Source organism: Apodemus sylvaticus, chromosome 13, assembly GCF_947179515.1.
Source record: "Apodemus sylvaticus chromosome 13, mApoSyl1.1, whole genome shotgun sequence".
NCBI classification, from domain to species: domain Eukaryota; kingdom Metazoa; phylum Chordata; class Mammalia; order Rodentia; family Muridae; genus Apodemus; species Apodemus sylvaticus.
In genome coordinates, this window is record NC_067484.1 from 63,979,104 (window position 1) to 64,123,282 (window position 144,179).

The 144,179-nt window shown below is 42.9% G+C and overlaps 2 protein-coding genes across 6 annotated transcripts; both read left to right on the plus strand.

Annotated features, from left to right (window-relative positions):
• The first annotated feature begins 1,476 nt into the window (after window positions 1-1,476).
• Window positions 1,477-15,599, plus strand: Grxcr2 (glutaredoxin and cysteine rich domain containing 2). The gene is made up of 3 exons (XM_052155957.1): window positions 1,477-1,836; window positions 9,359-9,586; window positions 15,417-15,599. Exons 1-3 carry the CDS (start codon window positions 1,477-1,479, stop codon window positions 15,597-15,599), a joined length of 771 nt encoding a protein of 256 aa, XP_052011917.1.
• A 3,362-nt stretch (window positions 15,600-18,961) lies between these two features.
• On the plus strand, window positions 18,962-118,159 carry Prelid2 (PRELI domain containing 2). 5 transcript variants are annotated; one of them, XM_052155858.1, is made up of 8 exons: window positions 18,973-19,018; window positions 34,936-35,021; window positions 55,193-55,250; window positions 57,672-57,745; window positions 59,893-60,053; window positions 81,436-81,541; window positions 110,629-110,698; window positions 117,912-118,159. In XM_052155858.1, the coding sequence occupies exons 1-7, from the start codon at window positions 18,979-18,981 to the stop codon at window positions 110,686-110,688; spliced, it is 585 nt and encodes a 194-aa protein (XP_052011818.1). In that variant the 5' UTR covers window positions 18,973-18,978; the 3' UTR covers window positions 110,689-110,698; window positions 117,912-118,159. The 5 variants fall into 5 exon arrangements, with proteins under 5 accessions (XP_052011822.1, XP_052011818.1, XP_052011820.1 ...); XM_052155862.1 differs by lacking the exon at window positions 81,436-81,541 and having other exon boundaries at window positions 18,962-19,018; XM_052155860.1 differs by lacking the exon at window positions 34,936-35,021 and having other exon boundaries at window positions 18,998-19,018.
• Window positions 118,160-144,179: the final 26,020 nt, after the last annotated feature.

The window sequence follows — 144,179 nt, forward strand, 5'->3', positions numbered from 1 at the left end:
AATACTACACAGGAACTGAGGCAAGCTGGGAATAGGAGAGGTTCTCCCTGGGGAAGAGCACACCAATGGGCTATCCAGTACCAAACTGCCAGCTCCGAAGTCGTGATTTAGGTAGCGTTTTATGGACTTGACAGGTTATGTTTAGGAATATATACTGTATACACACATGTACAGGCAATAACTGAGAGAGAGAGCATGAATTTGAAGGAGAGTGTGGAGGTGCATATGGTAGGGTTTGGAGGGAGAAAAAGGAAGAGAGAATGCTGCAATTGAATTATAATCTCAGAGAGGAGAGATAGATAGATAGATAGATAGATAGATAGATAGATAGATAGATAGATAGATAGAGAATCTATAGAAGTGGCTATGACGCATGGATGCTCAGCTTGTGCCAGTGAGTAAAACATCCCAGCTGCTCAGACTCAAACCAGACCCACCGGTCCAACTCACAGACCCTTGGTCTTCCAATCCTTCTTGTATTCTCATTCCAGAGAGACGTTCCTTTCTAGAATAGCCATTGTAGGATCCATTGGTGGATACCTTACTCTCTAAGCACGAGGTTGTCATTTCACACGTGGTAGGTCTGTTTTCTATAGGCTTGTAGGTCTCTTCAAAGAGCCCACACACCAGGCTTCTCTGACATTCATCACAGTTAGAGATGGGAATTTGCTAGCTTCACCAGGCTGTAGGGGCTATTGGTGTAGTTGCAAATGAAAACTTTATTTCTTATCTTACATATTTTGAGTATTTTGCCTGGGTGGCGCATGTGTGCGGTGCCCGTGTAGGCCAGAAGAGTACATCAAAACCCCTGGAATTGCACTTAAGATGGTTGTCAGCTACCTCGTACTAGAACCAAAGCCGAGTTCTCTGGAAGAGCAGCAGCACGTGCTCCTCACTACTGAGTCCATTACGCTGGTTGGAGACCTAGCTTCTGCACCTTTGCCTTCCGACTCTAAGAAGAAGCCCCCCAAAACCGTTTGTATCCAGAGCCCCGTGGGACACTGTTTGAAAAACTGGTAGGCCAGATATGGTTTTAGAGACACATGGACATGTATTTGAATTTCCTTATTAGAATATAGTTACTCTTATATAGTAGCAATAACAAGATAATCGCTAATTGACCAAATGTCCAATCTTATGGAGTTGGTACCCATTATTGTAATAAATGTATTCACACCCCCCCCCCCCTAGTAAGAGAAGCCAGGATTAGGGTGGAGTTAGGGGTTACGCTTGCGACCAGGCAGAGACGTCATCTTCTCCTCTGTTCCATCCACTCCACATAGCCGTGATCACCTGCGTTTTCATGAGGCCTATCAATATTTAATGTGTGGGTGTCAGTTGCTGTAATTGAGTATTCCCCAGAACCTATTTGAATTAATCATATGCAGGAGGAGAGAAAATAAAATGCCGTTTTCTCAGAGCCTGGTTTCACTGGCTGCTCGGAGGCCTGGAAACCTGAGCGTGAACTTCCTGCTGATGGAGGACTCCGAGAAGAAACTGAATCAGAAGAGCAGCGAGGACAAACCCAGAAAAGTACGCTTTAAAATCTCCTCTTCCTACAGTGGCCGAGTGTTGAAGCAGGTTTTTGAGGATGGGCAAGAATTAGAGTCGCCCAAAGAAGAATATCCTCACAGTTTTCTCCAGGAGGCCCTTGAACCAATGGGTGGTGTTTATGGGTCTGGGGACGCCCCCAAGCCCCAGCTGTACGCCCCCAAGCCCCAGCTGTACTCCCCCAAGCTGACGGCTCAGAGAATCAGCGTATTCAGAGACAGCGGCGCCTACACTCTGGCGGGTAGCCAGCCTCTGTTCAATGACTACAAGGCGAATGACCATAAGGTTGGTGTTGTGCGAGGTTATGACCTTCTAGGGTAGGGTCCTTGAAATATGTTTAGATAAATACAGAAGTGCTTCAGATGCATATCTCGCCCACATTCAGCTACCGGCCAGAGCTTTAGGTGCATCAAATGGGGAGCCGTTATTAGAATAATATTTCTCGGACAAAAATAACACACGGGTTGACTACTCATTGGAAAACGTAATGAGCATAAGCAGCGTTCAGACTCCATCCAGGGTAATACACGGTAATTGGGTCTTTGGCTGAGTTTCCTCAGTGTGTAAATTAAATAGAGGTGCAATAGCTTTCGGGTTGCTCAGCTGTCGTTTTATAGAATTATGCAGCACTAGGTCATTTCGTTTCCTGAAAGAATTGAATATTGGAAGGTACCCATTTTGCTCCAGCCAATTACTCAGCTGTAGTTTATCCGTGTCTTGTTTTTTTCTCCTTATCACTTTCCTACTGCCTGCCTTTTTAAATTGTTAGTCTATTTATTTAGTTTTGCCTTCCCAACACTCATTAATGCGAATGCTGTGTAGCTGGAGTCCCGGGAAGAAATAGCGAAAAGCAAATCAAACAGAAGTAGTGTTACTTAGAGAAGAAGTTTGAACTAATAGTTCAATGACACAAGCTCTCCCTGCAGGTTTGCTCAGCTTCTCTGGTACCACAGATAATCAAAAGTCCATGCAGGATTTCTATTTTAGGCTAAAGCAACCTGGGAAAGGCTCACTGGTTTCCAGAATCTTAGAAACCGGTCATGTGCGTATTATGGTTGTGGAGGTATGAATGCTACTTCTTTGCAAGAGTAAATATAATTATGTAATCTATCTAATTCATTAATGGTAACTATACCATGATATGTCCTCATCTTTGAAGGGTTTTATTCAGATAGTTGTTTTAAATTATTTTTATTGCTAGTTTCCTAAGAAAATAGGTGTCACAGGTAAATGTTTTGTGACTGGCAAAAGGATAATTGCAGGCATATTCATCATCACCAAAACTAGTACCAGGCTTCATGTTTGTATTAAGGAGTTGAGAATGAAAAATCCCTTATGCTGGTGGAAGTACCTTGTGTGTTATAGGGGCTGTCACGGACTATCTTCTTCTATGTCCATCATGTTCTTTCCTTTACCAAACTCTCAAGGAAAAAGCAAGATATGATCATTTTTATTTTGTGAAAGAGGAAATTTATGTGCCAAGTTGATAAAGGGCCCATACATCATTATTGGGGGGGGGTTAAGGAGCTGGATCAGACGAGGAATCTGGGTCCTCTGGTTTTCTGTACTTTAATCTCTATGGAGTGTTCCCTTTTAACAAACACATTAGTAATGATGACATTGATGATGGTGGTGATATTTCTCATTTATTTGTGGCCTGGGTACTTAGCTATCCTCTGTGCTTAAAATAGTTCTTTGTAACTGTATCTTAATTGTAAAGCTGAGGATTAACAAACACATAGTTCAAACAAGCCATGATATATGATTTAAGCTACTTCATAACTCACACGCCAACTCTGGCACATCTAAGAATGATTTGACATAGATGTACAAGACTGTATTAAAGCACAGTATCCAGAGGCTGTGTTGGAGGTTGGACTCCTGCTTGTCTCATTACATCCTGTTTTCTCTGTTGTTTTATCGACTACAAGATACTAGCTTTGCCATGAGTGTGACAGGGACCTTCATGGACCTGTGGGGCACACCCGGTGAAACAGATCACGATGTTATTCATGCAAAACAAGGAAATAAAAGCTGGAGCTTCTTGGCCCCCCCACTGGCATGTGGAGCTATAAATTAACCCTTCATAAATGCTGTCTGTGAGAGTGTCATAGGCTGTAGTTAGGTGCAGCGGTTCACCTAAGAGTTTGGAGCTTAGCTGAATAGTTATACACCATCATTCACAGAAATTCATAATCAGTTAGACATGGAAGCAACTTAAACGTTCATCAGTTGGTGAATGGCTACACAGAAGTGGGACACATGCATAATGAGATATTACAACACCTTAGGGTGATTTGACTTGCATCAACATGGCTGAAGCTTGGACCCATGAGGCTAAATGAAGTGAGCCACGTGTAATCACACAAACCTGTACCAGTGCAGCTATACAACGTACTTAGAATGTTCAAATCAATAGAGACAAAAAGTAGATGGTGGTTGTCAGGCTAGGGGTAGAGAGGATATTACTGTTTATGCATCTAGCATTTCACTTTGGGAAGATAAGTTCTGGAGAGAAATATTGTACAACAATGTGAATATCAGGGAGCTCTACACTTGTAAATGGTGAAAGTAATAAATCATATTTTGTGTGTATTGCACTCTTAATTGTAACAATAAAAACAACACGCATGCTCTGATAGCTGTCAACGTCCAGCTCTATCCACTTCTTGTGGGAGTTGGACAAAGTATGTAACAAAGCAATGTTATCATCTTGGTCTGAGAATAACAGAAGTCTTCATAGGAGGGCCATTAAGATGATTAAAATTGATAACGCCTGCAGTGTGCCTGGCATCCTCCACATGTTTAGCAAGTGGTAACTACTATTGCAGTGATGAACACAGTCTTAAGGAGATGTTTAGTCTATTTTTTATTTTATGGTACAGGTACAAACAGTGATACTAGATTTAAAAATGTATTAAGGAACCAAAACTCACCAAACTGTGGAGGATTCATGAAATTGTGGACAAGGAAAGGCAGGGGCAGGGGCAGGGGCAGAGGCAGATGGGCAGAGGCAGAGGCAGAGGCAGAGGCAGAGGCAGAGGCAGAGGCAGAGGCAGAGGCAGAGGCAGAGGCAGAGGCAGAGGCAGAGGCAGAGGCAGAGGCAGAGGTGGATCTCTGAGTTCTAGGCCAGCCTGATCTACAGAATTAGTTCCAGGACACCCAGAGCTACAGAGAAACCTTGTCTCAAAAAATAAAAGAGCGTCAACCACAATAACAACAACAACAACCATCACCACAACAACAATAAATAGAATTTCCCTGACTCCAAAACCCATTCAATTTCTAGTACCTAACAAGGCTACTCTGCATTCAGCAGTATCTGGATAGCTGTCTCTTGGTATGTGGCTACAGATAGCAGAATATTTACAGATACCTTCTCACATAAGCTGCCATTCTAGACTGTACACAAGGAGCTAAAAGATTCTTGGCTCTATCCGGCCCTCTATAATACAAGAGTAGATTTTCCTCGCAGGCAGTTAGATGTAACCAGACCATGTAAACTTTAGCTACACCCAGAGAGTTTTCTCAGACACAAAGGAAAATCTGGCTGGCAAGTGGACTGAAACCAAACACACATGCAGAATGACTGCGGCCCTCTGTCTTTGGAGTAAAACTATTTACTACTTTAGATGTTGACCGATATCTTAGATGTTGGCCGGTTTATGGACAGGGAGTTGAAGCAGATGATCACTCGCTCTTTGAGTTTATTGAGAGTTGAGTCTTCCACAAAAAGAAACCAAAAGAGAGTCCTGGACGGAGGAGGCTTCCTAGTAACTGAATCTTTTGGCTATTACAGGAAGAAATAGAGCCTTCCAAAAGTCCCACCATTCTTATCTCCCGATGTCAGAAACTGATAGTCCAGAGTGCGAAATGGGAATCCAGTGTGCATAAAACAAAAGGAAATGGAATCTGCTACAGGATCCCTTGAGGAGGGAGAAAAGAGGGCCAGACAGGAAGCCTGGGGCTTAAGTATCCATTGAAACCCCATGGCTGTTTACAGGAGCCTGAATGTGGAAGTCTTGCTCACATTAGATGCTGACTGAATACTTTAAATATTAGAGTGTTTATCTGGCGCATTATTTAAGTAGACTGTGGTTATCCAGTTCTAGAATCAAGAAAAATATTTTATGCTGAGATATTTTGTTGTATAGCACTAGTGATGTACACAGCCGAAAAACAGTTTTAAGAACAGTGGTGACATCATCCACATTTGCATATCAGCACCATTTTTTTCAGATCCCACTTTTCTGTGTTTTTCATATCATCTTCCATTCTGAGAAGATGCTATTATCCTTAGGTACTAGCGCCAAAATATATAGCAATATGGATATTGAGAAGCACAGAAGCCAGAAGAGAATTGGGGAAGGGCCTTGGAACTTGGTGTCTTAAGTATTAACCCCTATTTGGGGAGGGGTAAGGCAGGGTCTTTCTGTGTAGCCCTGTTCTAGAACTCCCTCAGTAGACCAGGCTAGCCTTGAACTCAGAGATCCATCTGCATCTGCCTCCAAAGCCCTGAGATTGAAGGCATTTGCCACCACTGCCTGGCTAGCATTAACCCTTGTATTACTGAGCTTGACAATGTTGGAAGCACCCCTTAGGGAGACTGAATAGTGTGTGGCAGGACCCAGGAGTTTCAGCATATCTATGTGCTACCAGTGTGGTAGTGCACTGAAACTTAAACTTTTTGCATTGAAGGAACTAGCTTGTCTGTGGGAATGCCTACCAGCTGGATGTCAAGTCACATGCAGATGGCCAAAATGGAGTTCATCAGAGTTTGTGATTGCCCTGTGTCTTGTAACTAGTAGACGTCAGAACTGGAATCAAGGCTGTTTCCATCCAAGCTGTGTATGTAACTTAGCAGGACTCTGGTCAAGTGGTACCTGAATATTGACTCTTCTGGTTGACTTTCTGCCTCTTCCTCTTCTTCCCCCTCTTCTTCCTCTGCTTTCTTCTCCTCTTCTTCCTCCTCTTCTTCCTCTTCTTCTTCCTCTTCTTCTTCCTCCTCTTCTTCCTCCTCTTCTTTTTCCTCCTCTCTTTCCTTCTCTTCCTCCTCTTCTTCCCCTCTTCCCTCCTCTTCCTCCTCCCCTTCATCATCCTCTTTTTCTTCCTCTTCGTCCTCCCCCTTCTCCTCCCCCTCCTCTTTTCTCCTCTTCCTCCCAGGCTTTCTGAACCCAAGGATTCAAATGTGCTAGGCGAGCTCCTTGCCCCTGAGCTGCAGTCTTACATCCCTCCCCACCTCCCTTCTTTAGTGCACTATGGCATTGCCCATTTTTTTCATGAGCAAAGCATTAACACGTGGTACACCATAGAATGAGACATTAGATATTAACAATGATCCTTTAGAAGTATTTTGATATAAAATAGTCCATATTATATGAATAAAAATGGATAATGAGAAAGTATATTCATTGATGTATCTGTTATAGCTTAATGTGTATATATATATATATATATATATATATATATATATATATATATATATATATGGTATATATGATATATTGAAACTTGGTATATATGATATATTGAAATCCTGGAAAGGAATGCTTGTGAGTAGTGCAGAATTAAAATATTGGCTTTTGAGGACCAGGCATGGGTGGTGCATGCCCTTAATACAAGTAGTTGAGAACAGATGCAGGTGGATCTCTATGAGATTGAGGTCAGCCTGGTTTGCACCATGAGTTATAGACCAGCCAAGGTTACATAGTAATACCATGTATAAAAATAGAAAGTAAGAAATGAATAAATACATAAAGGACGGAAGGGAGGGAGAGGGAGAGGGAGAAGGAGAGGGAGAGGGAGAAATGAAAGGAAGAAAACAATTGCATGTGTTTTAGTGTCTGGAGAGATGACTCAATGGCTAAGAGCTCTTGCTGTTTTTGCAGAGGACCCAAGTTCAGTTCCCAACCCCCACATGATGCTCACAGCCACCCATAGCTCCAGTTCTGGGGGATGCAATGCCCTCCCTTGATCTCTGCAGGCACCGAGCATGTATGAGGTGCGCATACATATGGGTAGTCAAAACACTGTTAAGACTTAGAGTAAGATGAATGAATCTAAAAATTTTAAAAAGATCCTAGGTTTGAATCCGAGCCACAGTTCCCAAGTCACTATCATCTTTGTGAGTCCATTGAGACTTAGTCCTAACCTGTAAAGGGTGCCAATCATAGCATTTACTTGCTAGGGATGTTTGGTAGGGAAGGGATGTCAGTAAAATGCTTAGTGTGACGCCTGACACACAGTGTTCAGTAAGTGATATTTGCTAATGTTATTTATGCAGAGACAAATGGAGAAATCTTTGCATGAGACTAAAGTGTCCTTTTGCCTGTGCTCAGCTCTTCACTGGCTGTCGTAGGGAACAATGGGAACAGAAACTCTGGACTCTGAGTTTAACAGTCCTACCCTCTGAGTGGTCCAGCCTTCCTTGGTTCTTAGCCTCAGCAAGAAGGAGAGATCCTTCTTACTTTTTTTTTTTTTTTTTTTTTTTATTATTCGATATAATTTATTTACATTTCAAATGATTTCCCCTTTTCTAGCCCCCCCACTCCCCGAAAGACCCGCAAGCCCCCTTCTCTTCCCCTGTCCTCCCACCCACCCCTTCCCACTTCCCCGTTCTGGTTTTGCTGAATACTGTTTCACTGAGTCTTTCCAGAACCAGGGGCCACTCCTCCTTTCTTCTTGTACCTCATTTGATGTGTGGATTATGTTTTTGGTATTCCAGTTTTCTAGGTTAATATCCACTTATTAGTGAGTGCATACCATGATTCACCTTTTGAGTCTGGGTTACCTCACTTAGTATGATATTCTCTAGCTCCATCCATTTGCCTAAGAATTTCATGAATTCATTGTTTCTAATGGCTGAATAGTACTCCATTGTGTAGATATACCACATTTTTTGCATCCACTCTTCTGTTGAGGGATACCTGGGTTCTTTCCAGCATCTGGCAATTACAAATAGGGCTGCTATGAACATAGTAGAACATGTATCCTTATTACATGGTGGGGAGTCTTCTGGGTATATGCCCAGGAGTGGTATAGCAGGATCTTGTGGAAGTAAGGTGCCCAGTTTTCGGAGGAACCGCCAGACTGATTTCCAGAGTGGTTGTACCAATTTGCAACCCCACCAGCAGTGGAGGAGTGTTCCTCTTTCTCCACACCCTCTCCAACACCTGCTGTCTCCTGTATTTTTAATCTTAGCCATTCTGACTGGTGTAAGATGAAATCTTAGGGTTGTTTTGATTTGCATTTCCCTAATGACTAATGAAGTTGAGCATTTTTTAAGATGCTTCTCCGCCATCCGAAGTTCTTCAGGTGAGAATTCTTTGTTTAACTCTGTACCCCATTTTTTAATAGGGTTGTTTGGTTTTCTGGAGTCTAACTTCTTGAGTTCTTTATATATATTGGATATTAGCCCTCTATCTGATGTAGGATTGGTGAAGATCTTTTCCCAATTTGTTGGTTGCCGATTTGTCCTCTTGATGGTGTCCTTTGCCTTACAGAAACTTTGTAATTTTATGAGGTCCCATTTGTCAATTCTTGCTCTTAGAGCATACGCTATTGGTGTTCTGTTTAGAAACTTTCTCCCTGTACCGATGTCCTCAAGGGTCTTCCCCAGTTTTTTTTCTATTAGCTTCAGAGTGTCTGGCTTTATTGGAACGGTCTTTAGAAAGAAACCTTGGGGTGGGGTGAATCACAGTTCTGACAGGTGCAAAGCCCTTCTTTCTGATGTCTCGGCTCCGGGCATCAGGCGGGTTCCGCAAGCATGCGCTGGGTGATGGCTGATGCTCGCTCTCTGTTTCTCTAGCCTCCGCCGATTATAGACTTTGGGAAGATAATCATCTACACCAACAACCTGAAAATCATCCGAACCCCGATGGACAAAAGGGACTTCATGAGGAAAATCCTCCAAAAGGAAGAGGTGGCTGAGGAAGAGTCTCTGATGATCACGGGGGACAGTGATGGAGACCGGGAGCAGAACGGCGGCCCCCTGCCGGAGTCGGAAGGCACATTTCTCCATAGTCAGCACACACAGGTACCCTTGTCTGTGCTGCTGTTCCCCTCAGGCTGGCCCTGCAGCAATGGCCTGCAGATGGCTCTGCTTTCGCATCACCTCTCTAAACATTTTTGAATAACAACACTTATAAAAATCTGTTAAAGTGTGAGGGGATATTTTTTATTTTATTATTATTATTATTATTTTGGATTTGGTTTTTTTCGAGACAGGGTTTCTTTGTATAGCCCTGGCTGTCCTGGAACTCAATCTACAGACCAGGCTGGCCTCGAACTCAGAAATCCGCCTGCCTCAGCATCCCAGAGTGCTGGGATTCCAGGCGTGTGCCACCACCGGAGGGGATATTTTTTTAAACATCCATTGGACTGTAATGGCATAGCATTGGCGTAAGTGACTATAATTTCATATTTCAAATATGAAATGTAATTTTTAAATTTTTGGATGACTTCTTTTCACATCTGATTAGTACTGAGTTTTGGAGATGAAAAAAGAAATCATCTATGTTCTTATTTATTTAGGTTTCCGAGACAGGGTCTACAGCTCAAGCTGGCCTAAACTCCTCATGTAGCTGAGGATGATCTTGAACCTCTGATCCTTGTGTCTCTACCCCCAGGGCTTTGGGATTATAGATATATGTGGTGCCACTAACACAGGTTTATATGAGGCTGGGCATTAAGCCCAGGGCTTCCTCATGCTCTACCAACTGAGGCAAGCACTCTACCAACTGAGGCAAGCACTCTACCAACTGAGTTTCATCACTAGCCTCAGCTCTGCCACTTTCTTATGGCTTTACGTGGGCTTCTATTATTGGTCCTGGTCTTAGTCCACAGTCAGTGAAGGTCCTGTAAAGTCTTGAGCCAATTAGAAGATTAGGTTGAGTTGAAACCGACACTCTTTGAAAACCCACAAGCCCAGGTACCTGTGGACTGCCATTACTAAGAGTGAATGATTGAGCCCGAGCTGCTGTCATCACTGAATATCACTCCTCAGGGTCCCTTAGGTGTAAAGTTCGTTTCTGTGGGACTCACTCCAATATCCCATGAGGTGGATTGGGAAATGGAAGAGCTTTGGGGAACCTGAGTGATGCCCTGCCCTGTGAGGACTGAGGTAAAGAGAAAAAGGAGGTTATGCTCAGCTTTGAGTGATGACCTTAGGCCAAGGTGCCAAGTTTCTCTGCTCTCTTTTCTCTGCCTTTCATGGATGCCCAACTCTCCACAACACCTCTTAAAATCTAGCTTCTCTCTTCCTTCCCTGCCCCCCCCTCCACCAGAACACAAGCCTTGTAGACTCCATTAAAAGGCTACTGGAATTTGGCTCCCATCTACCTTTTAGGCTGATGTAAATGCTTTTGAAATGAGAATCTCTGTTTCTGTCGCCCCCATCCCCTCCCCCAGAACACAGGCCTCTTGGAATCCAGACGAAGGCTCCTGAAGTTTATTCCACATCTACCCTTTGGGCTGACTTTACAGCTGAATGTAATACTTTTGAAACGAGAATCTCTGTTTCTGTCATTCCTTTCTTAGGCCTTCCAGCCTCTCAAAGCATTCTGTGGTATAACATGGCTTGAGATAAGACCAAATCTCTGTACTTTAGAGAGCCTTAGGGAGTGACCCGTACCTTCCTATTTCTTTCTCTTCTGCATGGAGGAGGGGGGGAGTCCTCCAAGTTACAACAATAGAGAGTATTTTAGAAAGCCCTGGGTTGTCTGGCCAGTGCTAACCTCTCTGGCTTTATCTGGTCCATATTTCTTACTGTGTCTTTGCTCCCTCCCCTCCTCCCACTGCCCATCTGTTCATCTCTCATAGGTTCTTTGTACTCTTGGTGGAAGCAGATCCCCTCTGCATGCAATGCCCCGAAGGTCTTCCAGCCTCTCGCCTTTAGTTCTTGAGTTCTCAGTGGCGATTTTTGTCCTTCAGAGGGTTCTTGATGCCTCCCACAAGCCGGCATCCTCAGAATAAACCCATCAGGACTTTAAACACCTCGTCATAGTTGCAATTTTACTTTCATTTTTGTGATTGTGTGCTTAAGATCTGCTCATACCTATCAGGATTTGATCTCCACAGAAGCAGAAGTTGTGTTCATGTTACGTGCAACGTTGCAGTTCCCAGGTCCAAGGGGGAAAAAGCCTGGCATATAATGGATGCTCAGTAACTATTGTTTAACTGCCAGGCGGTGGTGGTGCATGCCTTTAATCCCAGCGCTTGGGAGGCAGAGGCAGCCTGGTCTACAGAGTGAGTTCCAGGACTGCCAGGGCTACACAGAGAAACCCTGTCTGTCTAGAAAACAACCAAAAAAAAAAAAGAGGAAAGAAAGAAGGAAGGAAGGAAGGAAAGAAAGAAAGAAAGAAAGAAAGAAAGAAAGAAAGGAAGGAAGGAAGGAAGAAAGGAAGAAAGGAAGGAAGGAAGGAAGGAGACAGAATTTGGAACCCAGCGCCACCTAATAAGAAATACCTCACTGTTGCTGATAACCTTCTACAAGCTGTAGAGCCTAGCGTGCCAGCAGACAGACAACCTGGACATTTTGTGAACATCGCCTTTCCTCTTTAGGTTTCTTTCTTTCTTTCTTTCTTTCTTTCTTTCTTTCTTTCTTTCTTTCTTTCTTTCTTTCTTTCTTTCTTTCTTTTCTTTTCTTTTTTTTTTGGTTTTTTTTTTTTTTTTGGTTTTTTTGTTTTGTTTTGTTTTTTTGTTTTTTGAGACAGGGTTTCTCTGTGTAGCCCTGGCTGTCCTGGAACTTACTTTGTAGACCAGGCTGGCCTCAAACTCAGAAATCCACCTGCCTCTGCCTCCCAAGTGCTGGGATTAAAGGTGTGCGCCACCATCTCCCGGCTTTAGGTTTCTTTAATACCATTATTTCTTCTTTTATGTTGTATCTTGGAGGAACTCCCCTCTCCACCCAAAAGAGAAAGAAACAGGAAGATGCAGGTCACTCCCCAGGCCTGAAACAAAAAGCAACAGCAGGCCCCATGTGACAATTACCTTTCCATTCAACATGGAGGAATCCTGGTCTATCCTTCTATTTTTCTGTAGACTGTAAAGGAGGACAGAGTGTGTGGCAGAAGGTTGCTGGGACAGGCTACGCTTCCCTTGTCTGTTCTTTACACACTGTTTTAAATTACTCTTTGTGTGTTCAATCCCTTGTGTGATAAATGCCCAGACAAATTTTATTCTAAAAGAAAGGGTCAAAGAACATCAAGGAAGCCCTTCTGCCCAAGAGACAGTTTGCTCTGCTCTATGGAACTGGGAAGAGAGAGTTTGATGAAGGAGCTGAGAAAGGCTGAGAGCGGGGCCACCTTGAACCTCTATCAACTCTAAAAGCCCAAGAATAATGGAGGCAGGCCTCAGAGGCATGTGCAAAAGCGGGCCCCTGGCTCTGTGCTTGGTGGGTTAATAATCGTGAACCTCTGAGCACTTTAATGCTTCCTGTGACCTCATCTTTGGGGAAGTAAGATAACAACAACAACAACAATAATAATAACAACAACAACAACAACAACTGTAATAGCCACTTATGTTGGAAGGCTCAGATACTATTCTCAATGGTTGTACATGTAATAGTTTATTTTATTTTCATGAGGACCCCTTGAAGTATGTCTTATCAATAGTCTTACTCTGCAGCTAGGGAAACTGAGGCTAAGAGAGGTCAAGTAACTTACCAGACGTCACTAGAGATAATAGTCCAATTTAGGTCCATGAACCAATATCACAATCTCCGGTACTTTGCTCTGCAGAATCTGGTGTCAGGCTGGCCGCTGTCTTTGGAGCTGTGCATTCCTGCATGTTTGCAGGGAGCCTGGCCCCTTTTTCTTGGTAGGAAAAGGGATTGAAGGGTACTATTTCCTGTCAGGGATTTAGGAAGGCTCAGTGGAGTAGATGATTTTTTAGCAGGGGGCAGCCATGGGTAGACTCCTGAGAGGAAAGAGTGGGTGGGTAAGTCTGTCAGAAGAGAACTGAACATCTGACCTCTGGAAACAGGTGGGAGTTGACCAGGATGTGTAGACATGCCTCAGGACAAGGATCTGATACTCGGTGAAAGCAGAGTTGTTTAGGTAAAAACATTTTTAGATCTTCTAAGATTATGTGTTCTGTAGCTGTCGTGAGGATTTACCAGGAGGACAGATGCTGGTTAAAAGGGTTCTCTAGGCTTTCTGTTTTCTCTGTTGTTTTGTTTTTACTTCTTCGGAGAGGATCAGGATGATAGGCACCTCAGTTGGACTGGGTTGTGTAGAAAGAGCATCTCTCATGAGTGGGTGAATTTGTGCCAGCCTGGGTGGGACTTGGGCTAGAAATGTGGACGTGGGAGAACTTGAGACGGGTGGGGGGGATGCTGAGGAGCTGAACTGGACAGTGCTCGTTAGCAGACTTGCCAGGCATCAGTCTGGTTTGCAGCCTTCTGCTCCGGAGCATCAGTTTATGAAGAGTGTGAAATGGCTGGTTTCTGTGAGATGCCTCAGACATTTTGTCTCAAGACATGGTTGAGCGCCATTTTCCGGGGAACAGGAGACTTAGCTAAGAAAGAAAGTGACTTTTATGGGGAGCTTGGGCTGCATTTGCATGGTATCCCTCACTCAGTATTGCAGAACTCAGAGGGTAGGTATTACCAATCCAGTTTCACAGAAGAGAGAGGGCCCCAGCTGTACTGTCTGCACCAAACACTCACTTCCGTTCTTGTCTGTTGCTGCCACAGCCCAGAGTTTTGTTTTTAAATTGAGAATGTCATACACACATATAATATTTTTTCCCTTTTGAGACAGGGTCTCACTATACACAGTTCTGGCTGGCCTGGAACAGGCTACGCACAGCACCCTGGCCTTGAATTCTTTCTTTGCCTCCTAAGTGCTGGGATTAAAGGTGTGTGATACTTTGCCCAGCCATAAAGAAAGTGTTGTGATAAAATCCACTCCTCACTCCCCACCCTCCAATCCCAAACCCACCCATTTCCTCCCTCTGATTCACAAGCGTTCTCTCTTAAAGAAACAACAAACCAAACCAAACACTGAGTTGACTCAGTGTGGCTGGTAAGTGCACAGGTGTAGGATCGGAGCACAGGAAGCCTTTCAAGGGCCAAGTCCCTGAAGAAAACTGACTCCAGCTGCCGTTAGTTGCTAGAAACCTCTCAGGAGTGAGACTTCATGAGCCTTCACCTTGTCCATCACAGCCCAGGGCTTTTAATCATTGGGCCTAACACAGTTCTCAAAGAGAATAAATTATTACAAGAACTCAGAGCTAATTCATTCACTCACCCAGTCTGCCAGTTGCAGAAAAACATCCCTTCTTGAGCACCTGATGTATGTCGGACAGCTACAACGAGAAGTCATGGATTCTGGTGTTCAGCCCCAAGGAATCAGAGTCTGCCCCTCACACCTTCTTCTGGGCTGTATGTCTGATATTGCCAGGTAGTTTCTCACAATGACATTTTCCTACTGTGCTGGGTGATCGGATGCACTGGACAGCACTGGGGGTACCAGTAGGAAACCCTTATGGAAGGAAGCACCTGGTTTCCTTGAGTACCTGCTGAGGTTTGTCACACAGGCTTGTTATTCTACTTGACAGGAAGAAAAGTCATGTCCTTGCCTCTGTAGAGTATATGTCAGATGGGGACAAGGGTGGCTGAGAGCAGAAAGTTGCAGCACGCCAGATGTGATGGCAGGTGTTGTACTTGTAGCGTTCATCTAAGAAGTCTGATAAAATTGCTGTTTTGTTTCCTAGCCATTTCCCTCATTAGCATTTGTGGGAAACATTTTCTCCAATTCTGATTCAGCCTTTGCCAAGACCCAGTACTGTTTTGATCTCCATGAGAACGGTGGACATGAACCGATTTGTCTAACTGAAGGCCCCGGACTTGTCTCTTGCAGGATGGGTTGGTCCCTGAGGATAACTGTCTCCACTGCCAGGGGTCCGGCATTGCCACCTGTTCTCTGTGCCACGGCAGCAAGTTCTCCATGCTGGCTAACAGATTCAAGGAGTCCTATCGAGCCCTCAGGTGCCCTGCCTGCAATGAGGATGGCCTGCAGCCTTGCCGAATTTGCAGCCCATAGCCTCTAGCTCTGGTTTTCACTGGTACCTTTCTTGTACTCTCTTACCAAGCTACTCCTAATAAAGCACCCTGTTTCCTCCTGCCTCTCTCCAAAAGGGAGTCCACTGAAGCCGCAATCACTTCTACCACTAGCAAATCTCAAATAATTTGATGACATTTTTGTGAAGTTGGTACCGTCTCTACATGTGCCTAAGTAACAGTGGCAGTTTTGAATTAGGATCTGCTTTGAAACGCGTTCTAAAATTATCTTTCCAGGAGCATGTGCGTGTATCTCACTTGATTTAGCCCAGTCTCCCCCTTGCACCAATGAACAAATAACTAAATGTGCAGTCCAGGCAGCAGGTTGAAGTTATTTTCCGGGCCAGGAGCTATTTTGCAAAATTACGTGGTCAGAAAAGAATAAAGAAGTAGATTTCCAACGAACCAAATTCCTGTTTCTTATAATGCATCTGAAATTGTCTTTGGTAAAATTGAAATTTCTAATGAAGCAGAAGAGGGAAGGAGGCAGTCGACACTGGAGGCTCTCACGGGCCTTGCAAGCAAAACAGGATGCACATTCCAGAGCCAGCCAAGCCGAGGAGGCCCTTCTACTGAGGCTGCTTGTGAGGCATGGTCTAGCGCTCACTGGGTAGGCACAAGATAGAATGCTTCTGCATGCCTCTAACTGGTGAGGTTATAAGCCACACCAAAGCTATTGGGATAAGGTTGGTCCTCGAGCACGTATCTGTGATAAGATTTCTGCCAGCTCCACAGCTGATTAGCAAATAGACTGGTCTATTTTAAGACTAAGATCTAGCCAGCCGCTCTTTGGAAAGGACAGCAGGTGTTTCAGGCTTATCTACGGCGACTTCCAAAGAGAACAGCCAAGAGGTCTCGCCGTTAGATGTTGTTTCCACAGCCCACGAATGCACACGTGAAGGGAGACTCTTCCCTCTTAAAGACAGCTATTAAGTTTTAAAAGCACGTTTGTTAATGAACTTCGGAGGCTTCAACACCCACTCTCCACACTCAGTGAGAATGACACTGCTGTTTGTTATTCAGCGACTCTCGCTGCTTATCCTCGAGAATAATTCTGACTTCACGTCTTAGTAATTCTTCAAGGCCTGTTCTTCTCTTGTACTCTGTTAAATCAACAGTGGGCTGCACCCGGGCAGCAGGAATAGTTCTAATAAAAAGATGTGAACACCCTTTGAAGCCACGCTGCTCTTGTTTGCTCTCCTGCAATCACCTGATCCCTTTGTGCCGCTGTGTGACTGCCTCCTGCTTCTAGTCATACGGCTGCTCACCACCTCTCTGTGTTTCCAACACAGCAGAAGCAGCGGTGTCAAGAGACCTCTGAGCACTTTACTCTTTAAAGAGTATTCTGCCTACAAAGCCGCATCGTAGGTGCTTGAGGCTTCATGTAACTCAAAGACCCTAGGCCTTTGGCCTCCTGTGGGTCTTACACTTTTGGTGGAGGCAGACTTTTAACAGGTGTGGTGTGATGTTGTTTTACTGGGATGGGATAATTATAGCATGGAATTAATATGTTTGGAGTAAAACAAGGATACCTTGTTAGACTTAATGAGGTTTTTTCCTCTCTTTTGGTGCCGTGGCTTGAATTCAAGGTCTAATACGTCTGAACACATATTTCACCCCTGAATTACATCTTCAGCCACTTTCTTGTGGGTTTAGAGGGTTGCCCAAAGGAGGTGTGAGCTGTGTTGGCTTGTTTTCCTATCACACACACACACACACACACACAGACACACACACACAAACATACACACACACACACAAATATACACACACATACACACACATACAAATATACACACACATACACACACACAAACATACACACATACAAATATACACACACACACAAACATACACACAAATATACACAAACATACACACAAATATACACACACACACAAACATACACACACACACAAATATATACACACATACACACACACACAAACATACACACAAATATACACACACACAAACATACACACACACACAAATATACACACACATACATACACACACACACACACACACACACGCGCGCGCGCGCGCGGCTGTTATTCCCTTAGTTATCCCACATACTCTTTTTTTTTTTTTTTTTTTTTTTCCGAGACAGGGTTTCTCTGTGTAGCCCTGGCTGTCCTGGAACTCACTCTGTAGACCAGGCTGGCCTCTAACTCAGAAATCCACCTGCCTCTGCCTCCCAAGTGCTGGGATTAAAGGTGTGCGCCACCAGAATGACAAACTTTTTAGATAATCACACAATAGCTATGTCTATTAATGGTTACACTAATTGTGTTCATCAGTAGATACTAATTATTGTGATGGGAATACTTAGCATCAGATCTCTTAATAAGAGGTCTTATATATAGTAAATATATAAAATCTTACTACTGGATGAATTTAAACATCTGAAACTATGAGCTCAAACCAAAATTTCTTCTTTAAAAAGCCAAAAAACAAAACAAAACAAAACAAAACAAAACAAAAAAAAACAACTATTGATTATCAAGGCTATAGGACTGGGGGAAAAATTCTGGCTCCTCTTGAGCTTATATTTTGGTAAGAGAGTATAGATGCCCAAATACATATATTTATGGAATACTTACATATACATTAGCTATATAAAATGATACGGAGAAATATACACTTATACAACATATCTATGTATACATCTATTCATAGAATGTATAGCATGTTAGAAAGAAATAACTCTATGGAACTGAGCGGTGGTGGTGCACGCCTTTAATCCCAGCACTTGGGAGGCAGAGGCAGGTGGATTTCTGAGTTGAGGCCAGCCTGGTCTACAGAGTGAGTTCCAGGACAGCCAAGGCTACACAGAGAAACCCTGTCTCAGGAAAAACAAAACAAAACAAAACAAAAAAAAAAACACAAAAAAAAAACCCCCAAAAAAACAACCAAAAAACCCACCACCACCAACAACAACAACAACAAAAAACAAAAACAAAACAAAACAAAACAAAAAAAACTCTATGTTAAAATAAAGCACTGCAAAGGACTGAACGCAGCAAGTAGTTACAGACAGTGACATTGAAAAGTGTCCTCAATGCCAGGTAATGGTGGCACGGGCTTTTAATCATAGCACTCCAGAGGCAAAGAGACGTGGATTTCTGTGAGTTTAAGGTCAGCCTGGTCCACAGATCAAGTTCCATTAGGGACAGCCAGGACTACACAGAGAAACCATGTCTCAAACGCCCCTCCCCCCTCCCAGAAAAGAAAAAAAAAATCTTCACTAGCGGCATAGCAGATGGTTTTGGTAAGAGTAGACCTCAATGAGGAAATAGCTACAGGAAGGAGAGGGGCCAAGAAGTCAGTGTGGTTGCAGGCAGAACACAAGGGGGCAGATGGGGTGTAGCAGAGGAGTGGCGGATGATGCCAGAAAAGGTATGTCCATGTGTGGCGTATGCAAATGTATAAAATGCTTCTGTGTGCCTCTAACTGGTGTTTGTGTGGTAGGTGGTAGGTGGTAGGTGGTAGGTGGTAGGAGCCTTTCTCAGAAGCCGTGGGAAGCACTTGGCTTACGGTGACATGCAGCTGAGGTTGGGCCTGTCTGTTCATACAATGTCACAGGATCCCCTTATACAATTTCCCCCTGGTGTCCCGGACCTGGGCTTGCAGACTACATTTCCCAGACTCCTTAGCCTGATGGGGGCCCAGCAAGTTCTGCCAATGAGAAGTAGGAGACTGTGTAAGGGATATAGAAAGACACCCCACCTTAACCTGGACCAGAGTCCTCCTTAAAGCCAGGCATTTCTGTTCTACCAATTAGAAATCTTTGTAACCAAATCCTGTAATGAATCCCCTGTTTGATATGTGTAAAATGGATTCTCTTTCTGATTGGGTGACATCTGGCATAAATATTTGAGTAAAGGAAGATTGTGTATACAAGGTTTTTTTTTTGTTGTTGTTGTTTGTTTTTTGTTTTCGTTTTTCCTGCTTGGCTGCTGCATTAGGGAAAGAAACAGTAGGATGAGGAGACTTGGGAGGCTGGCAGTGGATGGTTGCCGCAGTCCAAGTCGTGGCTTATGGTACAAAGTAGCCCACTATGGATGTGTTCTGAAGGTAGAGCCTCAGTTTGTTTATTTACTGCTCTTTGTATTCAGAAATCCCAACTTTCAGCTGGGCGGTGGTGGCGCACGCCTTTAATCCCAGCACTTGGGAGGCAGAGGCAGGCAGATTTCTGAGTTGAGGCCAGCCTGGTCTACAGAGTGAGTTCCAGGATAGCCAGGGCTACACAGAGAAACCCTGTCTGGAGAAAAAAAATTCCCCACTTTCTGATTTGCGAACTTTGCCTGTTGTTCAGGACAGAGGGCAGCTTGGGGCAAGGTGGGCTGGTCCTCTAAGACTCTTAAGTGTCCTTTTAGAGCTGGAAGCAAGGGGGACTGGACAATGATGCTGTGGTACAATAATATCCGTGATACAGTGATACCAGTGATACAATAATGCTAATGATACAGTGATGCAATGATACAATAATGCCAGTGATACAGTGATACTATGATACGGTGATGTCATGATGCAGTGATGCGATGATACAATAATGCCAATGATACAAAGATGCCATGATACAATGATACCATGTTCTCTGAAAGTGCAAGAACTTTTTATGTGAACAAGGGACTTCAAACATCCATTGTTATACAGAGTATGATGGCCCATGCCTGGATGTCTGCCTGTGGGGAAGAGGAGGCAGGAGAATGCTGAATTTGAGACCCGTTTGGCTTTCACAGTGAGACAAACACATAAAGAAGCCAAGCAAAACCAGATCAAACCAAAAAATTCAGAAGTAACACTGAACTGTTTTTACAATGGGTTTCCATTACAATCTAGGCAGGTACAGTGCCCCTTAGGAAACAAGCACAAAAGGAGAATTAGTATTTATCACTAATGAAATTACAGCATTGGGCCTGCAAGTCAAGACAATAAGTGGATTTGACTTTCCGATCTGGGGACAGCACTACGGCTACGCACAGTTTGTTATTCATGTCGGTGAATTTCTTTTAGTCTGCCTGGGCAGGTCAGTTAGTCGGTGTCTACAGATTCTATTTATTTCATTTAGCAAACCTGTATCAGCCTTAATGGGCACAGGGCCTTATTCTAAGTTCTTTATCATTCCCCAGTTCCTTCAACAATCTTCATAGTAAAATGCATTCAGTTATTAAGTTTGCTACTGTCCTCTTATCCCCCATCTCCACCCCTCACATCCAGTGGTGGATTGGATGAGAATGCTCTCCATAGACTCTGGCATTTAAATGCCTGGGGTAGCACTGTGTGCGGAGCATTAGAAGGCTTCACCTTACTGTAGGCTGTGTGTCACTGGGGATGATGTACTGGCTGGTTTTGTGTGTCAACTTGACACAGGTTAGAGTTATCACACAGAAAGGAGCTTCAGTTGGGGAAGTGTCTCCATGAGATCCAGCTGTGGGGTATTTTCTCAATTAGTGATCAAGGGGGGAAGGCCAACTGTGGGTGGTGTCATCCCTGGGCTGTTAGTCTTAGGTTCTATAAGAGAGCAGGCTATAAGCAAGCCAGGAGAAGCAAGCCAGTAAGAAACATCTCTCCGTGGCCTCTGCATCAGCTCCTGCTTCCTGACCTGCTTGAGTTCCAGTCCTGACTTCCTTTGGGGATGAACAGCAGTGTGGAAGTGTAAGCTCAATAAACCCTTTCCTCTCCAACTTGTTTCTTGGTCATGATGTTTGTGCAGGAATAGAAACCCTGACTAAGAAAGATGGACTTAGGGGCATTTCTGCCTTCCCATCTTAGTTCACTCCTTTCCTTATGCTGTGAGTAGGATGGATCATTCCTGGGGCCCTGCTCCTCACAGGACACCCAGTCTTCACACACAAGATCTTTAGCACCCAGGGCAATCCTTTCTCAGGTCTGCCCTGTTTGGCCTTGTGGACTTGAATGTCAGTATAAACCTTCCACGCCTACCTACCAACGTCTGCAGAGTCAAGAAAGGCAGTGCCCACAGATCTTAAACCCTTGACTTTAGAGCAAAACAAAGTTCAGACAAGGCCTCATTTATGTCAGGTTGGCCTCAAACTTACTGTGTGGCTAAGGATGACCTGAAACTTCTGATTATCCTGTCTCTATGTGTGAAAATATGTGTGTGCCATCACATCCAATTCTATGTAGTAGTGGGGAGCTATCCCAGGACTTTGCGCCTGCTGGGTAAGCACTCTATCAACTGAGCTCTGGCCCCAGCCTCTCTACTTTAAGAAACAAGAAGCTTGCTGGGCAGTGGTGGCACACACCTTTATTCCCAGCCCTTGGGAGGCAGAGGCAGGTTGAGGCCAGCCTGGTCTATAGAGTGAATTCTAGTACAGCCAGGGCTATACAGAAAAACCCTTTCTCCAAAAACCAAACCAAACCAAAAGAAAACAAACAAACAAACAAAAAACAAAACAAGAACTTATTTTTGCTTCTGGAAAAGATCTTTATTGAATGATGAATTGCAGATTTAAATATTTTATCTTTTTGGAAACTGCATTCAACATTAACTTTATGACCCAAAATTTACCTTCCTAACTTAAACTGGCTCCAAACATCAATGGAGTCTGAGTCCCATGGAAGATGATGTTTTCTTATTCTAAGTCTTCGTGAAATAAGAATTATTTCAGCAATGCGTTCATTTCAATGAGCACTGGTCACATTTCTGAAAAAAAAAAATCACAGTGGTTCACTGGAGCTTAATTGGAGTGAAGTCTGTGCAAAAAGTAAATCAGAGAGAAATGTTCAATTGTTTTTAATCACCTGTTCTCATTAGCCAAATCTTCTCATTTTCTAATTGAACACAGTAATTATCGGAGAGTTCATATTCATGTAATTATTCGAGATAGAAATGGAGTTATGGCAGTGTCAGAATTGTGGCATATAATTCCTGCCTGTGTCAAAGAGCATATAGAACCCCAAGGAGAGAAGATCTGGGAGACCAAGCAGCAGAGCTACCCATTGAGCTGGGAAAGGAAGTGGGAGGGGCCTTGGGCCCTGCTAACACTAGGTCAGAGCTTCCTGGCCTCCTGTGCTTCCAGCCTGCACAGTTCCTTCAGCATCACCCTTACCCAGCTCCGAAGCACTTCTGCCCATTAGGCGGTATTTCTCAGAACACTGGGACCACTGATTTAGAGCAAATGGCTTATAGCCAGCCAACCACATCTGCTTTTGGAAACTGAACTGTGTGTTTTGAGGGTTCCTTATACATCAGGTAATATGACACAAGGATGCCCAAAGATGAAACAGAGATGTTCCTCTTCAGGGACAATTGCACTTTCACGGGAAACAAGAGATTTAAGTAGATGTTCAAAAACCAGGTGGCAGAAAAAGAAGAGAAGAAATGTAGTTGAGTTGTTCATCTAAAGATCCTTTCTGGAAGGCTCCTGGCCTTGGTCATCACTGTCTACACATCTTCCCACAATGCCCAGTACACAGGCATTCACTGAAGACTTGGAGATTATTTGTTAAGACACATGTAGCTTCACCCCTGGGCCTTGAGTGTGTTGTTTGTTATCTCGTGTGCCAATACCTTCACAAGTGGATAGCTTTTAAAGTGATTGTGAGCCCAGCATGGTGACACACACCCCAATGCAGACACTCAGGCAGGAGGTTTTTCAATTGAGTCCATCCTGGAGTTCATAGCGAAAGCATACATTTTAAAAAATCATTTCCAGTGAGGCCCACTTCCTGGATTTGTGCCCTCCTGTAATGGTCTCCCCTCAGGTGTTGGTAGCCCCAGAGGCTTTCTTCTAACAAGAGAACAGGGCCAAAATGTGATGTCACCTATGAGATTTAATTATAGAGAACAGTAACTCTGTCCCTGGCTCACCTAGGCCATGTGTACCTTTTGGATAGGTCCATGTAGCAAGGAGTACAGTGTGGCCTCTAGCCACTAATCCCTCAGCAACCTGCCAGTGACCAAAAGAGGGAAATTTCCCAGGATAATCTAAAATGCTGCAGCTCTGCCTAGCAACTGTATGACAGGGTGTGACAGCCTTGGAGCCAAAATAGTCAGCAGATCCAAGCTCATGGCCCTAGTTAAGAAATGATGGCTAATAAAGCTTAGCCTTTCTACTTTGAGTAGTACTTTGAAGATGGTAAGCAAAGGGTTGGAGATTTAGCTCAGTTACTAGAATGCTTGCCCAGTGCTCATGAAGCGCTGGGTACCATTTGCACCAAACTAACAAATGGTCATTGTAGTGCCTCAGGAAGGGAGGTAGGGCAAGAGTATCAGAAGTTTAAGGTCACCCTTGACTAAATAGTGAACAGAGGTCAGCCTGAGACTTGTAAGACCTTATCTAAACAAACAAACAAACAAACAAGGACAGACACAAACAAAAGCAAAATAAGTGCCCAAGACTTGGCCGATGTTTCTGGAAGAATGAGTAACTAATACAAGACAAGACCACCCCCTGTCCAGCTTCTTGTGAGGGCCTTTTATGTTCCTAGGTTTTTTGCAGACCAAAAGACACTCATGACCATATCTGTGATTAATGCTCAGTACCCTAATCCCCAAACCAATTTTTCTTGGAGCATTTAGACATTGATTAAAATATTATAAGTAAAATTTAAATGTAACAACCCAGTTCGTGCATGTGCATGCACACAGAAAGATGGTGAGACCTGGGGCCAAAGCTTCACCCCAGTCTCTGTGGGGTGTCAGCGACTGAGTGGTCTTTTGTTTTTGTTTTTTGTTTTGTTTTTGTTTTTTTTTTAATTTTAATTTCTGTGCTTGTTTGTCTCTGTTCATTTGGATAAACCCTTGTGGCTTCAGTCTTCTTATTTCTTTTTTTCCCCTAGGGTCATGAAATTATTAACAGACTCAAAGAAAAGATTATCTTATCAGGACCAGAGAGTGGGTCTTGGTAGGAAGACGGATAATCCTTAGGCAGGCTTACTTGTGTCTCCTGAGTTGATTTTAATCCAAATCACCGTCTCCTTCAAGGCTTTTGTATAGTTCATTGACATCTGTCACGTCACAATGACTATTTCAGGCAGTCACTTGTGCCTAAGGCTTAATTTTGCAACCTACTGCCTACTCTTAGTTAAAAAAAATTCTCCCTTGACAATTGTTATATAACGATTGCTTTGTCAGAATCAAATATTGATTTGTTCTCTTAGTATTAAAGGCTGACATATTTCTTATTATCATGGAGACTTAATCTCTTGAATTGAGAGACTGAGTCTGCAGTTGGGAACTTTGCAGCTAACAGTTCTTTATTTTGGAAACTACTGTAGAACTCTTTCTTTTGTTCATGTGAGGGTTCATTCAGACTGAATAGCTCTGATTTTGCCTTACTGTTTCCACACTCATTTTCCTTAAGCAGGGAGAATGAGCCATATGACTATGACAATGTCTCATACACACCAAATTAGTAGAAGAAGCACCATTCCCTTAATATTGAAATTATGAAGGACTGTGTTCACCATTTTGTACTGCAGTGACCTCTGGGCAGGAGTCTTCTTAGCCTCTCTACTTTGGGTCATGTTGAATCCCTGTTCTTTCAATAAGACTTATTTTGTTCCTAGACGGCGTGATGATGATGGCCACAATAATAGTCTTGAAGCTCAAATTACAACGTCGCAGCATAAGAAACTTCCTCCTTCTCCTCTTGGAAAACAGTAGAGAAGACAGCATAGATGGTATAAGAAGACAGAAGGGAGATCTCACTGGGAGACTGCATCTTGAAGAAAGGGAAGCCAGTGTGGCAGAAAGAATGAGGCTCACCAGGCAGTGGTGGCACACACCTTTAATCCCAGCACTTAGGAGGCAGAGGCAGGTGGATTTCTGAGTTCGAGGCCAGCCTGGTCTACAAAGTGAGTTCCAGGACAGCCAGAGCTACACGGAGAGACAAACAAACAAACAAACAAAAGCAAGGCTCCTGGGACGGGGCGGGGTGGGGGAGGGAGATCTTAATAATTTGGGTAGCACTGTTTGATTTTGTGGGCCTGGAAATACATTTAATTTGTTTCATTTTTGTTGTCTGTACCTTATTTCTATAATAAACTTTAACTTTTTATTACATGGAGTTACTTAAGGCCATTTTCATGCATGTATATGCAATACTATGAGCATAATCTCTTGTTCTCCCATCCCCCATCCCCTCCCATCCCCCACCCCCTCCCATCAGCCCCTTTTGTTGCTCAGACATTTCTGCTTCTACTCTCATGTCATCAATACATAAATCTACAATATAATTGTTACTTTGAACACTGTCACTGTGTAGTCAGAGGTGGCTTTAGGAGTCCCTCTATGCTTTGTGCACGGCTGGTGATGTCCTTGAAAACATTTTTTTTTCCTTTTTGGTAACAAAAGGATGGTAGTAAAATGTCCTGATTTTTTTTTTTCCTCTTCTGTTCTCAGTCATAGACTTAGAGATCCTCTGAGGAATTGTGTCTCTCTTCAGAAGAAAACGACACGAAATGTTTTGTGTTAGGCTCTGAGGCTGCCCTAGAACACTGGGGTAGGTGCTATTGATGTTGCTACTGGGTCACTCAGAGCTGGAAAAAAAGACTTTTAAAGGTTATTATTTCACACTGATATTTCCAATTTGACCGACTATGTTGCTATTCTTTACTGTTCTTGTGTTATATAAGTTTCATCAACTTCCAAAACGTTCTTCTGAGTTGATGGTTTTTCCCTTTTTTGTTTTTAGATGAAACTACTAAACAGAGCTGAGCACACCTTCCACACATTTCTCTTCGCAATGCAATGAATCCCAAACTTTTGTCATTCATATATTTTTGCCATGATTTTCAAATTAAGAGTTCTGTTGTAGTTCTGTTATTGATTTATTACTATTCTGATTTTATTTACACTAGGCTAGCCTGGAGCACCCTGCCTCGGTGAATGTTGGGAGTACGGTTATTTACTATCACATCTGGCTAAGGTTTTTTATTTATTAGACATCAGTTATATGGATATTGAGAATTTTGGTTGTAAGTAGATTTTCTTGTATACATCTGAGTAACAGAATTTCTTTTCAGTCTTTCAAGTGTAAAATTGGACAACAACAGTGCCTAGCTGTGGTGGTTTAATGACTTACTATATGCCAACTACTCTAAGAGTTACACAAAGAGATGACTGGCACTTATGTGCAGAACCCAATAAATGCTAGCCATCATTGGTAAGAAATTAAAGTTTATACTTTGTCTTATTGTATTGCATGATTAAGCACTTAATTAGTCGATATACTTGCATCTTTGAGAAATTCAACCAGTTTCAATTCTTCATCCATAGTTTGAGGGTAGAAAAAGCAGTCTCTCCAGGAGAGCTGAGCCTAGACTGTTAGCCTTTTTCTAGTTGGGATTATTTTTAAAAAATTATTTTTAAGCATCTGTGTTTGAGTACCTAAGTATATGTGAGTGCAGATGCTCACAGAGGCCAGAAGATGGCATCAGATCACCTGAAGCTGGAATTACAGGCACATGAAGTTCCTGACCCAATGCTGGGAACAGAACTTTGCTCTTCTTCAAGAACAATGTGTGCACTTAACTACTGAGCTATCTCTCCAGCTCCAGGATTTTTTCTTTAAATCTACAAGTCACAACATAAGCTACAGAGTGTGTTAACTAAAATGTGGGTTTGTTATGAAAATTGAATGATATTTCAGATAGTTGGTTCAGGGTTTGCTAAAACAGTGCTCGTTAAAAATCCTAGTGTTCTTCAGATTGTTAACACCGTTAACTAAAGTGATGGTTGAGATCTCAAATGTTTCCCAAAAGCCACGTGTTGAATTTAGGCTTGGCAGCCAGCCACTAGTACTACTGACAGATTGTGGGGCTTTCAGGAGCAAGAGTCTAGTAGAATACAGTTAGAACACATGTGCTGCATCCCTAAGAGGAGGTTGAGGCTCTCCTCTCCTCTCTTTGCTTCCTGAGTGCCACAAGACAAGCAACTTCCTAACCATGATGTATTGCCTGGCTATAGGCCCAAAGGCTATGGAGCCAATCGACAATGCATGAAAACTTCTGAAACCAGAGGCTGCTAAAATAAAATTTTCCTCTCTTTGAATTGTTGAGGCTCCTAACAGTGTATTTGTCCAACTGGGGTAAAGCAAACTCAGAAGGCTACAGAAGGTGGGATGTTTGCTGGCCTTGGTTACACCACTTCCTTGTTTATATCCAGGGAAGGCAGAGCTAATTTCCTTCAGCCCCACAAACCTTTCTTGAAGTCTCATTGGCCCATATTGGGCCCTGTGCCTACCACAGTTCCATTCTGGCAGTGGAGGGGACTCTGAGACCAGCCAGGCTCAGCCCTGAAGCTTGGGCACCCTACCTTCCCTTTCTCTTGGGGAATGGTGCTTATTGGCATTGGGGCAAGAGTCTGAAGGAGGGTAGGAGTCTATTTGAAGATGGAAAGACAGGACAAATCCTAATAGACAACAGGCCATTCATGGTCTACCCTTTGAAAGAGAATCTATATTTGTCTTTCCTTTATACTGTAGTATATTATTTGACAGGTGCACAGAAAATACTTAACAAATACCAGAAGAATATGCTATAAAGATGGGCCAACAGTCATTTACTCATTTATATCAGCCTCTGATCCCCAGAAATGGTTGACTCGGGACTAAGACCACTGCCTTTTCCTTGTTTGATCTCTCTCTCTTGGGAATTCTACCCACTTTCAGGACTATAAAAGAGGTATAGATGGTCTCCTTTGGAGACCCTCTGTTGATGAACCGTTATTTTCATTCATTCCAAGATCGGGGGCACCTTTTAATTGTTTGTTATCATATGTTATGCAGATGAATCAATCTCTTGAGATACAGTCCCCGAAAATCTGTCCTTTAGTCATCTTTTTTATTATAGCTTTGAGGTGATAGAAGTGGCTGCTGATGGGTTCATTAGTACCTTGGGGGAGGTCTTAGTTTGGGTTTTACTGCTGTGAAGAGATGCCATGACCAAGGCATCTCTTATAAGAGAAAACATTTAGTTGGGGCTGGCTCACAGGTTCAGAGATTCAGTCCACTATGATCAAGTCATCACCACCCTGCCTTACAAGGCGGGAGCATGGCAGCATCTAGGCAGGCATGGTGCTGGAGGAGCTGAGAGTCCTACATCTTCATCCAAAAAAGCCAGGAGCAGACTTGCTCCCAAATGAGAGTCTCAAAGCCCACCCCTAGAGTGACACACTTCCTCCAACAAGGTCACGCCCACTCCAACAAGGCAATCCCTCCTAATAATGCCACTCCCTGAGCCGAGCGTATACCAACCATCACAGGGGGAATGGGGAATGTGCGTCCCATCCTTTGACAATTGCTTATTTGGTCTTCTCAAGAGATTCTGACCTGATCGCTAGACTGTTATTTCATGAAGAAAACACAGATTGACTTGACCTCCTGGTTTGCACATGCAGCTCAGTGGAATTAATCAGAGTGAAAGACAGAGGTCTATCACCTCTGGTTGTATGGACAAATAACACTGGGGTGTATACGACATTCCTGGAACTCACCCTTTAACTCCCGCACTTTGCATGTTTGATATTACCTGTGCCTAGGCAAGGGGCTGTGACTTCTGGACCGAATTAGGCTACCAAGAAATCATACTGTTCTGCAAGGCATAACACCAAGCAGAAATGCTCTTCTGCGGTCTAGGGATGTAACTCAGTGGTAAATAGGGCTGGCTTAGTCTGCAGAAGGCCCTGGCTTTGACCTCATTACTGCTCTCCTATGCCCTACAATAACCCCAAAGGAGGAAAAGTGGGGGAAAAAAGCCACGTCTGGTGGTACATGTCTGTAATCTCAATGTTTGAAAGGCTGAATAAGGATCATTTTGAGGTCATTCTAGGCTAAACAGTGAGACGCTGTCTCAAAACAACCAAAAAATACTCTAATACTCCTTTAACTTAAGTCACTCTGCTCATCAAAATGACCCAGAAGAAGTATTTCTCTACCCCTTTGGCTCCCCCAGTGCGTTTAGAAAGAATCTCTCTCTGTCTCTTTCTCTCTCTCTCTCTGGCTGGTTTAGAACTATGTATCCCACAATCATCTTGCCCCAGCCTCCTTTATGCTGGGATTACTGAATGTGCCACTGTGCCCCATTAAATCAGTCTTTTTATTGTCACCTTTTCTTTGCTCTTTTTGTGACAGGGCTTGGTTTTATTGCTCTTGGCTTAGAATTTGCTAGATAGATAAGGCTGGCCTTGAACTCCTTGACTCAGCTTCCCAAATGATGGAATTATAGGTGTATCACCATTCCTGGTGAGAAGTATTTGCTTCAGGCTTAATAATGATGTGACCATTTTAGGATAGTAGTAGTAGAAGTAGTAGTAGTAGTAGTAGTAGTAGTAGTAGTAGTAGTAGTAGTAATAACAACAACAACTATAATGATTACTATTATTGTTATTATTATTATTCCAGTGGGGAGATATATGAAGTCCCAAGGATCTTCTGTTTAGAGGAATAAGTTATCTGCTATCACATTTACCTACTGAGTTCAGTTTCCCCAGGATTTCCTAAGTCCCCAGCTTTCCTTTGAACAGAGCATCCTTTCTTTGCTAACATCAGTGTCTTTAATCTGGACCCTTGTGGTTAAGGATTCAAAGCATTCCAGTTCTCTTGTCCTTACTCTGCACATGGAAGAGTCTATGTTGGCAGAATGTGGGGAGACTAAATTCCAATTGCTCTGGGTTACCAACCACTCTCCACACTTGAACCTTTTCCTCCCAGTCCATGACTAGTCACAGTAATGACAAGGCAAAGCTCTGTGACACCTCTCCATGGCCTGCCTTCTCCCCTCCTCAAGGCTTGCTCAGACTTGCCTTTTCGATGGGGAACTTGTTTATCTAGTTGTCCTGTCAATAGAGCTGCTTGAATAATTGATGTGGTCTCAATGGAACCAAATCTTGGAGCAGATTGATCCTTGGCCCTGTCCTGGGTTCATAACTTCCTTCAGAAGTATCTTCCCAAAAGCATCTCTTTTTTTAATTTTGTTTTGTTTTTGTTCTTTTTTTTTTTTTTTTTTTTTTTTTTTTTTCTGAGACAGAGTTTCTCTGTATAACCAACCCTACCTGTCCTGGAACTAAGCATCTCTTAATATCCACGTATGTAATTCCTCATCTGGAAATCTGTTGCCAGGGAAACCAATCTAAAGATAAGCACATATCTCCTTAGACTGTTGCAGGTGGATTGTCTATGCAGAAGCTTTTGGGCAGCACCTGGGCTTGGGAACAGACATCATTAGCACGTTTGCTGGCTGTCATTATTCTTGGTGGTAGGTACTTTACTGGCTAATAATATCATTGCCATTGCACCGATCAGTCCTTCGGATCACTTCGAGGGAAAAAGAGACTGGTTAGTTAGCTCAAGCTACGACTGTAAACCAGCTCCATTCACCCTTGCTTTGCTCCAGGGCAACCTCATGGTTGGTCACTGTGTCTTTTCTATTCTCCTGCTTCATCTACTCATCCCATTCTTCAGTGTTTATCATATCCTACCTTCCTTGAAAAATAAGTGGGGACTTAGGGATACAGCTCAGTGGTAGAGTGCCTGTCTAGTATGCACGTCCTCTTAGGTTTTGATATCCAGCACTGCAAAAACATGCACACATAGGAAAAGAAAGAACTTCTTTAAAAAGAAAACCTTTATTGTTGTTGTTGTTGTGTGTATGTGCAGTTTCTCCTTAAAATCTCTGAGCTTCAACAAGATCCTTCCATTAGATCTCTCCTTTAGTACTGAATTCGAGAACTAAGACGCCCACCTACTAGTAGGGTGTGGGAGGAGAGAATGAGCTGCCGTAAGCTTAGTGCTAAAAGAAAGCAGGCGCTCTGTGGTCCAGTCTGTTCTTTGTCCCCAGATCAGCCCCGCCCCTGAGACTTGGGAAAGCCAAGTTGCCGTTCATACTTACCTTGCTTTCACCTTGATTGTTGAAAAAAAAAATCCAAAAAGAAATTTGTTCATTTTGTTTGGGAAAATTGTATTATGAAAAGGCCAACCACCTCACATCATTAGTGGCATGCATTTTTAAAGAACCTCTATTTAAGAAACTTCTTGTCAGAGATGAAGGATTTTAAAAGACTGATCTCATACCTGATGGAAAGCTGCAAATTACTGAAGGGCATCTGCAGTCATACAACAGAAAATAATGATGACTAAAATCCAGGGAGAAGAATCAGTGGACAAAGGTTTAGTTGCACAAGTCTGGATCCCCAGAACACATGTCAAGCCCGGTATACTATCACTCCTCTGTAATCCCAGCATTCCTGTGGCAAGATGGGAGGCAGAGACAGGAGAGACCCTGGAAGCTTGACAGCCAGCTCTCTCAGTGTACAAAGTACAATGGCAAACAACACAGAGACCCTGGAGGTGGAGGGGAGAATGAACTTATCCCTGAGGTTGTCCTCTGACAGCCACCAGCTCACCACGTCCTATGTGTCCGTGCTCTCACACACAATAGTGCGCATGTGTGCACAGAGAGAGGTGGGGAAGAGGTAGGAAAAGAGGAAGGGAGGAGTTGATAAAGAGACAACTTCAAATGGAATGATGCTTGCCCAGCCTACAAGAGGCCCAGGGTTAGGACATAAATTGAAAACAAAGAAGAAAAACAAAAACAAAAGAGGCAACTATATATAGTGGACATAAGAACGATATATTAAGCTTCATAGGATTCTTTTGTTCTTGATGCTTGGATTGATCCAGGAGTCTCAAACATGCCAAGGCCATGGCCTATCTGTATGTTCCCCACTAGAGCAGAGCACCTTAATGTGAGTGACAGCAAAAAGTCTTTTTTGAGTGCTGGGGAAATGGCTCAGCGGCTAAATACACTTGTCACATAAATGTGTGACCCAAGGTCTATCCCAAGATTCCACCTCAATGTGGAAGGAGACAAGTGGCCCTAGAAAGCTGTCCTCTGACCTCCGAATTTGCACATGACTCCCCAGCCCTCCGCCAGTGCAGGGACTGGAGACAGAGTCCAGTGCCACCAGGATCTCCTCTGTTTTCCATCACTGCTAGTCCATGGCTGGCGTTACGTGTGTTCTCTAAAAATGCGTTGACATCTCAACCCAAGTACCTCTGAATTTTATCTCATCAGGAAGAAAGGGTCTCAGCAGATGATCAACTCCAGGTGAGTTGGTTTACCAGGATTCTTAGTAAGAAAGAGAGGTTCAGGGATTAAACAACAGAAACATGTTTCTCAGTGGTCTGGAGGCTGTCTGAGGTAGAACTGTCAGCAGAATGGTTTTTCTGTGACTTGTAGATGATACTTCTCCCTCTGTCTCCACAAAGGCCTTCCCTCGGAGCATGTCTCTTCCTCTTATAATGCCACAGTCATGTCGGATCAGGGCTTAATGTTGTAACATTATTTTAATGTAAACATCTTTCAAAAGCACCATCTTAAAGTTTAATTACCTCATTAGAGTTACAACTCAGTGTGTACAATGGTCTGTGTGAGATACTGGATTCAAGCCCCAAAACTCTAAAGAAATGAAAAGGTAGATAAATGTAGTTATAGAAGCATAAGGCCTGGGGGTGGAGAGATGGTTCAGTGGTTAAGAGCACCGATTGCTCTTCCAGGGGTCCTAAGTTCAAATCCCAGAAACCACATGGTGGCTCACAACCATCTGTAACGAGATCTGACTCCCTCTTCTGGAGTGTCTGAAGACAGCTACAGTGTATTTACATATAATAAATAAATAAAGCATTAGGCCTTCAACACAAGACTTTTGTAGTAATACAGTGGCATGCATTTTTAAAAGTCTATTTAAGCCTCTGTCTGTCTTCTATCTATCTATCTATCTATCTATCTATCTATCTATCTATCTATCTATCTATCTATCTATTTATCTATGTAATTGGGACAAGTCTTATGGTGCTACTCATGTTTCTTGGCCATCTTTTCATCTCAACTTTTATATTTATATTTGCTAAAATCAGAGGTATGCACCGCAAGACCCATGTTCTGGGTATTTCTGTATTAAAATAAATGGGATGAGCAGAATGTATATTTCAGAGGCAGAAGGTATATTTCAGAGGTAGTAGCCTCACACACGTAAGGCCCTGAGTTTAGTCCCTAGCATTGGGAAAAAAAGAAGTTAGAAGATCTTTGAAGCTTCTAGGACTACATACTCTAAACTTTTAAAGAATTAGGGACTTCTTAATTTTCTCCTGTTTCTCCCTCCATGAGAGACTCTCTGGAATTCACTTACATGTAATCTCCAAATTAGACTCATATATTTGACTGTTTGGCCCTCAGCTGGTGGTACAGTTTGGCACAGATTAAGAGGGGTAACCCCACTGGAGGAGGTAGTTCATGGAGAGTGAAGTTTTAAGTTTTAAAAGTTCACACCATTCCCAGTCAGCCTTCTCTGTCTTGTACTTGGCACGTGTGGATCAGATGTAAGGTTTTAGCTACTGCCTCAGTACCATGGCTGCCTTTTATCACGTTCCACACCATGATGGTAATAAAACGCAACCCTCTGGAACTCTGAGTCTCTAAACTAGATGCTTTCTTTTATAAATTGTCTTGATTGTGGTGTTTTGTCGTATGAATAGAAAAGTAACCAAACCACCAAGCTTTTAAATAAGTTAAGAAAAAAATTGTTTTCATCATCCTTTATTTTACTTTGGGGCTCCAATTCAGCAATAAAGATTTCTAGAACACAGACTGGCAGTCACTCTAAGTCACATGATCACTCACTGGCAGTCACTCTAAGTCACGTGATCACAAAGGGTATGCTGTTTAACTTGTCGTGTTTTTCTACCTTTAGACTGTTTTGATGACCTTGAAATGGGCAGGTGGCATTTACTTTTAGACCAGTCATTCAGCCAACCAACCTCACATAGTGCCAACAAGAGCTGGGTCCTTTAACCTCTTAGGACACACTCTTGGCCTTTTGTGGTCACTTAATCAGAGGTTGGTGAGCAGCTGCCTAGGGACATATGCTGGAAGATAGTTGTGGCTTAGAGTAGAGTGGGGACCTAAGGCTCTCTTGTTCTGTGGTGTATTAGTTAGGGTTCTCTAGAGTCTCAGAATTTATGGATAGTCTCTATATAGTAAGGGGATTTGTTATGGTGACTTACAGTCTGTAGTCCAACTCTCTAACAATGGTCAGCTGTGAATGGGAAGTCCAAGGATCTAGTAGTTGCTCAGTCCTACAAGGCTAGTAGATTCCAACAGATGTGCTGGCAAGTAAATGCAATCAGGTGAAGAAGAAGGGATCTTCCTTCTTCCAATGTCATTATGTAGGTCTCTACCAGAAGGTGTGGCCCAGATTAAAGGTGTGTACCACCACGCCTGGATCTGGGACTTTTTTTTTCCAGGCTGACTTTGAACTCAGAGATCTCCTTGCCTTACTCTCCTAGGATCCATAGCCACTGTGCCCCAAGATCTCCATGACAAGATCCAAGTCAGAAACTTGTATCTCCCAGCCTCAAGATCTAGATCACAGGTGAGCCTTCCAATTCTGGATCATAGTTCATTCAGGATATAGTTAAGTTGACAACCAGGAATAGCTGTTACATGTGGTAACAGAAGCAAACATGAGTATTACAAGGGCTAAGAGAACTTTCCTCTCTATCCTTTCTCAAAATGAAGTTATACCAGGAAGATAAAAGAAAAGGAAAAAGAAGAAAAGAAAGGAAAAGAAAAAGCACACAAGCATACTAACATAAAAAGAAGAAAATAACAGGAGTGGAAATAACCCCATGTCAGCATGATCCAGAAGCTCTTATACCCCCATTCCTTGGGGCAGGAAGGAAGCAATGGATAAGGCAGAGAGGGATTTTAAGTTCAATAATGGCTGACAAGGAGAACTGAATGAGCCCAGAGGAATAGACATGGCTATGGTCAAAGTCTCCTGGGCCTACATAACAGATAGTGGATTAAAAGTGACTCTTTTGGGGATATTGGGGTAGACTGAAACAAAAGACAATGTTGTGTGTGATAAAGGTCTATCTGATTGTGTTGCCAGATCAGTATTTTCTTCTGCTTGTGTGACTTCAGTTAATGAGTGCTCAGGGTAGAGAGTAGAGGTAATCACTTCACTGGATCCAAAGTTTTGCTGATAAGGGAACTAAACAGAAAGCCTCTCCCTGACCTGTTGGAAAGAGGCTAGATGAGGTTCTGAGCATACTGGTAAGGTCTTTTCCTTTCCTTCAGTTAAACTATTTATCACTCTCAAACCTACCATGTTTTGAGGCTATCATTCTCAACAACACAATACACTTCAGCAAGCAAACGATTTCTGCTTTGTGAGGAAGATAATATTTTTGTTTGTTTGTTTTGATACACAGTATTATTGTAATTCAGGTTGGACTTGAGCACTTTACTCTCCTGCTTTCACCACCCAAATTCTGGGATTATAAGCATACTAGGAGATATTTTTATCCTCTGTAAGAAAATGTTGGTGATACCATGGAGTTCTCTCAGCAGAAGTAGAAGCTATGGGATCTGACCCACCCACTCATCACTCAGCATTTCAAAGAAATGATGCTTAGAGGTTTGGTAAGATGTAACTTTTCCCTCTGAAGTGAAGCAGTCCTCTTTAGAGGGAAGGCCATGAGACTTAGGAAGCAATGAGACTTAGAAGACTCAAGAATCTCATGGGATCTGTCTCCAGGTCACAGAGACAGCAAGCAATGGTTGAGGGAAAAGAAGACTCTTTGGTGGAACTGTCCGCTCCCTGTGTAAAGAGTTCCAGGGATGGCACTTCTGCAAGTTGTCACCAGTTATGGGTGGGTTTTATGGTGACACATCTACTTTTGAGTCATTATTCATTCTCCTGTGAATGACTGCAATAAACCAGCCAGTTCACCGGGGTAGTTTTGGTAGAATGGTTGGCATTTGGTCTTTTGTTGGTGCCCTAAATTAAGTGAACAGATGTTTGTTCCTGTGTTCCCAGGAAAAGTTATGAAACATAGGGATTACAAATTAACCATTGTTGCTCTGTGTGTGTGTGTGTATGTGTGTGTGTATGTGTGTGTGTATGTGTGTGTGTGTGTGTGTGTGTGAGAGAGAGAGAGAGAGTGAGAGAGAGAGAGAGAGAGAGAGAGAGAGAGAGAGAGAGAGAGCTGCCACCATAGAGAAACTTTAGTATGGAGGTTCCACAAAAACTAAAAATAGATCTACTACTCCAGGGAATTTACCCAAAGACTTCAAGTCAATTTTACAGTAAAGATATTTGCAGCTGGGCGGTGATGGCACACACCTTTAATCCCAGCACTTGGGAGGCAGAGGCAGGTGGATTTCTGAGTTCAAGGCCAGCCTGGTCTACAGAGTGAGTTCCAGGACATCCAGGGCTACACACACAAACCCTGTCTCGGGGAAAACAAAACAAAACAAAACAAAACAAAACAAAATACAAACAAAAAAAAGATATTTGCACACCAAAGTTTATTGATGCACAAAAGATAAATTATGGAACTGACCTAGGTGTCCATCAACAGAGGAATAAGGAAAACATGCTGTGTATAGAAAATGGAATTTTTCCAACTATCATGAAGAATGTAGTTATATTGGTTGTAGGAAAATGGATGCAACAGGAGATAACTGTAAAAATGAATTAAACCAATCTTAGAAAGACACATATATTTTTTTATCTTGTGGTTCTCAGACTACTCAGGATGAATGCAGCTGAGTAATGTATTGCATCCCTTGTATCTTGGTCATTCTGATAAGTCCCTGAATACAGTGATCACAGGACTTTGTCTATTGATTTGTTTGACTACTTTGTCTATGCTTTGTTTGTTCCTTGGCTACTTTGTCTTTGATCTAAGAACTGATCCTATTCTTTGCATGTACCTAGAATGGTATAAGAGCAGACTGGGAAAAAATAAACCCGCCCCCCCCCCCTCACATCATCCCTCCCTCCCTTGAGTCCCAGTTGACTTACTGAGCTGGCTTGGTAGTATACATGACATGACTGTGGGACATAGAGAAATCAAGCTGGAACTAACTAGAAGCTTCCTGTCCACTGGGTAGCTTTCACACTGTTGGAAGGTGCCAGCCATGTAGGCTGCTGGTGGTGAAGTCATCAACAGTTTTACCCATAAGGTACAATATGAACCTGTCAGGTAAGAGGTGCCCAACCGTGCAATAACAGCACAACATTAAGGGGGCAACCACCTGCTTTCTGATTATCACTGAGGCCTGCTCCAGGGGAGGGAATTCATTTCTGGTACTGTGGATCTGGCTAAAAACTATGACTGGGGAAATCAGTTTCCTAACTAGGAATGAACACAGTGTCAAACTGCCTTCTAAGAATTTATGTTTATAGTAATAGATCAGTGCTGCTCTCAGCTTTGGTTAGAGAAGCTTCTGTGTGCAGTGGGCAGCAGTTAATGCAAAGACTCATAACTGTTTGAGGTGTTGAGAATAAGTGAATCTTGAGCGCTCGGCCTTAGTCTTGATGTTCACATCATCCCCTCTGAAACCCAGGAAAAGATGGGCGACCGAGTATAAGAGTCACAGAATGTTGAGAAGTCCTAAGAAACAGTTCTCTGGACACATCATAGCTGTTGCACTCACAAAAAGATTTGTCTATCTGCACAAGACATTCTCTCTCTCTCTCTCTCTCTCTCTCTCTCTCTCTCTCTCTCTCTGTTTTTATTCCGAGACAGAGTTTCTCTGTATAGCCCTGGCTGTCCTGGAATTCACTCTGTAGACCAGGCTGGCCTTGAACTCAGAAATCCACCTGCCTATGCCTCCCAAGTGCAGGGATTAAAGGCGTGCGCCACCACTGCCCGGCTTGCACAAGACATTCTCAAGACTGGGCTGTACACATTCCATCATGGATAGAGGACTCTTGAGTTTCTTTCCCTGCATGAGGAAATATTGGCAATTAGTGGTTGCTGGGACATGGGGATAGTCTTTTTCTTTAGTGGGGTGACTGCTGGTTGGTTGTCGATTCTCCGGTTAATGACTTTTTATTCAAGCTCATGCCATAAGCCTAATTAAGTTTAGTACCCCTCCCCACCTGCAGACACCAACAGAACAGAACAGTTGAAAGTGAGGAGGACGGATTCTGTGGGAGTGGGGAGGAAAGGTAGTCATGGGTGGTGAAGTGACCAAAGTGTATACTCACAGGAAGTGTCAAATGAAGAAAGTCAACAGCAGCAAAGAAAGTAGAACTGGCCAGGTGGTGGCGGGCAGAAGCAGCTGGATCTCTGCAATTGAGGCTAACCTGGTCACAGCGCAAGTTCTATGACATCCGGGGATACACAGAGAAACTTGAAACAAAGCAAAACAAAACAAAACAGAACAACAACAAAACCAAAACAGAGCCAAAGAAAGAAGTAGAAATGAAATGAGCTAGGAGGATAATGGGGATTAATAAAGATGGGAAGGGGCTAAGAGGGAGGGCAGATACAGAGGGTGTGCTCAATGTACCATAGTACTTGAATGACAATGGCCTTATGTAGCACAATATTATGCATAATGAGCATATACAATGAGAAATTAAAAGAAAAAATAATTATCATATTCTTGTTATGCAAGCTATTCAACCGGAATACAAAAGAGTTGTAAAACATAAACCACAAAGAATTAGTTATGGAACCTAGCAGTTTTGTCACTGGGAATTTGACAAGTGCAGTTTGAGTGTGATGGTGGAGGACATAGCTGTGGGTATGGTTCAGGATAACATAGGTTTGTCTCTCTCCTGAGGAGTACAATTGGAGGCGAGATGTCTGGAGGGATACAGGGGTGGTTAGCAGTGATTTGTTTCTTTGTCTTGTTTTAGGGTAGAAGAAATCGCAGTGCTCTTGTGTGCTAGGTGTGATGATGTCTTAAGTATGGGTGCTGATGATGCAGGAAAGGGTAGGGCTGTTGCTAGAGAGATGCCCTCAAGTGTGAAAGAAGGTAGGAGCTTTTAGTGATGTGCTAGGGTTCGCTGCAAACACGGCCATTAAACATTATACAGTTACACTTAAAGTATATCCTAAAAGCTAGTGACTATTCAAGATGCATCATTTCCTAATGATACCACATTGTGCATTATCTATACTGAGGTTACATTTGATTAGCCCTGTGTGGATGGTGGAGATATTTGACTGGTCTTGTGTTCTATTCCAAACTCTATCATTAGATTAGCTTTAAACATATTAGTATTCTCACCAGCAGAACTGGCAACTTAGAGAAAAAATGGGATCTGTTCCATTTGCCTTATCAGGAAGAGGTTTGTTAAGCATTTGCCTGTCCACCCTGTACTTGGAAGCCAGATGGGTATACTGTCTGTAAACCAAGTGCAGAGAATTCGCCCACAAGGACAGAGGTGAAATGCATCTATTTCTGAGTGAGGAGGACATCCACATTATGGCCTGGCTGCAGGGCTGGGAAAGGCAGCAATGGAAGCCTGAGATGAGGGAAGGGTACGAGAACAGGTCGATTAGAGACATTGTGTATGTTGATCGATCATTGGCAAGACACCATTCAAAAACCTGTTGAAGTGGCAGAGGGTGTACAGCTTAGATGTAAAAGTGCTGGCCCAGGAAGCAGAAGCCCTGAGCCTGATCCCAGCATCACATAAAAAATATTGAGTATGGTGGTGTATATCTGTAAACCCAGTCTGTAATTTCGCTGGAGATGGTGGCAGAAGAACCAGAAATTCAAGATAATTCACTAATGAATCGAGGTTATATAAAACTTCTCTTTAAAATAAAAAGCTGGAGGAGGGAGAGAAAAATCCAACACACACACACACACACACACACACACACACACACACACACAAGAAATGGAGGAGGGAAGAGAAAAGGCCTGTTTGATGTTGATGGTCTTTGAGTTCTGACAACAGGGTTTGTTTCCAAAGGGTGGCCCAGGCAAATGTGGATGTCAATACATCAGGGAATGCCCATGTTTAACCTAGCACCTCCTAGGTCCGGGGACTTTATTTTCCTATATTATTGAGTGGGTATCAAGTCCCATGCTTTATTCCTTTTACCCAATAGCAGGGATGGGTTGAATTTGCTGCTGAGCCTACGGCGTCTGGCACACAATACGTGCACGAGCAGTAGGAGAATAACTTAGTGAAGAAATGTAACATTTGCTGCTTTCAGCGACAATTGCTCTTTGGAGGAAAGAAAACACAACAATTCTTCTGTATCCTTTTCCTTGCTGACTGCTGCTTAACCTTAACCCAGGAACTTCCTAGAGTTGGATAACTCTGTTTCCTAGACTGTCCTGGGAGAAGGGCAGTTTCCTGCTGCCAGAGGTCCAGCCCTGTGTCTCAGACAGCCATCCAGATCAGTGAAGCGTGTAGTTGCTGGCCTTTGTCTCTCTGGACATCTCTGCGCAGGGCTGTAGCACCACACCCACAGTTTCAGGGTTGTGGCTTACTATTTATTATACCTTATTTCTATTTGGTTCTGTCAACAGAGGATAATTCTGTGACCTCCGGCATTGGTGGCTTGGAATCCTGGCTGCAAATCAGCAAGGTTGCAGGGTGTAACTTGGTGGCTCAGAGACAGGGCGCAGTCTGCAGGCGTGGCCAGGGAGGAGGACGTGGGCGTAGACATGCTTTCCAGCCTCTGGAGTCTGGGGTGTCCCGGATGACAGCTTTATAGGACGTAAATGAAAGGGGATGTGGGTGTGACCTATAGCCTTGTCTCGGAGGAGGACAATAAAGTTTGAGAAGTTTGAAAAGGGGAGAGAAAGTGAACGCCCCTTTGGCCAAGGGGTGTGGCCGGAGCTCGGCGAGGAGCCTGGAGACGGGTGTATGATATGGGGGTCACCGTGGACGTGCACCAGGTGTTCCAGTACCCCTTCGAGCAGGTGGTCGCTTGCTTCCTCCGGAAGGTACCAGTCCCTCTGACCTGGGAAGTGCGTCCGCTGCGGAGAGCCTGAACTGCCCCCGCCTGCGTCGCTTGTTGACGGGACCCAACTCTCAGGGGTCTAGACTCACCCTCCGAGTGTCCCTCCAGCGCGCGCTTGCTGCTCCCGGGATGTGCAGAGTGAGGGTGGAGGCGGTTTTCCTCGAAGCCTGCTCTCAGTGATGGGAGGAGGGCGCCGTGCAGGGCATCACGTCCACACGCCGCCCTCCTCAGGCAGAGGGTGTGGGCTCCGGGTGGCCTCTCAGGGTGGATTGCCTAGTCCTGCTTTCTTCTGGTTCATCTCCCACTCTTTAAACGCTAATGCATGCTCTTGAAGCTGTGATCTCGCTAGATCTCTGCTGTTACTCTACTGTTTCAAGCCTTTCTCCTAAATAAATAGCAGTGGGACTCCCCGCAAAGCCCACCCTCTCTGGACCTTAGTTTACTATTCTGTAGTGTGAGAAAAACAATGCACACTCTCAGGGTTGTCGTGAGGATTTGAGTGAAATAATTAATAAGGAGTGTTTATCACAGGATTGTTGGCTGTAAGGGCTCAGAAATACTGCTGTTTGTACTGTCGCAGTTATGGGATTCCATGGCCCTCGTGATGAAGGCTCTTTCTAGGAACTGTGCCTCCCTCTAGCTAACAGTAAAATGAAAAACATCCTGGAGAACTGGTTGTCTGGGAGGTGGGACCCTGAACTCTAATCTGTTTTTGGTTCAGTTAGGTCTCTGGGTGATCCTGGTCAGAGGTCTTCTCTCCAAGGTCTAGTATCTGGAATATGAGGACCCATAGATCTTTAAAATCTCTTCAGCTTCCACAGTGTTGAACTAGACTTGTAATGATTGCAGCTGCCCTTGGCCAGTGAGTGAGCTGCATCATGAAATCTCTGTGGCCTAGAAGTTAAACTGAGGAGGTGCTGTGACGGGTTAGGGGGACATCCCATTACAGGAGGCGCCCCTGTCACTGTACCTGCCAGGTCCTCAACCAAAGTCTGATGAATGAATGAATGGGTGAATTTGGTGAACACTCTTGACTTAGATCAGGCTTCTAGGCGCATCAAAGGAACAGCTGACACCCCGTGTTTTGTTTAGACTGGCAGCTTGGGGGTGTGGATCCCCAGCCATTTTGTGTTAGTCACCTTTGCTCTGTGGTGAAGTGCCTGGGATAACGAACTTATGAGGGGAAAAAAATCTATATTGGCTCGCTGTTATAAGGGCCTCCTGTTCATAATTCCTCTCTTCTAGTTTGCTTTCTGTTGCGATAGAACATTGGCCAAAGGCAGCTTTGGGAGGAAAGGGTTTCCGCTTACAGTCTATCCACCATGGCATGAAGTCAGGGGCAGGAACACAAGGGAAGAACTGTAGCAGAGACCACGGAGGAGCGCAGCTTCCCTGGCTGGCCGTGCTTAGCCATCTTTCTTCCAGTCTCCTACAACAGTTCACAAAGACCCAAAATCTATTGCATGGTTTTACCCACAGCCAACAAGTCCTTCCCAGCACTGTCCCACTCTTCGGTACCAGGTCCTGTCCTAGCTTGCTCGCTGTGATAAAATATTGACCAAAAAGCAACTTGCGGGAGAGAGGCAAAGGTTTAGTTGATTTTACTTCTCTCAGCTCACAGTTATCATCGTTGAGGGAAGCCAAAGCAGAAACTCAAGGCAGGGACCTGGAGGCAGGAAGTAAAGCACAGGTCACTGTGGAACATTAGGTCATGGGGGGACCTTGCGGGCAAGCTCTCCAGGCCTTGCTCAGTTTGCCCTGGGAGGCACCACCCACACTGGGCTGGGCCCTCCCACAGCAATCATTAATCAAGAACATGGCCTTTCAATATGCTCACAGGCCAGGGTGATGGATGAAAGTCCTCAGTTGAGGTTCTTAACAGCTGATGCTGCTTTGGTCTCAATTTGACAGGAAATAACCAGGTCCGTTGCCCTGCCACTCTGGGCCTGTGGAGAGGCAGTATCTCATGGTGGGAACCTGTGGTAGAGCAAATCTGCTTAGGTCTGAGCCAAGGAGCAAAGTAGGAAGGTGGGATGGACTGCGTTCCCATGATCCAACTCAAGGACATATACCAGTGCCTAAGAGTCTCTTCCCACAATCCTCCACCTATTCAAGAGTCTACCATTATCCAGTAGGGCTGCCCTGGGATGTAACCATTAACACCTAGCCCTTGGGGGGATATTCAAGATGGAATGTGTAGCCCCACTGCCACCTGGGAAAAAGGATTGTCATCTGGAAAAAGGAGACCTCTGCCTTTTCAGAATGGTAGAGTCACTTTGTCTACGCTTCACGGATGGGCCCTCCCCCTCCCCTCCCCTCCTCTCCACTTTCCCCCTCCCCCTCCCCTCCCCCACCCTTTGCAACTCTCCCTGAGCAGACCTCCCTTTGCAAAACCACACACACAGCCTCACACACCCTCTTTGCAATGCACACTCACATATCAATTTCAGGTAAAGGGGATGGGATTTAGAGAGTGAGAACAACATTAATCAATGATGATGAGGTTGGCATCATTCTGATGGATGATACATACTTCATACGAGGAGCATACAGGGTGGTGGGGGACGGGGTGGCTACAGCAGTCCCATATGAAGGCGTTGGTAGGTAGGCTTTCTCAGTAAAGTGACATTACAGGTTTGCTGAAACATGGATAAGAGTTTTCTAGGCAACCTCTCTCCCTCACCCTCTCCCTCCTTCCCCCCCCCCCCTCTGTGTGTGTGTGTGTTTAAAACATTGGCTCTGTGTAATGCAGTATTATCACTTCTCCTCCAAGCAGGCTAAGAAGTCATCATGACTGACTCACTCACATTGTGGGAAAACAGGCTCAGAGAAGTCTACATAACTGTTCCAGCGCCCGCAGCTAGCAGGTCTGAGAGCCAGGACCTCAGCTCATCTGAATCTAAAGCCCATGGTTCACAGGAGGCTGTGCTTCCAGCTCTGCACACAGAGGCCATGCAGGAGATTCTAGGACAGGGCAGCAGCTCAGCGTTCAGCTTTGCTGAGTGTAGTGCCTTTCGGTTCATTTCCTTCTCATGGTTTGCTGGTGGGGGGAGGGGCACTCTGCACCTAATATGAGGCTTAGCTTAGATGTGCCTGCAGGACACAGTATTTGCTAGTCGTTTCTGTGCAACAAATCTCTCTAAAATGTAGTGGCCTTGCCTAGTGACAGGCTTTTCATTCTGGTGATTCTGTGGGTTGACTGAGCTCATGTGGTTGGATTTAGTGTGGTGTGGCTGAGGTCACTCATCCAAGAACATTCAGTATCTGATGCCGTTCTTATAAGACAGTTAGCTTGTGTGTGTGTGTGTGTGTGTGTGTGTGTGTGTGTGATATTGATGTATACTCCACAGCCCCTTATTCTCTGCACTTGACTAGTTGTAAGTTTCTCTATTAGCCACCATCTACTTCATAAAACATTTCCCTGATGATGGATGATGTCAGAGAGCTGTTAGACCGCATTCTAGCATGGAGGGAAAGGGGTTCATGAGCCTTCACTCCTAACTAATCACCTATGAGCAGTGCATGGCTTCTCAGGTAGGTCTACCATACTCTAGTGAACGGCATAACTTAGAGTTGATGGGGTATTATATAACAATAATAACAACAATAATGACGTGAAGTAGAGGTAGATAGGAAGGTGGGCTTGGGTCTGGGAGGAGTTGAGGGAGGGAGTTGGGAGTGAATACAGTCAAAGAACATTGTGTGAAAGTCTCAAAGAATACAGGTATTTATATTTTTAAAAAGGAATTGCTTCCTTAGGCTCTCTTCGGTGCGCTGATGCGCCCACACTGCACAGGAGCGCCTGTGCACTGAGCGCCTTGTTCGGCTGTGTAGATGGCTCCTTTCCCCTCTGTTAGTGGTGATGCTGCCGCCTCCTAGGCTTCTTGTGGGGATCAGAAATGCAACAGATCCACAGGCATGCATTTTTGATAGAGCCTTCCGTAATAAGAGTTATATTTGGGGCAAAATATGCTTTAAATGCTTTTATTCCTTATGATGATACTTTTTGTTTTTTGTTTTTGTTTTTTTTTCAAGCCAGGGTTTCTCTGTGTAGCTCAGGCTGTCCTGGAACTCACTCTGTAGACCAGGCTGGCCTCAAACTCAGAAATCCACCTGCCTCTGCCTCCTAAGTGCTGGGATTAAAGGCGTTCCCCACCACCACCCGGCATGATGATACTTAAAAAAAATTTTTTTTTAAATTATTTTTATACACTCCATATTTTATTCCCCACCCTGCCAACCCCTGTCTACCCTTCGACTGTTCCACTTCCCATACCTCCTCCCCTCCTCCTGTCTCCACGTGGATGTCCCTACCCCCCACCACATCTGACTTCTAAACTCACTGGGGCCTCCAGTCTCTTGAGGGTTGGGTGTGCAACCCTGTACGAGGACCAGCGGTCTCAATTAATCTGGATCCCTAGGATCTCTCAAATACTGGACCACCAGCCAGGCAGCATACACCAGCTGATATGAGGCCCCTAGCACATACAATAGAGGACTGCCAGGTCTGTGTTCATTCAGAGATGACAATACTTTTTAAAAAATGATAATTAAAAAAATTTTGAACAAAGCAATAGGCAGAAGAGACAGTCACATGAGAGACTCTTGGGATGTTTAATCTGATTTTGCACAACCTTGGGCAAGGCTGCTTTAGAACTGAGGACATTGTGTTTTAAATAGAATCTACTGCTCTGTGGCTCTTGGGATGTCCAGATTCGCCTTCCAAGTTCTACTTCAGTACTATTTTTAAAACCCAAGGGATGCCTGCTCTCCTTACACCTGTCTGTTGACTGCTGCTATGCCCAAAACATTAGGCACATGCTTTCAACTGTGAGTGGTACCTAGGAAACGGAGGATACAACCCCATTTGTGGAGTCCAGGATTCCTCGCCATGGGGAAGAGTGCTCGGACTCAGCACAGCTCCTTCAGATGCTATGTTGTGCTTTCCATGACTGCAGCAGTGGCTTCACAGTGTCATTGCGTTCCTGGTTCCCCTCTTTGTTGTTGGTGTTTTTGTTTTGTTTTCCGAGACAGGGTTTCTCTGTGTAGCCCCAGGCTTGGCCTTGACCTCAGAAATTCACTTGCCTCTGCCTTGGGAGTGCTGGGATTAAAGGCGTGCACCACCACCACCCCAGCTGTACAATTCACAATTCTTAACCTTTCCAGCACTCATCAGTTAGTGTATTTTCCTTCCAATTGACTAAAAGTCATCTTGAGAGAGAACACAAAGTTGTGTGGACAAGTGTGGAAGCATAGAAGATACCTTTGTGGAGGCTTGTGTAGGTCTTTTTGATGGATGTGTCTCTCATGTGCTAGGTGCTAAGAGAATTTCTTGTCAAATGCCTGGAATTTAAAGTCATAACTAAGGTTGCATGTGAACTGTGAACTGTGGTGATCAGTGGGTCTTCATGTCAGCTCAAACGAGTGCAGAGAGCTTAAGGTTTCTTTCTCACTGTGGACTTGCTTAGGTTGACTTTGCTCCTTGTGAATGTGGGCATACTCTATGGGGATCTGTATCTATTTCTGTTGCATCCCAAGGACCAGACAAGTTCTAGAACACAGGAAACACTCAACAAACCCATGTACCCAGAACAAAGCTCACCCTTTTGTGGTGTGCTGTAATTTTACACTAAAGTTACAATTTGGGAATCTGAGGCAGGAGGATTGCTTGAGTTCAGAAGTTTGAGGTCAGCCTGGGCAACACAGTGAAACACCTTCTGGCCTTTTCACAAAATGAAGCAAACAAAACCCTAAGAGAGGAAAGCCAACACAGAGTTTTCAGAAACATGTGCTTTCTGGAATACTGTAATAAAAAAAATGAGTAAAATAAATTCCTTCTTTCATCCATGACCTAAGGCTTTATTTATTCCAGTGGCGTGCTGGTGTGGAATAGATTGGTGTTTACCCTTAAGCTCATAAACTGGATTTATGAATGGCTATTTCCATTTAGAGTAGAAAGCTGATTGGATAATTAATAATGCTTCCTTCTGATGCCATCTTCACTCCCTTGCAGCCCTGACACTTACACGTGTAGAACATCTTTTCCCACGGAGCTCCAGAGGTCTTTAGGGAGGATCTATCTGCACTTCCCAATGGGATGGGGGTTTGGTTAGATGTTAGGCCTCAGTGCTGTGCAGAGCTGACAGATGTCTTTATGGACTGTGCCAGGCGCACATTTTATCTTCCACCCTGGGCTCTGAGGTGTGGCATGAGAGAAGCTGGCTGTGAGGAGCATGGTTCTCATGCCAGCGTGTAGTGTGGACAGTTGTGGGGGTGTGGGACAGGTCAGTTCATATTTCTGTGCCTCAGTTTCCTTGTCTGTAGAATTAGAGGAATAGCTATCATCTAGGTTGCTGGGGGATATTTTTTATTTTTATTTTTATTTATTTATTTTTGTTTTTTGGATTTGTTTTTGTTTTTGTTTTTATTCTGAGACAGGGTTTCTCTGTATAGCCCTGACTGTCCTGGAACTCACTCTGTAGACCCGGCTTGCCTCGAACTCAGAAATCTGCCTGCCTCTACCTCCCAGAGTGCTGGGATTACAGGTGTGCGCCACCACCGCCTGGCAACTGGGGGATATTAATTAACACGTGCATTTTCATGTAAACAACTAGCTTAATGCTGGGGCATGGTAAGTGCTTGCTGAATTCTGGAGAGCTTTATGTTTGTTCAGGAATGTGAAACTGAAAAGCCGGGGGAAGCAGTCTGCAGAAATCTTTACTAACTTAGAACAATAAGGGAGAAGGTGAGCATGAATAATGGTGCACATCTGAATGATAAATTATTTTTTAAGTGCAATTTAAATTTTAAAGTGTGCTTAGTAACTCATCCAGTGGAGGCTGTGGCTTAGTGTCTGAATGAAGATTTTTTTATCTATCAAAGTGCTAATAGCTACATAACCATTATATACCTATTAATTGGTAAGTCTGTGCTACCCTCTGACAATAAATAAAACAAGATCTTGTCCCGAAGGTGCTTCCTGTCAGGGGGAGCAGAGAGGAATGTATAGATTATTGTGCCAAGCTTTCTGGGGTATATACAGACATATAATGTGGGGCAAGGAACATTTGTTAAAATTGCATCTTCCTATGTAGCCCAGGTTGGCCTTGAATTCTTGGTATTCCTCCCTCAACCTCTCCAGTATTGCAATTATGGGCATGAGCTACCACACCAGGAAGATCAATGAAGTGTTGATTAACTGAAGACTCATTTGATCTTGGTAATAAGTCAACTTTGATTTTTCTCCTGGCATGAGCTTCCTTATGGAGGGCATGGAAAGGTTGGGCAATGTATGGTGATGTTTCTGTATAACTGAGCACGCAGCAAGACCCTTTGTGTGTGGAAACAGCTGGGCTGCAGATCCCCTTATAGTGTATCCAGCAGATATGTGGATGCGAATGAACCGGGTGAACTGCAGTTCCTCATTCTTTGTGCTTTCTCAGATAACCCTATTCAAGAGCAGGCCACAGTGATTCCTGGGAAGGCGTTGTCTGTGAGGAGGAGGGTTGTGTTTCAAAAGTCAGTTGACCTTTCAACTTTTCAGATAGCTGATATTTTAATAACTTCCTGCTTATAAGAGTGCCTTCTGAAAGATGGACTTTCCCTTAGCAAACAAAAGTAGAGGCTTAGTCTTCATAAAGCTCCACCGTATGTGTGTGTGTGTGTGTGTGTGTGTGTATGTGTGTGTCTATGTGTGTGTGAGAGGGGGGAGGGGGCAGCTTGGGGAGGAGAGTGAGGGAGAGAGGGAGGCAGACAGAGGAGGGGAGACTAGAGAATTTTATTTGGGTGCTTGCAGGAGCATGTGGAGTGCCTATCTACAAGTATTCACATCTCATCCGTAGCCATACCACTGAAGAAACTGTCTGTCCCTACAATGACCAGTAACTGTCTAGAGCTCTTCGGAGGTGGGAGGATTAGCTTCACCCCACAGCGACTGTTGGCTGCCTGTAAGTCTCCAGGGAAGGGGGGCACTCTTAAGTGCTCCACTGTGTTGATAGGCTCGTGTTTTGTAGCTGCTGTGAGTTTAGGAGCGCAGCAGACATGCCATACTTTGCTTGGCTTGTTCTACAGCATTCCACCCCTTTGTGCTCTTGCTGTCTCTAAGCTCCTTATTCACACTGTTCTCCAGCCTCGAAGGGGGTGACACTGATGTCCTAGTTAGAGCTGAGCACTCGGCAGTCACTCATTTCCTCATTTTGACCAGTTATAAGTCTCAGTAACCACCATTTACTGCAAGAAGGATCTCTGCCCAAATGTGACAGCAACATAGTCTATGGGGATAACCACAACTATGTAGAAGGCAATTTAGAAGGTAGAAAAAGGATACCCACTTAGTAAAACAACAGCAGTACTTTCCCCACTGGGACCCATGGCCTATCCAGCCACAGGGTTTTGGCCAGGCTTACAGGACTAAGCACTCATTCTCAACTGTGGAGCAGGCCTCAAATCCAATCCCATCAGAAAGTGGCTGGTTACTCGATAATGGCCTTGCCACTATTGTAGTAGTGGACATATCTTGCCTGAGCATCCTATTCAGTAGGAGAGCTTGCAGGGTCTAAAGCTGAGGAAGATGACTGAGGACAGTGTTCCCACAGCGCCACTGGCACTATGAAGGCCAGCCAGACAGCAGGGAGGGAGCATCTAGCATCATCTCTAGCTTGATTGTTTGTTGTTTTTTGTTTGTTTCGAGACAGGGTTTCTCTGTGTAGCCCTGGCTGTCCTGGAACTCACTCTGTAGACCAGGCTGGCCTCAAACTCAGAAATAAGCCTGCCTCTGCCTCCCAAGTGCTGGAATTAAAGGTGTGTGCCACCACTGCCCGGCCACCTCTAGCTTCATTTCTGAATGTCCTTAAACCAGATCTTCATCAAGATAATCTTACCATCTAGTTTCAGTGGGCAGTCAACAGCAGGGCAATCACCTGTATTATTTTAAAGCCCCTGAGGAACATTACAGGTAGGTAGCCGATCCCTGGAAATGGATTTTTATTTAATAACCTATGACTTCTAGGAATTGCTTTATCCACCTGCTCAAGATACCTCCATTCAAATGGTTTCTGGACTCTTTAGATACGTAAAAAGGAAAATGGGGGTTGCCAGGTGGTGGTGGCGCAAGCCTGTAATCCCAGCACTCTGGGAGGCAGAGGCAGATGGATTTCTGAGTTCGAGGTCAGCCTGGTCTACAGAGTGAGCTCCAGGACAGCCAGGGCTATACAGAGAAACTTTGTCTCCAAGAAAACAAAAAACAAAAAACAAAACAAAACAAAAAAAACCCCAAAACCTAAAAAGGAAAATGGGAAGGGTTGAGTGATAACTTTAGGAGTGGGTATTTTTACCTTTGTTGGTGTTACGGTAGACATATCTTGGGAAAGGAAGGAGTGAGCCTGCTTATTCCATAAAGAAAGTTTTCTTTTTAAGATTTATTTATTTATTTTATGTATATGAGTACACACCAGAAGAGGGCATCAGATCCCATTACACATGGTTGTGAGCCACCATGTGGTTGCTAGGAATTGAACTCAGGACCTCTTAACCACTGAACCATCTCTCCAGTCACTCATAAAGAAAGTAAAATCATAAATAAGATTTAAAAAAATGAAGCCAAATGTACTTTGAGCAATCTCCAGAGTCACTGATAAACTACAGCACATCTGGTGTGTGTACGTCACCACCAAACCAGGTTTGAGAAAGACAAGGCTTCTGGCAGAAACTGGGTCAGCTTCTGCTTCCACTAGTGTCTGGTATGGACTGGGGATGGGCAGGCTTATTTCTGTTTGTGTGAAGGATTTACACATGAGACGTTTAACAAGAAGAGGCCATATCATAATACCCGTTAATATGTTTTCTGTTTGGAAGAGAACTAAATGAGATCGTGTCAGGCAGCCGCTGGGTAACGCCTGCAGAGTGGGCACATGATAGATCTGGATCTGGCTGGATCAATTCTATAGCCACGTGGTGTTTGAATAAGTGTCCAGAACCCGTGAGTGCCTACTTGATGTCTTCCCAGGCTGATGGGAAGAGCTCCTAGCATGAACTCTGAGAAGCTCTCCCTTGGAATATTCTCTGCGTTGTAGCAGGTTTTCAATACATTCTGTGTGTAAGAATTAGAACATGAATATGTAGGTTACCACAAGATGGCATTCTGTTATTCCAAGTAACGCCAGGTAGAGGGAGCCTTGGTTCAATACATTTTTAATTTCTTTAAAGAGTTAAAATATGTGCCATCCATGTCATGGTATTTAGCTGTTTCACACAAACCTCTAATTTTTTTTTTTTTTTTTTTTGTAATTCTTCATGGAAACTTGAGGTTTATGTGTGTTAACTCCAGAAGCAGTCATGAAGAAAAATACCTTAAATTTTGCAAATGATATTTATTAGCATGAATAGTTCATGGTCTCTTGTGTTCAGCTATTAAAAGTTCCACTTTCTATTGCTATTGTCAAGGATTATAAAATGAGTGACCCTTAAGTGTTTTCTACTTCATCTTCCATACTTTTTTGTCTCTTACCCTGTCTTATTTTCTCTTAAGCACATCCGACATTTATTTACTACTTTTGTTTGTTTCTTCAACTAATAAATGAATTTATAAAAAGCTACATGGTTTTCATGTCACTCCTACATCCTCAGTGTCTGAAACAGTATTTGGCATGCTGTCTGTCTGTCTATCATCTCATCTATCTATCTATCTATCTATCTATCTATCTATCTATCATCTATCTTTCTATCTATCTATTATCTATCATCTATCTAATCTGTCTGTATATCTGTCTGCCTGTCAGTCTATATATCTCTCATCTATCTAATCTATCATCTATCTACCTATCATCTATCTATCTATCTATCTATCTATCTATCTATCTATCATCTATCCATCTACTATCTATCTATCTATCTATCTATCTATCTATCTATCTTTCTGTCTAATAAAAAACAAAGAAGGTCTCATTTTTTAAATGAATATAATTTCTCTTAGTAGATAAATATTGAAATTAAGTGAAAGTGTGAAGTAGTATAGTTTAACCTGTGAAAGTTTCACTGACAATTTAGTGATGTAATCAGAACTGAGAACATTTTATTACTGTGCCTGTCTGGCGATACATTCTGTTTTCCTTCATAATTTAGTTTAGTTATCTTCCTACAACTTACAGCGTGACTGTAACATTTACTTGGAATGCATTTATGGATATTTAATGAACAACCTGGGATGCAGTAAAGGAAACAGTTACACTTTATGTTAGTGTGAAAGGTTAATTTACACACCTGTCCACATGGTTTAGGGAGCTGTGTGCAGCTTAGATGTCTCTGGTCCAAGAAGCCTCCTTTGTAGAGGAACCAAATCCCCAATTTATCCTTCTCTTACTAACATGAATCTCTTCATTGTAATTTTCACCCTTTCCTTCTAAGGCCAAACTGCATGAATGCATGCACAAATGCATCTCCTCCTCCTCCTCCTCCTCCTCCTCCTCCTCCTCCTCCTTCTTTTTTAACCAAAATAGTTAGAAGGGTCTCTCTGTGTAGCCTGGAACTCACTCTGTAGACCAGGTGGCTTCAGACTCACAGGATCAAAGGCGTGCATCACCACCACCCTGGCATCTTCATTCTTATTTTTGTTTTTTGAGACCCATACTGATAGAGCTTTGTATGCCACTTCTAAGAATCTAGGAGTCCTGAAGCTCAAGTTCTCTAGGCAAAGACTCCTTTCCCCACCTCAGCCTGAGCAGTGGCTTCTGTCAGTGTGTGATGGTGCCATTGGGTTATAGGATGAGGCTGGGAACCTGGGGAGGAGCAGGAAGAGCCCAGAAGCATCAGGCTCCAGTTAGAATCCACTTTGTCATATGGCTTTGAGAGATTCCTGTCCTCCTTCTCCCTCCCTCCTACTATCCACCCTCCCTTCCAATCCTATCCCTTCTCCATCTCTTCCTTCCTTCCTCCCTCTCTCCCTCCATCTGAGGAATGGAAAGGTTGGGTTAGAGTAACTCCAAGGTAACTTCACCATGGATGTAGGGGAGGCAGACAGTATTTGGGGTCAATTACATTGTTCCAGATGCAGTAATTATTAGCTGTTTTGAGCAAGATATTTAGTTTATCTAAATAATACTTATCTCTATACTTATCTAAATAGCCTTATCTCTCATATATACAATAGAAAACAAACCAACCACATATAACTTTATGGCATGCTTCTGAGAATTAACAGACAATGTAGACCAGGTTAAAAAATGGTAGCAATTGTCAGCCTTGGTGCATCTAACTTGTCTTTCAGGACAATTTAATAAAAGAAGTAATGCATTTACCAAATGTCTCCTACATGCTCGACATCCTATCCTTTTATGATTATTTTCCTGAATTGCTAACACAGTCACCAAGCCATGGCCCAGGGCAGTAGTAAAGGAATTCTCGTTGTGTTGAACTGGTCTGTTTAGTTCTCTGACTCCCAAGCACCAGCTGGGATGAAACAATCCAATCTTCACCCAGTCCCTACTTTTAAAAATAGGAGTTAATAATATTGTGTAATGTCTTTACTGCAGAATAGCTGTAGAGTCAGACAGGGTGATATAATTAAGGCATTTAGCACAGGTAGGACACAGAGCATTCATGGTTTATTATAGTCTGGTAAATTAATAATAATAATAATAATAATAATAATAATAATAAATGATATTCTCAACCTCATTCTCATCTCTGCTCAGGGCTTAGATGGCATCTAAAGAAAGTTTCCCTTGAGTCAGAGGGATGGCTCATTAGTTAAGCAAGTAGCTGCTCCTGAAGGACGCAGGTTCAGTTCCCAGTATTGATGTGGCAGCTCATACTCACCTGTAACCTCAGTTCTGGGAGGTGGGGATCTGTTGCCCTCTGGAGTCCTCTTTGACACCAAACACCCATAGTGCACATACATATATGCAGGACCCATGCAAGACCCATGCACACAAAACTGAACACATTTCCCCTGGATTTCATGAAAGCCTGCTTCACTTGTTTGAGTTTAAGTGCTAAAACCAAGATCTTTGATTTAAAACTGGGTGTCTTAGTCAGGGTTTGTATTTCTGCAAAAAACATCATGACCAAGAAGCAAGTTGGGGAGGAAAGGATTTATTCAGCTTACACTTCCTCATTGCTGTTCAACACCAAAGGAAGTCAGGACTTGAACTCACACAGGGTAGAAATCTAGAGGCAGAAGCTGACGAGGAAGCCATGGAGGAGTGCTGCTTTCTGACTTGCTCAGCTTGGTCTCTTTCTTTCTTTCTTTCTTTCTTTCTCTCTCTCTCTCTCTCTCTCTCTCTCTCCTCTCTTCTCTCTTTCTTTTCTTTCTCTCTCTTTCTTTCTTTCTTTCTTGACAGGGTTTCTCTGTATAGTCCTGTCTGTCCTGGAACTCACTCCGTAGACCAGGCTGGCATAGACCAGGCTGGCCTTGAACTCAGAAATCCACCTGCCTCTGCCTCCCAGAGCACTGGGATTACAGGCGTGCACCACCACCACCTGGCTGTCAGCTGGCAGTCAGCTTGCTTTCTTATAAAACCCAGTACTACCAGCCCAGGGATGGCACCACCCACAAGGAGCCCTCCCACCCTTGATCACTAATTGAGAAAATGCCTTACAGCTGGATCTCATGGAGGCATCTCCTCAAGGGAGTCTCCTTTTTCTCTGTTAACTCCTGCCTGTGTCAAGTTGGCACACAAAACCAGCCAGTACACTGGGTTTTACTTAGCGGTTTCTTGGAAGATATTTACCAGTCCTGTAGATACCTGTCACTTCTGTCAGCTAATTCATGTTGACAAAAGAGAATGCTAACTTTTCTTTATTTGTTCTTGTTCAGTATCCCAACCCCATGGATAAAAATGTCATCTCTGTAAAAACTGTGGAAGAAAAGAAAGGTAAGTTCTCTGACTAGACCCAAAGTATAGTAGTTAAGGCCCTTAAGTATGCTGACTTTGGAAAGGATGTATTTGTGTGTGCATGTGTGTTTGCACCTGTGTCCGTCACCTCTTAAGCAGGGCTCTTGTTACTTTCTAAATCACAGTTGATGGTAAGTCATGACTGTGTACAGGTAACATGGTGAAGTGCTCCATGTGTGCCAATATCTACTTTCGTGGACTCATTCAACCTGTGGAATAATGCTGAGGTAGGAATTATAGCTACTCCTCTTAAATGCAGAAGGAAACTATAACAAGGAGGGACTGTCCTGTCCAGACTCACTTGGCTGCATCCTTAACACACATCAATTTGTGGATGACAAGACATTTGTATATAACACAAGAGATGATGTCGGCTCATGTCTATAATCTCGTCTATTGAATGGCGGAGACAGGAGGATCAGGAATTCGAGACTAGTTTGGAGTATTACAAAGAAAAAGTGTATAGATGCGATGTTGCTATAAAGTTCTTGGATTATGGAGCCGTAACTGGAATTTGGCCAATTATAGCTTATGCTGTCCTTTTTCTTTTTAAAGATTTACTTTTATTTATTATACGAGTACACGGTAGCTGTCTTCAGACACACATCAGAAGAGGACATCGGATGACATTACAGATAGTTGTGAGCCACCATGTGGTTGCTGGGAATTGAACTCACGACCTCTGGAAGAGCAGTCGGGTGCTCTTAGCCACTAAGCCATCTCTCCAGCCCATGCTGTCTGTTTCTGTTGCTGTGTTGTTAGACACTCCCCTCTGTTTGTATGGGTGCTTCATCTGACTAACAGCAAGAGCTGGGTATATGCAAAGGAGACCATGTGTTCTATAAAGCTAAACATGTACCCTATGACCCCTGTCTGACAATGCTGACCGTACTCCACCTCAGGGACCTTTTGCATTCCCTTCCTAAGGACAAGCATTGTCACCATCAATTGGGAACTTGAGAAATGGGTGGTGCCAGGAGTTCTGATGATGCTCACACTTGACATACAAGTCCTCTCTGTGCAGGTACAGAAACAGATCGCCAGAAAGCATTTTCTCACATACTTGCATGCGGTATGGGACACGTTTACTCTCTGGCCTTAGTCAGATTTCAAGTCCTGATTCTGTTGCTTCCCTCACGACCTAATATTTTTTTTTTAAAGGCACAAGGTCTTTATCTGTCGAGTGGGAGAACAATTCTGTTAACTTAGATTGTTATAAGGATCAAAGGAGACAATAAAGTACACATATTCTCAAGTGGCATAGAGTGGTGGTTGTGATTTCAGGTTGTCATCTTTGCCTCCATTTTAGTTTGTTTGTTTGTTTTAAGGACATAGTCTCACTAGGTAACCCTGGCTCACCTGAAGTTTGCTACGTTTAACCCAAAGAGCCGCCTGCCTCTGCCTCCTAGGGGCTGGGATTAAGCCCAGAAGCTACTCTATTTATAGTATATGTGTTGCTCACATTGGCTGAGATGACCAAGGACTGCTAGGGGTGGGACATTTGATTCCTGCCAGCAGGAATCCTGGTGGTCCGGGTGTCTCTGTCAGGGGCCAGGACGGCTGTAGTCAGAGTCTGGGAATCTCTGCACTGTGGCTGAGCCTTAATAATTCATAGAGAAAGGGCAATGCTTCAGTCTGTCTTTTTTTTTTTTCTTCCTGTTTCCTCTTATTTTAACCCATTGTTGTCAATATTATTAATTAACTTTCCTCAAGGATGGAGTACTCTCTCTGGTCACCAGGGTTTTATTCCTCTCGGAGAGAAGGAGGTGACTCGTGTAGTTAATTCGGTATACAGTCAGAAATCTGTGCCTGACACCATGGTCCAGGAGGTGGCGGACTCCATTACCATCCTCCTTGTTGGTGAATGGGCAGCCATTGGCCACGGCCACTGGATGCTTGACATTAATCACCCAGAGTAGTGGCTCGTTCGTGATTCGTTTTTCTGGCTTTAGCATGTGTGTTCTGAGTTGTTTTCCTTTATCCCTTGAGCTTTTGTGATTTGGCTCAAAACACTAATCAGACACAGCGCTTTAAGAAAAGATGGATTTTACCTTGTATTATGTTGATGCGTGTATATGCCTTTGTGGGTATATGAACCTGGATGTAGGTATCTGAGGAGATCAGATGGGATCCCTTGGGGGTGGAGCTATAGGAAGTTGTGAGCTGCCGAGGTAGGTGCTGGGAACTGAGCTTTGTTAACTTTTCCTAAGAGCTAACTCCTAACCACAGAGTCGTCTCTCCACCCCTCGGAAAACCGAGTTTTATATTAAGCCTTATCTCTAAGAATTCTACATATTGACAATTTAAATTGAATCAAGAAGTTCTATGGACTCTTGGATAAGAATACTTTTTTTTCCCTAATTATTATTTTTTTTTGGCTATGAAATTTTCTTTTTCTAGATGAATCAACAGGACTCATCTATAGAAAGAGGATTGCTATCTGTCAGAATGTGGTTCCAGAAATTTTAAGAAAGGTAAATTCATTTCGGAGTTTAATCACAGTGGAGATAAAATTGAAGAGTTTTAACAGTCATAGAAAATACAGCATTTTCTGATATAAATTGGTGTTGGGATTTCTTGCTTCCCCAAATCTCACAGTTTTGTAGGGAAATATTTCTCTCATGCCCACCCCAGTTTTAGCAGATGACACATGATATGCTGTGTGTTGATCTCTGTCCTTTGTGGATGTGGGGAGATTTGATGATTATTTTGTGGGTACTTTTGGCATTTTGAATAAAGTGTTGTCTTTTCTAGTCTACCCATGGTTACTAATGGCCCTTAGGAAAGGACAATTACAAGTGAGCGGATTGTAAATGTCAGGCTCCTGTTTGGTTAGGGAGGCCACACTCCTGTTTGTAATGCATGGGTCAGAAATGATAGCTGTTTCTGAAAGCACAATATTCCTAGTGCCCCGTGCAAGCCTCCTGGTGTGTATTTCTGTACAATAAGGTTGCTGATGCTGGAATCTTCATTATAGAAAATTGTTTTCTCTCTTTGATACCCTTAAGCACTCAGCTGATTCTGTGTTGGATGGAGGTGAGTGGAAACCGTCATTTGCATGGCTTGAACCATACAAAGATTTTCTTCTTGAGAGAGGGTCTCACACTATAATCCAGGCAGGCCTGGAACTCACTGTGTAGCCCAGGCTGTCCTCTGTCTGAGAATAATCCTCTTGACTTGGCCATCTAAGGACTGAGATTACAGATTTGTACCACTATGCCTAAGTGTAGAAACATTATTAAAAACAGTTTTTATTTATTCTGAAATTTTCACACATATATATGATGTCTTGATCTTATCTACCCCATTCCCTTTTTAACTCCCTTCAGACTCCCCAACATATCTCCCTTTGACCCTCATGTTCCTAAATTCTGTTCTAGTGCTATTATTTTTAAATCATTGGGTCTATATGTTGCCCATATCTGGGTTTGTGGTTAGCTCCGGGGAGATGGGTACCCCTCCAAAGAAAAGCGACTCTCCCTCCCTTAGCAGACATCAGCTGTCAATAACTCTGCAGCTAAGCCCTTGCCTGTCTATGCTATCAAGATGGGAAGTTTTAACTTCTTGTGTGTGTCTTATGTAGGAACAAACAGCTGTTGTGAGTTCATGGGTGTAACAGTGATGATATATCCATAAGATAGCCTCCCTCAGCACCCTCCCCAGCCAGTCTTTCTCTGGCCCCTTGTTCCCTGACCACTGGGGTGGTGGGTATGGTTGTCCTATCTATAGCCAAGCACTTCTTCTGGTGCTTTGAATAGTTACGAGGCTCTTCAGTCACAATGTATGATTTCTGGTAGGGGTCTTTTAAAACATAAGAGGATATGTCTGGACAGGCACCTTAGAAGATTCCCCGGGAGAGATTCCCTGTGTGATACAGAGCAAAGCTGGGCACCCGAGTATTAGCTTGCAAATTAAATTGCTGTGCTTACACTAGGAAAAATGGCAGCTTCCATCCGTTCCCCATTGTGGGTTAAAGCACTGTTACTCTCAATGGAAAGAAAGCTGGAACTACAAAGAAAACGAACCTCTTTCGACTTGCAGATGGGAAACTGTGTTGCACTTGCACAGCAAATTATCACTGGCTTTTCCAGAGTTCATAGCTGCCTTTGCCCTATATACGCACTTTGAATCTATTATTTAGAAAGGCATTCAAGTTCGTCTTGTATCTCAATTCTTAAATAATTTAAGGCTCTGACTTGTACAATTCTGCCTTTGTAGCTTTCCTTGTCCTTTCTACCTGGGAAAGCATCGATATCTAGGAAATGAACAGAGATTACAAGGAGGAGAATATTTCGCTTGATACTGCCCTGCATGGGAATGTGTAGGGGGCTCTGATGAGAACCTATCAACTCAAGGAGGCCTGCCCAGAGGAGACATGGAGCAGCTGATAATTTGTTTAGTAGCCTCTATCAATCCTGGGCCGTTAGCAAGTCGTTCTTAGCATGTAGTGAGTCTACACTGTGTCGGGATATCAAAGACTGAGGAGTATTGCTGAAGTGTCATCTATATATCAGGATCACTTGTCCCCTCTGTTATCCAAGAGTGAGATAGGCTCTAGGCAGAGTCTTCAGGTAGCTTGCTCTTCCTAAACTGAGAATGCTGTCCTGTCTCTGTTGGGCAGGTGAGTATTTTAAAGGTACCCGATATCCAGCTAGAAGAAGAGTCGTGGCTCAGTCCGCAGAAAAGGAACATGGCCATCCGAAGTCACTGCCTCACGTGGACACAGTATGCATCCATGAGGGAAGAGTCTGTCTTCCGGGAAAGTGTGGAAAATCCAAACTGGTAAGATCACGTGTGTGTGTGTGTGTGTGTGTGTGTGTGTGTTGGGGGAGAGGATCAACACACAAGAACAGAATTTCATACTTATGGTCTCGGTCTATTACATGCATATTTCACTTTATTTTTAATCACATAAGTAGATAAATATATTTTCTTTTGGAGAAAGTATGACAGAACTCAACTCTTGTCCAAGTACCCTCTAAATTCTGATATTTTCTTTCTCTCTCCAAAGGCAATGAATGCCACCAGTTGGTTGAATATTCATTTGGACCTTTAAAAGCAGTCTAGGTATTCAACGGAGTTTAAATAAGGAAACCATTTTGCTTGATGCTATTCCAAGCATGTTTACGGAGGGGCTTGTCCACGGACTCACCCACCTTCCTTAGTTTGTATATCTTTTTTACATATATGCTTTTACATCACCTAAGTTTTTGTGCACTTATCTTTTATGTTTGCTTGACTGCTACTGAGTTTTACCTATTTGATATACATAGAGCTAGCTTCTTCCTCTGCATGTGATTCAACTTTACTACATTTTATTTAGTCCCTGCCTCTGTGGCAGACACTGTGATGATATCTAGTTTCTCTTTCTTGTAAAGGTGAGAATAATTAATACCCATGAGGTATATGTCTTCTCTACATGACTCTTATGTGATATGTGAGTGGATTCTCTCCGTGGAATTTTTAAGTGTTGTATTTGTTGCAAAGTTTATCTATAGGCAACCAAGTTTACCTTTCCTAGCAGTCAGCCCTTTTTGTTTTGACAAATATGTAAACTCCTGTCACTATGGCCCCAGTTCCTGGCTAACCCTGTAGGTCTAGTAATTTCCTCTGAAATGTGTAATCTTAAAGAAGTGAGTTCTGTGGTGTATGCCTTATATGTTAGTTTTAAAGTACTGCCGGCTGGTTTTCAGGACACACCCAATTTGAGTTCTAGGGAATCTTGGTTTGAGCTGCTATAATTAGATACTACAGTCTCTGTGCATCAAGCAACACCTCTGATGTCATAGTTCTGCAGGCTGGGAAGTCCAGTCTGTGGATGCTGGCAGATCCTGTGTCTGTGAGGCCTGCCTCTAGCTTTGCAGACGTCTGTCTTCTGTTAATCCTGATGTTAGGGAGCAGATGCATTGCTCTTCTCCATGGAACAGATTCCATAGCTGGGTTCATGGAATCAGGTAAACAAGTTATTTCCCAAAGAACTAATGTCCTAACTCCTTCTGCCTCTTGGGGGGCAGCTGGGTGGAGGCAGCTCTTCTCCCATGCATGAGCTCTTTGGTTCTATCCCCAGCGCGCGCGCGCGCACACACACACACACACAAGGACACACACACATGGACACAGATACACACACACACACACACACACACACACACGGACACAGATACACACACACACACACACAAGGACACACACACATGGACACAGATACACACACACACACATACACACACACACACACACACACACACACGGCAATGCAAAGCAATACAATAAAAATGTCAACTCATAAATTTGGGGGTACATAGACATATGGTCTATATAACACAGATTCTGCCACATTGTTTTCCAATTTTAATACAAATTTGAACTCCATAACAGCACGCACCAGTGTTCATTTCTCTGCAGTATAGCTGATAATTAATTAATACACATTAAGTTTTTATAAGTAAATGGGCGAGAAACAATCAGTCCCTTGAAGATAGGTTTTTAAAAAGATTTCTATATTTTTATGTGTATGGTGTTTTGCCTATATGTATACATGTGTGCCGCGTGCATGCCTCATGCCTGCAGAGGCCAGAACTGGAGGAAGAGTTACAGATGCCTGAAGTGCTATGTGGGTGCTGAGGACGAGACTCAGCCCTGCTTCTTGACTGCTGAGCCATCTCCGCAGGCAACTTGTTTTATTTTTGAGAGAAGTGTCCGAGTATTTATTCTAACTTGTCTTAAACTTCCAGGTTCCTGCCATCCTCCTGCCTCAGCTTCCCTAAAGATAGATTTAGAAACAAAAATAAAACATCACAAGCACTAAACCATTACAGTGACTAATGTGATTTTAGGGGATAGTTTACTGTGTTTTATTGTTACTGTTCTGTGTGGCTTGAAATTTTTTTATTGTATAGCTACAGTTGTAATGAAACTAGGAAAACCTTCAAATAACTAATTGTCCCTATGCAAAAGCCATTCTCAAGGCCCAGCCTTTCTCCAGATCATTCCCTCTTGCACAACTTGGCCATATGTCAATGACAGTAAGGAAGCCCCAGAGGCAAAATAAATGGTTTTTATTTTGCTCATGCCAAAAGCTAACATAGGGCATGCGTGGTGGGATTAAAGACAGGCCGGAGAGCAGAGCTCTGCCGTTGGTATGCAGATGTTGGTATGCAGATGTTGGTATGCAGATATAGCACGGGAATGACACTGTCCAATTCCATGCATGGCTTCATTCTCTTTATTTTAGGATTGGTCTGTGCTACTGCTATCGTTACTTAGTATTATATTTGGGTGTTGGGTAGTCTTAAAGCTGAACCAAATACTTGTTCAGTTCATGACAGTTAAATTATGATTTTCTCTGATAACCCAAAAGAACTTTTCACTTTGTAGGTATTTTTTTTTAATGAAAAAATTATGCTTATGGGACAGCCTGGACTATACAAAGAAACCCTGCTTCAAAAAACAAATTATCTAGTATTAATCAGTCCTGGGAAACAAATCACGTTAACTAGAGATCATGCTTATTTGCTTATTAGTCCTGGTCCATTCTAATTTGACTCCTAGGTTTCTGAACTTTTAGCGATGATGACAGTGTTATAACGAAAATCTCTGCGATTGTATATTTTATCACGTATTTAATTATTTTCTCTGGAGACAGAATCTCATGACACCAAGACTGGCCTTCAATTCATTATGTAGCCAAGAATGACCCTGAACTTCCTGAGTACTAGAACTACAGGCTGATGCCACCCCACATGGTGTATATGGTGCTGGGGACGGGGCCCAGGCCTTGGTGTCTGCTAGGCAAGCACTCCCCACACTGAGCTGTACCCCCAACCTGTTAACTTTGTGATCTATGGGGAGAGAAAGAGAGAGAGAAGGAGAGGGGAAGGGGAGGGGGAAAGGTAAGGCAAAGAGAGAGAGAGAGAGAGAGAGAGAGAGAGAGAGAGAGAGAGAGAATATGAATGTGTGTTGCTGAGGACTTTGGCAAGCTAGGCAGGCACTCTTCCACTGTAGCCTCAGTTGCGTAGTTCAAAATACAGAAGCAGAAATTTTGTTTGTACCTATTTCCCATTAACCTTCAAGACTCACAAGACTCTGCTCCATGTTTACATTCTGTGTCATCTAATTATGCCATCCCCCGAAGTGTTCCTGTCCTCATTTAGGAGGGATGGGGCTAGAAACCTGCTGTTGGACTTCCAGAGCCAGATTTAAGTCCAGGAAAGATGTGTATGGAGGGCTATTGTGTATTTGGCACAGACGAGTGTACGTACTTACTGTTGTCTACTCTGTGGCACAGTGACCGGTGTTGGTAGGTCCAGGACGCCATGTGGAGCGTTTTGGCGAATTTCAGGGTCTCTGGACTCAGACTCCTGGCTGGTGTCCTCCTTGCCCTTATGACTTCTCAGGACAAACCAGAAAATAGAAAAGTAGATAAAGCTACAGAGCAAAACTAAAAGTATCTCTTGTGGGAGTGTGCTTTTACTTAGAAAATGGAGAATAGTGGTGCCCTGTTTTAAATTTATTTGGAAGAGCCGGGCGGTGGTGGTGCACACCTGTAATCCCAGCACTCTGGGAGTTCAGAGGCAGGTGGATTTCTGAGTTCGAGGCCAGCCTGGTCTACAGAGTGAGTTCCAGGACAGCCAGGGCTACACAGAGAAACCCTATCTCGAAAAAACCAAATCAAAAAAAAAAATATTTGGAAGAAGAAAGAAATGATAGTTTGCTTTCTACAAACCTCTATTCTGAGATAGGCTTATTAATTTCTTAGCATTTGTGTCTGAACTGATTCTTTAATGTCAATAATATATTTGATTTGACCCAATACATCCAAAATATCATATCTCTATATAATTAGTATAAACAGTTGTTAAGGGCTGTTTTACATAAATTCCTAATGAGCTTCTGGCATCTATTGATTAAAGTATGCCATTACTGATCTGAAGGCTCAGCACCCATGTGTGGCCAGTGACTGCCTCTCGGAAACTGCGGTTTTGACTAAGAAGACAGAGGAAGCTTGCCATCTCTTGCCCTTAGCTTCACAGCCTCAGAACTAAGGCAGTCCAGCACTGATGCCTATGCATTCTAGCCGGTGCATTTATTAGTTTTGAGTTCTAATTTTGTAACTGAAAACTTCTGGATGTACTTATTTAGTGTGCATGTGTGCTTGTGCATGTGTGTACGTGTGCACATGTGTGCGTGTGCACATGTGTGCTTGCTCCAGGGCATGCACTTGCAGGTCAGAGGACAACTTGTAGGATTTAGTTCTCGCTTTCCACTGTGTGTGTCCTGGGAACTTAACTCAGATTGTCAGGATTGGTGAGGTAATTTTACCTGCTGAGACATTGCTCTGGCCCTTTTAAAAATAAGAAGAGCCCGGCGGTGGTGGTGGTGCATGCATGCCTTTAACACAGTACTAAGGAAGCAAAGGCCAGCTTGGTTTCCAGAACTAGTTCCAGGACAGCCTGGACTATACAAAGAAACCCTGCTTCAAAAAACAAACAAACAAACAATAAATGTATATATACTTGTATATAATATATTTTATATAGATAATACAAAATTTAATTCATCAGCGATTTCATACATATATGATCATGGACTTTGGTCACTTTCACCCCTCCCCCCATTGCTCTCTCTCATTCTATGTTCTTTCCTGCTGAAACCATTCTTCCCATGAGTCTCCCCTTCTCCTTTCATGGTGTGTGTGTGTGTGTGTGGTCCATCAAATTAAATTAGAACTGTTTGCACAAGCATGCTCTGCGGATTACTTACTGGGGGATGGGCTGTTACTTCTTTGTCTGATAACCATTTTCTGTTAGTAGCTCTTCCAGGAGGGGTGAGGCCATATGGACCCCTCCTCTTCTATGATAGAAGGTAAAGGCCCACAGCTGCTGTGAGTTCTTGAGCGCTCATGTAGTTCTGAGTAATCTTATTTACTCTTTTTTCCCTTACAATAGACTTTTATTGTACTGTTTGGACCATGATAGATGTACAGTTGCTTTGGTTTTTGTCATTGCTACTTGACCTAAGAAAGGCAGTTCTGAAAGACAGCTTTGCCTTCTCTACATCCCATACTATTCATAGTTTTGGGCAAGGTGAAGTGTCTTAGTCAGGGTTTCTATTCCTGCACAAACATCATGACCAAGAAGCAAGTTGGGGAGGAAAGGGTTTATTGAGCTTACACTTCCACGTTACAGTTCATCACTAAAGGAGTCAGGACTGGAACTCAAGCAGGTCAGGAAGCAGGAGCTGATGCAAAGGCCATGGAGGGATGTTTCTTACTGGCTTGCTTCCCCTGGCTTGCTCAGCTTGCTCTCTTATAGAACCCGAGAGCACCAGCCCAAAGGTGGTACCACCAACAAGGGGCCCTCACCACTTGATAACTAATTGAAAAAATGCCCCACAGCTGGATCTCATGGAGGCACTTCCCCAACTGAAGCTCCTTTCTCTGTGATAACTCCAGCCTGTGTCAAGTTGACACACAAAACTAGCCAGTACTTGAAGTATCTGTATCTTCAGTTTCTCCCTTGGTGGAGGTTTTGCTTTGGGAGATGTGATGAATCTTCTACCCTCAGTGTAGCATCTCAGTGACTCCTGTCTGAGCTACTCCATGTCCAATACTCCATCCTTGACGGTATGAGACCTCACATCTGACTTTAAAATGCTCAGCTGAGTAGATACTAAGAAGGCTGAAGGTTCAGTTTTTATGAAAATTTCAGTGAAACCATTCCTATAATAGTACAATAGACATTGAAAGCACACATGCAATTCTACAAACAGATTAAATTAGTGGGTTGAACAGCCTAGTTTTATAGTTTTATAGAGGCTCCTCTGGTGAATATTACTCATTCTAATAAATAGGTATCTAACCTTTGAAGTTGTCAGTTTTAGATTTCTTGACTAAAAGTGCCAAGTTTCAAGTAATTACCTGACAAATCAAGTAGTATGATTTATGTCTTTCAAGAGGTAATTGTTGGGCAGTTTCTTTGTGCACCCATCTCTTTCTTCCTCAAGAATCATTTACGCCTCTGACAGCAGCAGATGTGGTAGTTGGGTGACTTCTGTGAGAATTTAAGGTTGGTACAGCCATCTTTTGATCAATTTCCAGACTCATGGTTTCTCTGGCTCTACCCACTTTACTTGACAATTATTTCTAAGCCTCGGTCCTGATGCTGAAGGGCTTGAGGGTGTTGTTACCTAATAGCCTGAATAAGTACTACTGCTTTCATCTGCAGACACAACTCCCTCTCCTCACATTGACCTTGATTTCCAGAACACCAGAGGGTGATCTGACAATTAACAGAGTGCACTGCTGGTTATGACAAGCTGAGCCCAAGGTCCCTTCTGCTCAAACTCTACATCTGGGAAGAGAGAGAGCCTTATCCGGGCTCAGGATGACTGACCTCTAAAAGGACCACATTTGCCTTCTGCTGTTTGTGTTCACATAATCAGTCTGTTCTGTTTTCCTTACCACTTCCTGCCTTGTGGGGGTTTTGCCTGATGTCATGGTTTTCTGTAACCTGGAGTCATGCACAATGTGTGATGTGCAAAAGATGCTCCTCTCTGTTTGACAGAAGAATGCTTGATGTTCATGGGATTCAGGTGGTACATCTAGTCAATACTGGGAGTGGTGGATGGGACTGAAAAAGGGCTGATACGGGAAAAGGTCAGAGGGCAAGTAGAATTTGGGAAACTCTGGTGGGATTGGGTAGACGGAGTCTTGTGCAGTGATATGGGGAGGTCTCATTGATGTTCTTGGTCACCTGTATGCTCTATGCTCTGGGAATAGCTGACTTGAGCTCAATCACAGAGTGATATGAAGACTTAGTAAGATCCCAAGTGGGACTGGTCTACTCTTTGAGGGTTTAAACATGGAGCGAGCACGAGTTATTGTCACTAATGGTGAGTGAATGCTTCCGATGTTGAGTAGCTCTTAAAAGGAACCATGCTTGAAAAGTGATGATCACTGAGTTGGAAACAATGATGTTTAGCCAGGACAGCATTCTGTGGCACTTACAAGTGAGAGCTTTTGAAATATCTTAGTGGACATATATTGATTTTTTTTTAAATCCTCCATTGGTTTAGAGTTGTGTCTTAGTCCAAGGTTCAGAGGGGAAATAAGAAGTATAACTATGTTACAGCGAGTCTAGTTTTATAGAGGCTCCGGGTGAATCTGCCTCGAAGCTTTGCAAACTTTGATAACCAGCCGTTGTCCTGTGGCCTTACTGATAAGCAGATATGGAGCCGGCACCCCCATTTTTTCCACAAAGTTCTTGTTAATCTTGTAAAGCGTGACAGGAAGTTGATAATCTGATTCTCCGGCAAGCAGCAAACCCTTCCCAGTGGAAAAAAATTCTTGCTAAAAAGCATAGGAAACTCAGCAGGCTCTTGAATGTACACGAGAGTGAGAGGAATGACAGATGAAGGGACAGGTGAAGAAGCGAGACCTCTGGGATCCTGATGCATGAGAAAGTGTCTGCTACCCCCTGCCATCAGGGACCACATGCCGTGGGCACATTTCTTCCTTGTGTGTTAGTTTTGCCTCTATAATAAATCAAATACTTAGAATATTAAAGTGATAGTGTTTTATCGGCGAGGCAATAATGTGGTGCCAAACCCAAGATCCCAAGACAATAAAGAGGAACACTGAGGTGACAGTCTGCAGACTCAGATTACCCCATTGTCAGCAGGCTTGTTGACCAAGAAACTTGATTGTCATCAGAGCTGGGCTGTATTTTGTATTTTGTCACTGTGACAACATTCCGGAGGGAAAACCCCCAACTTAATAGGGGCAACATTTGCTTTGTCTCCCTTGTTCAGACATTCTAGTACATGGCTGGATGGTTCTGGTGCTTTCTATCAAGCTTGCAGAGAAAGCCACCCGCCTCTCAGCACCCAAGGAGAGGGAGGGAAAGAGAGAATGAGTCTGAGCTATACTCTTCAGAGGACCTCATGTTGTAGTTCCTCCTTTCTATCTGCTTCCCAATCTCAACCCAGGCCAAGAGATTAGCCCATTCATTATCTCAACCTTACCTCTGTCCACTCATTTCCAAAAAGCCCTACCTCTATATGTTGTATCTGGGATCAAATCTTCCGCAAATAAGCTTTGTATGAATGTTCTAACCATCGCAAAGGGGTGCTGGTTATTTTTTTTATTCACAACTAAAAAACTAGACTTCAGTTGAAAAAATGCTTCCATCAGTTTCACCAGTAGATTGTCTGTTGGGACATTTTATTGATTAATGATTGATGTGGGAGGGTCCAGCCCACTGGGGTGGGGGGGTTTCATCTCCAGAGCAGGTGGTTGTTAGATTGCATAAAAATGCAATCTGAGCAATTGTGTATTACCTAGAGAACCTTATACAGATGGCTTTATGTAACTGTGAGATAATTCAAGTAGTAGGTATAAATCTCATTTAACAGAGGAGTCGAAAGTTTAGAGAAGTTCCGGGAATTTACTTATGTGATATGGAAGCCAGGTGAGGACCCAAGAGGATGATTTCAGGAGTGGCCTCAACCATCCCTGTCCTGAAGTTGTGTTTGTCTATCTGTCCAGTAGGTAGCCTGTGTACTTGCTTATGTTAGCTGAAAACTGTGTACTTGAGAGATCTGTGGACTGTGTGAGTCTCCAGGGATCATGGCTACAGAGATGGGTTTTGCCAAATAGCAGGGGTGAGAGACCACATGATCTGTCATGGTGGGAGCGAGTGTCCGCCAGGGGGCCCACTGCAGCAGTGTTAGACTTGGGGGTTGTTCAGTGAGTGAGCCTGCTGACTGCAATGCCCCCTGTCTCCTTTGGGGCATCCCTCTTTCTGTGTGGTTATAGAAGGCCCTAAACTCGTGATTGGAACTGCGATGTGACCAAATCATAACTCCAGTGGAATATTTTCCCTCCCTTCAAAGGCACTTTAATTAAATTTCCATCATGAAGATAATTAGACATTAGACAAGGTTTGCCACACCTAGCCAGCCAGTACAGTAATCCAGGCCAGGATCTCACTAAGAGACTCTGCTTTTCTGTAAACTGACCTTTTGAGTCCGTGGCCCTGTGACCTGGGGATTTGTCTTTATCTGTGTTTTCCCTGGACTCTTATTTCCCCACATTTAGAAGGAAAGATACCTTAAATAGTTAAAATAGGAAAGGAGTCTTGGTTGTTTAAACGCCTGTTAATTTTCAGAGCTCTTAGATTCGGAATGTGTGCTCTCTTTCATGGTTCCAGTGTGCTGTATGTTGAATTGCCTGTGTATGGACACAAAATAACTCTGCTCCTGGCACTGCCAAAGGAAGCCAGTCTCATTCACAGATGTTGCCGTGTTGCTGTTGGCTGGTCGCTCAGCTGGTGAAGACTGCCCCCTACTGACCTTAGCTGCTGCATCATTTCCTTGACAAAATAATCTTGTACATCTTTTTTTCCACCCGTCTTCCTGCCCTCCCCCTTCCTTCCTAGTACATTTAGTGATTTCTTACTACATGCTAGTTATTATAAATGAAATTGATATTGTAATGGAGAAAAAAAGAGGTACTTCTACTTAGAAAAAAATTAGACTTCTTTAGTAAGACATTTGACTGCTAGACACTAGAGTGACACGTGGACACACATACTTAGAATCATGACGTATTGTTCATAACAGCACTGTTGATAATACACACAAGTCAGACCATGCTACCTGTCAGTGCTGAAAAAGGATAAGTAATGTCGCATGTTTTCAGCAAGCGGAACGTTAGGCAGGGATGAAACTGGGCATTCTCTACCTACATGCAGCAAACATAGGTGTCTGGTAAGTGTAACTCAGTGTCTGAGTAGTCAGGCTTCATCTGTTCCACCTCAGTAAGCGGGCAGAGAGGTGACAGCTGATGTTTGGACAGGGTGAAGTAGAGGAATTCCATTCTAGGGACAATGACCCTGGGGGAGGCAGTTGACTTGGAAGTAAAAAGAGAAGGAGCTGTGAAAATATCAGGCAGTAGCGGTAAAAAGGGCAGAAAGGCGTGGCCTCCAAGGGTCAGCGGAAATAAACTGGACACAATGGGTGACTGATGAACAGAACTGTGATGCTTGTGGCTGATGATCTCCTGGGTATCAGTGAGTAGGGGCAGAGAAAGGGAAGGTTTGTGGTTGAGCATGATGGATCTGAATGGGATCAACTCTTCTGCCCTTGGGTAAGTTTTTCAACATCTCTTTAGTACAGTTTCTTCATATTTATACAGAGGAACTAATTTCCAATGCATAGGCAGCCTCTGGGAATGTATAGTCCAGTGTATAATGTACACGGCCACCATGGAGAGTTTTGAGTGTGAACAAGAGTGTGGGAAATCTGTGTAAGGCGAGTGTGGTGTTGTCCTGTCTGTAGGCGTAAACAGAGAGGAAGCAGAAGGAGGAAACACCACCCACTTGTTATAAACACCACCCACTTCATGTGCAGGCTAGAGAGGAAGAACCAACCTTTCAGAGTATGGGAGACCCACAAGGTGATTAATGATGGGCTAGCCCATGCTAGCTGCACTTTTACTGAAAATGGTTCTTGGTTGTTCAGAACATATCCAGAATGTTTTACGTCTATAGAAATGATAGTCATGGCTTACTACTAATTTTATATTATTGCCAAAGTAATATGTACCTAGTATATAAGATTTATAAACAACACAAGAGTATAATAAATAAATTGCAACTCTAATCCTAATGCTTCCAGATTTTGTTAACATTACAGTCTATCCCGTTTTGTTTCTTTTAAAATGTATTTATGGTGTATAGGGATTTTGCTTGCATGTTTTCTGTGTATCCTGATTTCCACATGCATTGCCTGTGGAAGTCAGGAGCGAGCATTACAACCTCTGGGACTTGGGAACTGGAGTTACAGATGGTTGTGGGCTGCCACACAGGTACTGGGAATCAAACCCAGGTTCACTGGAAGAGCAGCCAGTGCTCTTAACAACTGAGCCATCTCTTCAGCTCCTTTTTTTTGTTGTTGTTGTTTTCTTTTAAAAATTGTGTGTGCATGTGTGGATTTGTGTGTGTGTGTGTGTGTGTGTGTGTTAGAAGCTGATAGCTCACTAATGGTAGAGAATGTTCTTGGTTGTTGGGTCACCTCACTTTCTGCTTTGTTTGGGAAAGGGTCTCCTGTTTGCCACTTTCTACACTAGGGTAGCTGGCTCACGAGCTTTTGGACATTTCCTGGGATTCTCCTATCTCTTCATAAATGCTTTAGGATTATAGACACGATCTATAATCTAGCTTTCCATGAGTTCTGGGGATCCTCCCACTTGTGTAACTGTTTGCCCACTGAGCTATCGCCTCAGCCCTAATTCTTTCCTGTTTTTCAGTGATCACAAACCAGAAGAAAACAGCTGATGTTAAGCTACGCTGCATAGCCAGCAGTGGGTTACAGAGACATTTAAACAGAGGCTCGTCCCGACAAGAGGCATTTGGGATAGTCTTGTGTCAGTCTTGTGTCACAAGGAGAAACTACTCTGTGCTTTGAGTTATTGAGAAACTTCAGTATTTTCTTCTCTGGCTGTCTTAAAGTACAGTACAGTGAACTCCCGTCTTCTGGATGGCAAGGACGTGACCCTTGTTACCACCTGCCTGCTGCTCTCTGACACGTGGATAAACCTGAGCATGCTTTTCTGAGAACCCACTTTTCAAACTGGCAGAAAGAAACACTGGTTAGAATATGATCTAAGAGAGACTTTGATTAATCCCTCACCTACACGTGCTTGAGGACTGAAGGGTTCATCTCCCGAAGAGTGGGAGCCTCTTCAGCTTCTCATTTTAAATATTAAAATCACTGTAAAAGTCTACACCGACTAATCCAGAATAAAGACAGGAGAGATTAGTGTCACTAGAATGTGGTTTTACATGAACAAAGCACTTTAAGTGAGCTTAAGGCTAAGAGGCTGCTTAGGCAGAGGTGTATGTGTCCTTTTGGGTAGGATAACTCTCTATGCAAGGTAGGAGGTGAGAGGGAGGAGGCCTAAAGTTGTAGGTTTTTGCTGTGAGCTTCATCTAAACGTAGGTACTGCTGTTAGACCTAAGGAAGAGTTTATGGGCTGGGGCTGATTCTAAGTGATGGAGAACTTGCCATCTTGCATAAGGCCCGGAATACTTAGCACTGGGAAAAGACTAGAAAAGACAAGGTCATACTACCTATATTGACTAAAACCATGTCTTGTTGAGTCCAGTGTTTCTCAGAATATTTTTTGTGTGTTTCTGATGCATGTATATATACACACCCAGGAACATAGGCACAGGAGATTTGGGCTCTTTCTCCTTTCTGTAAGATATAAATAAGTAAGGAGAATTGAGAAAATATTTTCCATACCGAGTAGTCTACTTGCAAAGAATTTTATCTAGTTCATTTAACAAATGTGGTCGCACTCATGGAGTGTAAGAATTGCCCTGCAAATGGGGCCTAAGGAATTGTCTACAGGCATTGGTTGTGGAAGCAAAGGTCACTGGTGCTCCAGCAGCGTTATTCTGTGTCAGTTACTCTGCAGGGAAGTCCCTTTCCTTGGGATACCGTCTAACTCCGATACCATGCGCTTCCTGAGACTCTCACAGGATTGATGAAGTCCGTGCCATGCATGGACATTTTTAGATAATGTGTGCCGGTTAGTTGTTTTTTTTTTGTTTTGTTTTTGTTTTGTCACTTTGACACAAGGTAGATTCATCTGAGAGGGAACCACAGTTGAGAAGGCAAGGCACCTTCTTTGGAAGTGATTGATGTTGGAGGGCCCAACCCACTACAAGCAGTGACGCCCTTGGACGTCCATCCTGGGTGCTGTAAGACAGCTGAGCAAGCCGGGAAGTAGCATTCCTCCATGGGCTCTGCTTCAAGTTCCTGCCTCCAGGCTGAGTTCCTGTTCTGATTTCCTCAGGGATGGACTGTGATGTGGAAGTATAAGACAAATACACCCTTTCCTCCCCAAGCTACTTTTTGGGAATGGTTTTTATTACAGCAATAGAAAGCAATCTAGGGGTGTGGCTCTTCAGGTTTTGTCTGAGGCTCCAGATTTGTGCCTCGGCCCTAATAGGCTTTCTGCCTTGGAAAGCTTTGCCTCCATCGGCTGAGGCTGACTCTCTCAGACTTGCCCCTTTCCTGTTACACGACACTGAGATCCTGGAAGAGTCTCTAGGCCTCTGTATGGCATGGGAAAGAAAAAGCAGGTTGACGACCTAAGAGGACGTGAAGTGAAGGGTAAGCCACAGTTAGCGGGTGCCTTCACTGAAAATGTTTCTTAGTCCCACTGGCATTTTAAAAAGGAATGTTTTGTTTTTATAAAACCGATATTCGAGGCTGTTGTATTTTTGTGGTGTATATGTGTATGGTGTATGTGTGTGATGTGTAATGTGCATGTGTGTGTCTGAGGGTATGGTCATCTCTCTGTATGTATAGAGGCTGGAGGAAGACATTAGGTGTCCTGCTTATTTTCCATGAGACGGGACCTCTCACTGAACCAGGAGCTAGCCTGGCTACCATCACATCCCTCTGATCCTTTGGGTCCACCTGCCCTAGCCTGTGCAGTTACAGGCAAGTGTGTGTTGTTATACATAGTTTTTTAATGTGGGAATTTGCACTACGCTCTTCATGCTTCCCAGGAAGCAATCTTACCCACTGAGTCCTTTCCGTGGCTCTGCGATATTTTTATGTGTGTGTAATTATATACAATATATAATATAGAGCATATAGTAACTGTGAAGTCGATGGTTTCATCAAATGAATGAGGCCAGGCCAACTACAACCCAAGTCTCTAGTGGGGATGTGTACACTCAGTTTTGTATAGCTAAGGAATCTGAACTTCCTTTTCCTTTCTAGAAGGTAGTTTCGCTGAGTTCTTGGTTTATTTTTTTTTCTTTTGGTGTGCTGACTGAATATATTAACCCAATTCCCTCCAGCCTGTGAAGTTTCCAATGAAGAAATAATCCCCTGCCAGCCTCCCAGAAGCCCCTTGTATGCGACAGGTTACTTTTCTCTTGCTGCCTTCAATAATCTTCCTGTGACCTTTCATACTGGGTAACGCGCCTGATGTCATTTCTTCAGACACCTCCGAGTTGGAGTTTGTTGAGATTTTTGAATTTGTATGCACATTTCCTGTTTTTAAAATCTGGGGATTTGGGGCCAGTATTGCTTTGTGTAATCTCTCTTCTCCTTTTTCAATGGTTTCTCCTTTAAGACTCCACGTGTGTGTGAGTAGTATAATGCAATCTATCAGTATAGCATGGGCTGCCCACCTGACAGCATCCATATATCAAAGCCCTCACCAGGTCTCTTCATTTTTATGTCGTCAACAGCCTGTCCTCAAGTTCCTTGCTACTGCTGCTTTCTCTCCTTTAAGTGGTTTATATTCTCATCTTGTTCACAATTCAAATTCCTGAATTCATTTAGTTGTTTGATTTTTGTGTGTGTGTGCCTAATTGAACCTCTTAAAAATAATTATTTCAAGTTCATTGTTAGGTAATTCATGTACCTGTTTCTTTAGGGTGAGTTTCTAGAAATTTATTTGGTTCTGTGACTGGGCCATTTTCGCATGTGTGTGTGTGTGTGTGTGTGTGCCGGTGCTCATAAGTCCTGTGTTTTTTTTTTTTTTTTAGAGAGATTTGGATCTATGTAACAATAACCCGCCTTTCCCATTTATCATGGACAGACTTTTTAACAGAGGAGCCTCAGGCGTCAGCAAAGCAAGAGAGTGTGCAGGCCTCTCAAACTTTTTCCAGAGTATCTTCTATTGGAGTTTATACAATTTCACAGATGCAGAAGAAGGCTCTATTATATGGAGCCGGTTGTGATCTGTTTCGGGTACTGCAGGCTCTTAAAGGCTGTACCTACCTGCTGTGTTGGCTCCCCCCCCCCCCCCCCCCCCCCCAGTGACCAGCAAGCCTCCAAGTGTACTGCTTCCTCCTGCCCTTGAGTCATGTCCCCGGGCAATGCTTGCTGAAGCCTGTGTTGAAAGAACATTTATCTCCTTTTGCTTATGTAGGAGAAACTGGCTTTTGTAGTCTTTTTCCTCTTTCTGCTCTGCTGTGCTAGCTGGGAGGAGCTATCAGTGGTTGGTGGCTAATTTAGATGGATTAAGGAATATCTAGGGCAATAGTGAGGCACAGGGTTGGGTGTCTATAAGAGCTTCTCTAGTCTGGGTTAAGTTAAACTGGGGAAAATCCTCACTGGATGTGGGTGGCACACATACACACACACACACACACATACACACACACATACACACACACACACATACACACACACACACACATACACACACACACGCGCGCGCACGGCACTGAGGTCCTGACTGGAGAAAAAAAGGAGAAAGAAGAAAGCCAGCTGAGGGCCTTGTTTTGTTTGTTTGTTTGTTTGTTTTCTTCTTGGTTTGTGAATCCACTGAGATGTAGGCAACTAGGTTCCCAATGGCATGGACCAGAGCTGGCCAGGCAGCCAGACTTTCTCCACCACCATGGCTCCATCCTATGAACCAGGACCTGAAACACCTCTCCTCACAGCCCGGCATGGTGCTGTGTGCTATTAACTTAGCACTTGGCAAAAGCTTTTTCAGCATCTAATGAAATGACCATGTGGTTTTTCTCTTCGAGTTTGTTTATGTCGTGGATTGCATTGATGGATTTCCATATATTGAACCAACCCTGCATCCCTGGGATGAAATAAAGTCTACTTGATCATGTTGAATGATCATTTTGATGTGTTTTTCGAGTCGGTTGGCAAGAATTTTTTTTTTCTTCCAGACAGGGTTTCTCTGTATAGCCCTGGCTATCCTTGAACTTACTCTGTAGACCAGGCTGGCCTTGAACCCAGAAACCCACCTGCCTCTGCCTCCCAGAGTGCTGGGATTACAGGTGTGCAGTTGGCAAGAATTTTATTGAGTATTTTTGCATCAATGTTCATAAGGGAAATTGGCCTGAGGTTCTCTTTCTTTGTTGCATCTTTGTGTGGTTTTGGTAACTGCGTAATTGTGGACGCGTAGAATGAGTTGGGTAGTGTTCCTTCTGTTTCTATTTTGTGGAATAGTTTGAAGAGTATTGGTGTTAGGTCTTCTTTGAAGGTCTGACAGAATTCTGCACTAAAACCATCTTCTCCTGTGCTTTTTTTGGTTGGAAGACTTTCAATGACCACTTCTATTTCTTTAGGGGTTATGGGACTGTTTAGATGATCTATTTGATCCTGATTTAATTTTGGTATTTGTTATCTGTCTAGGAAATTGTCCATTTCCTCTAGATTCTCCAGTTGTGTTGAATATAGGTTTTTGTAGTAGGATCTGATGGTTTTTTTTTTTTTAATTTCCTCAGTTTCTGTAATATCTCCCTTTTCATTTCTAATTTTGTTTATTTGGATACTTTCTCTGTGCCCTTTGGTCAGTCTGGCTAAGGGTCTATCTATCTTGTTGATTTTCTCAAAGAACCAGCTCCTGATTTTGTTGATTCTTTGTATGGTTCTCTTTGTTTCTACTTGATTTATTTCAGCCCTGAGTTTGATGATTTCCTGTCTTCTACTCCTCTTGGGTAAATTAGCTTCTTTTTCCATACTCCACTATGTTCATAGCAGCCTTATTTATAATAGCCAGAAGCTGGAAAGAACCCAGATGTCCCTTAGTGGAGGAATGGATACAGAAAATGTGGTATATTTACACAATGGAGTACTACTCAGCGATTAAAAACAATGAATTCATGAAATTTTTAGGCAAACGGTTGGAACTGGAAAATATTCTAAGTGAGGTAACCCAATCACAAAGAATACACATGGAATGCAGTCACTGATAAGTAGATATTAATTAGCCTAGAAGCTCTGAATACTCAAGACACAATTAACATATCAAATGATTCCCAAGAAGAAGGAAGGAGAGGGCCCTGGTCCTGGAAAGGCTTGATCTAGCATTGTAGGGGAATACCAGGACAGAGAAATGGGAGGGGGATGATTGGGGAATTGGCAGAGGGAAGGGGGCTTATGGGTCTTATGGGGAGGGGAGAACTGGGAAAGGGGAAATCATTTGGAATGTAAACAAAGAATATAGAATTTTTTTTAATTTGATATATTTTTTATTTACATTTCAAATGATTTCCCCTTTTCTGGCTCCCCACTCCCCGAAAGTCTCATAAGCCCTCTTCCCTCCCCCTGTTCCCCCATCCACCCCTTCCCACCTCTCTGTTCTGGTATTGCCCTATACTGCTACACTGAGTCTTTTCATAACCGGGGGCCACTCCTCCGTTCTTCTTGGACATCATTTGATGTGTGGATTATGTTTTGGGTATTCCAATTTTCTAGGCTAATATCCACTTATTAGTGAGTGAATACCATGATTGATCTTTTGAGACTGGGTTACTTCACTTAGTATGATGTTCTCCAGCTCCATCCATGAATTCATTGTTTCTAATGGCTGAATAGTACTCCATTGTGTATATATACCACATTTTTTGTATCTATTCCTCCATTGAGGGATACCTGGGTTCTTTCCAGCTTCTGGCTATTATAAATAGGGTTGCTATGAACATAGTGGAGCATATATCCTTATTACCTGCTAGGGAATCCTCTGGGTATATGCCCAGATTGGTACAGCAGGATCCTATGGAAGTGACCAGCCCAGTTTTCTGAGGAACTGCCAGACTGATTTCCAGAGTGGTTGTACCAATTTGCAACCCCACCAGCAGTGGAGGAGTGTTCCTCTTTCTCCACATCCTCACCAACACCTGCTGCCTCCTGAGTTTTTAATCTTAGCTATTCTGACTGGGGAAAGGTGAAATCTCAGGGTTGTTTTGATTTGCATTTCCCTAATGACTAATTATGTTGAGCATTTTTTAAGATGCTTCTCAGCCATCTGAAATTCTTCAGGTGAAAATTCTTTGTTTAGCTCTGTACCCCATTTTTAATAGGATTATTTGGTTTTCTGGGGTCTAACTTCTTGAGTTCTTTGTATATATTGGATATTAGCTCTCTGTCGGATGTAGGGTTGGTGAAGATCTTTTCCCAATTTGTTGGTTGTGGATTTGTCCTTTTGATGGTGTCCTTTGCCTTACAGAAACTTTGTAATTTTATGAGGTCCCATTTTTCAATTCTTGATCTTAGAGCATAAGTTATTGGTGTTCTGTTTAGGAACTTTCCCCCTGTACCAATGTCCTCAAGGGTCTTCCCCAGTTTCTTTTCTATTAGCTTCAGAATGTCTGGCTTTATGTGGAGATCCTTGATCCATTTGGAGTTGAGCTTAGTACAAGGAGATAAGGATGGATCAATTCGCATTCTTCTGCATGCTGACCTCCAGTTGAACCAGCACCATTTGTTGAAAAGGCTATCTTTTTTCCACTGGATGTTTTCAGCCCCTTTGTTGAGGATAAAGTGGCCATAGGTGTGTGGGTTTATTTCTGGATCTTCAATCCTATTCCATTGATCCACCTGCCTGTCACTGTACCAATACCATGCAGTTTTTTTTTAACACTATTGCTCTGTAGTATTGCTTGAGGTCAGGGATACTGATTCCCCCAGAATTTTTTTTGTTGTTGAGAATAGTTTTAGCTATCTTGGGTTTTTTGTTATTCTAGATGAATTTGAGAATTGCTCTTTCTAACTCTATGAAGAACTGAGTTGGGATTTTGATGGGTATTGCGTCGAATCTGTATATTGCTTTTTGCAAAATGGCCCTTTTAACTATATTAATCCTGCCAATCCATGAGCATGGGAGATTTTTCCATTTTCTGAGGTCTTCTTCCATTTCCTTCTTCAGAGACTTGAAGTTTTTGTCATACGGATCTTTCACTTGTTTGGTCAGAGTCACACCAAGATACTTTATATTGTTTGTGGCTGTTGTGAAGGGTGTCATTTAAAAAAAAATGACATAAAATAAAGTAAAAGTTTTTGATGACAGAAAACAAAGCAAAACAAAAAAACAAAACAAAACCCCAAAAACAAAAAACAAAAAAAAACCTTAGCACTCCGGAGCTGGGGACAGGATGATCAGGATGTCATGGCCAATCCCTAGCTTGCAGACTTTGAGGGCAGCCTAGGTTACATGACACCTGGTCTCATCACAAGTGACTCTGTCAATAAACAGTACAGCCATCTGCTGCACTTTCTTGCCTCAGGCATTTTGCCACAGGTTTTTTTTTTTTTTTTTTTTTTTTTTCCCAGTAGAAAAGTTGCTCCTACAGTGAGCGATAGCAGTCCACTTCTGCCTTTCTTTGGCATGACTGTTCTCGGTCCTGACCTCACTTGGGGGTACTCCAACTCCTAACTGGTTTCAGGAGATCTCACAAAGGTAATTTTGTTAGTGTATTTTTGTTAAATCATTGTTTTCATGGGAAGATGAGAACTGGAGTCTTCCTGTTCGGCCATCTTCTCTATAATTCCCAAGTGTAATCCAAATCTCTGTTTTATGGGATAGGGATAATGAATATTACTAGAACTTTGGTAATTAAAATGATAGAATTGTTAGCATGTCTGCCCCCTGTCACTTCTGCAGTAGGGATTCGATATCTATTACAGACTTCTGGCTTTGCAGTTTCTGCTTGTCTATCTCTCTTTAGCAACGGTTGCTAACATTTAGCAAATGCTTAGCACACGTCCATCATTTTTCATATCCGTGTTATATGCATAAACTCCTTTGTTATCATAGTTGTAAACAGGCAATGCTGGGATCCCATTTACATATGAGAAAATTGGTTAGACAAAGTAGATATTTTATTCACACTCAGGAAGCCTAAACTGGTCTCAAGATTCAATTTTAAGAGGCATTTCACTTTTAACTACATTTATTGTCATGGAGAAAGTCTAAGTTTGTCATACAATGAAAGGGGCTGTTGGCCCTGATTGCCTTGAAAATAAATGTATTGGATGTTGTGTACACTGAACTATAGTAACCTCAACTGCAAAATGAGTGATAGTTTCAGCTGGGGGCAGTGTTGGTGACCTGCTTCAGTTCTAGAACTTGGCAGGCAGAGGCAGATGGGTGTGTGAGTTCAAGGCCAGCACGGTCTGCAGAGTTCCAGGGCTACCAGAGCTATGTAGTGAGAATCTGTCTTGAGAAATACAGCACCCTTCCTCCAAAGAGTGATCATTTTTTTAAAACTGTTTTTTTTTATTTTGAATTTTATATAAGAATTCAATGTGTTTTAATCATATCTACATCCTTCCCAACTCCTCGAGTCCCTCCTTCCCTTTCAACTTCATAGTCTTCATCTGTAATTATAACCCCCCCTCTCTCTCTCTCTGTCCTGAGTCCAATTAATGTTGCCCATATGCACATGAGTATATGGCTGACCACTTAGGCATGGCCAACCTATGGTGGGGGCGTTGTCTGTGAAGAAAACTTAAGTCTTTCTCAGAAACTGTGGATTACCTCTAGTTGGTAACTAGAGGTGATCCTTGTGAGCCCTTGTTGTATCCATGCTGAAATGCTGACTGGTGTGGTCTTGAGCAGGTTTTGTGCAGGCAGCCTTAGCTGTTGAGGGTCCACGGGTGTAACATCTTCATCATATCCAGAAGACATCACTCCTCCATGGTCTCTGGCTCTGATAACCTTTCTGTCCCCCTTCTCGGATGATCGAGGGGTTCTGTTATAGACGTTCCATTTGCAGAAGGGAACTCTGCAGGCCCTTGGTCTCTGCCCTTCGGTCAGTTGATGTGCTTTGCAAGGAGCCTTCATCTGCAAAAAAGCAGCTTCTCCATCTATGGACGTGAGGATTAAGTGATTGGAAAGCAACTGGAAACTATCTGTTGAGCAAAAATGGCTGTGGTAGCTTCTTGAAGAGGCATTTTGCATGGTGAAACAAATATTCTCTAATTCAAATTAGATTGTTGTTTATACTGAATAAACTATATAGTTAGGTCAACCTCAAATAGAATATTTTGTTGTAACAAGTAATAATTACGCAATTATTATGGATGTTATTTTGTGTTAATTATAAATGGTAATTATGTTGCTGAAGGTATCTATAATTTACATATCCAATGCAAAGTGACATGAAAGATGAAGTTTTTGACAATTACATGGAAAACTGTATTGTGCTCTATTTCTGCCCATCACCTTTCCTTTTCTCTCTCCTACGCTTGTTGACTCTTCTTAACTAGTTTCCCTCCTTGGCTTATAGCGTACTTTAATTTACTTTCTGCATATGCATATTTTATACAGATGGAAATTCATGGAGGTAAATTTTGTATGTCTTTTTTGTTGTTGTTGTTTTTGCAGGACAGAGTTCATCCAAACAGGCAGAATTTCCATCACAGGGGCTGGATTTCTCAACTGTATTTTGGAAACTTTTGCTAGTACATTCTTAAGACAAGGAGCCCAGAAGGTAAGCTTGTTTCTGCTTTGAACTAAGTTAGTTTAAAGAAGACATGGAGGTTTCGGTTGGCTGTTGACTCAGACATAGTAGAAGAATGTCATGAACAGATAGGATAAAAATAAGGGAGTTAATGAGTAAACATATCCCCAGAATTTCTCTTAATAATTGTTATTTAAGCCAAGAATTTACCCTTCTCCTTTGAGCCCAGGCTGAACCAGTCTGAATATGTTCTAAGGAGTGCTGCACAGGACTGCTGAGCTTGGTAATATGCTCTTGGCCTAGTTAAGGGGTTTCTGTCATGGATCCAGACTGGTTTAGTCTATCTGGAAGGGAGTAACTGAAATCCTAGAAGGTCTGAAGTCACTTTTATTCACTGAAGCATTATTGTGCTATTTTCTGCTAGAGTACAAAATGTGCATTTGTTAAAAAAAAAAAAAAAAAAAAGGAGGGAAAAATAACACTGCTACCCTCCTATCTGCAAAACTGCTACCTCAAAATAATGCCCCTGGTGAGAAAATTAATTTTATCACTGTGCTGCTGACTGAGTTGACTCCTTGTTCATCTATTAAATCCCATATTAGAAAAGCCATAATAATAATTAAGTATAATTGTTTTGCACATAAGTCTATTCATCAAAAAGAAGGGATCCCTTTTGGGAGAGATAATATTTAAAAGTTTAGTTGAGGCTTCTTATTATTAAATTGGCTGCACATAGACATTTGTGAAAAGAAAATCCTTTCTGGTGGTTCGTATGAAAACAGGTAGGACTCTGTATGCATCCTGGGGGCTTCTGGCTTTTGCACCTGAGATAAATACATGTCCCATTCATCCGAGTGACTTTGCATTTTACCTCTCTTCAGTCTGAGCCTGCTAATATTTGTTAATTATGTCTTGATCCCCATTTTATTGGTGAAAGATGATTAAATAAGGATGTCTCGTGTAGTCCTGCCATCTCGCCTATCTTCTTACAGGAGAGTACCTGCATTGTACTGTGTAAAATGTGGATAAATGGATTTATTCTGTCACAGGAGTAGTAAAATTTAGGCTGTAGACTCCCATCCCTTGTTTCATTGGCAAGTGTTCACTCCCATCTGGCGCCCCAGGCAGATGCGGTAACATCCTTACCATCTCAAGACAATGTCACACTGATGGCTGTGCTGGGGCAGACTCGTGTGGTACCCATGATTCTTGTATATGTTAGGATTCTCTGGTTGCAAGTGACAAAGTACACTTTAGGTTGGTCATTGGAATGGTGCAAGGGTGCTGAAACCGGCTGATGGCTTCAGGAAGGGCTGCCCTAAGGTGGGAGCTTCTGAATATCTTCGTAGGATTTGTTCTCCAACCCAGTCTATCCCTGACTATATATAGAGACCCTTGTGTGCTTTGGTACTTTTTCCCAAAGTCTCATTCTCTCATTTTAGTGGGATGTGAGTCTCCACTGTCAAGGGATTATGTCGAATAAAGTTCTAGCCAATGAAAAGACTGCCAGCATCTATCTATCTATCTATCTATCTACCCATCATTTATATGTATCTATCTCTGTATCTCTGTATCTATTATCTATGTATATGCATCTATGTTTCTATGTATCTATCATCTTTGTTCATTCATTCATTTGTTTCTTCCTCTTTCCTTCTTTATTTCCTTCCTTTTCTTTTTGTTTCTGCCAGCAAAATGACTATCCATTTATTTCTTCATTTTCTAATATCTCTGGAAAGAGAGGGCCTTGTTTGTAAGCAGACCAAACAGGACTAGGAGATTGAGTGATAGCTATAAAACACGACCTTCTTCTCTGCTGTTACAGTGGGGATCAGGGCTGAGGTCTCGTCTCAGAGAAAGTATTCCCTAAGCATTTTTTTGTTTCTAGCATGTACTCATGATAGACTCTGTACTCTAATGGGGGGGGGGGGAGAGAGAGAGAGAGAGAGAGAGAGAGAGAGAGAGAGAGAGAGAGCATTCTGTTCCTACCTCCCTTTCTCCCCCTCTCTTCACTCTCCACCTCCCACCCCCATAAGTGTGCTAGAAGAGGATGCCAGGTGTCTTACTGTCTCTCTCTGAACCTGAAGCTAGTTAGCCTGGTGGTCAGTAGGACCCAGCTATCCACCTGTCTTTCGTCCACCCATTGAGTTTGGGTTACAGGTGTGTGTGTGTGTCCCCAGTTTTTTATGTGGGTGCTGGTATCTGAACTCAGGTCCTCATGCTTGCACAGAGAATGTTGTTACCCACTGAACCATCTCTTCAGCCACAGCTTTATTAATCTTGATCCTGATTCCTCTGTAACCCGTGATACCTTGGACAGCGCCTGGGATGTGCATATGCAAATAAACAGACCGGAAATGGAATGAACAGGAGGTGCCTTGTTGGCTTCTCATGAATATTCACTCGGACAAAACCAACTGTACCAAGCGACTCTAATGCTTTAACCCGAGGAACCCTTTATTTTTCATTATGTTCAGAAGTCAGAGAATATATCCAACTCCACCAGCTTCTCTAATTTTGCCTTCTGAAGAGGCTAAGATTAATTAGCTTTTCGGGTTTCAAAGGCATCCATGCTGAAGTGTCTTTTATCTCTTGCCCATGTGCTGCCGGTTCTAGGGCCGGCCTGCCTTCCTGGTAAACCTCAGAGCTGTGCTTGCATAACTGGTTTCTGCCCACGAGCCTGTGCCAGGGTCTTAGGTGACTGTACTTTCCCTTTTGAACTTTGTCTCTTGAAGCTGTTTAGCAGAGGTAACGGCAGGAGCTGATAGCTATTTTTTCCTAGTAAAAGCAAAACTAGACACTGAAACCTTTCTTTCTTTCTTTCTTTCTTTCTTTCTTTCTTTCTTTCTTTCTTTCTTTCTTTCTTTCTTTCTTTCTTCCTTTCCTTTCCTTTCCCTTTCTTTCTTCCTTTCTTTCTTTCTTTCTTTCTTTCTTTCTTTCTTTCTTTCTTTCTTTCTTTCTTTCTTTCTTTCTTTCTTTCTTTCTTTCTTTCTTTCTTTCTTTCTTTCTTTCTTTCTTTCTTTCTTTCTTTCTTTCTTTCTTTCTTTCTTTCTTTCTTTCTTTCTTTTTTTGAGACAGGGTTTCTCTGTGTAGCCCTGGCTGTCCTGGAACTCACTCTGTAGACCAGGCTGGCCTCGAACTCAGAAATCTGCCTGCCTCTGCCTCCCAGAGTGCTGGGATTACAGGCGTGTGCCACCACTGCCCAGCACACTGTTTGTAAGTCAAGGCCGGGCTATTGATGTGGGGCTATAGGCCGAGGTCACTTGTGTTTCTAAGCCTCTGGGGTTTATTCAATTGCATCTTTTCTCCTGTTCCTTCTATATTGAGTGCAGTTTGTAACTTGGGGCCCTTTCTGGCACACGCTGGATTTCACACACCAGTCAGAAGCTGTTCTCCTCTTGGGTTAGATGGTGTGGTTAGCAGAGTTATTGATTCCCTGAGATTGCCGAGCTCCAGGTTTGCCCCTGCAGTGGCAGCGCTTGTACATAGGTGGCAGCAGTCACCCTCCCATTGCTTTTGTGTTTTGTGACCCAGCAGAAGTCCCTTTGCTCAAGTTGGTTTATCTGCCAAAGAGGGATGTTTCTCCACTCCTAGAGATACGAGTGTAAAATGTGAGGGCTTTTAAGTGGAAGCACACAGCTCACGCATAAATGCATGGTCTCTTTGTTTTTAAGGGTGAAAAGCATCACTGTCACATGATCCTCTGCCATGCTCTCTTCTTATTAGGTCCCTCTCCCAACTCAGTGAACATGGAGAGTGCACAGTACTAGATTTGAAACCTTTTCAACTCCATAAGCGTCCTTTGATAACCATCGTGCGCTGGGCTTTGGGTAGAGTGTTGGAGATACATTGAAGTGAGATACATTTACAGGATGGAGACTGTGCCTTGTGCAGTTTTAGTTGGGGGTTGGTTGCTGAGGGTGAAAAACATGGCCGGCTGACAGTGACTAAACAGCTGCTGTTGTCAGGAGTGGGTGGCGCCTGGTGTCAGTGCTCAGTACTGAGTCTGAGGAGGGTATTAATGAGGCGACTCATGGGTGTGAGAGTTGCAAAAGGCAAGCCCTGTGTCCATTGTGCTCTGCCTTATCCACTTCTCTGAGCAACCAGTGACATAGGAATATCAGTTCTCCTTTTATCTACATAAGGAAACCAAGGTCCCAAGAGACAATGGTTTTCCCAAATCTTAGAAAGTAGGGCAACTGGAATGTTATCCAAAGGTTGTGTGAGCCCTGAGTGTGCTCCTGGTTTCGAACTCTGGTCCCACTTGTGATCTTTGCACTGTACTTAAACCTTGTGTGTGTGTGTGTGTGTGTGTGTGTGTGTGTGTGTGCTGGTCACTCACAGCGTTAGAAAGAAACAGGGGGCCTTTGCTTAGTCAGGAACGGCCTGCCTGCCACAAGAATCATGAAGACCTGACGTCAACCCCTGGAACTCCTGTTAAAAAGCTGGACTTCTACTCTCAGAAAGAAAAGTAGATCCTTGGGACTCGCTGGCCAGGCAACCTAGCCTACCCTCCTAGCAGCCCCCATTTTCCTGGCCTGAGTCCCTCCATCATAACCAGGTTCCCTCTTCCTGCATCCTTGCTTCTTCACTACACACATAAGCCCTTGCTGACTATTCTAAACACACACATTGGGCCCAGACACACACACACCTCCTAGGCCAGCAGGAGACTTTGTCTCAAAAGACAGGGTGGACAGCTCCTGAGAGCAACTTTGGGAAGTTCATCTCTGACTTACCATGTACATATATCTGCACACACACACACTTCCACAAACATCAACACACACACATACACACACACAGATGCACAGACACATAGAGACAGAGAAACACAGATGCACAGACACAGACAGATAGACATACACACAGACACACAGACAAACACAGACATAAATACGGACACACACATAGACACAGAAAGACAGACAAACAGATATAGGCACATGGAAACGCAGATGGACACACACACACAAGATCTTTGAGCTTTTTATTCAAATTTATTCGTGTGTGACTTTCTTCTTTTTGAATGGTTTTGGGTTGTTAGAGGCCCACATATAGAAATACTGTCATTTTATGTATTAATTTTGTATCCTAAAACTTTATTGAATTTATTTTTGTTATTCTCACATCTTTTCGGGGCAGATCTTTTAAATATCTTTACGTGGTAAGATCATGCGATCAACAAACATGCACATTTCTCTTCTTCCTTTCCTACTTGCATGCCCGTTACTGCCTCCTCTTGCCTGTTAATACTGTCTAGACTTTAGTACTATGTTAAATACAAGTGGTGAAGATAGTCCGTTTCTTTTCCTCACCCAGCTTTATGCACAACACCTATATACTTTCATTACTGTGTATCTTTCTCAAGCCTGTGCTGAAGGGAATCCGTAAACAAACACTAAGGCTGTCAGCCAGGGAGCACTGGACAGTGAGTCATATGACATGGTCCTCAATTTGGGAGACATCACACGGATGTCTAATAGAACCTGAGTACAGCCCCTTGGGACACAGAGAGATAGTAGGTAAATGCTGTTTTAATCTGCAAAGTTGGGGTAATTTGTTACTCAGCAATAAATATCCAATACAGTGGGTTTGAAAAAAAATCAGGTGATCAGATTCACTCTGCAGACCAGGCTGGCCTAGAACTCACAGAATTTGCCTGCCTCTGCCTCCTGAGTTCTGTGCCATCACACACAGCCTAGCCAGGGCTTTTCCAAAAAGGATTTTTGGACCACATATGTTAGACTGAATTTTCTTTGACAGGAGGGAATTGTATTCCCTATTGTCAAAAAAGGAATTTTAAAACATTGAAACTAACAACCACACACCCTAAACTGACATGTCCAGATTTTTTAGATATAGCATGTCCAAGTCAGACCTTGAAAGTCATTTTCACGTGGTTTGACTTGCCCACAGTTGTTTCTGTAGCAGATATTTCACACGCTGTTGCATGCCATCTCTCCTTCAGCCTTCTGATCAGTGTGATAAAGAATACCCGTGGTACAAATAATGGGGCCTTCTACAAGAGTGACTGAAATAACAAATTATTTTATCACACATTGAAAAATATATTTCACAAACTTAAAGAAAGAGCACGTCTGTGTGACTGTATAATGAGAACTCTGCATTCCGAGGCATTTGTAGCTGTCCCCAACCACGGAGACAAACTGGCTTAAAAAAGAACACTCTTATGACAAGATTGTTATCACTGTATTATCTTCCCAAGCCTCCACGGAGAAGTGAAAAGTGAATTCTGGCCCCTAAAGAAACCAAGCGGGAGCAGCTCACCCTAAAGCTGTGCTGTAAATTTGCCTTTTTGGAATTGGGGGCGGGGTGGGCCTGTGTAGCTGGTGGTAACTCTTATTGACTTGCAGAGATGGAAGCAAATCTTCCCAGGACCCTGTTCATTGTGTTGTAAAACACTCTTTCTCAGTGGGGTGGTGTTAACAAGAGGAAAGAGCTGGCACTGGAAGCAAAACCCATCTTGTCTGAATGGAAATTAGAGCTTAATAGAGTATGCACACAGATTCTCGTTTTGTCTGTAGTATTGCAGTCTCACAATGAGGAGAGCAGTAGAGTCAAGCACTCTTCTGAGCCAGTGGTCTGGCGTAGGATTGTCTGATCCTGAATGGTTTTAATTGAGATGTAGAGCCTCCATGATCAGGCAAGGACAGAAAAAGCTCTAGAATTTTGAGCTGATCCCTATATCACAAGTTTAGAATTTTGGCCTGATCTCTGTATCTCAGGTCCCGTTCATAGTATTAATGAGAGTCTATCTCTCACGTTCACTATGGTAGTTAATAAGGCACCAATTTCACCAGTGCAAACTCAGTTAACATTCCTTGTGCTATCATTCTTTCGAGGATAACGATAATAGAAATTTCTAAAGTGAAGTTGCTGATTAGAACAGTCGCTACGACCACTGGAGCATGAAGTCCCATGAGGGCACTGGGTGTGCCTGGCACATGACAGGACATAACGTATGCAGGCCATGCTATTACAGTGTGCATACTCAAGTGCTTTGGAGCAAATCACAGACAATGGTGAGGTTCAAACCTTGAACTAAAGAGTGTGCCTGCTTCTCAAAGGCTGTTTAGAATGAAGTGGAATTCTGGGCAGGTGCTCTGTGTAGTGACTGAATGTGAAGCTTTATAGAAAGGTTCGTTGGCCACTGGTCTGATAGTCTAATGACACACATTACAACCCAGACCCCAGCTTTTCCTCAAGAAAATGGGTGACCATAGTTTTATTCCATAGTGATCAGAAAGGATTTCATAAGCCTGTGAGAAGGCTTGGTATGTATTAAACTTCAATAATTACTAGTATTAAAAGATGTTTTCTGATAAAAAGTATATTTATACATAAATAGCTCTGTGTGTGTGTGTGTGTGTGTGTGTGTGTGTGTGTGTGTGTGAGTGAGTGAGAGAGAGAGAGAGAGAGAGAGAGAGAGAGAGAGAGAGAGAGAGAGAGAATGAAGGTAACACATGCACATGTGTCTGTACGGGTGTGGAAGACAGAGGACAACCTTTTGTCACACCTGAGATGCCATTCGCCTTGCTTTCTGACTCAGCGCCTGTCTCTAGAACCTGGGGATCTCTGGGCAGGCTAGGCTGGCAAGCCAATGAACAGCAGGGTTATCCACCTGACTGTGCCTCGCTGGCACTGGGATTGCTAGTGTATTCCGCTATGCCTGGCTTACTCCTATTCTGAGATTGACCTCTGGTCTTCATGTCAGCAAGACAAATTCCTTTTCCAAGTGAGCTACAGCGCTAGCCCTGTAACCAGCCTCTTAAGTACTTACTTGAGTATGATTTTGGTTATTTTGTTGTGACAAGAGTCTATTATACTATCCTTGGCTGCCCTAGAATTTGCAATATAGCCTAGTTGACCTGAAATTCATAATCTTCTTGACTTAGCTTCCAAGTTCAGGTTGCAGGTGTGGGCCACCATAGCCCCCCTCGATGACATTTTAGTTGCCTTTGGAAATGTCTTGGCATTTAACTGAGCTTGGCTGGAGGTGCTATTGCTTTCTCCTTTTGCTTCATTATTGGTTTGGGCCCATGAACCCTGATTAGGGGCAACAAAGGAATGAAGGAAGAAAAGACTTACACATGGATGCAGAAAAGCTGGACTCTCTGATGGAGAAATCACAGCACCCTGGCAACTCAGAGTAGCTATTACATACAGTTGAACAGGGAGTGGTATTATCACTTACAGACAAACAAGGCGGCAGGGTTATTATATGCAGCTGACCAAGGAGGAGGATCTAGTTAAACTTTGTAGGAGCAGTTTTTGTAGGGGAGCTTTCTCCAGGTCATAAATTTCTCCAGGAGGAGAATGCTGTAGTGGACATTTTCTGCACACATTGTCAGCATTAGCACTCAGACCCAAGCAAGGCTCTTCTGTCCTCTGAGCCTCACCCAGGGGAGGCAGGCTTTGCCATTCCCAGGGATCTGGAGTTTTTGCTATGGCTGTGCCAAGTCAGACACTACTGGTTTATTCAGGACTTCATTGGTCCCTATTATTGGTCCTACATTCTTTCTTGTGTGTGTGTGTGTGTGTGTGTGTGTGTGTGTGTGAGTGTGTGTATGCTGTTGAAGATCAAATTTTTATGGCCTTCCACATGCTCAGTACACAAGCACTCTTTGAGTGAGCTATGTCTCTAGGTAGGCTTGGGTAAGATTTTAGATATACAATGGTAAAGGAGAAGTTTGCGTTGTTTCTTTTTTTATGTTTTTTTATCATTTTTAAAAATTATCAGTATTTTCAAGTACAGTAAAGTATAAATTATAATTATAATAATGGTTAGCATGTTGATGTAGCTCTCTCTGTGTGTCTCTGTGTGTTTGTATATATCTAGATTAGTGGTTTTTATTTTTTAAGAAGTTGGAATTATTTCCCAGTCCAGTGTTTTCACTTATGGACATATTTTAACATTTTTTCTTTGTTATTACATATATTTTCTTTGTTGTTGTTCTTTGAATTTTTAGGTAAGTTTTTACAAATAGTCTAAGCTGCCTTAGACTCCCTTCTTAGCTCACGCTGGTGTTGCGCTTTAGATCTCCTGCCACTGGCTCCCGTAAGCATTGGCTTACAGGCGAGCACAGTTAACTAGACAGTGCACATTCTTCAAAAGTTTGACAGTTTGCACAATATCCTCTTTGTATAATAGCTTTTATTACCAGTTTCTACTTTTTCCACTACTGGAAATAGTATTGGGTCAAATCCCTAAGTGTAAATACTTCCGTACGTTTCTGATTACTTCTTGGGTTAAGACCTTCTATGTGTATTAGAAAATTCCTTTCTAAAATAATTCTGCCGGTTTACAGCCTCTTTCTTTACCAGTTCTGTTCTGGCCGTCCCTGGTTTTCTTGTGAGTTGAATGACTAAGACTTGACATCTTAGAACTGTCAAAGGGTTGATTATTTTTAGGTCATTGAATTGTGAAGCAGATGCAAAGTTATCATTTCCAGGCCTCCGATTATCCACTCTGGAAACGATAAGCTACTGAGTCTGCTGTTGGCCTCAGTGCCTGCCTGCGATTTTATGTTGTGTGATGTGGGTATGGCTGTTCTATGAATGATACGTTCCTTAACTGAGAACTTTGTGTCCCATGCATACACTCTTTAATAAATGGACACTTTAAAGTCAGTGTCCCCAAGAGAGAGGAGCAGAGAAAGAAGTATCACTCCACAACTTAAGTAGAAGTTACTGGCACAAGAAGGTTTCTCTGTGAGCCCCTGGATGTCCTGGAACTCACTGTGTAGACCAGGCTGGCCTCGAATTCAGAGATCTACTTGTCTCTGCCTCCTGAATGTGGAGTTTAAAGGCTGATAATGCTCTTTAACCTCACTCTTGAGAGCTCAAATAGACCAAGTCAGGAGATACAGGTGAGTTAATTCATTTGATGCCATAAGTGGCTGCTTCTTTTTATTTTTATTTTTGTTTTTTATCCTTCTTATTTTATTCCCGTCATAGTCCCCTTGCCCTCTTTCCAGTCTTACCTTTACAAATGCTTCCCTCCATTGCCCCCTCCCTTCTCCACAAGGAAGGGAAGCTCCCTTGGGTACCACCCTACCCTGAGCATCTAGTAACAGCAGGACTGGGCATATCCTCTCTCACTGAGGCCCAACGAGGCAGTCCAGGCAAGGGGAACAGTATCCAATGGCAGGGAACAGAGACCAAGAGAGCCCTTGCTGCACTTGTTAGGGGATTCACACGAAGACCAAGCTGCACATTTGCTACAAATGTGTAGGGGTCTAGGTCCAGTGCCTGCATGCTCCTTACTTGGTGGCCCAGGCTCTTTGTTCCTCCATGGTCGCAGGGTAGTTGACTCTGTGGGTCTTCTTATGGTGTCCTTGACCCCTCTGACTTGCTCACTTCTGTCCCCCACTCTTCCACAGGACTCCCTGGACTCAGCCTGGTATTGTCTTAGACTCTACCTCCATCCACTGCTGGATGAAGCCTCTCAGGAGACAGTTTTGCTAGGTGTCTGTCTGTAAGCATAGCAGAGTATCATTGTGTCAGGGGTTAACTTTCTCAGGTGGGATGGGTCCCAAGTTGGGGCAGTCTTTGGTTGGCTGGTCCCTGAGTCTCTGTTCCATCTGTATCACTGCACATCTTTTTTGTTTGTTTGTTTGTTTGTTTGTTTTTTTGAGACAGGGTTTTTCTGTGTAGCCCTGGCTGTCCTGGAGCTCACTCTGTAGACCAGGCTGGCCTCGAACTCAGAAATCCACCTGCCTCTGCCTCCCAAGTGCTGGGATTACAGGCATGAGCCACCACCACCCGGCATCACTGCACATCTTGTAGGCAAAGCAAATTTGGGGTTACAGGTTTTGTGGTGAATTGGTGTTCTCTTCTCTCTTCTGAAATTTCTACCTGTGTGCAGAAGGTGTCCACTTCTGACTCTATATCCCTCTCTGGTAGGAATATCATCTAAGGTCACCCCTATAGACTCCTTATATCTTCTCCCATCTCAGGCCTCCAGCTAGTCACTAGAGATGACCGCCTCCCCTCTGATTTCCATTCTTACTTCAATGCCTCTCTTGACCTCCTATCCAACCCCGCCACCGCCCACACCTGATCACCATCCCTGTTCCCTTCCTCACTTCCTCTCCTACTCAGGTCCTTCTCTCCATCCACCTCCAATGGTTATTTATTTTCCCCTTCCAAGTGAGATTCACTCATTATCCCTTGTGACCTCCTTTAGATTGTAGAATGGTTGTCCTTGAACTCATGGTACAGGAGACAATACTGAGTATAACCTCAATGGCTTAGGGTCTAAGATCAACAACTGATAAATGGGATTTCATGAAACTGAAAAGCTTCTGTAGGCAAAGCACACTGCCAATAGGACAGAATGGCAGCCTACAGATTGGGAAAAGATCTTTACGAACCCTATATCTGACAGAAGGCTAATATCCAAAATTTATAAAGAACCCAAGAAATTAGACACCACCAAATCAAATAGCCCAATTATAAAATGGGGTTACAGAGCTAAACAGAGAATTCCCAACAGAGCAATCTCAAATGGCCGAGAAGCACTTAAAGAAATGTTCAGTGCCCTCAGTTATCAGGGAAATGCAAATCACAATGATCCTCAGATTCCATCTTATACCCGTCAAAATGGCTAAGGTCAAAAACTCAAATGATAGTACTGTCATACTGATCGATGCTGTTGAGGATGTGGACCAAGCAAGGGTCACACTGCTCCAGTGCTGGTGGGAGTGCAAACTTGTACAACCTCTTTGGAAATCAGTTTGGTGGTTTCTTGGAAAACTGAGAATAGTTGTACCTGAGGAGCCAACTATACCACTCCTGGATATATATACCCAGAAGATGTCCCACTATACCACAGGGACACTTGCTCAACTATTATTTATAGCAGCTTTATTTGTAATAGCCCCAAACTGGAAATAACCAAGATGTTCCTCAACTGAAAAATGGATACAGAAAATGGGTGCATCTGCACAACTGGAACACTATTTAGCTATTAAAAACAAAGTCATCATGAATATTGCAGGCAAATGGGTGGATATCATCCTGAATGAGGTAGCCCAGAGCCAGAAAGACACATATGGTATGTTCTCACCAGAAAAGATGCTACTTTTTAACAACTTACTTCCAGATAGATCTGTCTTCTTGCATGACCTCTCCCTGTCAGCTCTGCTCATTCTGTTGTCACTAGAATCTTAGTCCCCTGAAACACAGCCTTCCCCAGCAGAGAAAACTGAGTATTCTGTGAGTTATAATGTGTTTTTCTTTCTGACTGTAAGGCCTAGGAATCCCAGATCCCTGGATGGCTCATTTGAATTCATCTGTTTGTAATAGAGTTTGCTTTCCACCGTAGCTTTTGGGAATCTCTTAAATCAGCAAACTGCAATTCTGGAATGTTTTGTCTCCAAAACAAGGTGAAATCTAGGATATAAAGTGTTTTTCTGAGGTTTGGATGTGTGTGGGGGTCACTGTATGATGGTAGGAGAGACCACGTATACAGGGTGTAACAATGAGCGTGCTGACCTGTCCAGGGGTTAGGAAACTCAGGTCCTGTTTTGTCCAAACTCTGATAACCATGTTGTTCATTCTACTTGCTCTGATCGAAACTATCATTTTCTGTAAAATTAGATGGAGTTAATCAAGTAATTTTAAATTCTAAAATTATATCCGTTTTTCATCCTCTCCTACTTCTCGTTATTTCTAAACATCTTTTCTGTCTGTAAATCTTGAAACTTGCATAAAAATCAAATAGTTTCAGGTATGTACGGATTAAATCACACTAGAGATAAGTCATAAAACACTAGTTAGCAGCAGTGAACATGCATCAGGGATTTTACAATTTTATATCACAGTCTTGTTCATATGAACCAAACTGCATATTATAAATACATGTAGGCCTTTGAAATCCTGGTTCCAGTAATAGAGCAAGATGGCTTCTTTCTAATCTATACTTTCCATGAATACAGTTTAGAAGCTCTAGAGAGCCCAGATAGAATAATGAGAAGAGCTGTAATGAGTGGTTGCACACCGTGATCCAAGCACTTGGTAGTTTTACAGTCATCCTAGCAATAGCCTGGAAAAGAGGCTGCAGTTAGTCCTACCTTCCCCCTACAAATGTGGAAATGAATGGCAGCAGACAAGGCTCAACTTGAACCCTAGTCTCTTAGCTGCTGGTGTGAAGACAGAAGCCTAGGCTAGGAGGTAAGACAGTGGTCCAGCTGCAGCACTGTAGGTGCACTTGTGACCTTGCAGCAGACAGTTGTCAGAGGTCGTGCCCTTGCCTTCTTGCCTCTGCTCTAGTATTGGGGGTAGTTCTAGATAATGCTAATTAAAAGCTTCCTGCCTCTCTGGTTGTGTGGACTTGTTACTTTTGCATTCTTTGCCTCTTCTGGGGCGGGGGGTGGTGACTTCTTATGTAGACTTCTACTCTATGGTAGGAGTTCATGTTTTGGTGCTGGATCCCTAACATGTCACTCCTTGGAGGGACTTCAGCAGTGGGCAGAGCACCTGGAAGGGATCTGGAAGAGGCTTCTGTGTCTTCCTGTTCACAAACAAGGAGAGTTGTGTTAGTGACTCTGAGTTTGTTGGGTATGTCTTTGTGACCTTCAAGATGTTTGCTTTGAATTCTACTTGCTATCTGAGATTTGGCAATTGACTTGTGCTAGACCTTAGCTACCTGTCTTCCTTGGAGGTGGCCTAAACAGCTTTTATCTCTTCCCTCTCTTTCTGCCTCCAACCCACTCTCCCTTCTGCTTCCCCCTTCTTTCTTCCTACTTTTTCTGGATTTTTGTTGCCATTGTTATTGTTTTGGTTTGAGACAGTGTCTGCGTAGCATACCCCAGACTGGCCTGGAATTCACTGTGTAGAACAGGGTGACCTTGAATTCTTGGTGATTCTCCTGCTTTACCTCCCCAAATACTAAGATTATTGGCACAAGCCCTTGTGGTCCCAAACTTTATTTATTTATTTATTTATTTATTTATTTATTTATTTATTTATTTTTGGATTTTTTTTTTTTTTTTTGAGTCAGGGTTCCTCTGTATAGCCCTGGCTGTCCTAGAACTCACTCTGTAGACCAGGCTGGCCTCGAACTCAGAAACCCACTGCCTCTGCCTCTCAGAGTGCTGGGATTGCAGACGTGTGCCACCACTGCCTGACCTAAACTGTTTTTTTATTTTTATTTTTTCCCCATATTTCCTGAGCAAAAGAAAATGGTGTCTTTTGCAGTTAATTAATTTCTTTCATATTTGATTTCCAGCTTAAGTAGAATTTAAAGGGTATAATTAAAATTTTTCTTGATCTTTAGTAGGATATAGCTTTTGTTATTTTTGTTATTTTTAAAGATATTTAATTTGTTAAAAACTTGACATTTTTATTAGTCTCTAATCTTTTCCATGTGCCTGAAATAGTTAAAATTCAAAGAAACTGTGACATTCTTCTCCCAAAGACTTTTTAAATCTTTTACACAATTTTTGCGAGGCTTGTTTAAGACTTTCTAAGTAACTAGTACGTGAACTGAATAACTAGTTCCTATTTTAAATTGGACTCTTTGTAGAGTCATTCATGACAATACCCTGCCCAGAATAGCTGTATGACCTCGGACAAGCCATTAAAATTTGTGTCTCATTTTTCTCATCTGTAGAATGAGGACTGTATTGGTTCCTATTTCCTTGAGTCCTTGGGAAGAGTAAATGAGTTATATAAAACAACATAGGTCAGGACTTGGGACAAGGCAAATGATTGGTTGTTGTCTTGTCATTATTTAAAAAGCAAAGTGCAAGACAGTTAAAAGCAAGAACTTATTTTTCCCATTAGCAGTCTGTGGACAATGTTTAGTGGTTATAATGAGCCTGTCTTTGGAGTCAGTCTGACCTGGATTTAAATCTTGTAGCCCAGCCTTTCTCTGGGTGGCATTTGAATAATGCTGTCCACTTCCTGAGGATGAGAATCACAAGCAAGTGTGATGAAGCACTTCAAACACCTTGGCGCACAGGAACTGACTATAAGTGGTCATTGTCATCTTTCTGTTAAAGCCCAAACTGGAGGCATTTGAGTCTGAGCTCCCAGAGTTGCTCCCGGAATCTGCGCAGTACAGAACTGTGGTTTGGCCTCCATGGGAACAGAGAGGCTGTGCAATAACTTGTTGAGTAACTATGGAAGACTATATCAAAATAGAGAAAATTGGAGGAGGTGCTTGTATGGTGCGTAAGAGTGGATAACTACAGGCCATGGTGGTCTTGAAAGTGAGGAAGGAGTGCTTAGTTCTGCAATTTGGGAAATCTCTTTAAAAAGAACTTCGCCATCCAAATATAGTCAGCCTTCAGGCTGTATTCATGTAGGACTCCAGGTTGTATCTAAGTTTTGAGTTCCTGTCCCTGGATCTCAAGGAGTCCTTGGATTTAATCCCTCCTGGTCAGTTCATGGATTCCTTATTCGTCAAGAGTTACCTGTCCAAAACCTCCAGGGGATTGTGTTTTTAACTTCCTAAGAGTTCTTCACAGAAACTTGGAAAACTCAAAATGTATTGATTGATGACAAAGAAGCAATCAAAATGGCTGATTTGGGCCTTGACAAAGGGTTCAGAATAGAGATAAGCGTGTGCATTCATTCCTCTGTTGAGGGACATCTGGTTTCTTTTCAGCTTCTGGCTATTATAAATATGATTGCTATGAACATAGTGGAGCATGTGTCCTTATTACATGTTGGAGCATCTTCTAGGTATATGTCCAGGAGTGTAGTCCTCAGGTAGTAAGTACTATGTCTAATTTTCTGAGGAACCACCACACTCATTTCTAGAGTGGTTTTACCAGCTTGCAATACCACTAGCAATGGAAGAGTGTTCCTCTTTCTCCACATCCTCACCAGCATCTGCTGTCCCCTGAGTTTTTGATCTTAGCCATTCTGACTGGTGTAAGGTGGAATCTCAGGGTTGTTTTGATTTTTATTTTCCTGATGACTAAGGTTGTTGAACATTTCTTTAGGTGCTTCTTGGCCATTCAAGTTTCCTCAGTTGAGAATTCTCTGTTGCTGGGCAGTGGTGGTGCACACTTTTAATACCAGCACTTGGGAGGTCAAGGCAGGGGGATTTCTAAGTTTGAGGCCAGCCTGGACTACAGACTGAGTTCCAGGACAGCCAGGGCTATACAGAGAAACCCTATCTCAGACAAGAAAAAAAAAAAAAAAAAACAACCAACCAACCAACCAAACAAACAAACAAACAAAGAAAAAACAAAAGAAAAGAAGAAAAGAAAAGAAAGAGAATTCTCTGTTTAGCTTTATTCCCCATTTTTTAATAGGGTTATTTGGTTTTCTGGAGTAATAGCCAGAAGCTGGAAAGAACCCAGATGTCCCTCAAGAGAGGAATGGATACAGAAAATGTGGTACATTTACACAATGGAATTCTACTCAGCTATTAAAAACAATAATGTCATGAAATTCTTAGACAAATGGATGAATCTAGAAAATATCATCCTGAGTGAGGTAACCCAGTCACAAGGGTACACATGTGGTATGCACTCACTGATAAATAGATATTAGCCCAAAAGCTTGGAATACCCAAGATACAATTCACAAACCAGATAAGGCTCAAGAAGAAGGAAGACCAAAGTGTGGATGCTTCAGTGCTTCTTAGAAGGGGGTACAAAATACTCATAGGAGGAAATATGGAGACAAAGTGTGTATCAGAGACTGGAGGAAAGGTCATCCAGAGACTGCCCCACTGGGATCCATCCCATTTACATTCTCCAAACCCAGGTGCTATTGTGGATGCCTGGAAGTGCTTACTGAGGGGAGCCTAATAAGGCTGTCTGCTGGGAGGCTCTGCCAGAGCCTGACAAAGACAGAGGCTGATGAGATCACAGCCAGCCATTGGACTGAGCTGGGCGGGATCCCTGATGGAGGAGTTGGAGAAAAGACTGAAGGAGCTGAGGGGGTTTGCACTCCTGTGTGTGTGTGTGGGGGGGAGCAATAGTGTTAACAGTCCAGAACCCCCCCCCCCTCCCGGAGCTCCCAGGGAACTGGATCGCCAAAGAGTAACCTATGGAGGGACCCATGGCTCTGGCTGTGAATATGGCAGAGGATGACCTTGTTGGACATCAGTGGGAGAAGCGGTCCTTGGTCCTGTGGGGGTTCGATGTCCCAGTGTTTGGAATGCCAGGGCAGGAAGGCAGGAGTGGGTGAGTGGGTGGGGGAGCATCCTCATAGAGGCATGGGGAGGAGAGATGGGATAGTGGGTTTCCAGAGGGGAGACCTGGAGAAGGGATAACATTTGAAATGTAAATTTAAACAAAATCCAATAAAAGAGGAAAAGAAAAAGAAAGAGTGTGCATTCATGAGGTAGTGACACAGTGGTACCAGTCTTTGAAGTGTTGCTGGGATCTGCTCGATAGGGACCAGATCTCCAGAACTGGCAACTAAGAAGCCACTATTTGGTGGTGATTCAGAGACTTACCAACTTTTCAAGATTTTCAGAGCTCTGGGAACTCCTAATAACCAAGTTTGGCTGGAAGTAGAGTCTGTGCAGGACTACAAGAATACATTTCCCATGTGGAAGTAAGGAATCCATGTACCCCATGGCAAGAATTTGAATGAAGCAGCTTGGATTTGCTCTAGAAAATACTAGTCTATGATCCTGTCAAACAAATTTCTGGCAAAATGGTCTTGAAGCACCCTTACTTTGATGACTTGGACAATCAGATTAAGGAGATGTAGCTTTCTGTGGAAGTCCCTGCCCGCTGTGGCAGGGGAAGAGAGTAGCATTTGCTGTTGGCTTTCTTCCTATCTTCTTTTCTTTAGTAAGCTATCATTTGGCCTTTTCCTAATTTCATACATACAACTTAATTAACATGTAAATATTATTCCATATGAATTTAAATATAATAACTCTATATGTGCTCTTACAAAAGCACAAATTGAAGTCAGGCTTGGATGGTGTACGCTTGTAATCCTAGCACTCAGGATGCTGAGGCAAGAGAATCACGCCTGCACTGACTAGCAAGACTTTGACTTAAAAACGAAAACATGCTAATGATTAAAATTGGCACATTTTCATCCAGTTTTTATATACAGATTTCAAATGTTGTCCACAGTATTAATACAGGTATACATCCTTTAAAAAATAACATTTCATCACAAATGCCTTTTACACTAACTACATAAACTTCAAAGCCATTTATATTCATTGCTGTATAATGTTTCATTAAGTAGTTATAACTTGCTTTGCTCTTCAGTGCTGAATATTGAAGTTCTTCCTAATTCACAATGCTACTCACTGTTACAATGTTACAAAGCGACAAAAGGTGAAACATCTTCATGTTAGAACCTTTCATGTTCACAATATTTTTACATATGTAACTGTTCATCTGGTCTTTGTGAAGTTTCTTACTGAGCCACTTCTAGATACAATGTATTACTTTATCCTCAGGACCCAGAGATTCCTCAGGGTTCAGTGGCTATTTATTGATTTGATGAACATATTGTTATATTATTTCCCAGGAATGGTAAGAATGTTACGATTTTATTTTATTTTAAATTACTGCTAAAGCAAAGTGATTTCTTTTCAAATGCAGAAACAATAAGATGTTAATGAAACCATTAAGCACAGGTAATATATTTTATCCTAATATTTCATGTATCACTGATTTATTATTATCTACTGATTTTTAGTTAATAGAGAAAGGGATGGTTTTCACTGTGGCATTTTCATACCTGTATATGTATATATACATATACATACATATATATATATACATATACATACATACATATATATATATATGTGTATATATATATATATATATATATATATATATATATATATATATATATATGTTTCCATTTGGGCCCCCACAATCTTCTGTCCCCATCCCCATTTCTATCCTCTCATTGGGTCCCTCACCCTATAAGTAAGTCACTCCTCCTGCATTTTTGTGTCAGACGTATTTTACTAATCTCCTTTGGTCCACACTTTAGGCTTTTTCTTCCATGTGATAGTCTCCCTTTTGCTTTATGGGCTGCATGCACACATAAATCTTAATTCATGCATATAATGTAAATCTATATTCTACATATGAGATAATGCATACAATCTTTGTCTTTCTGAGTCTAGCTTTGCTTCCCACCATGAAAATGTTCATTTTGTTCTTCTTTATGGTCGTGTAAAGCCCTGTTTTGTGTGTGTGTGTGTGTGTGTGCGCGCGCGCGCTGCGCGCTCTGCGCGCTCATACCACATATCCTTTTTCCAGTCATCTGCTGAATGGGCCTCTAGGCCTTTACTTCCATAATTGTAAACAGCAGAACTGAGACATGAATATGCAAGTATCTCCATGGTGTGATGACTTGGGAGCTGGAGGATTTGATGAGACTAGTTGTATTGTATTCTCAGCATGGCGCTGCAGCACTCTTAGCCTGCCTGCTGAGGACCAGTACTTCCTTTGATCCGATTCAAGTTCTGTCCCTGTTGTTGACCAGTGCTGTGACCTAATGAAGATTGGTTCACATCACCAAGCTTCTCTTTGAGGTGATGTAACCAGCAAGGGAAATGTCCAAGGGGCATCTGTGGTCGCATTTCCTGTGGGCCACTGGACACTGACTGAAGAGGGCCTTGTGGTCTCAGAGGTCACCACTTGTCTTTAGGTCACAGGAAGACTGGAAGGTTAAACACTGGTGACACAAGCATGCTGTGTGCCGTGGCAGTAGCTTTATAAGTCTCATTTAATCCTTAAAGGTAACATTGCAAAGCAAAATGCTCCTTCTGTTATCTCTACCCCAGTCCAGGCATGGAAACACATTCTTTGAGATAAGTGCTCATTGTAGAAACAGCTGGAGAAATTCAGGTTGAAATTCTAGGTCAGCTACTCAATAACCATGTGGCCTTCAGTTTTGTACTCTGAAACTGATTCCTTCCCTGGAAATGATGAGAGTAAAAGTTGCTTACCTCATAGAACTGTTGAGAACATTAAACATGTGGGCAAGACGGAAGCTTGTAGTCGTTTGTAATGAATCGGTAGTAGCCTTGAGGATACTGAGACTTCCTGAGATGGGCTTTTTTTTTTTTAACTAATGTATGGCTTCAGGAAATGATGCTTTGTTCAAAGGAAACACCTGATTTGAAGACATGCATGCAAATATTAACACAGAAGTCTGAATATGGACAGGAGTAGAAATAGAACAAAAAGGAGAATTATCTAGGAACCCATTGGATCTATTGATTTCCTGAGCAACAGTTAGATTTGTATATTGTGCTAGGGGCAATCCATTGATAAAATAGACAGACACTGTGGCTCTCCATTTTGTCTCAGAGTGAGGAAGGAAAGTGGAGAAGCTGTACTTTGGCTTAAGTTTGATGAACAGGAACTTGATAGAAGCCTTGTTATTTTTTCATTTGTCACAACAAGAGTAGGTAATGGTCTCTCTCCTGGTGCCAGGCACTAAAGGCACTCTCCGCTGGAGGATGAGAGGGAGTGCCTTGTGATTAGGACCAATACAAATGGAGAGAGGAGGAGTAGTGAACTTGTCCCATGGTGGAGCCCTCTAAGCAGATGTGGAAGTTCAGTTGTGGTATTGTCTCAGGTGGGGTGTGGCTCTGAGTGAGAAGCTAGCCTTGATTAATGGTGAAAGAAAGCTGTGTTTTACATGAAGTTCAAATCAGGAGAAATAAAATTGTGTCCAGGTCACATTTCTAGATAGTCAAAATAAGGGCAGATCGAGTCTTGTTGGAAGGTAGAGAAGGAACATGGTAATCGAAGCGTACTGGAGACTTGATGCTTGTCATGTTAGCCTTCGGAGGGAAGGGCCACAGGAATGGAAGTGCCAGGTTTTCTTCTATCTGGCTGTAGATTTCTCTAAATCAGATGGGCTACTTCTCAATTTTTTGCTGAGGATTTTCTTTCTGGTTTAGAAAATATAAGTCTTTTCCAAATGTTAGATTTTTTTTTTTTTTATTTTGGGAATCTATTATTTCCTGTTGCAAGTTGTAAGAGTTAAATATTCCTTCGGGAAAGAGAAAGATTAATAATATGAAGCAGACGTATCCAAATCAATGTTAACAGTTAATGTTATGCAGTCACACCTAAAGATTTGGCGTGATCAATGAAAACAAAAATGAATCCTACTGAAGAAGGTACCAACTAGCATGGAAAAAATTATTTCAAAGCTCTTGTACCTGACTGGTCCTATTTGAAAAGTATTGTATTTGAGATAATTTGTAGATGTGATTAGATATTGACTCAAATATTAAAATTCATGACATTTTGTTTGGGAACAGGACTAAAATATCTGATTTGTTTATCAGAATTTTCGAGCCAGAGTCAACAGGGGAGGGAGAAAAGCTCTTGGTACACATCCAGCCTTGTAATAGGCTTTTCACACTCTCGTCTGAACTCCCAGCCTAGCTGAATTCCAGACTCTTCTGCTTGATTGCCTTGAGTCAAATGGAGGCTCTGTTTCTTAGTTACTGTGTGGGTTTGGGTGCGATGTTGACTGTCTCCCAGCCTTGGTGTCACCCTCGAACGCAAATAACAGCCCTCTAGGGCAGATGGGAGGTAGAAGGAGGTCTGGGCAGGTTCACACACAATGTGTGGCACACAGCATGTGTTAATAAACCTTTCTTATTGTTATTTGGTCCTATTCCAGTTTTATAGATAAAGCTAGCTCGAAACTGAGAAGAGCTGGGCATCCAATTAAAAGGTGCTTTATTGTGATAAAATATTTCTTTCTGGAGAGCTTTGCTGAGTGTTTCTCTTATATTTTGATGAGAAATCTGTACATAGATAGCTTCCTCCTTTCACCTCTCCCCATCCCTTCCTCATGCCTGTCTTTCCCTCCTTTCCTTCACAAATAACGCCCATCCTATGAGGTCCTAGTGTAGGTAGGACTCAGCAGTAGATATCCATAGCATAGCATCTTTCTTTGATCTCATGGAATATACCTTCTCACTGGGAGTGACAGACAAAGCAGGGTAGTTTAGAAGCTTGGAGATTGCTATATGAGTGCTGTAAAGACAGCGGGGCCTGGTGATTTGATCTGGGCTGGCTGGATTGTGTGAGCCTGGGAGGAGGGGCTAGAGCAGTTGAGCTGTGAATGCTGCGGAGAGCTAGGGTTGCCACTTGAAGAGCTAGGGATGCTCCTCTGAGAGAACAGGCAGTGAGAAAGAAGGCACTGGCAGGTGTCTGACTAGGATGCTGGCATGTGAGTCAAGTCTGTGGTCAGAGGAGAGTGCAGAGGCTGTGGCTGAAAGACTGGGGTGGAAACGGACTGGACAGAGCCTGGTGAGCAGGATAAAGACAGGACCACAGGTCATGCTGGGAGTTGAGGCAGCCAAGTGTTATTACGCTACCTCTTATTCATGTCTTCACAAGTCTGCACCGTTAGCATGATGATTCTGAACGAGTTCTACATTTTCCATCTTAACGGAAAATGGGAGTTGAAAGGTTGCGAAGTTTATGGAGTAAATTTGCTGCATATATTTTTGGTAAGTGTCCAGTGGTTTATAATGTAAACTTCGGCACTGAGAAGTAATTATTGACTAACTCAGTATTTGTTGACTCATCCGGATCTGGTGTGTGTGTGTGCTGCTCACTCCCTCCATGTCATCTTTCTCCCTCTCATCCTTCCGTCCTTTCTTTGTTTTGTCTCTTCATCTCTGTGGCAGCTCTTGTGATGCTGAGCTTCCCACCCACACTTCAAGGATGCTGAGCCTGAGGCAGACTCCTTGAGGGCAGTTCGTCTCAAACTCATTCTAGCAATTCATAAGTTATAAGCTGAGAAGCTTTACAACCCATCAGCCTTGAGCACCTACTGTGTGTTAAAATTCTGCCCGAGAGATTGGTGGAATATAGAGGTAGAAGGCAAATTGATGATTGATTGGCTAGCTGGTGGGTTCATTCATTCATTCCATGGACAGTTATGGTGTCTTCTGCGTCCCAAGGTTGTATTCTTCCTCAGGATGCATTCTTGTTTGTTTGCCTTTTTATTGATACTCTGTGTGTTGGGTGTGGAAGTTGGGGGTTGGGGATATCAAATGCCATGGTGTGTATGTAGAAGTCAGGACAACTTTGTGAAGTAGTCTCATCAGCTTTTACTTTTGTTACAGGGTTTAAACGTGGTTGATCAGGATTTCATGGCTAGTGTTTTTACCTGCTAAGGCACATCATCAGCCCATCCCTCCCCCTCTCTTTGTCAAGACTGAGTCTCATGTATCTCAGGCTGATTTTGGAATTGCTATGTAGCAAAAGATGACCTTGAGTTTCTGCTCCCTCCCCTTTCCACTATCTCCTGAATGGTGGGGTTGTAGCCATATGCCATTACACTTGATTTTTAAGCAGTGCTGGGGTTGGAGCTTTGTGTATGCTGGGAACCTGCTAAGCTACTTGTCCAGCCTCAGAGGATTAGGAAGATTCAGGGGGTGCTGGAGAGATGGCTCAGTGGGTAAGAGAACTGACTGCTCTGAGGTCCTGAGTTCAAATCCCAGCAACCACACGAAGCCTCACAACCATCTGTACAACTACACTGTACTCATACACATAAAATAAATAAATAACCCTTTAAAAATATTCAGGGGAAGCACAGCTATTTAATTATTGTAAACTAGCATTTTTACACTAGGAATCTTGCTTATCAGATTAGATACGATTTTACTCCCAAATCACCTCCATGTTGCTATCTTTATTCAAAGAGGAGGCAATCGAAGCATAAAGAATTTTAAATTTTGCACAAAGTTTTACAGCAAGCTTGGATATCAACCAAAGGTCTTCAATAGAAGAATATTAGCCCATGGCAGTGTCATTTGTGGCTAAATAGGAGATTTTATGTGCTATTGTCTCTTCCTGGAAGAAGTGGCACTAAGGATGGGAAAGTGTGGGTGTGGGTAGGTGGGGCACCAGGAACTTGAAAGGTGGGAAGTATAGTCATTCTGTTTCCTTCTCTGATCTGTCCAGTCCCCTGTGCTAAATGATTAACAGTGAGACTTCTGTGTGTAGCTCCTTAACCCCTAGCCTTTTCCTGTTTGTCTGTGCGCTCCCTCTTTTTGTCTCTGGGAGTTGTGACTCATAACCGGGCTTTGGAGTTTGCATCTCTCCTCTGGTTGCTCTCCCAGGTCAGTCTCTCCTTGCATGTCTGACCTGCCCTTCCTGTCTCCTTTCATACTCTTTCCTCTGTAAGTTACAACACTGCTCAGAGATGGTCTCATCTTCCAGTTGTTTTTCATTTATCCATGAGACCAATGACCTCTGTGTGGGGCCATCTCGTCCTGTTGGATCTCGATGCTGCTGGCTGCAGCCTCATACGTGTTGTGGCAGTTGCTACTATTAACATGTGGAGATCTTGTTAATTAGGTTTTCTATTGTGGTGATATAATACTATTATTGACCAAAGCAACTTGGGGAGGAAAGGGTTTATTTTGCTTTCACTTCCATGTCACAGTCACATCTTCGAAGGAAGTCAGGGCAGGAACTCAAGGCAGGAACCTGGAGGCAGGAGCTGAAGCAGAGGTCATGGAGGAGTGCTGCTTACTGGTTTGCTTCTCACTTTGTTTTTATACATTCCAACACTACTTGCTGAGGGATAGCACCACCCTCAAGAAAATACCCTATGGCTTGTCTATACACCATTCTTTTTTTTTAATTTAATTTCATTTATTTTGCTTATTCACTTTATATCTAGCTCACTGCCCTCCTCCTGGTCACCCACCACAATCCTTCCCACATCCCCCCTCCCTTTCTCTGAGTGGATGAGGGCTTCCCTGGGTATCTCCCCACTTTGGCACTTCAAGTCTCTGCAAGGCCCTTCCTCTCCCACTGAGGCCAGACAGAACAGTTCAGCTAGAAGAACAAATCCCAAGTACAGGCAACAGCTTTCGGGAGAGCCCCTGCTCCAGTTGTTTGGGACCCACATGAAGACCAAGCTGCACATCTGCTACACATGTGCAGGGAGGTCTAGGCTCAGCCCTGCATGCTCTTGGAGTGGTTCAGACTCTGAAAGCCCCAAGGGTCCAGGTTAGTTGACTCTGTTGGTCTTCATTCTTATGGAAACATCTTCTCAAGTGAGATTCCCTCCTCTCGGATGACTCTACCTTGTGTCAAGTTGACAGAAATTTAGCTATCACAGGCAGTATTTGCTCCAAAGCCATGAACCACAAGAAGGAGTTATCTCCAGGGGGGTCTTTGACACCAATTTTTTTTTTATCACTCTGATAATTAAGTGAGCAGCTTTCTTATTAAGAGCTCTGCATGGGCATACCTTTGGGGAACTGCTCTGATGTCTGTAATTTTGTAAGGTCTAATATGACTCCCTTTGGAGCCTCCCAGGTAAATCAGAGCTTCCTAAGGGAGTGACAGCTTGATTATAAAATAAACACACTGTCTGCAGTTAGCCATCTTAGGTTTCGACCTCTCCTGAAGACACACTTTGGTCTTGCAGTGATAATCACCAATTCCTCAGAAACAGAGAGGGCTCCTTGTGAAGGGGTTCAAATGTGAAAGGCTCCAAGGCTATATAGAATGGATGTAGTTTTAGGCATCGCTGTCCTGGCATTAGGGACACATGGCCCTGAGGCGCCTTAGTTGCCTGCGCTTTGATAAATGGGGAAAGATCCCCCAATAATAGAGGAAAAAACATTCTGAAAGTAGGAAGATAATAAAATCAAGCTGCTCTATGCTTTGTCAGTCCGGAAAGCTTTTAAGGCGCATCTAAAAGGTGGGCGCACTTAATGCTTGCTCTGCATGCGGGCCTCGTTGTGTGATAAGGGGTATAAATTTAGCCTCTTTAAGTCTGATCTCTCGGGGGTGAGATTTGAGAACTAGAATAAACTTTATTTGGAACTTGTATGGACGGGGCTTTGGCCCCTCCTTTTTCCTTGCCCTCACTCCTCCCTTTCTGCATCTAACTGTTCTTCTTAAGAGTAAAGTGGTACGTAGGGGAAAGAGGGAACAAAAAATCAACTGCCACATTGTGAACATAATTGATTCAATAAATAACGTCTCTGAATTCCCAGGGCAAACCTCAGAATCTTTATTTACGTCAATTAGTGGCCCAGTAAGTGGTGGAGGTCTTAATTTAGACGGATGGGATAGATCATGGCTAGTTTTCCCTTCCCAAGGAAGAATGTGCTTTCCTTGTTTTAAAGACATGCCGTCTGTATGTGCACCCTGAAAAACTAAAACGTTTGAAAAGAATTTATGTGGCAGTTTTCATTCGTCCTGGAGGTAAAAGGACATTTACTTATTTAATGGGATTGTTGGAACAAGAATAAAATTGAAACAAGGAAGAAAAGTCCTTGTCGGTTCTATCAGGGCAGGGATTTTTGTCTTAGCTGTTTAGCATTTAATATTCAGAGCACACAGTAGGCACATGAAAAACATTTGCCAGTTCTGTTGTTGAATAAATGGATAAATGAACAGAAGAAGTGAATTCTATCCTGGTCTGGTTCTTAGACTCTGTTTGGCTTTTTTTTCCTACTGCTTTTTGCACCACTGGTCCCCACCTCTTTCTCCCTAGGGATTTAAGATTTATTTTTAGTTACATATTTGTGAGATTGTTCATGTGTGTGACTGCAGGTGTCTGAGGAGGCCAAAAAACGATGTAGGATCCCCTAGAGCTGGTGTTTCAGGAGGTCGAAGGCTGTCTGGTGTAGGTGTTGGGACTTGAAGCTGGGTCCTCTGCAAGAGCAACTAGTGCTTTTAGCCAGTCAGCCATCTCTCCAGCCCCAGTAGGAGACTAGTTTTAAAAGTACAGTTTGAAAGAACATCTCCAGGTATGATTAAGGAGAGAGAGCCTGCTTCATCATGCCCAGATGGGCGGAGCCGGAAGGGATCTTAGAGATGTTACAAAGGTACTATTTACAAATTTTTGTGAATTGCATCTTAGAATCGCATGAATTGTGTGACCAATGTCCAGATCCAGGCTGTCACTGTTAGGACTAAGGAGCCTCTATCTATCGTAGACGGTTCTGGCTGGTTTGGTGTACTGGAAGTAGATAGCATTAATCCAGTTGGCCCCATAGTTCTTTGGCCTTGGTAGTCTTTAAGGCATTTCTTGGTAAAGGTGACCATCCTAAGGTACCCAGCGGAAAAACTGTGGGCTGTAAATAGAATGGAAGTGTCTTGACTCCGATGGCCATGCTGCTCGTTCTGTGGTTCATGACTGGGAAGACCTTCAGGATCATATGCCATTTATTCTGCTTTCGTGTGTGTGTGTGTGTGTGTGTGTGTGCACACGCGCGCACGCGCGCGTACGTGTGCATGTGTACACACACACACACACACGTGTGTGTGTTTTGTGTATATGTATGTGTACATGCATGTGTATCTGTATATGTGAATATGTGGATGTTTGCATATGTATGGTATATGTTCATGTGGGTATGCATATGTACATACATAGGCATCTTCCCCTCTCATGGTCCACCACATCTTTCTGAGATGGGTCTCTACTTGAACCCAGAGCCCATGGATTTGGCTAGAATGGCTTGACAATGAACTTCGTATATCCATCTATCTGTCTCTGCTCCCTTGTCTCCCAGGGCTGGGACATATAGATGTGTGGCTGACTTCTCTCTCTCTCTCTCTCTCTCTCTCTCTCCTCCCCCTCTCTGTGTCTCTCTCTGTCCCTCCCTCCCTTTTCTTTTCTTCCTACCTTCCTGCTTGCTTTTGCTTTTGTTCTTGTGGTCGTTTTAAAGAAGTGAGTTGGGTGTTTGAGCTCCGATCCCCATCTGTGCCCACGGAGCACTGTGCCCACGCAGGCGTCTCTCCAGCCCCTGAGATAGCTCACTGTGTTCACCAGTGATGCCTTTATTCCTTCCATCCCTGGCTCTTGGCTCACACAAACACCAATGGCGGGGCCCCAGCCTTTCCTTTGTAGGCTCACCCAGCATTGCCCAGCCCTACTTTACCTTGAGGTAATCACATGAATGGCTGTCAAAGATTCAAAACTCTGCCCCCACCCCCTCCCCCGAGCCATTGAACCTGCTTTTCTGGGATGGCCTGAGGAGCCATTTAAAAATTCCTGTCATTGCTATTATTGTTCTTAGCATTTCTACTCTCTGAGCAGCAGGCCCCCAACTTTCTGGATCCTACCTCACAATTATGCCTCAGCCCTATGTTTCTACAAGGAAAGCTATTCTTTAGCCTACAGAACTGGACTCCAAAGTAGGGGCGAAGAATCTGCTATCTTCTTTCCTCCAAGACCCACGTGATAGACAAGGTGGTGGGGCATCCTGGGAAGGAGCAGAGCAGAGCAGAGACTGGAGTGTGTGTCTGAAACCAGCATGGATGGACGTCTGCCTGTCTGCACCACCACAAGAGAGCTTTTGGCACAGACTTAAAGCGCTTTGGACGTCTGTGCTCTAACTAGGAAAGGGGCTTTGTCTGTTTCAAACAAGATGTAGAAGTGGAGATGTTCATATGGAGTCTGGTGGACAGGGCTCTAGGGAGGGAAGCAGGGTCGCCAACTATGATACAGCTGCAGCAAAAGTCTCAGCTATGCCATGCGGAGCTATGGCGGTGCAAAACCCTCAGAGTTATTTGCAATCGAGGGAAGAGAGCCATTATATGTTCATATCCACCAGCCATAGGATATGGGCTGGTCCTGGGGAAGGGGCGTGACCTTAGGTGATGATCCGCCTTGGCTGAGATCCTGAGATCTGTGCCCGCAGCAATCCCTAACAGGTTCTTGTGGATGGGGAAAGAGTGCCTTCATCTTGGAGAGCATCTCAGTGGGATATGGCAGGCACCTGCTGCCCACACCAAAATGCTTGAACCTTGGCAGGGAAAGCAGCCCGATTGTCAGCATTCGGCAAACATTTACCGTCGCCATTATCCCAGCGCCGGCAGGCTGTGCCACTTGCGAGACATTGCTTACCTTGGCTTGGGCTGCATTCTGATGTTGTAAGCAGATTCTCAACTCTGCTCTGCCCACCTCCCAAACAACTCCAAGAGCATGTGGAGAAAGCAGAAAGGGGATTGCTGAGTGAGATATTACAGAAATGTTAGGGATGACTGAGCCCTCTCTTCTGCAATGAATATGTGGTTGGGACCTGGATTTCCCGAAGGGAAAAGGTTGTGATAAATGTAATAGTGCTTGTCTATGAAAGATGACATTTTGATCTTTCTTTCTTCTCTCCACAGGGAATTAGAATCATGGAGATGCTGCTAAAGGAACAGTGTGGTTCCCCTTTTGTGGAATAAAAAGTCATCAGTGAGTATCCAAAGCAAAATCAGAATTATTTACTCAAGCCGTGTTTTCATGCTTATAAACCTGGCATTATGAATCAGCCTCCCTGAGCTATTCACGCTCCGCGTTTCCCAGGGATACCCATAGAATACTATTTCACAGGCATTTTGTTATCTGTTCAGCGGCTTTATTTGCTTGGCTCTCTGATTTTCAAAGCAGTTTTGTACTGTGCGCTGAGTTACAACTGCTTTCAAATCGCTAAAACTGTTCAGTATAATCTAGCATGATTGAGGCCCTTGAGGTGGCAGAGATTTGTAAAGGCGGCTCTCAGGATCAACTGCAGCTTAGTTTAGTGTTCTCAGAACAATAAAAAGAGAGACTTAGAGCTGTAATTGGGGCAGGAAGGATCACAAGAATGTGTTGATTGGCCCGGAAAACAAATACATCTTACTAGTCTGGAAACTAATCCCCAAGATCAAAAGAATGAAATTCTCCCAAATATGCAACTTCCAGAATGCTGACCTAAAGTGGTGTGTGACCTTTATGCTTGACCTTAAGTAGTGGGTGGCCCTCCAAACAAGGGGAACTGAAAGAATTGTATGTAAATCATCTTCAGGGCAGGAGTATACAGTCTATATGAAAAGGAAATGGATTTAGCGTTTATGCTTGGATTTTAGCTCCAGGGAATCTCATTAGGTATGTGAAAATATGAAAAATTTCTCAAGCCAAAATACTTGCGGAGATACTTGCTAAGTAAACACAATGCACTGCTTGCAATACTGTTCTGAAGGAATCTGAATCTTAGGAATAATTCTTGGGCTCTGGCTTGAGGGCCTTGAGTGATTAGGAGTGTTTGTCATGGGTATGGACTCGTAATTCATAATTATCTTAGGCCAGCGTGAAAGCACACTACACATGGCTTCCTGTAAACAACCTGCTGGCCTAATTGTGGTATACAATGAATTCTGAGAGCAATTAGTCAAAGAAGGTATGATAAGACCATTCACATACACGTACCTGGAGTTTCAAAGCATGCCAGCCATGCCTCTGAAAGGACATTAGTTGGAGACATTAGTTGGAGGGTTGCATTTCCTTTTATTTGCATGTTGAACGATATTCTGATGAATACTTAGCTATATACACTTGACATATCGTAGATTTCAGTGCTGCTGGAGGGCTAATTAAGGTAATTCTATTTAGTGCAGGCACAGCAAATGGCACGGCTCGTAAAGTGTTGGAATTGAATCTTAAGTATGGTTTGCTCCTGTATTTAGCCTATTCTTTGAACAAATGAGAAAGACCTTGGCAACATGGCCCTGTTTTTCTGTGCCGCCATTTTTGAGATTCACTATATTACTTACTCCACTTACTACTGTGATAAAATACTTTACAGAAGGAACTTTAAGGAGGTAAGATTTATTTTGGCTTATATTTTTAAGAGGGGATACAGTACATTGTGGTGGGAAGACATGGTGGCGAGACTGTACGATGGCTGGTCACGTTGCCGCCATAGCAGGGAGCAGAGAGACATGAATGCGCTGCTCATTTCGGTTCCTTCCTTTCCCCCTCTGTATTAAATTCAGAATCCTAAGCCATGATACGGTGCTACCAAGACCCTGGATGTGTCTTCCCTTCTCAACTAAATCTCTTTGGAAATATCTTCACAGACTCACCAGGAACTCAGTCTCCCAATTGTGACCCTCTCTTCTCCCTGGGGGCTGTTGGCCATTGGCAGGGAGGATAAAGGGAGGTGGGGCAGGGTTTGGATGGCCCTGAATACCAACCAGCTTCAGTGAGACAGCTCAACTTTAATTGGGGTGAACACGGGCTATATAGATTTGGGGAGTGAGTAAGGAATTCCACAGTGTACATACACTATTGGCTAGGATGGAGACCTGGGAATGCTTCATTTACATAAAGAGGAATACCAAGAACCTGCCTACCAGGTTCTTATTATGGGGGGGAGGGGATGACATGGCCACAGACTACATGACTGTCCTCAGAGGTAGAGGGCATGCACTGGAGCATGTAGGCTGAGAGCAGGGAGAGAGCTGCCCCACTCCTCAGATGAGATTTTTGGGGGGGGGGGTGTTGGGCACATCTCAATTTTGCTTTTACTCCAGGCCAACTCCCAGATTGCACATCTCCACATCCCCACATCCCCACACCAATCACCTCTGAAATCCAGTCAGTAGGCAAGCAGGTCCATCCTTTTCTTCAACCTGACACCCAGACACCTCACTTTGAACTGTGACGCTTTACCCTTTGTCATCAAAGGCTCGTGGCCATCTCACAACTTATTGTAATAATAACTTCTTCTCATTACATAATAAAAGATGACAGCCCCCCCCCCCAAAATAGCTTCTGATAGATACAAAGAAAAACAAAAACATCTGCCAGAGCAGCAGCCATGTATTAGATTTCCAGATGTGTTAATCTGTTCAAGTAACACAACTGCACCTTGTGCAACAGCTATGACTAGAGTCACCAGTTGATTAAACTCACAATAATCAACTGCCATTCTCTAGCATCCACCTCTTTTCTGCACAGGCCAAGTAGCCTTAAATGAAGATACGGTTAGAGCCACCGCCCCTGTGGCCTTGATGGTCACACTTATCTCCACAGTCTCTCCAGGGATTCAATAATGTCTTGCTTCACTCTTGTTCCAGATAGAGACACCTCTAATGGCTTCCATTTCTGTTTCAATCTTAATAGACCCCACTCTCACTAAGTACTAATGTGCTTGTGCACTTGGGCACTGATCCCATCTCACTCAGGGAGTAGGATCTGAAGTCAGCTCAAAGTTATGTTGGGAAATAGGCAGTCTATGTTAACATTGGAAAGGTATGCTGGGGAAATAGGCAGCCTATGCTAACACTGGAAGGGCAGATGCCTGCTTGTTTCCAAATTTTGAATTAGTGGTCTTGAAGTTTTAGTGAGCATCAGAATCATCTGGAGGATTTTAGGTGGGCTCCTGAGCTTGTCTTTGGGTACAGATGGATGCAGTCAGTGTTAGGACATTGGGAAAGCAGATAGCTGAGGTTTCAACATGGATGGGTATACATCTATCTTTCTATCAGTCAGCAGAACAGGTTTCATACTGATTTTTGAAAATCAAAGCCTCTTCTTGCATCTATCTATCTATCTATCTATCTATCTATCTATCTATCTATCTATCATCTATCTATCATCTATCATCTATTATCTTATTGTAGACAAGCTCCAGGTTAGAACAAACTCACCTGAAAAAAGGCTCATGCTAACTTGTGGTTCTAAGTCAGTTTGGATTTAAAGCTTTGTTAATAAAAATGAGTAAGTTTAAAAAGTTTACAGTGTGGCCTGTTGACTTTCAGCCATGTGCAGCCTGTGACCCATGTGACCCAGGATAGCTATGAGTACAATTCAGTACAAAATAGCTAACACCTTTAAAAATATTTTGAAGTTTTTATTATTATTACTATTACTACTACTAATTGTTTATTATTATTATTATTAATTATTATTATTCTTGCCTGTGTGCATGACTCGATTATGCAGTTCTTTTTTTTAAAGATTTATTATTATATGTAAGTACACTGCAGCTGTCTTCAGACACACTAGAAGAGGGCATCAGATCTCATTACAGATGGTTGTGAGCCACCATGTGGTTGCTGGGATTTGAACTCAGGACCTTCGGAAGAGCAGTCAGTGCTCTTACCCACTGAGCCATCTCATTACCCAAAAACTTTTTTACATTTATTTTATATGTTTGATTGCATCCCTGCATGTATAACACACATGTGCCTGGTGGCCGAGGAAACTAGAAGACTGTGGATGCCAGATTCCTTGGAGCTGGAGTTGTGGAAGTTGTGAATCACCATGTGGTTGCTGGGAATTGAACTCAGGACCTCTGGAAGAGCAGTCAGTGCTCTTAACCTCTGAGCCATCCCTCCAGCCCGGATTACACAGTTCTTCAGTGTGAACTTTGTAGATAATAATGTAGTCTTTACAATATCAAAAGATGGGACATTTGGATTATGCTTTTTTCTTTTCACCATACGGACTAACCTATGACTTGGGCTTTTCTTGGTGTATGGGAAGCTGTTTACTTTATCACACATAGCCATGTGGTGGGGTCTGCAGAGTGCCAGGACTTCCAAGTGGGGAAGCATTTTGTGCCATAGAATAATTCCTGTGTTTTTTGCACAGAGCAGAATGTCACAATTCAGAACTCGCTTTCTTAAAGGAGCAAAAGTAAATGATATATATATACTCTTCACAGAGACATCTACAATTACTGTAAACTGAAGACTACTATTTAAGCTTTAAGCTGTTCCCCAAGTCAGCATCATTAAGTTATTATTTATATACAACTAAATTGATGATTTAATTGTTGGTTTTGAGGTGTACCATTTTGTGAAGTGTAAATAGTTCTGTAATCATTACAAATCAGATTTGGAAAACTTTGATTTCATAGCCCAGCTACAACCTTATTTTCTCCCCTCCCCATGTTCTTGACAGTGCTTTTGTAGTTTAAATTCCCTCTGTCTGGATGTAGCTTTTTTACTTTCTCAAAAATAGCTTTAGGAAAAATAAGTTGTAGGAGGGGAATGTACTGTTTCTTATGAGATGGAAAGCAATAAAATTAAATGGAAAGGGACCAGCATTTGGGAGGCTGAGGCAGGATTGCTGAGAGTTTGGGAGCAACTTGGGCTGTGGAGTGAGACCTACTGCAAAAATAAAAATAACAATTTAAAAGATGGCTTATTTGGAGAAGGCACTTGCCGCTAAGCCCGATAACCTGAGTTCAGTCTTGTGGGCCCAGTGAGTAGAAAGCTGTCCTATGCCCTACACACCACACACTCACACACACACACTCACACACACACACACACACACAAACACGCACACGCGCATGCACACACACACATACACACTCTCTCACACACACAAATGTAACTAAAATAAAACAAATATTGTAACGGGTAGGAGAAATCGTACAGAGAATAGGGTTCAGGAAAGTGGAGCTCCATTAGCTACAACCAGACTGCCGTGTTTTATAAATAAAGATTTATTGAAACACAGCTGTGGCCATGGCTGCATTCAAAGCTGCAACAGCAGACTTGAATAGTTTTGATGGAGACCTTGCAGCCTTTACCTTTAAAGCCTAAATTCTTTCCTTTATGCTTCTTTTGTTGTTTGTTGGAAACAAGAAAGAAAGCACTTGCTGTCTCCTGAGTTTTTTAAATTAACATCAAGGGTTATGGTGGAGATTGTATGGCCTTTTAAACCTATAAAATCGATCACATCACATCTCTGCTCTGTACTGTTTGACCGTCTATCTCTCTGCATTTGTGCTAACATCCTCACTTAGTGAAGACTCACAGAATGCTGCCTTAAGGCAGAAAGATATTAAAATGCCAACAACAATGAAATTAAAAGTACCATCTAGCCGGGCGTGGTGGCACAGGCCTTTAATCCCAGCACTTAGGGGCAGAGGCAGGCAGATTTCTGAGTTCAAGGCCAGCCTGGTCTACAGAGTAAGTTCCAGGACAGCCAGGGCTACACAGAGAAACCCTATCTCAACAAACAAACAAACAAACAAACAAACAAAAAAACCCCAAAAAACAAAACAAAACAAAATTCCCGGGCAGTGGTGGCACACGCCTTTAATCCTAGCACTTGGGAAGCAGAGGCAGGCAGATCTCTGAGTTCGAGGCCAGCCTGGTCTACAAAGTGAGTTCCAGGACAGCCAGGGTTATACAGAAAAAGTCGCTGAAGTCACTCAGATAGGCCCCGTGCACATGCAATAGAAATACGGGTATTCTGTATTCTGTTAGCACAGACAAAATCACTTTATCATGGTAATAGTATGGGTACTGTTTATAATTTCATCAATATACTAACTTGGGAAATTTGCAATTCTTTTTTTTTTTTCCCTGAGACAGGGTTTCTCTGTGTAGCCCTGGCTGTCCTGGAACTCACTCTGTAGACCAGGCTGGCCTTGAACTCAGAAATCCGCCTGCCTCTAGAGGCCTCCCAAGTGCTGGGATTATAGGCATGCACCACCACACCCGGCTTTTTTTTTTTAAATTTGCAATTCTTAATTTTCTTTTGTCTTTTGCATTGTGTGTATATATGTATGTATGCATTTATATGCAGATGTGTGCTCTTGCGTGCGTGCGTTTGTGTGTGTGTGTGTGTGTGTGTGTGTGTGTGTGAGATGCAGGGAGGGTAGGAGAGCGGGTGATAATCTAAGGTATTGGTTTTTATGTTGTACTGTATTTGAGACAGGATCTCTTGCTCTGCTGTGTGTGCCAGGCCTGGGAGGGTTTGGAGATTCTCTTGTTTCCATTTCCCATCATGCCTGTGCGCTGTGTTGATAGATGCGCATGCTAAAGTGTCTGACTTTCCCTGGTCCCTAGACATTCATCCTCGGGTCCTCATGATTGTGTGGTGAGCATTTTACCCTCTGAACCATCTCCTCAGCCCAGATATCTGTCTTTAAAAGACTCTTTGTAGACTTATAGAAATGTGCAGAATAGATTATTTCATATTTTTAAAACACATGCCTTTAATCCCAGCACTCAAGGTGTGCATTCATCTCTATGTGTTCCAGGCCAGCCAGGGCTATGTAGTTAACCCTACCTCAAAAAAAAAAAAAAAAAAAAGATTTACATTCATGTAGCATATGCCTCCATTTTCCATGGTATCTAGCATCAGAAGTAACATTTATGAACTCTCTGACCTGTGTGCCCAACTGGACATTTGAAGATGTAGAAAGCTTAGAAGGTAATTTTCTCATGGACTGAAATGGAGGCACATAAATCTCAGTAACCAATATGCTTGTGGCATTGCTGCTGACACATCTGTTTGATGGATTTTTGATTTCCTGTCACGTTTGAATAAAACAAATAGTCCCGACATCTGTTTGTTCTTGCCGCTGGCATCCAGGACTGACTTGGTGAGGTCTGATAACACAGAAGAGCTCTGTCCCACCAGAATGATTAAGACCTTAGTTTTAGGTATATCTGCAGCTCCACTCTGAACTGGCTCCTCTAGGTAGCTGGACTTAATAAAATGAGGTGCTTGCTTTGTTCGAAGATCATTAGGAGGTAGGAGTGCAATTTCTTTAAGAATTATCCATAGTGAGAGAATTCAAGTGACTCTCGGGAGTTGCTTCAGAAAAGAGGGCAAATAAGTATTGATCGCTGAGACGTGTTTATTAAGTGATAAAACCTATTTCTTTCTCTTGCAGGGAAGCTGCCACTGTATCTACTCTTCCTTGAGACACTTCTTGGCCACGACATCATAGACACAATTACTGGATGCTGGTTTCGGGACAGAGTCAGAGTGACTTAGAGAAGAAGGGGCCTTCCTGCTAGTGCACAAACTTGACACTCCCCTTTGGGGCCTGTTTTGAATCATGAGACTCCCAGAATTGGAGTTTTATGACATAGTCTCTTTACGATCTCATGAATAAAGGGAAAAACCTATCAGATGACATCCATGCTTTCTCCAGATGCTTTGAGGATTCCCTGTGATGGTGTCAGGACAGCCAAGGGCAGAATAAAGGCTCAGGAAGCCCCTTGTACTCATATGCTGTCAGCATCTGTATTCAGAGAATCCAGGAGAGGATTCTAGGAATGATAAGAATGGGAATGATAAGGAATGATTCTGGTACCTCTTTCCAGAGAGCTGGAATAGAAAAACAATATGCCAGACCGTGGTAAATCTAAACCACATGCATACCATGGTCAAGCTAAGCCATGTGTATACATGGTGAAGCTAAGCCATATATATACCATGATGAAGCTAAGCTATGCACATACCATGGTCAGCTAAGCCACACATGCATGGGTTTTTGATATTCTCAGAAGTCAGTACAGCTTTTAGGAGATAACACGTAAACTCTGACTTGCTCCTCTGTGAGAACATGGAGTTGAGACCAGAAGGCAGGTTGTAGCTGTGGCTCCCACTAACTTGTTTTGTAATTTGCCACAAACTATCCAGTTCTCTTTTGACTAGAAATGTGTAAGTATTCAGGCATAGTTCTCTCTTATAGATATAGGTTTAGCTTGAAGAGTACAGGTCTGGGGCCAGTTGGACTGGCATGGATTAAATCCAGCTTCTCCCACCGATTATTTACTGGGTTTGCACATCATTTTTAAACCCCCTTAAAGCTAATTTAAATCAAAATTGTGCAATGAGGTAATGGCTTTAAAATGAGGTTGTTGAACTGACCTGAGATGGTATATAGGAATATTAAATAGGATCCATTGTTATGTGAAATAATTTTTTTTAGCATTTGCTTTTCTTTATTCTTTTTGTCTTTTTTTTTTTTTTTTTTTTTTTTTTTTTTTTTTTTTTGAGACAAGGCGTGGTGTAGCCCAGGCTTCCCTCAAACTCTCTATGTAGCTGAAAATGATCTTGAACCTTTGATCCTCCTGTTTCTGCCTCCAGAGTGCTGGAATTGCAGGTATGTGCTCAGGCCTGGGCTCTGAGCTTCCTGATACCAACTGAACTATGTGCCTAGCCTGGTGTCTGCTTTTTACCTGGGTTGTATGTGGTGTTAATGTTTAAGATTTAGATGACATTAGTTTGCATGTTATGGGAAGCCAAAATATAAATGCACGCCATCTAACAGAAAGCTTGAAAGGAAGCAATAATTTAGAACTCATCTTAAAATAAAAATTAGGCCATTATTGAAAAGATGAGAGGAAATTGTTCCCTTTTCTCTCTTTTCTCTCTCTCTTTTTTTTTTTTTTACGATTTGAACTTTTTCCCTGCGTAGTGCATTGACGAGTTCCAGAGCAATTGTACTTTTTCATAGCAGCCTGCCACCCTGAGCCTCCTCTCATTGTCTGAGCCATTTGTGCTGTTTGAGTTTTGTCTCCTGGGATAACTTCCCCTCATTTCCTTAGTGTTCTACGTTTCCCGTTGTGTTGGAGGGAAAATGAATAGTAGAAGTCAGAGCATATTTGACCTTGTTTTTCAGCTTGTGAATGGCATTTGGAATCATTTCCCTTTCCAAAAGTAAGTGAATTATTATGGATAAGAGAGGCAAGAGATTTTTACTTGGACATTGACACTGGAGTAAATACACTTCTCTGCACTAAACAGCTTACATACTCCCAAAGTCAGAGTTCTCTTCCTCAGTCACCCATGAAGGTCCCTTGGGAGACTTCATTCTATCTCAAGGCTCAGGGTGCATCCCAGACCAAGAGACAAGAGTCCCTGAATGTGGGACCTTGGGATCAGTGGCTTTAATGTTCCTCCAGTGTGTCCAATAGGAATGCAAGGCTAAGAACCCCAATATTAAGGGAAATATGCATACATTGCCTGATTTCTTTTCTTTTCTTCTTTTCTTTCTTTCTTTCTTTCTTTCTTTCTTTCTTTCTTTCTTTCTTTCTTTCTTTCTTTCTTATATTTTATTTTATTTTATTTTATTTTATTTTATTTTATTTTATTTTATTTTATTTTTTGGTTTTTCGAGACAGGGATTCTCTGTGTAGCCCTGGCTGTCCTAGAACTCACTCTGTAGACCAGGCTGGCCTCGAACTCAGAAATCCGCCTATCTCTGCCTCCCAAAGTGCTGGGATTGCAGGCGTGCGCCACCACCGCCCGGCTCTTCTTTTATTTCTTATTTATTCATTTATATTAACTAGAATCTCACTGTGTAGCTTAGGATGGCCCAACACTTGCTGTGTACTCCAGGATTGCTTCCAGCTTGTAGCAACTGTCCTGCCCCAGCCAGTTCTTGATTTCTCCCTTAGTACATACATGTGAGGCAGGAATTTTACTAAGAGTTGAGGCAGAGAGAGGCAGAATTTGGTCCAGATTCCTTGAAGCTGGCGTGGCTGCTGCGAAAAGTGTCTGGGTTCTGAGAGCTGCTGTGGTGAGGGACGCGGGCTGCGGTTACTGCAGGGACCCTGGAGCGCATGCCTGGCTGAAGGAAGACTGCTGCTCAGCCCCAGCCACTGTGGCTGGCAGAATGCTTGCACTGCTCACCTTTCCATGAAAGGATGGGGGAGGGGCAGGGAAGGAGGAGAAGGAGGAAGGGAAAGGAGGAAGAGGGGGAGGGGAAGAGGAGGAGGACAGAGAGGAGGAGGAGGAGGAGGAGGAAGGGAAGGAGGAGGGGAAGGAAGAGGGGGAGGAAGAACCTCCTAACTTTTATATGCCAACAACAAATTCAGGCCTGCTTATACTCTTCTGTTTGCAGTGCATGTTTGCCAGCCAGTACTTTTGAGCCCATGCTTCTAGGGTGTTTGGACTCCCCTGACTATCTCAGCCAGACATCATAGATGCTTTTTTGTACTTTAAATATAAGCTGCATTCTGCCTTTCTGCCAAGACAGCTTCTGATTTTCTGATTTTCTTTGTTCCCAAATCTATTAACTTGCATCAGATACTCTTTCTCATCCAATGTTGTTCCCAGATACAGGCATCTGTTGTTCAACATTTGACAAACACATTCTAGACAGTCCTGGGTCTAGAGAGATAGCTCAGCAGTTGGGAGCAAGTATTTCTCCTCCAGAGGAGTTTGGCTCCCAGTACCTACTTGGGGTGGCTCACAACCACGGGGAACTCCAAGTCCAGGTGATTCAGCGCCCCCTTCTGACCTCTGAGGCCACCACACTCACGTGCGTTCATCCCTCCTCCCAGTGTTAAAAAGAAAATCTTAACCAAAAGAAAAATAGAAAAGTATTTATAAAAATATTATAGGGCTGGGGCTGGAGAGAGGGCTTAGTGTTAGGTGCACGTTCTGTCCTTCCAGAGAACCCAAGTTTGGTTCCCTGTACCCACACTTAAACTTCAGTATTTCTAGCTCCGAGGCATCTGATACCCTTTTCTGGCCTTTGAGGGTTTCCCACAGACATATGACATTTACTCACACAAACACATATATACACATAAGTAAAAATAATACAAATCCTTTTAAAATCTTTTTATAATTAATTAGGATTTTGTTTAGTTTTTTTTTAAATTATGTATATATTATCAAAGCATGTGCATTGTCATCTAATGAATTAGATAAGAAATGTCAAAGTCAGGAGTGTGGCCTTATTGGACAGGGTAGGCACAAGATTGGGGAAGGTTCACTCACAGGCCTGGCTAGATTCCTGACTGCATTGCTGAGCCTGTCCTTCAAGATGAGGTTGTACCATTACAACGGAGACTTTCTAGATACTTCCAGAGACCAGCTACAGTGGAGGGCAGGCTCAGCCTTCTCCCACAGACTGATTCTTGTAATATACAGTCTCTGGATTTACATTTTGAAGCAAGTAGAATAAGATACATTGTGGTTTGTAACACAGACTACATTTTGAGAGAATCAGAAAGGGGACGTTTTGGTCTCCATGTCTCCTGCCCTGTAAGAAGGTTTTGCATCAGTTGAGTCCCTTGATCGGTTCGGGCAATTGCTCAGAATGCAGACAGAGCAAGGTGCTTGTAAGGAAGGAAGCTAGCTGGAGTGCTTTCCGGGTGAGTCAGTGCTTTCACCAGGGAGAGTTCTTACCTTTTCATTTGTTGGTGGATGGAAAAGATACTATGTTCTTTTCATATGAATTTCTTTGTATACGCATTTCCCCCCTTGTCATTTTGTATATATTTTTCACTTCTGTAAAAGGAATTTATTGAAGATTCTTCAAGGTCATCATTATATTTTTAACTCTTTGGAATCCCCTCCGGGTTTCTGAAAGCTCCTGCCTACTGACTCTTTGGATTCTAGTGTCTTTTGAGGTGTCCTTTTCTCACCATTTCCTGCCACCATTTCCATGTCGGCCTCCAGTGGCCTTCCTCTCATTCTCCATGGGTTTGGGAAGTCATGTGACAGCGCAGTTTGTGTCAAGTAGCAGTGAACAGTATCTGATGAGGCTGTGAGAGGCCTTGCTCACATTAAAATGAATGAACTTGGCTGCCATGCCCCAGGGAATTGCTTCGGTGGCTTAACTGCCTTCGCGTTTCCTGCTTTCGGCCACAGTTCTCAGACTGCGACTTCAAGTAAGATGTGACCCAGGCTAATTTTTCTTGTTGTACAAACCCTTATTTTCCCAGTTGTGTTTGCATTTTTATATGTATTCTAATTGATAATGCGAAACCAATACGGATTAAAATCCAAGTGGAAGTGCCTTTTATACATATGTACTATAAAGTGTTTTAAATTCAGTGTTCTTGTGAATTAGAAGAGCTTTGAAATACCATCCTGTAGCCATTCTGAAATAAAGGCATTACAATGGGTATTTATGAGTGAACACTCCTTTCTTGGGACCGTCACCCTGTCCCTAGCCCCCAGTCTTCATTTAGTGCTTGCAGTAGCCATCCTGGTTTTTGGCATTTGCTTTAGATAAAGGTGGTAGGTAACAAGACATTCGTTCCTCACTCTCTCAGGATGAGTCAATAAAATTTCTCTGAGATATAAAGGGAGGCCACCATGATTGGTTGATCCCAGTGGGCCAAGGGAAAAGTCTAGAGTCTTATGGGGAAGAAGCGAGCCACAGTGTGCGTAGTGGAGCCAGACAGCTCAGAGAGGAAGGGAAGGACAGCTGTTCTGTTCCTGGTTGGCCTGATCCTCTGTCTCCTGCACATCTGTACATTGTTTCTGGGACTACCTTCTATTTTTCTGTTTTGTATTTCTGTGTTTCTGTTTGTCTGTTTTTACTTGGATGTGTTCTAAGTAGATCTCTATACCTTGTTACTGAAGTGCCTGTCCAACCCCTATTGATGATTTCCTTAGCCAACTTGGTGACTTTACTTTGGGAGTAGACTCTAGTCCACCCAGCATTTACTGAGCACTTGTTGTGCATGAGATGAAGGTCTTGCCATCTCTTTTGAGTTGAGTAAGTCGCCAGATGGCTTGAGTTTCCAAGTTTCTAGGTTATTATCCACTTATCAGTGAGTGCATACCATGATTGATCTTTTGAGACTGGGTTACGTTACTTAGTATGATGTTCTCCAGATGCATCCATTTGTATAAGAATTTCATGAATTCATTGTTTCTAATGGCTGAATAATATTCCATTGTGTAAATATACCACATTTTTTGTATCCATTCCTCCATTGAGAGACACCTGGGTTCTTTCCAGGTTCTGGCTACTACAAATAGGGCTGCTATGAACATAGTGGAGCATGTGTCCTTATTGCATGCCAGGGAATCCTCTGGGTGCCCAGGAGTGGTATAACAGGGTCCTCCAGAAGTGTCATGCCCAGTTTTCTGAGGAACCTCCAGACTGATTTCCAAAGTGGTTGCACCATCTTACAATCCCACCAGCAGTGGAGGAGTGTTCCTCTTTCTCCACATCCTTGCCAGCACCTGCTGTCTCCTGAGTTTTTGACCTTAGCCATTCTGACTGGTGTGAGGTGAAATATCAGGGTTGTTTTGATTTGCATTTCCCTACGGATTAATGATGTTGAACATTTCTTAAGGTGTTTCTCAGCCCTCCAAAGTTTTCATGTGAAAATTCTTTGTTTAACTCCATACCCCACTTTTTAATGGGGTTATTTGGTTCTCTGGGTTCTACATTCTTGAGTTCTTTGCATATATTAGATATTAGCCCTCTGTCAGATTTAGGGTTGGTGAAGATCCTTTCCCAATCTGTTGGTTGATATTTTGTCTTTTTGACAGTGTCCTTTGCCTTACAGAAACTTTGTACTTTTATGAGGTCCCATTTGTCAATTCTTGATCTTAGAGCAAAAGCTATTGGTATTCTATTCAGGAACTTTTCTCCTGTGCCCATGTCCTCGAGGGTCTTCCCCAGTTTCTTTTCTATTAGTTTCAGTGTGTCAGGTTTTATGTGGAGGTCATTGATCCATTTGGAGTTGAGCTTAGTACAAGGAGATAAGAATGGATCGATGCGCATTCTTCTGCATGCCGACCTCCAATTGAACCAGCACCATTTGTTGAAAAGACTATCTTTTTTCCACTGGATGCTTTCAGCTCCTTTGTCGAAGATCAAGTGACCATAGGTGTGTGAGTTCATTTCTGGGTCTTCAATCTTATTCCATTGATCCGCTTGCCTGACATTGTACCAATACCATGCAGTTTTTATCACTATTGCTCTGTAGTAAAGTTTGAGGTCTGGGATATTGAATCCCCCTGAAGTTCTTATACTGTTGAGAATAGTTTTAGCTATCCTGGGTTTTTGTTATTCCAGATGAATTTGAGAATTGCTCTTTCTAGCTCTATAAAGAACTGGGTTGGGATTTTGATGGAGATTGCATTGAATCTGTACATTGCCTTTGGCAAGATGGCCATTTTAACTATATTAATCCTGTCAATCCATGAGCATGGAAGATTTTTCCATTTTCTGAGATCTTCTTCGATTTCCTTCTTCAGAGATTTGAAGTTCTTGTCATATAGGTCTTTAACTTGTTTGGTTAGAGTCACACCAAGATACTTTATGCTGTTTGTGGCTATTGTGAAGGGTGTCATTTCTCTAATTTATTTCTCACTGCTTATCCTTTGAGTATATAAAGGCTACTTATTTTCTTGAGTTGATTTTGTAGCCAGCCCTTTGCTGAAGTGGTTTATCAGCTGTAGGAGTTCTCTAGTAGAGTTTTTTGGGTCACTTAAGTATACTATGACAGTGGTTGACACCAACAGACAATAGGACCTGATGTGGCTATTCCTTAGGTAAAGCAAATTATAATTATTAATTTAAGGGATGCAGGAGAAAAAGGTCAGGGAAAGATGTACTATGCAGAGTTCATCACAAAAACATATATGTTGGTGGTCCCAGAGCTCACTAGCAGATGCACGATTCGGATAGTGCCTGAGTTAGGGAGGGTCCTATGGCAACTTAGATGATAACAGCTTCTTGTAGGTCCAGCTCATAGACAGAAGGGTGGAGTGGCTCCCACAACCATCCTACCACAGCCTGGAGCTTTGAAGTGAAGTGGGTACAGGATATTGAACACTCAGGTGTGAGCCTCTCTTTCTTCAGACTCTTACTAGCAGCCTAATCTGGCCTTTTGGAGTTCAGAGCAGCAGTACCAGAACAGTGTCTCTCTGATGCTTTTCAGGTGAGGGGACAGGATGACATGTTAACTATTGCAGGCTGACCTCCAAACCCCAGAACCTTAACAAAACCTTGGAGAAACTGAGGCTAATGGGGGTGGGGGGAGCAGTGAAGGGACCCAAACCCAATGCCAGGGTGACCCAGGATAGAAATTAAGTAACAGAAGTTTCCTCTCTGTAAATCAATTTACAAAAATATGTAGAAATTTCTTGCATACCTTAGCCACTGTTGGACCACATAGTTCCAGCCAAAATTGTGACAGAGGAATGCCTTGTTGGGCATAAGTGGGAGGAGTGGTCCTTGGTCAGGTAAAGGCTCAATAGATGCCCCAACAAAGGGAAATCGAGGGGGCGGGGAGATGGGAGTGGGTCGGGTGGAGGGGCATATATGTGGAGGCAGGGGGTAGGAGGAGGGGTTGGGGGTCTTTGGGGAGGGGGGAAATTGGGAAAGATTTTACCATTGGCAATGTAAATGAAGATGATATTCAATAAAAAAAGATTGATGCCTGAGTCTCATGCTTGGAGACTCTGGTTGATTGGCTTGTGTTGCAGCATTTGTGTTAGGGTTGGGGTGGGGGCGGGGGCAGGGGAGGCATAGGTGGTCATAACTCTGGACAATGATTCTCACTAGCTTTAGAGGAATGGTCTCTCATGGGTGGGCACTGCGGGAAGACCCCTGAGGAGGAAGTGTGATACAGAACTCCCTTTGTCATGTTTACTACCTAACGGAAAAAGATGCTTCAAAGACTCCTGACTACTAATAGAAGTGATGTAAAAAAATATCCGACAAATATTTGGTTATGATCAGAAATTCTATTTCCATTTTCTGCAAGCAGGATCCTAGGGATAGGGAAAAAAAAGGTCTAATAAACAAATATCACCAGACCCTTCTTGCTTACCAGCCTGCTCCTGACTTCAGTCCCTGCACAGCCAGACCTACAAACTGTGGACAGACATACTGTGCAAGAAGCGGCAGAGGGAAAATGGCCGCCGCCGTTAAATTAAACTCCACGGAGCCATTCTCCAGCGTTCTCTGAGAAGGTTACAGCCATTTCGTGCCTGCCATCTGGTAGCTGCTGATGGAATCATTACTTCTTTATGTGGGTGCCAAGATGAACTTTTAGATGGGAAGACAGACGGCAGAAAATGCCCTTTGCTTGCATGTGTGTTTTTTTTTTGTTTGTTTTGTTTTCCTATTTGGAGTTGAGGTGTCTCCTTGAATTCAGAAGTTCATCAATTGTTCACGCATTGAACGTGTCACATCGCTGGGTTTTAGTTTGTTTTGTTTCAGAGGTTTAGGGGAAATTACTTTCTGGATGGAAGCCTCTGTTTAAGGATTCGTGTTTAAGGATGTGGTTATTAGTCTGATGTCAGTGAGTCAAAGAAAAGAGAGTTTTCCTGGTCCTTACAGTAGGAGCTTTGTCGGGAGGTAGCTAGAAACTCAGGATATAATAAACATGCTCAGGTGTGGGTCATATAGAAGGTAGAAGAGAAACTGAGACTGTTTTCAGCACATGCTAGCAAATGGGTATTTTTCTAAGATTAAGGGACCCTATAATGCTAGGGAAAAATATTTTCGTGAATGAATGACCCCAGAGGACAGTTTATTATAACGGAAATAAGATGCTGGAGAGTGAGGAATGCCCTTCTGAGGCCATACCTGTGGCTGATTAGATTTGGGTGGCTTTGAGGGAATGCTATTGACTGCTGTTTTCTTTTGCAAATGGCATTTCAGAGACTCAGGCTCCGGCAGGGAGGTTTAGAATATTCAATCTCGCCTTCCCTTTTGCTTCGGTGCCTCCAATCCCCCACATCCTTAGCTGTAGTAGAAAAGAACTCAGTGCAGTCTAGGTGCCGGCTAACTACAGTTTTTAATTACAGTTTTAAATTAGATGAAACGTTATGGGTTAGATTCCAAGTGGAACCAGTGTAGCATAGAAAACAGTGTTTATGTGTGAAGTCAAGAGACACGCACTGGAACCTGTTTTCTTTGGTGTTAATTGTTCTGTCAAATGTTATAAGAATGACTTCCTGGAAGAAATGAATGTTAATAGTGCTTTTGGGCCTTAGTGAAGGGATGAGGTTCGTGGAGACAAACGGAGGTGGGGGGGAGGGGAACAGAGGCAGGCAGGCTGTTTTTTTTTCCCCCTCTGATTTCCCTCTGATACCTCTTCCTGAAGCTCATGGCCTGTGATTATCAGAATAGGACGCCTGTTCCCTTGGCGAGCTACAGCCATCTCTGAGATGTGTATGAAGAAACCCTTTTTGGCATCAGCTTTTCCCAAAAATTTAATGTTAAAGCAAACTAATAGCTTTGCTGAACATAAATCTGCAACAAAATTAAAGATTTTAAAAGAGAGCAAAACAAACACAACATCCCTGGAAGTTTGAAGAAAGCTTTGTTTGGGGCGATTGATACCTATGTGGTGCTTCCTAGCCTGGAGCAAGCGTGAGGAGAGGTTGAATGTAACGGGGAATCCAAAGAGTGGCAACTGACTACGGTTCAGGCCAGTGACTGCTGGAGTCAGTCACGGTCCAGAATATACCCGGCTCTGGTCTGCTGGTAGAGATCTGGTGTCTCTGGATACACTGGAGAATTGCCAATTTTCCAGTGTCAATCATGAAAATTCTCAAAAATCGTATGTCTTTCATATGAGCCTGACTTATATCCCAGAAAACTTATCCTTTTCCTATCAATATCTTGTAAAGAAAAACAAGGCGGAATAAACTCAGCCAGACCTTGCCATCAGTCACATCATAGGTTATTTTGATTACTAAATTGTTAAAGCTCTTAGTTGAGAAGAGAGTATGCAAGCATTACACATTACATTGTAAATTTTTTGTGTAGTGTGTGCATGTTGGCAGAGACACTCCCCTTTTTCTGCACACCGGTGTTTCAAGTGGAGGCAATCAGCTACAACTGTATCCCACAACAGTCTCTATCCAGTTGGTCTACAGTGTTCTATTTAGTGTACTTAAAAATCAACAGGAAGGGATATCTCTTAGTTATTTTTCTATTGCTGTGACAATAACCATGACCAGGCAACTTACAAAAAAATGCATTTAATTTGAGTACTCATGGTGTCAGACTGTTAGAGTCTATAGACATCACGGCAGGAGCATGGTAATAGGTGGGCAAGCATGGTGCTGGGCAGTGGCAGGGATCTTACATCTGATCCACAATCCCAAGGCAGAGAGAGATAGAGTTAATTGGAAATGGGCTTTTGAAACCCTCAAGACTATCCCCACTGACAAGCATTCTTCAACAAGGTTAGACCTCCTAAGTCTTCCCAACCAGTTCTCTCAACTGGGTACTAGGCATTTAAACACCTAAGTCTATGGGGGCTATTCTCATTCAAACCCCCACAGTGTATAACCAGTCTTGAAGGTGTAAAATATCAAAGAAGAGGGAAATTTAATCAAACAGTATTTTGATTCCTGGCCCTCGTAATTACAGGGGTGGAATTGCCTCTGCCTCCACGAAGCTCTTAACCTTTCAGGTAACAGACCATTCTTCTGGTGTGTTCTCTCAAGTACATTTTACCTGCTTTCTGAGTGAGAACTGGATGGAAATTGCTAGCGGGGATGATCTCCCTGTTTATTTGGGCAGTGCATGTATTTCTGGGAGGAAGGAGAAGTTGAGTAGTGAGGACCAAAGCTTCTCTGTTGAAACAGTGTCTCCTGTTGAGATTTGAATGTCTATTTTTAAAAGTCGAATTGAAAGCAAATTTTGTAATAGATTAGGAGACTTTGCATCTGCTTGGATTCCAGCATCCCCTGAGAAGTGGCTATGGGCCAAACTCTGTAGCTAACTGCGTGGGTTGTAGCCGGTGAGACTGAGGGCTTGGGACCACAAGCTGAACTAGAATCCAGAAAGGGACATGGCGCTGGCTGTGTGGTTGGAGTGAGTTCTCAGGGACTCATGTTTCTGCAGGACACGGCACACAGGTAGTGCGGGCTTTGTTGACTCACTGAAAAGATTAAGTGAGCTAAGACCTAATTGCAGTGGGAGCAGTGACTGCCTCCATCCCACCAGTATTTCTCAACATCCGGTATTTCTAAAAGCCCATTGTGGGCGGTTGGTGTACATGCTTTAAAGGAAAGATAGATTTCTCCATAGGAGTCTTTTAGACATGGGTATTTCTGTTTGTGAAGATTTTAAATTGTCAGTTCCATTTCCATCATGATTGGAGGCCTCTTCCAGAGTTTTCCTGCATATTGAGTGAGTCATGGCCATTTTCAAGATGGACAGGTCTACGTCATCTGCATTTTCCTGGTGTTTCATGGGGGGCTCCTCTGATTCTTGGTGGTCATTAACTATAGCTCCCTTGGTCCTGATTTGTTCTGCTCCAGCTCCCTCCTTTTTCTATCTTTTTTTTTAAATAGACTTCATGTTTGTTTTATATATAATGTTCATGGGTTGCAATTGTTCCACCACTGAGTTCTTCCTCTTCCTCTTCTTTCACTTCCGATTCTTCTTCCTGTGTGAGTGTGTAGTGTGTGTGTATGTGTGTGTGTGTATGTGGTGTGTGTTACAAGTGTGCATACATTCATCCCTGGGCATGTAGAGGTTACAGGGCAATGTCTAATGTCTTCCTGTCCTATCACTGTTTTGTTTTGTAATTCTTCTCTCATGCATTACATTTGGCTGTAGTTTCCTTTCTCTCCTCACAGTCACTTTCTCCACCACCTCCCTTCCTCTGTCATCCTTTTGTTTTGTTTTGTTGTTGTTTTCTACACAGGGTTTTTCTGTGTAGCCCTGGCTGTCTTGGAACTTACTCTGTAGACCAGGCTGGCCTCGAACTCAGAAATCCACCTGCCTCTGCGCCACCACTGGCCGGCTCCTCTATCATTCTTTACCCACCCCAACCCCCTTGACAGAATTTCTCACTAAACCATTTGAACCATTGTGCCCTACAGAGGCTATCTATCTCTGCTGTCCCTCAGCGTGTTCACAGACACGTGCTGCCCTGTCTGCTGTTTAGGGATCTGAAATCCTGTCCAACTCACTCGTGCCCAGCACGCACTTTCCCCACTGAGCCACTTCACCAGCTCTGCCAGTGGCTTTTTCTAATTCAAAGTCTTCCGGCCTCTTCCTCTGTCATCCCCACCTTACTACATGCTTCTTCTGGAATCTCTGAGCCTCTGTGAGGGACTGGCTCCCTGTTTGACCCTTGTATACTCTCTGAACTTGACTGAATGTTCCTTGAGTGTGAAACTCATCCCAAGCAGTGGCCTCAGTCTGCTGATGACAGAGCCAGGAGGCCAGAGCGTGAACTGAGCAAGGAAGACACAAATGAACCAACATGACAAACTGTCCGAGGAGAAGCTCACAATGCCTCAGCCCCATGCAAAGACCTACAGGCAACCATTAAAGCTGGGCCATGAGAAATGGCTCCCTAGGGAAGAGTACACCAATGGTTGTTCAGTGCCAAACGTCAGCCCTGAGAAACATATGCAAATATCATTATATAGACTCCATGGGTTATATTTGGGAATATATGTGCATATACATATATGCATTTAATAACAGCTGAGAGGCCATGGCATTGAAGGAGACTGCAGAGGCTAAATGGGAGGGGCTAAATTGGAGGGGTTAAATGGGAGGGGCTAAGTGGGAGGGGCTAAATGGGAGGGGTTAAATTGGAGGGCTAAATGGGAGGGGTTAAATGGGAGGGGTTAAATTGGAGAGTTTGGACAGAGGAAAGGGAAGAAGGAACTGTAATTGAAATATAATCTCAAAAGCGAATAAAAAGCGAATAAATAACAAAAAAGCGCTTGTAATTTTTTTTACATTTTTACCCCGATAAGTAATGTATATTTCTTATTTCTGTCACTGTCCAGAGGGACACTGGACACTCATACACTGTCTCCTGAGAGAGCGCCCTGACGGGTGAGCGAAACCACGTTAGTGGGAGGCAGGCACAGTGTTAGGCTGCGATTGCCAAGAAACTTTGCCTGGACTTCAATTTGTCATTTTGCTTTCTTTCCAAATGATGCTTGGTTTGCATGTTTTCCAAACATCACAGACAGTGATGAGAGGTCCTGGGTGATAAGCCTGGGAAGCCAGCAAGGCTTTCAACGAAGCCGAGCATTCTCTGAGGAGCTCCAAGCGTCGCTTTGGAGGAGGCTAAATTATTCTCACGGCGCCACTGGGCATGCCAGAAACCGTTTTTTGCTTGCCTCACTCCTGGCTCTAACTCCTCTTATCTGAGCAGGACCTTGGAGGGTTTTTTTTTTTTTTTTTTTTTTTTTTTTTAAATCATTAGTATCTTTCATTTTCTTTAGTCCCTGAAAGCAACCTCATGAAGATGGAAACAGAGGCTTTAAAGACGAGGAGCCCAAGATTCACAGTGGAGTTGTGTCTTATTCAAGAATGTGTTTATTAAGTGGCTGCATGGCCATACTTCTATCAGACATCTAAAGTAAATGTGTAGTAAGTTCCTGTGATAGAAAAGATGAATGCCTACATGGCCTCTGACTTATGTCTTCTACCACAAACTTATCTTTTAACATTATAATGGCCTTTTTCAATTTTAAAATTCACTTCCTCTTTCCTTTTCATCCTTCCAAACCCTTTCATGCTTCCCACTCTTGGTTCCTCTCAAAATAATGACCTCTCTTTCTATAGTTATTATTATTGCACACCCATATGTGTGTGTGTGTGTGTGTGTGTGTGTATGTGTGTGTGTGTGTGTATCTCCTACCCAGGCTCTAGGGTATAACGTTACCTATATGTATATTGTATGTATATGATCTCATAGCTGACCACTTGGTATTAGATAACAAATTAGGGGGCTCTTCTGAATGGGGGGGGCTGACTTCTTCCAGCTCATTATTTCTTAGCTGTCTGTGGTGTTCTTGTCTATAAGCGGGGCCCTCTGAGATTTCCCTCTTCCATATTAGTATGTCAGTCAGCAGTGGACTCACATTGTGACAAGCTATGTTCTCTAACTATGCCTTGGCATTTCAGTACAGTCTTTTTTTTTTTCTTCTCTTTCTCAGAGGTGAAAATTTTCCATCTGGACTTCCGCAGTGTGTTACTGAGTAAGGGAGGAAATATAGCTATGGGAAAATCCCTTCATTAAACTCTCATTAACTACCCATTGTGGCTACTCTATTTCTTGCTGTGATTTTGACTGTTACAGTGATAAAGCTATGGCAGGTTAGATTAAGTAAGATTTTATTGGAAAAATGAAATAGGATTAACATCTGAGAAATGAAAAAACTTTCAAATTAGAGGGATCACAGTTCAAGTGCTGGCTTGTGCCAGCCGTGGATTACAGATGTGTCTGGACAGCCTAAGTGGCTCTCTGAATTCATGTTTCCTTATTCGTAAAACAAAGTTGCTAATGAAGTGAACATTCTTCAGTTTTCTACAAACTATCCCGATTAATACAGCATTCTTAACAATCACTGCTTGTATGTCCCACTCCTCCAGTCTGCAGATATTGGGTCTACAATTTGGGATTTATATTTCCCAAGAGATATTTCTCAGAATGATCAGGCTTCCTGAATCAGTATTTGTTTAATTTAATGACTGTGATATAAACTAGTGTGCTGGCTTACTGTTGCTGCCTTAACAGATCATCCCAACCTCTGCGCCTTAAAAATCATACAGTGTTTCACCTTCCCGGAGGGCTGAGAAATGGGCTTCGCTGGACATAAATGGGTTCCTTCACTGAAGCTGTAAGGAAGAACCTGTTCTTTGGCCTTTCCCACGCCAAGGGTGGCCAGCACATTCTTTTGCTTGAGGCTCAGCCCTTCCTTCATCTTCAGAGACAGAGGACATTATTCTGCTTGCCACAGCATTTGGAAGGAGGAGGGGAAAGAAGGGAAGAAAAGGGACACCACAGAGAATGAATGATTTTTTTTTAAACTTTAGACTGTTACATGAAATTAAGAAAAATGGTTTTTGAATTCGATGTGGGGGAGATAATGGAAAACATGCAGGGCAGCTGTGAAGCTCCCCAGTGTATCTGCTCTCTGCTTGAGAAGTGTCTTAATGCTCTTGATTCATTTAGACACACAATCTGTAATACTAAGGTGCAACGTGCTTTTGATTTATGGGAGAAAGATGATGTCGAGGAAAATAAACAGTGCTTAAGACAATGTTTCCTAGTTAAGATAAAAATGCGCCAGGCCATTGTTACACCCAAGCGCTCTCTTGTCGCATAAGTCATCACTGTGGTCTACAGGGTCCAATGCTGGGTTAGACTGTCAATGTTCCTCCTCTGCCACTGCAGCCCAGACAGCGCCTCTGCCATGATGAAAGCTGGCCAGAAGGAAGCAAGCTCCCAGTCAGTACCAACTTGATGCTTCCGTGTCCTCTGACCAAAATGTGTGGTGTCTTCAGTGATGGGGTCTTGCCATAGAGTTCTGGTGGGCAAGGGAGAGCAGTGACGACATGGTGTATTGCTCTGAAGAGGTTTCTGTGCACCCTGGCCAAGAGCTTGAGGAGAGATTTGCCCCACACCTAGAACTGGATTTTTCATTTGTACCTTATGGCTTTTCAGAGTAATATTATCCCATAAACTCTTTTACATGAAAAAAAATATTTATTTCGCAAATTTATAAAATTATAGGTTTTCATGTGGCTTTTTCAACCATCTCTAGTGTTAGGTTTTCCTCTCCCCAAGCCCTTACCTGCCACATCCACCCATTCTTCTCAGTTGAGTATGCAGGCAGCACAAGTTAGATTTGATTAGCTATTCGAAGAGGGAACGGGAGAGTCAGAGAGACAGAGAGATACAGAAAGACAGAGTCAGAGAGAAAAGAGGACATGATGTTGGTGAGGTAGAGGGTGGATCTTGGAGGAATTTGGTAAATAGAGTCAAAATGCATTGTACGAAATTCTCAAGGAATTAATAAAATATTATAAAAGATACCATTGTCTGGAAAGACTCAGTGAAACAGTATTCGGCAAAACCAGAACGGGGAAGTGGGAAGGGGTGGGAGGGAGGACAGGGGAAGAGAAGGGGGCTTACGGGACTATCGGGGAGTGGGGGGGCTAGAAAAGGGGAAATCATTTGAAATGTAAATAAATTATATCGAATAAAAAAAATTAAAAAAAAAATAAAAGATACCATTGGCAGATATGGTGGTGCTCACTTAGAGCCTCAGTACTTGAACAACTGAGTCAAGAGGATTGTGAGTTTGAGACCAGTTAAGATCTCTTAACATACACATACACATTCGTATGCATGCATATACACATACACACATACACACATGTCTATAAAATTTTCATTTTCTGGGATAACCAGTCAGTCAATTATCAGTCTTAATTATGTCAGGTCTCTCAGTATTCATTCAATTTTCACTCCTCTCTAAACCTATCTGTTCTAAGATTAGAGACTAGATTTTGGTCAGTGATTTTCTCAATTTTGGTGAAATTAGTCTTACTCTTTTATGAAAACTAAGAACAACCTTGAAAAACTAGTGGAATCTTTTTAATATGTTGTGGGTGAAAAACTGAGTGATTTTCTTCAATCCTTGGCTCACTATCATTTTTACTTCTTCTCCTCTCCTCTCCTCTCCTCTCCTCTCCTCTCCTCTCCTCTCCTCTCCTCTCCTCTCTCTCCTCTCCTCTCCTCTCTTTTCCTTTCATTTTCACCCTATACCCTCTCCCTATAGGCGTTGCTTAGTTTGGGTTTCTTTGTTGTGAAGAGACACCATGAACAAGGCAACCCTTATGAAAGGAAAACATTTCATCGGTGCTGGCTCACAGTTTCAGAGGTTAAGTTCATTGTTGTCTTTACGGGAAGCATTGCAGCATTCAGGCAGGTAGTCATGGTGATGGACGAGCCAAGAGCTCTACATCTTGATTGCAAAGGCAGCCAGGAAACGCTCTTTCCACATTGGGCAGAACCTGAGCACAGTAGCCTCAAAGCCTACCCCATAGTGACACACTTCCTCCAACAAGGCTACATCTCCTCCAATAATGCCGCATCTTCTAACAGTGCCCCTTTCCACCCATAAAGCATTTTCAAACCACCACAGACACTCACCGAGATTTATTTAATACTTGTTCATGAGTATCTGTGTATTATCTCATCTATAATTTTAGATGATTTTATGTATCCTTTGAGGATGACCCGAGACACAAGAGGTCCAGAAACTTTGCCCTAAGTCTTCACTGTTCAACTCAGTGAACATTAGCTTCATGGTACTACTTAAATTCAAATTAAATTATTTCAGATTATATTAAATTGAAATGTTCCCGGAGACATTAGCTTCAGTTCAAGTGCTTAATGGCCGTGCATATCTAGTGGTTGCTGCTGTACTAGACAATGCAGAGAGATGATGTGTCCATTCATGTGCAAAGCATTGTTGGACAGAACAGCCCCAAATTACCTACAAGAACTCTTAGGTCTCACATATGCCGCAGCTGACAACAGCGAAGTGGCAATCTTGGCTCCCTCACAGATAAGGAACTTGATTCTGTGCTCCTTACACAAGCTTTATTGTCATTAGGATGGTTATTGGAATCAGTGAGGGTCAGACTGTGTCCCAGAATCTCTAACAAGCCCAGCTTGGGCACCAATCCTTAATAATATCACAAAGGACATGTGTTCACACACATGAAATCAGGGACCTCAAGCTTATTTGTACCATTGTTATTGCAATTACTATTCGGGTGCTGTACAGAGACATTTTGACAAGGTAACTTATAAAAAAAGCATTTATTTGGGGGTTTACTTACAGTTTCAGGGCTGTTCCACGAACGTCAAGGCAGGGAACATGGTGACAGGCAGGCAAGGCACTGGAGCAATAGCTAAGAGCTCATATCTGATCCATAAGTTGCAGGCCGGGGTGGGTAGGGAAGGGAGTGGGAGGGGGAGAGGGAGAGAGAAAAGGGAGAGGGAAGAGGGAGAGGGAGAGAGAGAGGGAAAGAGACTACCATGGGCCTTTGACACCTCAAAAGCCCACCCTGAATGACTCACCTTCTCCAACAAGGCCACACCTTCTAATCCTTCCTAAACAGTTCCACTAACTGGTGCTCAAGCATTCAAACATATGAACTTATGGGGGCCATTCTCATTCAGACCGCTGCAATTGCTGAAGGTGTTAAGTGTAGCCTCATGTCTGAGGTGAGCTTTCCAATGACAAATTCGTTTGTGATTAACTACATTTGCATATTTTGGAAATATAAATATATTTGCATGCTTGCTTTGTCTCTCATTGGCTGCAGTCAATTCATTAGCTCATAGAGATCCTCCCCTTTTCCTTTTATTCCAAATGTCCAGCCCTTATCTTTACATATATCACAATTTATTCCACCAAGCTTCTGGCTATAGACTCTTAGGTTGTTTCCAATCCTTTGGATGTATAAAAAGTGTTGTGATGAGTAATCACAATGTATGTCCTTCTTTTCAGAGGTATACCTTTAGGATATGTTTCTAGAATGGGTATTTCTGTGTTAAAATGAAAAGGAAAATCCATATGTAATTTTGTCAGAGATTGCCAAATTCCCTCAACAGAAGGGCTGTGATGTTTATAGTCCCACCAGCAACATGTAAGACTGCCTCCCAGCCTTGCCAACAGAATACGTTGCTAAGATTTTAATCATTTTTTTTGAAGTTTGATAGAAAATACATGGTATGTCAGGCTAATTTTACTTGAATTCCTCTTATTACAGGTAAAAGTGAGATGGTTTCCTGTGACTTGCAATTACTGCACACTCCTGAGTCACGAGCATGACGTGTGTCTTCAGCTCATTGTTCTGGGTGCTGGGTGTGGGGCGTGTGCCTTAATACTCACTCAGTCTTGCCCTTTGTTTGAAAGTTTTCAAATATCTCAAGGCCACTCCATTTTTGTTTATGATATATCATACGCATGTTTCGCCCCCTCTGCTGCTTGTCATCTACTTGTTTTGCAGTGTTTTAATGAACTGTATGCATTTTCATAAGGTTAAATTTATCTTTTTTCCCCCTTTGCAACCAGATTTTCATTCTTACTTAGAAACTTTTTAAATCAATAACAAGCTACAGATAAATTCTTTATTTCATGCTTTTCATTTTTACATTTAGATTGAGCTTATTTCTGTGTGTGGTGGGAGTAATGGACTTAGTTGTGTTTTTTATTTTCCACACTGAAAAGACAAGAAGGGAGAAGGGGGAGTTTCTGAAAGTGGCAGGGAAAGGATGAAAGGGGAGGAACATGCCCAAAATTCACTATATAGAGGTAGGAAACTGTCAAAGAATAAAAAAGTAAAATAGAATTAGAAATATTCAGCAAAGGAAAAGTGACCTTTGTCTATATTATAACAGCCTCCTTTGCTGGATGCTAAGTTTCTTTTGTGCCTGGGTCTCTGTCCGGGCATCTTGGTTTGTCTGCCTATTCATGAGTGGTTAGTTCCACACTGCCTTATGGAGGCTTTGCTGACTGGTGCTTGTATCTGTATATGAAGGGCTAGTCTCTTCATATAGCTTGTTTTGCAATCATTTCCCTAGCTACTGATCTGTGTTTGTTTCCGATACAAACTTTGATTACATTTGGCTTCACAGAAAAGTTTATTGATATTTGTATTGCTGTCCTAAACGTGTGAATAAGTGTAGGGACAAGCAATCTTTTAACTTTGTTACTTAATTCTGTCCGAGAATAACAGTTAACTCTCCAATGGTCCCAAGTTATTTTTGTGTCCTTCAGCAGTGTTTAATGCATTGCTGAAATAGGACATCACAGGGGAACAGAGGGGAGATAAATAGTGGGCACTTAAGCATTGCCCATTTAAAAAAAGCATGCCTCTTCTCACAGATTTGTCATAAACCAACAGATTGGTTTCACAAGGCTGTAATAGTTACATCTTAGAAGCCCCCAATGACTTAGCCAAGCTCAGACAAGTAGGGTTTAAGATGTACACAATGGCAAGACAGATTTGTTACCAAGGAAAACCCCAATACTCTCTAGCTGCACTCTTCCCTAACCAACCTAAAAATCACCCGTTTTAGAGGGCACATAGAAATGATACATCATTAGCCTCTAACTTCACCGCAGGCACATCTGTACTCATGTCTCTTTATCAGGGGTGACAGGCACATCTGTACTAGTGCCTCTTTACCAGTGGGTAACTCTTTACTGCTATCTAGACACACTGGGTCCAGGACTCTAATGTTAGCCATTTGGCATCTCCATTCTCCTGTATCCTGTCTCGTCTCTACCTCAACCTTTGCATCAGACTCTACACAACTCTTCTAGGAGATGTGCTGATTGAGAAATATGTTGTCTAAGATGGACACATCGATTGGAGTGAATAAATGTTTCTTCCACTCTGTCTTTGGCATGTTCATCAACTCAAGCACCTTTGTCCTTTAGCATTATCATAAGACCCAGATCAAACCACAAGACTGAGAGCCTTTACATTTTTCTGAATCCAGTCACTGCCATTTAGCCAAGTACAAGGCCAGCATGTTTACACACAAGAAAGACAAGATCTTTTGACCATGTATACAACTAGCTGACAATTACCAATATTTAGCCCCAAATCAAACAAAAATCCAGTGTAGTCTCATGAATGCTTGTTCAGTGACAGTCCTCCTTCAGCCCTCCAGCTAAATCCCTCCCAGCTACTGTTAAAAATGTGCTTATCTTATTTATAAAATGTGGCTTGGTCTCATTTTACTGTTTCCATGACACAAGATTAATTGTCTGGTGTCATAATACAGATTTTCTACATCTTTTTTTAACAAATTATGCCAGAACTTACTGGCTTAAAATGGCAATAATCATTCTTTCTCTTTCCCTTTTATGTGACAAGGGGGTTGAACCCAGGACCTTACATATGCCAGGCAAACCCTGCCCTGCTGAGTCATAACTCCAGCCAATCTAAATTTATCACCTTCCAAAGTTCCTGTAAGTAAAGCATTGAGGAGTTCACAGTTCTGGCTTTGGAAGTGGTAGCAGCCAGGATGGTGACTGATTTCTTATTCCAGGTGTTCAGGAATGGCACTTGCAATAGTAAATCATTAGTCAAGAAAATACTCAATGATATTTTGCCTACTACACAATCTGATAGAGACATTTTTCCAACTGAAGTTTCCTTTTTCAGTTTGACTCCTGTTAGACTATATTTGATAAAAAAAACAAAAACAAAGAACGAACAAAAGAAAGAAAGAATGAATGAAAGAAGGAACAAAAGAAAGGAAGCCAGCTCCTGGTTTTGTTGATCTTTGTATAGTTCTTTTTGTTTCTACTTGGTTGATTTCAGCTCTCAGTTTGATTATTTCATGCCATCTATTTATATTGGGTGTATTTGCTTCTTTTTGTTCTAGAGCTTTCAGGTGTGCTGTCAAGTTGCTAGTGTATGCTCTTTCCAGTTTCTTTTTGGAGGCACTCAGAGCTATGAGTTTTCCTCTTAGCACTGCTTTCATTGTGTCCCAAAAGTTTGAGTATGTTGTGCCTTCATTTTCATTAAATTCTAAAATGTCTTTAATTTCTTTGTTTTTTCCTTGACCACATTATCATTGAGTAGGGCATTGTTCAGTTTCCATGTATATGTGGGCTTTCTGTTGTTTTGTTGTTTTTGAAGACCATCTTTAGTCCGTGGTGATCTGATAGGATGCATGGGATTATTTCAATATACTTGTATCAGTTGAGGTCTGTTTTGTGACTGATTATATGGTCAGTTTTGGAGAAGGTACCATGAGATGCTGAGAATAGGGTATGTTCTGACAGGAACATCATAAGCCTGGCTTTCTAATTGCTCTGCCTTTTGTACTTGATGTTCTTAAAGTTGTCGATCTTTTCTACTTTTTAGTTTAAACTTTTAAGCTTCTAAGTAATGACAAATGACCACCTTCCTGGGAACACTGTAGCAATGAAATAATATATAATATTGGTAGCTACCATGCCATTTTGTTCTGTTGTCTTTTGATCACTTGTCTTGTGAAATCCAGCTACATGCTTTGTAAGCCCTGAAGCAGCCCTGGAGAAATCTGCATGATGGGAAATTAAGACTTTCTATAGGCCAGCAATAACCTTGCTGGCTATGTGTGTGACCCATGTTCACCTTACTACTGAGAACACCCTGGCCAAGACACATCTCAGAACCTTAGGAGAAATTTGGCTGGTTAGTGCTGGCTTGGAATGGTGGACTTGCAATGTCCTGATATCATGAAAGTTAAGACATCTGAAGCCAGATTGGTGACTCCAAGATGAGTTGCTTAAGATCTCTATGTGTCCTGAGCTCTTGAGTGCGGGAATTACAGGCACATACCATTAGGATCTAGTTTTATTTCCCTATGTTTAGTAAACAGGGCTTCTTGATATGTTATTAAACACTCAGGTATTTTCCTCATTATTTATATTGTATAATAAATGAAGTACTCAAAGACATAATTATCCCTAAGCTGCTTATTACACACCATTGATCCATTTGTCTATGATTAATAGAATATGTCTTGATATTTGAGTGCCCAGCTTCGGTTCAATGTTTTGAAGTTGGCTTGATATGCCTGTGACTTTATTTTTTCTTAGTAGCCTTTGAATGTGCTTAAGGTTTTCAAATACATTCAGATTGAAGCTTGCTGAATTTATGAATTAGTGAAAACCTATAACATAATTAATTTTTTTGCAAGTTATGAATGATCTTTCTCCTGTTCTTTTCATTCTTGCTGTTGCTTTAATTTTAATTTTGCCATGAAAGAGGTAAAATTAGGAGCCTTGTTCATACTTGGAAAATCTTCTACATTTGAACTATAACTCCCACCCAGTTGCTGGTCTTTATTAGATTTAAAAACTGTTTCATAGAGAGGTATTGTTTTTAATTGCTTAGGTTAATTTCTAGGTGTATGTTATAGAAGAGGTCATGAATTTGAGAGAGAGAAAGGGGGAGGGGGAGAGGGAGAGGGAGAGGGAGAGAGGGAGAGAAGGAGGAGGGAGAGAGGGAGAAGAAGAGAGGGAAAGAGGGAGAGGGAGGAAGAGAGAGGGGGAGAGGGAGAGAGGGAGAAGGGGAGAGGGAGAGGGAGGGAGAGAGAGAGGAGGGAGACAGAGCAAAATAAGGCAAAAGGAAACTAACACTGGGTTATTCTTTCTCTAGGGTCAGAAATTCTGCAGGTTAGAAAGTTCCTCCATCAATAGGATGCTGGAGTTGACACACTAGGGCCTTGGAGGTGAGGTCACACACTGCTCCTCCAGTCCGAGCTGCACAGTTGCAGAATGATGCATGGTTTAGGGAGGCAAGCATCTGGAAGAAGGCTGTGTACACAGTGGGCAGCTGCAAATGAAATGGAATGCGGGATATGGAATTTGCTGACTTATTTTTGATTCCTGTCTTTTCATGTAAAATTTCTATCTACAAGGAATTTTAAATTTGTGTGTGTCTCCTGCATCTACCTTTTTGGCTTTTTTCCTTTCCTTTCTTCTCTTCTTTCTTCCTTTTATTTTTCTTTCTTTTTTCCTTTATTTAGTTTTAAAAATGTTTTAATTTATTTTGCTTATTTTATTTATTTACATTTCAACTGTATCCCCTTTCCAGTTTCCCCTCCACAAACCCCTATCCCCTCCCCCTGCTTCTATGAGGGTGCTTCACCACCCACCCACCCACCCACCCACACACATACTCTACCTCAGCACCCTAGCATTCCCCTTCACTGGAACATAGAGCCTCCACAGGACCAAGGACTCCCCTCCTATTGATACCAGATAAGGCTATCCTCTGCTACATATGCAGCTGGAACCATGGGTACTCTTTGGTTGGTGGTTTAGTCCCTGGGAACTATGGAGGGGGAGGTCCAGTTGCTTGATACTGTTCTTCCTATGGGATTATAAACCCCTTCATCTCCTTCACTTCTTCCCCTAACTCCTATATTGGGGTCCCTGTGCTTAGTCTGATGGTCGGCTGTGAACATCTGCATCTGTATTGGTCAGGCTTTGGCAGAGCCTCTCAGGAAACAGCTATACCAGTTCCTGTCAGCAAGTCCTTCTTGGTATCAGCAATAGTGTTTGAGTTTGGTGTCTGAAGTTGGGATACATCCCTAAGCAGGGTAGTCTCTGGGTGGTCTTTCCTTCAGTCTCTGCTCCACTCTTTGTCCCTGCATTTCCTTTTGACAGGAGCAATTCTGGATTAATATTTTTGAGATGGGTGGGCGGCTCCATCCCTCAACTGTGCCTATCCACTGGGTATGGTCTCTATAGGTCTATCTCCCCTTTATTGGGTATTTTGGCTAATGCCTGATACATCATCTCTGTTGGGTCCTGGGAACCTCTTGGGTCCCTGGCATCTGGGACTTTCTAGTGGCTACCCATGGTTTCCCAGCCCCACTGCTACCTACCTCCATTCAAATTCCTGACCTTCTGCACTCCCCCCCTCAGATCTGAATCCTGCCCCCCTTTTACCTCCCCTGCCTCTCTCCCTCCCAGATTCCTCTCTCCCTCTACCTCCTGAGAGTGATTGTTTTCTTCCCCCATCTCAGTAGACCTGAAGCATTCATACTTAGGTCTTCCTTCTTCTTGGGTTTCATATGGTCTATAAGTCATATTGTGGGTATTCCGAGCTAGTTTTTGGATAATATCCACTTATCAGTGAGTACATCCATCTTTCTTTCCTTCTTTCTTTCTTTCTTTCTTTCTTTCTTTCTTTCTTTCTTTCTTTCTTTCTTTCTTTCTTTCTTTCTTTCTTTCTTTCTTTCTCTCTCTCTCTCTCTCTCTCTCTCTCTCTCTCTCTCTCTCTCTCTCTCTCTCTCTCTCTCTCTCTCTCTCTCTTTCATCATGGTCTCACATTGCAGCCCAGGCTGGTCTAGAACTCACTAGTGACCCAGACTGGCTCAGGACTCTCAATCAAACTCTTGTCTAGGCTTCCCAAGTACTGAGATTACAAATCACACCACACCCTGCCCCTGCCCCACCCCTGTCTTTAGAACCATTTTGTTATCCCACTCAGTGCTTTTTCCATTTTACTTATTCAAGCCCTGAAACAGACTCAGGGCAGTTTTGTTCTCATAAGGTAATGCAGCTCTGGTGTACAGTTTGAGGAAACCTTGCGAGCCCTATTCTGCTGACAACCTTGCTAGTTAGAAATGCTAGCCCTCAGTTTCCACTAAAGCTGAAAGCTGTGAGAAATGTTACCAGAATCTACATGGGTATCTACACTTTGAAATGATTGAGTTCCATCCAAAGAGAGGCATAGATAAAAGAGAATAGAGGGTCAATGGACTAATTTTCTGCATGCTGCTGGGACTCAGAAAGGGATAGGTACAGCCACGCATACCTGTAATCCCAGCATTTGGGAGATGGAGGGAAGAGGATCATGAATTCAAGGACAGCTTCTGCTAAATAGCAAGTTCAAGGCCAACCATAGTTATAAGAAACTTATTTAAAAGCAAAACAAAACAATTCACAGTGGGTATTACCAGTGATTAGGGTGGTGGATTAGGAAAAGACAGATGAACAGAGACTGCAGGTCTAACCTCAGACCTCATCTCTAGGGCCTGCTCTGCTTAAGATGTTGTTGTTGTTGTTGTTGTTGGTGGTGGTGGTGGTGGTGATGGTGGTAATGGTGGCGTCTGTGGGC

Coding starts and splice junctions, on each gene's coding strand:
- Grxcr2 (XM_052155957.1), top strand. CDS start 1,477: ATGGAGGACTCCGAGAAGAAACTGAATCAGAAGAGCAGCGAGGACAAA. Junction 1,837..9,358: donor ACAAGGCGAATGACCATAAG/GTTGGTGTTGTG, acceptor CTGTTTCTCTAG/CCTCCGCCGATTATAGACTT. Junction 9,587..15,416: donor TCCATAGTCAGCACACACAG/GTACCCTTGTCT, acceptor TGTCTCTTGCAG/GATGGGTTGGTCCCTGAGGA.
- Prelid2 (XM_052155858.1), top strand. CDS start 18,979: ATGGGGTGTAGCAGAGGAGTGGCGGATGATGCCAGAAAAG. Junction 19,019..34,935: donor GGCGGATGATGCCAGAAAAG/GTATGTCCATGT, acceptor TTACTCTCCTAG/GATCCATAGCCACTGTGCCC. Junction 35,022..55,192: donor CCTCAAGATCTAGATCACAG/GTGAGCCTTCCA, acceptor GTTCTTGTTCAG/TATCCCAACCCCATGGATAA.